General features: G+C 45.3%; 5 protein-coding genes and 1 pseudogene across 5 annotated transcripts in view; 3 read left to right on the top strand and 3 right to left on the bottom strand.

Moving 5' to 3' along the window:
* Positions 1 to 19,253, bottom strand: part of LOC130129790 (rho GTPase-activating protein 21-like) — a 107,484-nt gene extending 88,231 nt beyond the window's left edge. Inside the window, exons 1-2 of the mRNA XM_056299441.1 lie at positions 18,823 to 19,253; positions 17,801 to 18,034 (exon numbers count right to left, since the gene is read on the bottom strand). Coding sequence (XP_056155416.1) covers positions 17,801 to 17,875 — 75 coding nt within the window. The 5' untranslated portion in view covers positions 17,876 to 18,034; positions 18,823 to 19,253. The remainder of the gene's footprint in view (positions 1 to 17,800; positions 18,035 to 18,822) is intronic.
* Positions 19,254 to 25,222: 5,969 nt separating this feature from the next.
* On the bottom strand, positions 25,223 to 36,751 carry prtfdc1a (phosphoribosyl transferase domain containing 1a). The gene is made up of 9 exons (XM_056299220.1): positions 36,437 to 36,751; positions 35,305 to 35,411; positions 34,327 to 34,510; positions 32,156 to 32,221; positions 29,970 to 29,987; positions 29,036 to 29,118; positions 27,996 to 28,042; positions 26,643 to 26,719; positions 25,223 to 25,476 (listed from the first exon to the last, which is right to left on the bottom strand). The coding sequence occupies exons 1-9, from the start codon at positions 36,749 to 36,751 to the stop codon at positions 25,429 to 25,431; spliced, it is 945 nt and encodes a 314-aa protein (XP_056155195.1). The 3' UTR covers positions 25,223 to 25,428.
* Positions 36,752 to 39,691: 2,940 nt separating this feature from the next.
* On the bottom strand, positions 39,692 to 45,799 carry enkur (enkurin, TRPC channel interacting protein). The gene is made up of 5 exons (XM_056299509.1): positions 45,634 to 45,799; positions 44,619 to 44,751; positions 44,279 to 44,515; positions 43,510 to 43,656; positions 39,692 to 39,983 (listed from the first exon to the last, which is right to left on the bottom strand). Exons 1-5 carry the CDS (start codon positions 45,711 to 45,713, stop codon positions 39,810 to 39,812), a joined length of 771 nt encoding a protein of 256 aa, XP_056155484.1. The 5' UTR covers positions 45,714 to 45,799; the 3' UTR covers positions 39,692 to 39,809.
* A 412-nt stretch (positions 45,800 to 46,211) lies between these two features.
* On the top strand, positions 46,212 to 49,199 carry LOC130130082 (threonine synthase-like 1). Its single transcript, XM_056299814.1, is given in 4 exon segments — positions 46,212 to 46,303; positions 46,583 to 47,985; positions 48,233 to 48,733; positions 48,736 to 49,199. Coding segments are annotated over 3 exon segments (2,181 nt in total). The 5' UTR covers positions 46,212 to 46,303; positions 46,583 to 46,608; the 3' UTR covers positions 49,039 to 49,199.
* A 9,267-nt stretch (positions 49,200 to 58,466) lies between these two features.
* Positions 58,467 to 66,051, top strand: LOC130129629 (patched domain-containing protein 3-like; annotated as a pseudogene).
* A 152-nt stretch (positions 66,052 to 66,203) lies between these two features.
* gpr158a (G protein-coupled receptor 158a) lies at positions 66,204 to 140,861 on the top strand. The gene is made up of 12 exons (XM_056299738.1): positions 66,204 to 67,063; positions 76,242 to 76,347; positions 99,072 to 99,174; positions 102,382 to 102,608; positions 105,502 to 105,570; positions 125,429 to 125,538; positions 129,444 to 129,682; positions 131,680 to 131,818; positions 135,846 to 135,951; positions 138,110 to 138,256; positions 138,389 to 138,472; positions 138,966 to 140,861. The coding sequence occupies exons 1-12, from the start codon at positions 66,204 to 66,206 to the stop codon at positions 140,859 to 140,861; spliced, it is 4,086 nt and encodes a 1,361-aa protein (XP_056155713.1).
* Positions 140,862 to 144,179: the final 3,318 nt, after the last annotated feature.

Here is a 144,179-nt window from a genome sequence, read left to right as displayed (position 1 = left end):
CCCAGGTGGTGGGTGAGGTGCATTTTAGGTTGTTGTTTTTTTTAAGTTGTTTTGCAGGGTGAGATGGCACAAGACACTCCATGTACAGGAACAGGGACATGCAGAGGTCAGCATGCCGAGCAGTCCACAGTCTCCAGTTCCACACTACGCTAGTGAATGAACACTGGCTATTAATACTCAGGATGTCAGGGATGCCTTGCCTGCAGAACTCCAGGGAGCGAGAGAGAGAGAGAACGGAGTGAGGGGAGAGCAAGCTCTGCAAGAGGCAGCGAGGGTGAGAAGGAAAAAAATACTGCTGGAGAAACTGTTGCATCGAAAGCTGAACCTGCTCTAGAGATGTTTCCATCAGGAGAAACTAACCTACCTTTTGAAAGATGTAATTTTACTGTGAACACCAGTAAATGCCATTCACATGCATTCAAATATTTGATTAGATGCCTTGTACTTGGCTAACAGAATGGTTAAGTGTTTAACATAAATGTACTGTAACTGGAGGTTCACAGATCCAACCCTTCACCTGCCAACATATGTATGGCCTGTCAAAATGACCTTAGCCAAGACAAATAAAGCCCCGTCCTACCTGCAAACATGTTAAATGCCCTAAAATGTAAACACATTTCATCAAAAGCATTTTCAAAAGCCAAAACATAAAAAGGGATCAGCTGACCTGATTGTTCCAGGCGCAGTACAGATCACAGATCACGCTCCAGTTGTTGTTGATCACACAGTCGAGAACTTTGAGGTGAGCCATGAAGCGTTGTCCCAGAGAAACACACGTTATCCAGAATACTGTCACTAAGCCCCCCGTCCCTGCAGTGTCCTGTGGCACCCTGCTGCCACCGGTGCTCCTTGGTACCACCCTGAGCCAGCGGAGGGTGTGAGGGAGGACTGGGAATCATGGAGCGGAGGCAAAGGACGCATCTCTGCAGCCATCTGCCAGCCCAGAGGGCATCCCATCAGCTGCGACTGTTCACTGCTGTGCTGTTCAATATGTTAATAAGACCTAGCATGCAAAAACTTAAGAGAATTTACAGTGCCAGCCCCAGCCTCAAACATATCCCTCCTGGAAAAGAAGCCGGAAAGAAAAAAAAAACTGTCAAGAGGTCGGGAGTGTCCGAGTCCACCTGGCTGTCAATGTGCAGGACAGCCATCGCCATGGTTACCTGGAAGGATACGGCTAGATCTGAAGAATGACAAAGCAGATGAACATTTTCCCTCTCCCTCTCATGCGCTCTTTCCTTTCCCTGTGTTTGGGTCTCTCTCCGTAGCTGGCTGTGCCCTCCAGCGCTTGTCTCTGCGGCAGTGCCAGGCTGAGGCAGCCTGTGAATTAGAGCAGCAGCAACTCCCGCTCAATAAAGGTGTGTTTGCACATCAACGCGTGCACGGACGTCACCAGGGCAGGCCAAAGTCCTCTGCCCCTCGCTCAGCAAATGACTTGATTCAAAGCCCTCTCTCTTTCTGACTTTTCCGGATGCAAGTGCGAGGAGGTCAAGGTGAGAGGCTGAATGAAACAGAGTCAAGTTTGAAATATGTCGGAGGATTGGAGGATTGCTTTAGAGAGGGCTCTGTCCATGCCTGCCTCCTCTGCTAACACCAGACCTGAGTGACTTGGCACTTCGCAAGCAATGCAGGGAGCCTCTCTAGCTTTATTTATTTATTTCATTACTCAGCATAAAAAAATCTTCCCTCTCCTTTGCAAGAGAGAAGACTCCTCCAAGAGGCAAGATGAGTGCCGCAGCCCCCACCACTGCAAAGCGAGGGACCACGCTGGCAGTTGGCTCCCTCTTGGGTAAATGAACACATCGAGTTTTTTTAAACTTCCCCTGTGATCTCCACCGCACCACAGGATCTCAAAGGAAGTAAACTATTTGAGAGAGGAAGGCATGCCGGAAATGCATTTTTAGTAGGGGAGAAGAGAGACGCAGGAGACCGCTGGATGCCAGTAAATATCTGGGTTTATTTAGGTTATGTTCCCTCCAGCCTTTGATGTTGTGTGACATCCAGATGGTTGTGATTGTGACATTAGCAGTCAGCCAGTTTCATCACAGAGCTAGGCTCACTTCAAATGAGCAACGCTACAGCCAATTAACAGCAGGGGAATAGCCTGAGGAGGGGACTCAGGCGTTCATAAATTTTTGATAATGCCTCAGTTCTACTTGTCACTCCTGTCTTAGCCTTGTATAAGTCTCTCTCTCCATCTCTGTCTATCTGTCTCTCTGTCTCAATTAGAGTAAGCCTAAGGCTGGAATGGGTGTAGTATTGGGTACCGAGAGTGCAGACACAAGGTTCTGAGTTGGGTCATAGGGCTACGCACACAGTGGGGTCAGACAGGTCAGCCAAGTCCCACAGGCCACATTCACAGTGATCAGACATGGCAACCCCAGGCCTCCAGCACACTGTATCAACAAACCACAGGAATAACAGGCAGCTTTAGTTTGCTTGTTCAACCGTAACTCTTCAAATGCATAGTGTTTCCTACATACCACCTCTCGGCCTTCCTGACTTTGGAGGCTATAGCCTCGGTCTCTTTTTGAATACTACCCAAAAATAAGCAGGATATCAGTCAGTGTCCACAACAAAGCCATTAATGTGTCTCATGGAATCAGTGTAGTATATATATATATAGCTTTTTTTTCTGGAAAGAAAACCGTCAATGGCATTGGAAAGTGCTCAACAAATGAGGAGCGGAACATATATATATATATATATATATATATATATATATATATATATATATATATATATATATCAATACAGATGCAGGAAAAAAAAGTTTTAACACATAGCAGTACAAGCCTATTTTGTGCATCGCGCACTCATCAGCTGCTAATGTCAGTAATGAGTGTGCGACGCACAAAACAGGCTTGTACTGCTATGTATTAAAACTTCTTTTCCTGCATCTGTATTGATATTCCGCTCCTCATTAGTTGAGCACTTCTATCAACACTATTGATGGTTTCGGAAGAAAAATAAAATAAAAAAAAAATATATAAGGGACGTCCCAATCCGATCTTAAGGATCAGGGCCGATCCAGGCATTTTTTAAGAGATCAGATTGGATCGGATTGAGCAGAAAATAAGTCCGATCTTTTGTTTTGTTTTGCGACATCTCTGCTCAGTCCACTGTCACGCAGCTGTCGTAAACTGGGAGCACAATTTGCAACAGAATCAGGCATGACCAGGACGCAGCTAAAATGTCTGCAGTGTGGCGTTATTTTAAAATAGAAACTGAAAATAGCCCTACAGCCACTTGCAATGCTCGCAATGCATTGCATGGGGCGATTTTTGTACAGCTGCGTACAATACCACTGATTTGATTAGGCACCTAAAAAAAACACGAAACGGAACTTAACGAGTTCACTCAGCTAACCAAGGCGACGGCTGCACCGAAGCAACTCACACTGGAGGGTCCTTTTAAAAAGAGAGAGAAATTTCCTCCCGGCAGCGACAAGGCCAAAAAGGTAACTGAAAAAGTAGCTGAATTCATCGCTTCGAATGACCAGCCCATCACTGTGGTAGAGGACACTGGTTTTTGCCGTCTTTTGGAGCCACGTTATGTCCTACCCTCCTGACACTACATGTCATGCACAGCCCTGCCGGAGATGTACAACAACATTTACTACAGACATTTGGAGTTCTGAAGTTAGCCCTATGTCACTGAACACTGGATCGACTCCGCTTTTGAGTTGAAGTCTGCAGTATTGCATGCACATCCGTTTCTCGAGTCTCATACAGCAAAGCATGTCAAACAGGCAATTGAGGAGATGCTGAACATGTGGGAAACAGACAAGCATTTTGTGACTATTTGCACTAAGTGGAATGAGATATATATTTTAGTTTGTTTACAATTACTTGGCTATTTTGTTATAGAACAAATTAAAACCAGTGCTGCATGACAAGTGTACTTGATAAGAGCCATATTTATACTGTTTATTTTGAAAATAAATAAAAACCCATAAGGAACAGCTTGGATGCAGGCATTTTCTTTCTTAATGCATTGCAGAGCTATTCGATTGTCAAGCATATAAATTGGACTGGTTATTCTAGGAAAATGCATCGGATCAGATCGGTATTGGCAGACTGCAATGTTAAATGATCGAAATCGGATCGGGGCTCAAAAAAGTTGATCGGGACATCCATATCCATCCATCCATTATCCGAACCGTTTATCCTGTGCTCAGGGTCGCGGGGATGCTGGAGCCTATCCCAGCAGTTATTGGGCGGCAGGCGGGGAGACACCCTGGACAGGCCGCCAGGCCATCACATAGGGCTCACTCACACACGCACACGCACACACACACATTCATACCTAGGGGAAATATATATATATATATATATATATATATATATATATATATATATATATATATATATATATATAGCGCGAGAGAGAGAGAGAGAGAGAGAGAGAGAGAGAGAGAGAGAGAGAGAGAGAGAGAGAGAGAGAGCGTTTTTTTTCCTCGAAACCGTCACTGGTGTTGATAGACGTGCTCAACTAATGACTGAGGAGCGGAATATCAATACAGATGCAAAAAGTTTTAATACATAGCAGTACAAGCCTGTACTGTTGTGTATTAAAACTCTTTTTCCTGCATCTGTATTGATATATAAATTTGAAGAGAGACAGACGGAAGATAATTGAGATTGGGGGAACCACTGGGAACAACAAGGCTCACAAAATGCTGCCTCGGTGTTATTGAGGCTATTACAGCAATAAGAAATGCTGTGAAGTTTGGCCTTTTGCCGGAATCAGACTACAGAATTTCCATCCAATTTTGACACCATTTTGTCGTTGCTGACAAATTTCCAGTGTCGAGCCCTGATTATGAATGTCAGGAACCATGAATGGGGGTCTTCACCCCATGTAGTGTGACATAATTGAAGAACATTAATGTGGCGCCTGGGACGCCCCATAAACCCTGACAAAAAGTCTAGCATGTCAGAATTTTTTTGTATTTTCCTGCTTATTCTGACAACTCCTAAATGTTCCTTGACATTGACCAATAGGATGACAGAATGCTCTCTGGCGCACATATGTAAACTTGGCGAAGAGAAAACGATGCTGCTGTTGGGTGGAACGACAAAACCAAAGAAAGGTTTGTTGAGCAGTGGCAACAATACCCCTGCCTTTTAGACGCTTCCTCGATGAAGGAGGACCATAGCAGAGTAGGGATGGGTACTGAAACCCGGTATTAAACAGGTACTGGTGCTAAATTATTAAAGACCGTAGAATTGATAAACTCCAACGTTGATAAACTCCAATGTTAATGGTTCTGCTATCGGTATTGGAGAAATTAAGAAAATAAATTTCCTATTTATTTAGGCTACATAAACATTATCTTGCACCTTTTATCTCACCTACTACTACTACTTTCGACTGCTCCCGTTAGGGGTCGCCACAGCGGATCAACCGTTTCCATTTCTTCCTGTTCTCTGCATCTTCCTCTCGTCACACCAGCCACCTGCATGTCCTCCCTCACCACATCCAAAAACCTCCTCTTTGGCCTTCCTCTTTTCCTCTTGTCTGACAGCTCCATATTCAGCATCCTTCTCCCAATATACCCAGCATCCACACACGTCCAAGCCATCTCAATCTTGCCTCTCTTGCTTTGTCTCCAAACCGTCCAATCTGAGCTATCCCTCTAATATACTCATTCCTAATCCTGTCCTTCTTCATCACTCCCAGTGAAAATCTTAGCATCTTCAACTCTGCCACCTCCAGCTCCACCTCTTGTCTTTTCGCCAGTGCCACTGTCTCCAAACCATATAACATAGCTGGTCCCCACAATCATCTTGTAAACCTCTCCTTTAACTCTTGCTGGTACCCTTCTGTCGCAAATCACTCCTGACACTCTTCTCCACCCACTCCACCCTGCCTGCACTCTCTTCTTCACCTCTCTTCTGCACTTCCCGTTACTTTGGACAGTTGACCCCAAGTATTTTAACTCATACGCCTTCTTCACCTTGACTCCTTGCATCCTCACCTTTCCACTGTCCTCCCTCTCATTCACGCATAGGTACTCCGTCCTGCTCCTACTGAGTTTCAACCCTCTTCTCTCCAGGGCATACCTCCTTCTCTCCAGGCTTTCCTCAACCTGCACCCTACTCTTGCTACAGATCACAATGTCATCCGCAAACATCACAGTCCACGGAGACTCCTGCCTGATCTCGTCCGTCAACCTGTCCATCACCATTGCAAACAAGAAAGGGCTCAGAGCCCATCCTTGGTGTAATCCCACCTCCACCTTGAACCCATCTGTCTTTCCAACCGCACACCTCACCACTATCACACTTCCCTCATACATATCCTGCACCACTCCTACATACTTCTCTGCAGCTCCCGACTTCCTCATACAATACCACACCTCCTCTCTCGGCACCCTGCCGTATGCTTTCTCGAAATCTGCAAAGACACAATGTAACTCCCTCTGGCCTTCTCTATACTTCTCCATCAACACTCTCAAAGCAAACATCACATCTGTAGTGCTCTTTTGTGGTATGAAACCATACTGCTGCTCGCTAATCATCACCTCTCCTCTTAACCTAGCTTCTATTACTCTTTCCCATATCTTCATGCTGTGGCTGATCAACTTTATACCTCTGTAGTTACTACAGCTCTGCACATCGTCCTTGTTCTTGAAAATTGGTACCAGTATGCTTCTTCTCCACTCCTCAGGCATCCTCTCGCTTTCCAAGTTTGTGTTAAACAATCTAATTAAAAACTCCACTGCCATCTCTCCTAAACATCTCCATGCCTCCACAGGTATGTCATCAGGACCAACTGCCTTTCCAGTCTTCATCCTCTTCACAGCTGCCCTCACTTCCTCCTTGCTAATCCACCGCACTTCCTGATTCACTATCCCCACACCATCCAATCTTCTCTCTCCCTCATTATCTTCATTCATCAGCCCCTCAAAGTTCTCCTTCCACCTTCTCAGCACACTCTCCTTGCTTGTCAGCACATTTCCATCGCTATCCTTGATTGCCCTAACCTGCCGCACATCCTTCCCAGCTCGGTCCCTCTGTCTAGCCAATCAGTACAAGTCCTTTTCTCCTTCCTTGGTGTCCAACCTCTCATACAACCCACCATACGCCTTTGCCTTTGCCACCTCTCTCTTTGCTTTACGCTGCATCTCCTTGTACTCCTACTTTTATCTCACCAACTCCGTTTCTAATTTGCAATAAGATTAAGAGATTTGTCTATGATGCATTTTCGCTATTTCCAATCCAGAAGAGAGATCTCTCGCTGAGTCCGTCATAGGTTCGAGCTGAGGGGTGGAGACAGCTCTCTCTGCCCCTCTCTCAGACGTGCACATGCACACACATGCACACAACACACACGCTCACACACACAGCCTGATTTTAGTGACAATGGCGGGGTGAGAACCAAGCGGTGAAGTCTGGTTATACTTCACTAGAGCCAATGCTGACAATGCTCGTTGCCACAAGTGCGACAAGTCAAGGGCAGAAACACCAGCAAACTTTAGAAACATCTAGTGAAAGCGCATCAAATGCAGGCGGCGAAATGCAGTTTTCAACTGCCTAGCTCATAGTTCATCTCTCGTTGCCCCATCCACCTCAGGTATGTTATGTATGCTAGCAGTCTAGAGCCCACACCCGAGTTAACTAAATTATACAAACGTGTTAATGATTAAAAGTAACCCTCTGTCCAGACATGAGAAAATAAAACAATGTTAACTTTGTTAATTTGTTTTGTTTTTTTTCTCATAAAAAAAAAGAACCGATGGGGCATCCAGGTCGCGTAGCAGTCTATTCCATTGCCTACCAACATGGGGATCTCTGGTTTGAATCCCTGTGTTATCTCCGGCTTGGTCGGGCATCCCTACAGACACAATTGGCCATGTCTGCGGGTTGGAAGCCAGATGTGGGTATGTGTCCTGGTCGCTGCACTAGCGCCTCCTCTGGTCGATTGGGGCGCCTGTTCAGTGGAATAGTATGATCCTCCCATGCGCTACGTCCCCCTGGCGAAACTCCTCACTGTCAGGTGAAAAGAAGCGGCTGGTGACTCCACATGTATCAGAGAAGGCATGTAGTAGTCTGCAGCCCTCCACGGATGGGCAGAGAGGGGGTGGAGCAGAGACTGGGACGGCTCGGAAGAGTGAGGTAATTGGCCAGGTACAATTGGGGAGAAAAAAAAGGGGGGGGGTTAAAAAAAAGAAAAATAAGAGCCAGTAAGAGTACCGTTAAAGTACTGGATTGATAAAACAGTATCAGTAAGAGTAGTAGTACCATCAAAATCTTAAAAATACAATACTATGACAGAGTCAAGAAAGATGGGCTAAATGTTGGTGAGAAATAGCATAGGTGCCTCAGCAACCTAGTGAGTAGCTGGTTAAACTTTGCTAGGTTATTATTCCCCAGTAGCACTAGCTGCAACAGCATCCCCAATCCTTTTTTCTTTTCTTTTTCGTTTCGGAACACAAGACCACCAGCATCACACACAGCGCTTCTGTTGGCAATTTCTTGACCCTCCTTCCCGACGACCTATGAACTCACGCAAGATCGTGAAAAGCAGCATACGATGATTGGTCAGGGTCATATTTGTAGTGTTGCCAGTCTCCCAGCCAAGACACAGCAAGAATGTATGGCACTATGATTGCCTAATCTGACATGGTGACCATCATGAAAGACTCTGATCCTGGCTTTACAGACACCAGTGTACAGTGCAGCACTGAGATAGAACGGATGAGCTACAGAGTATACAAAAACAATCCTGCAGGATGACTGGCATTCTGTCGTCTTCTCTTCCATCACTGAGTGGCAGGCATGATGAGGCCACCCTGTGCATCCTAACCAACATACTCAAGGACAGTTCATCCCCCCTGCACGGTTTCCTGCCTGCAGCCTCAACATCCACTTACTCGCTTCATCAGTGCAAGGAATTCATAGTGCCCATGAGTAGAACCAAAAAACACAAACTTTCCTTTATACTTCATGTCCTTCGATTGTTTTATAAATGACATTTATTTTAGGGTTTATGCTCTTAATTTTTTTGCTCATGATGCTGATCGCTGTTATGTTTAACCCATTTCAGGATTCACTGTTTAAAAACTGTGTTTCTATGCTGTTGTACCCTGCCTTGTCAAAGTTTAATAAATGAAACTTGAAACTTGATGAAAAGCCCCATGCTTTGGCAACTTTCAACCAAGATGAAAGATGCAAATGCCCGAGAAGTCAAGAAGATTAATTTAGCCCAGCTTGCCCCAAAGACCTGGTATGGTAACATACTGTTCTCAAACGGAGGCCCGGGATGAGACATGGTAATCCTTTTTCAAAACTCCATGCACCCATTTTGAGCTAAATGAAAAGATTGCCTGAATACTGTCAGTCATTATTTCTATGATATTCTAGTATCAGTCAGTGAGTGGGCACTTGTATTACACACTACACCATCCTTAAAAAAAGTTTTAATGTTGGACGCTAAGACTCACTTTTGATATCACATAATGAATTTAGAAAAACAAAATGACAACCACCATTGCACTGCACAACCATAGCAAATTATTGTAGCATGACACAAACAAGTGTATGCGCTAAGTAAGGGTGAACAAGATTCCCCTACACATGCTAGGAATAGGCAGGTTAAAGTATAAAAGCATGAGCCCCCAACCCCGCCAATATAATTTAATCAATTCTGAGTTATGGACCTCGCAGCCCTCTCTGAGCATGCATGCACACATGCATGCACACACTCAGAAAAATCGATTGCCCACGCCCTCCTGTTGAAAACAACATTGGCAGCGCATGCGTGCTCCAAAGATGATATGGTTAGCTCATGCCACTGACAGAAAAATAGATGAGAATGTCAGGCAGGGAAATATGACTCCCTGAAAAGCCAATCTGGGACCTGAAGCTCGTACAGATAGCTGGTGGACAAGTTATCAGAAGGGGATGTTTATTTTAAAGTTTCGAGTATTAGCTTTCACAGATGTCTGTACACTGAACACATTACCGATAATAATCAAACTTCAGTCCTTATTACTGGTGCACTCTGCAACCAAACACAGAAGTTGACTGGGAGGCAGTGTTCTCTGACATGACAGACCCATCCCAGTGCATGGACTTCTGGATTCCAGTAGCTTCCACAGCCAATCAGAGAGACGCTGCCCTGGGGTGGCTGTACCAGTTACCAGTTGGTGACTCCTCTCTTGCTCATTCATGAAATTATTCTTTCTTTGGGGTGAACTTGGTTCATTTCCACTGCTGACAGGAAATAATGTGGTTTCCTGCCAAGACTTCAGAGCCCATGCTCACAACATGGGTCAAGATGTGTCCTGATAACACCCCGTTGCGTAAGGCAACATAGCCATACAGGCACATTCACAAGCTCACATGCAATACACATAGGAAAAGTCTGTGACGAGGTTTGTTTTTTCCCCACAGCCATTTGACTAATTGACCGTTATGGGTATTTTCTAGGTTTGTATTGGTTATTAGGTTTGTAGTCTAAGATCTAAGTCTCATTGCATCTGTGAGGAAGAGACAAGATTAAGAAGAGAATGGATAAGTTTCAGGTGTCTCGTATCTATAAAATTCCTTACTTACAAGTCATGTTGTAGTATGTTGCATAATCTACAATTTATCAAGCCTGGTGGAGCAAAATGGAATGAGAAAGGGGAAAACAAAAGTGTGAATATTTCCTTGAGGAAAAACAAGCTCAAATGTAGATAAACTATGAGATCATAGACCAGACACACTTCATACCACGCCTACAGTGCTGGTGTGTGTCACATCTGGGGAGCCACAGCTGGAATAAGATTGGGAGCGAGTGCTTGCAGACACACTTTGGGCACATTTAATGGACACTTTCTTTGCTACCCTGCTGCCCGCCTGTCTGTTCCCCTTGCATTCCATCCATCTCGACCTTTCCTCTCCTCCTCTTATTTTTACTGCCATTTATCTTAAGGAGGCAGTTGCAATCTGCAACGGTCAAACAAGGTAAAAGCAAATAGGGTGGCCTCTGTTACCACCCTCCACCCACACCCATAACACCTAAGTCTACTCCACCACCTCTCTCCCTTTCTCCATCCATTCATCCATCATCAATCCATGTCTGTTGCCAGGGGAATAATGGCACTCAGGGTGCATGTGGCTGATTGGGGCTTTTGGCTGACTGAGAGATGACATGCTGGGTGTGGACATCATCCCCTCCACCAGAGGAAAAGACCAATTTAGAGCCCATGCGTGTTTGATAGGTAGGGCTGGTCATCACACAGACATGCACACACAGATAAACACAAGCCTGCACGCACAATTATTTGTGATCTTGAGTCTACGGCAGCACGTGTGCAGATTTCCCATTTCCCTTAAGTCCTTTCCAGGAAAAATAGTGACAATGGCTGGGAAGCTGGGTCCTGATAAGAGATGCCAAAACACACATTCTGACTTCAGCCCAATGTTGATAACGACAAGCTAGGAGGCAGCTCCACTGTTTACACACTGGGGAAACCCTTTTCAGAGGACACTCTTGGTTATTCCCACAAGGCGCCATGAGCACGCATGTGTCCGTGTGTATGTGCATATTCACTCCTAGGACTCTACACTTACAGGTCACGTCCAGGTCAGCATCTAGTTTGCTGAATTTGAGGGAGCCTTGATGAGACTGGTCCAGTGCAGTGATCCACGAAACACATTTGCCTTTCAAATGTATGCAAATCAGTATAATTTTGTCTTTGCTTTGATTAATGACCTGCTGTGGCACACAAGAAAACAAAACCTTGATGAACATGTGGGTCCATTTTTACTGGCGAGACTAGAAGCTAGGGACATTTTTTTTATTTTTTTATAGAATGACTACAGCATACCGACTGAAATTTAAAGAGTGAGATCATAATGTGCTTAATTGGGGCTGGGACCCTTCAGTGGAAATCTGTGTCTTATTTAGACATTTGGTGTGGATAGTTGGGCATGTGTGTGGAAAAAAAACCAAGAGACCGAGAGTATGTCATCCTCGTTTCCACCAAACCCCAATTTTCAGACTCTCACATGGATACTGACCACTGTCTGGGCCATAATAGCCTTTCCCATTTACCAAGACCCTAAAATTACAATGTGCTGACTGGCAGGCAGACGTTCGCTGCTAGCAGACGCCTGTAGGGGGCAAACTGCGGTGATTTCAGAAGAGTGATTCCGTTTTTCCCATCCCACAAACACAACGTCTTTCCATGAGTTAAATATAGCGTCACTGAAAACTCGTTGGAATAAAGGATGGTCAAAAGACAACAAGTAGACGGGCTAGACAAGTAGAAAGAAACCATGTTTACAGAGAATGGGTTGTGTGTGTGCTATATTTGGTGCATTACATCAGAGTGCATCAACAGCACTCAATGCATTGCCACTCCCCTTTGCCTCCCTGCCCTGAATGAGGGATATGATCAATAAATGGTGGGGTGAGGTAGAGAGAGAGAGAAAGACGGAAAATAGATATCTGGTGTTTATACCTCCAGGCATGTAAATGGACAATTTTCCCTTGGTCACAATAGTCAACCACTAAATTATAATTAGACATTTTGAAAAGGACAAATAAAGCTCTACACAGTGATAACTTTAAATTCTATTTTCTATGTCACAGCAAATGAGCAGGGGTGGATTATATGAAAAGTCCTGGAAAAGGTCTTGAGCATTAGAACAATGTTGTAACGACAAAGTCAAGCACAGTGCCTACAAAAACAAACAACAAGGATCGTCTCCTGTATGACTCATTCTGTTAGTGCCAAGTGAGGTTAAAAGGAGATCCTGGAGCGCCTCCATAGCCAAATGGTTACAGCTCATACCATATGGCCACATGGTCGCAATCATCGCCGGTTCGATTCCAACCTGCAACCTTTGTCGTATGTCTTACCCCCCCCCCCATTTCTTGTCTGCCTCTTCACTATCACTGTCTAATAAAGGTGAAAATGCCCAGTAAAATAATCTTTTAAAATAAAAAATAAGGAGATCCTCTTCTTTGCAGATACTCAGAACCAAGGGCTTTATTTGCTCCAGAACCATCCTGCTTACACAAGGGCCACAATGGGCTGAGCAAGGTAGACAAAGCAAGAGAGAGAGAGAGAGAGAGAAAGAGAGAGAGAGACTACACACATATACACACACACACACACACACACACACACACACACACACACACACACACACACACACACACACACAGTGTTTTTATTTTAATGACTGGGAGCAGCTGTGCCTAAATTACCCCAGCGTGGCTACCATCACTTTGCTCTTGGGGTGTGGCGGGTGAAGTAGAGGAGGGGTCCGCCTACTAAGGGGGGGTTAGGGAAGGCAAGCCTCAAAATCTCTCATTACACAAAGGGATAGCCTAAGATGCATCCCCATGGCCCCCTGAGGTCTCAACTCTCATTAGACCCAAGGGGTGACAGCAGTTCATCTAAGCACTGAACCTTATGGATGAAAAAAGACCCACCCTTGTGTGTGGTAGGGGTCATGTTAAGAAACACACCTGCCTTGTTATCCACATGCCATACCCAGGTAACATCAGGTCAAACAGAGCAGGTCAAAGGCCACAAAAGTAGTATTGTAACTTCATGTAGCTACATTTCAACTTTTTATGTTCTAGCACACGTGGGACCGTATGGCAAAAAAAGTGCCTGTTCTTCTGCTTATTAACACTTAATATCAATTTGCTGATAAGGCTGTTACCAGATCAGATTTTCCGAGAAATGAGTGTAAAATTTAGAAGTGAGTACCACCGTGTTTAAAAGACAGATGGTTATGGTGGGAGGCCTAAAGAATGAGTTTTGAGATAAGCTAGTCTAATGGAGACTCAAGGTAAAGCACGACTGACTATGGCTAAATTGTTTTAATGCAATTTCTCAATGCCCCCTTGCACCAGAAAGTATGCAATGACAGGTCTGGATGGATAGATATCTGACTTTTCTCACACTGCTGCAGAGGCAGTCGGGCCCACACTGTAATGTGAATCCTACTGTTTTTGTGGATGTAAATCCAGACACAATTAATGTAAGCAATAAAAAGTGTGTATGTGTGTATGTGTGTGTGTGTGGTGGGGGCAAACCAGAGGCAGATTTAATAAACGCAGACTCAGGGCATATAATGATGTGATCTCACAAAATCTAAGAATATGATCTCTAAACTGTATGAAAATTTAACATGTAACCATAGCAACTGGGAAGCACTGGAATAGAAAACCCGTTGAGTGAGGAAAACCACACCACAACTATACTGATGACCCAGAACATTATGACCACACACAGGTGAACCAAATAACGTTGATCATCTACAAACAAGTCTGGGTAGATTAGATGGTAAGTCAACAATCAGTTCTCGTAGTCAACGTGTCGGATGCAGGAGAAATGGGCAGGAGTAAAGACCTGAGTGACTTTGACAAGGCCAAATTGTTATGGCCAGACGACTGGGTCAGAGCATCTCTGAAATGGCAAGGTTTGTGGGGTGCTCCTGGTCAGCAGTGGTGAGTACATATCGATAGTGATCCAAGGAGGGACAAACCGGCGACAGGGTGTTGGGCGCTCAAGGCTCATCAATGCACGAGGGCAACGAAGGCTATCCTGTCTGGTCTGAACCGACAGAAGGTCTAGTGTGGCACAAGTCACAGAAAATTTAAATGATGGTTACGAGAGGAATCTGTCACAACACACTGCATCGCACCCTGCTGTGTATAGGGCTGCGTAGCCGCAGACCAGTCAAGAGTACCCATGATGACCCCTGTTAACCTTCAAAAGCGCCTACAATAGGCACGCAAGCATAGGTACTGGACCTTGGAGCAGCGGAACAAATTTGCCTAGTCCAGTGATGGCACCAGGATGCACTGTGGGAAGACAACAAGCTGGTGGAGGGAGTGTGATGCTCTGGAAAAGGTTCTTCTGGGAAACCATGGGTCCGGCCATTCATGTGGACGTCAATTTGACACATGCCATCTACCTAAACATCGTTGCAGACCAGGTACACCCCTTCATGGAAATGGTATTCCCTTATGGCAGTGGACTCTTTCAGCAGGATAATGCACCCTGCCACACTGCACACATTGTTCAGGAATAGTTTGAGGAACATGATGAAGTGTTCAAGGTGTTACCCTAGCCTCCAGATTCTCCATCTCTCAATCTTATTGAGCATCTGTGGGATGTGCAAGAGTGACATGTCTGATTCCAGGGTGGCTCCACCTCACAACTTATAGGACTTGAAAGATCTGCTGCTAATATTTTGGTGCCAGATACCAAAGGACACCTCCAGGGGTCTTGTAGAGTCCATGCCTCGGTGGGTCGGTGCTGTTTTGGCGGCACATGGTGGACCAACAACATATTAAGCAGTAAGGCTGGGTATTGGCAAGAACCTCATGATACGGTACGTATCACGATGCATATTGCGATACGATGCATATTGCCATAGGATGCATATTGTGATACATTGCATACTCTACATAATTTTTTTAAATTTGAAAACATAGCTTAAAATACAACTTGCTGTGTACCACCTGGGTAGTTTAATATTTACATCATAATATACTTTGATAACTCAGAAGACAAATTGAGTCAAAACTACTTAATTTAAAATTTCCATTCCAGGGCGTCTGGGTAGCGTAGCGGTCTATTCCGTTGCCTACCAACACGGGGATCACCGGTTTGAATCCCTGTGTTAGCTCTGGCTTGGTCAAGCGTCCCTAAAGACACAATTGGCCGTGTCTAGGTATGTGTCCTGGTTGCTGCACTAGCGCCGCCTCTGGTCTGGCGGGCGCCTGTTCAGGGGGAGGGGAACAGCGTGATCCTCTCATGTGCTATGTCCCTGTGGCAAAACTCCTCACTGTCAGGTGAAAGAAGCGGCTGGCAACTCCACATGTATCGGATGTGGTAGTCTGCAGCCCTCCCCAGCTCGGCAGAAGGGGTGCAGCAATGATCGGGACAGCTCGGAAGAGTGGTGTAATTGGCCGGGTGCAATTGGGCAGAAAAAGGAGGAAATTTTGTTTTTCCATTCCACTTTATTAGAACAGTATTTGGATTGCACAGTCCACACTGTGTCACGGAACTGACATGTAGATGCCATAACATCTTATGAAAATAAAGTGTGCATATTAAGCATTCTTACTGTGTCACCTAACACACTGACCTGAAATGCCGATGCCATATCATATGAAAATAAAAATGTGCATATTAAGTATTCTTGTGTCACAGAACAAACTGAACTCAACTGCAATGTAGATGCTATAACATCATAAAATAAAGTGTACATTTAAGTATTCTTATTGTCACTGAACACACTGAGCTGAAATCCATTTAAAACATAATTTTAATGCATCAATACTATGGGCTGGAAAATTGATAAAGTATTGTGAAAAAATATTGCAATACTGAGCTGTATAGATTTTTGTGCAGCCCTATTAGGCAGGTGGTCTTAATGTTTTGGCTCACCAGTGTATGACATCCAACAAGTACTAAATGGGAATTTATAAATTCTACAAAGTTTAAAAAAAAGAGTGAATAGAAAGTTTTTTTTTCAATGAAAACTGCCTTTTCAATTCTCTACTATCGCTTATATTCTGCCAAACCATGTAGCTCTTGCTGAGATCAAAACAATGTCTCACTTAGGCAGTGGAAAATCTCATTTAAAAGCAACAAACAATTTTGATAATGTAGATGTTTCAATGTACTGAATGCTGAAGAGGATGAAGGACCAACTCCTACTTTTTCATTATCACTGACTTCGGAACAAATCCTTTAGCCACACATTATCATTACCTCTACACTCTCCATGCAGGACACCTGTGCACTGCACATCTACAGATGTCATCAGTCATACCATAAACATGGCACAGTTAGGGCCTTCCCCTCACCCATTCCAAAAGATTTATGTCGTTCATCCTCAACTGGTTCTGAGTTGGTAAGAGGATTACAACACACACAGCACTGTTACCATTTTCTGACGATGAGTTAATCCAAAACATGCCACCGCCACTATGCTGTTATGACATATCAAGCCAGGCTTGGATGATGATGACAATAACGATGATGTAACCTCAGAAGCCAGTGTGCCTCGGGGGGCTAGCGGGGCAAACGGATGTGGTTTGGAATGTGCCATTTATCTGGGTTTGGCATGCAGAGTCAGAAAAGGCCTGGCAAGATTAGTACGACAAATATACATTTCTGTTTTTGTGCTGTTTGCCCACAGACGTTTGTCAGAGGAAAAACAAAAGCTCACTCCTTACACTGGCAGGTGTGATGTGCTGCCCTCAGCAACGCTCATTTTCTCCATGCTGAACACCCTTTGCTAAGCAACTGTGCCAGACTATTCTGTTTGAATTCAATGCTGTCAGAGACCAATGACATCCTGCAGAAGCAGGTTCTCCTGATCGTTGCAAACGTGTCTAGTTGACAGTAACGACAGATTTAGAGAGACAGTAGACAGATGAAAGCCAGCTTGCACTCCCAGCTACTTCCCTCACTTTAAATAGGACTTAAACAAACGGCACAGCTGCAATTGTGAGGGGGGGGATTTTAAATAAGCATACTGTGAAAGTCTGGCATAACATTTGACACGTTTTATCTCAAGGTCAAACAACTTTTTTGCCCCCCCCCCCCCCCCGAGTGCTGTCTAATCTGACTACCATCAATAATCATGTATGGTCCAAACAGCATGCCTGGGGTACAGTCACGGAAATAAGGCAGCAAAACGGAACAGAATCGAGAGCCGTCAGGTCAGCTGAATGAACAGAACCGCCAACAGCACGCGTCCTCAGAAACGAACACTCTGTCCGACAAGCTTTTCCCACCCCCCATCTACGCCCACTGACTCACCTCGCAAGATGGAGATACGGCTCCGTGTTGGCTCTCCTCGTTGTCCTGCGGCGGATCAGTCCAACGTGTCGCCATTATTTCATTTCAAACCACAGGGAGAAGAAGTCCTGTAGAGCCCACATCGAGGGGAAGCGGGATGCCAAAACCGAGCGGTGCTGCGTCCATCCGCGGCGTTCAGGAAATAGACCTAATCCACGCCGTCCTCCTTCTTCATGTCCGTTTATGGGTTACGATCTAAAGCGGACACAAGTTGCAACGTTACCGAAGGAAAAAGGGGCACGAGGCAAAGTGATCTATTCTCTCACCCCCCCCCCCGGCCCCACGCGGGTCGCCCGTGCGAGTGGGACGCACGAGCTAATCCCAGTAGTAAAACGACAACTTTAGCCCTGCTCCGCTTCAATACACGCTTCACCAGCTCTTTTTTACATATTGTTGGAGCAAGGGCTTTTTCCAAGAGAAGCCAAAGTTACCGAAGGACGCGCGTACTATCGAGGCTCTACTTGGTTCATGAAGATGCCTAATTCTAAACGAACGAGAGCGCTTTCTCGACTAGGAGTGAAACCGCGTCTCGGCTCGCGCGCGCGCGGGGGGTTCTGGCGTCCCTACGGAGGCAGGCGTGAGAAATGTGTAGGGTGGGCGAGAACTCACCTATAGTCGGCAAATATCGTAACGGCTGCACGATAAACACCGTATACGTGTGAAATTAGCGAGCCGGCGTGTGTAACTGAAGCCCGGGAGTGCTTTCACGAGCCGTCTGAGCTTCAACGGCTGAGGGACGTCAAGGCGACACCAGCCACCGTGAGCCGAGCCAAACGCCACATATAACCAGAAAACTACGATAAGCAAACGTCCTCAGACCTGTGGACAAAACACAACGGGTCGCTCTGTTCGCGTGTTGCTGCTGCTGCTGCTGTTGTTGTTTTCCTCCCCTCTCCCCAAACGTAAACGCGAGCGGGTTTCCTTACCAACCGCGTTCAAGCAGACGACAGGTTGCCGCTAACATTATCGGGCTTTCAACCTACCTGTCACGGATTCCCAGAAAACCCCCGAAGTGCGAAAACGTACGCCGTCCATGTTTCTGGGAGAAAGGATGTCGGTTTTTCGTAAAGCCTTCTTCGTCTTGCCGAAACAGAAGCGAAACTGTCAGAAGCCCACAGGGCGGGGAGGAGGAGGAGGTCTGCGCGTCCTCCTGAGCTACGCTGGCTGGAAAACGCTTTTTGCTACCTGTTGTTAGGAGAAACACACTCGGGAAACACGGCGAACACCCGCTGAGGATGGATTTCTTTGCGAGAACCCGCCGAAAAAGCGAAAACCCGGGAGTTCCTTCATGTCGTCCGATTTCTTGTTTCACTTCCACGATATTTGGGCAAATGATTTTTTTTTCTTTTTCCCAAGAAAGCCTTTCCTATCTCGGACACAGTTGGCGGCGCGACGAGCCAGACTAGATGGACGAATCTCCGATTCCGCCTAAGCCCCGCCCTCTGCTGTCCCTCGGGGCGCTTGTCCAATCAGAGTGGTCATTTAAATTTGTATTTTAAACCCAGCCAACTGGCCACGTTCTTACGTAACACGCCTAATGAAGTGACGAGGCTGGTCGATACTGGTCCGCTCAGGACCACGCTGAGGACCGGACACAAATAAACATCGTTTCACACCGCAGCGCGCGGACGCGTATCCGTTCTGCGTCCTGAGCAGACTGGTTCAAAGGGCACGGAAATGGTTGGCATAGTAATGACGCAATCACGCACAGTCAAAACAAACAAACAAACAAACATCCTCGTTGCTCTACATATCCCCCAAATCCAGCCAACTGGTTTACAGACCCCGAGATGATCAAGCAGAAGTGCAGGGAGACCACATTGTAAGGGGGGCATGGGAAGCCCTGGGTTTGCGCATCTTTTCCAAGTGTTCGGTTGGTAACACATTCGCTGATCTATTATCAGCTATCAGAGCAAACGTCCTTTATAGCTCCTTAACTTTATTATGGTGACATGTAGGGCATGGCAGCCGCATGGGACTCTGCGATGTATGAAAAAGACTCCCTAGCTGATCTGACAGAGACAAAGGCTGACAGTGTTCTGTTTGCAGGCCACTCAGACAGCACAATGGAGGATGGGACAATGGTCTTTTGACCTATTCTGTTGCGAGGTCTCCCTGGCTTCAGAGGGAGGCTATTGTCTAAAGAGCTGGTGCACCCTCATCCAGACAATGGAGACTTTAGATGGCTTGATTTAAGAGGGATATGCATAATGTGACAGCAAATAAGAGTTCCATATTCATTTTGATGCTTTTATCGATCGAACCCAGCTTGGCTACAGTGGATTATTTTATTATTCATACACCAGGATCATATCCAGTGGATGAAGTGAGTGCATCGGCTATAAAGCTGTTAATGACAAGTTTACGGCAACACTGGAAACACAGCTGTTTTCCCTTAGAAACACCAAATAACCTGTCTCCAAATGTTTGAACTTTGTCTGATAAAAAAAAAGAAGAAAAAAAGAAAAGAAAACCAATTATAAGCAAACTGTAAAACTGTTTGGAGCACTAAAATTTACTGGCTCGTCCAATAACAGCCAACAGAGATCATCGCTGGGGCTCATTTCCAAAAATCGTTTAGCCTACTAGAGTTAGTGCAACAACATTTTCTCCTGAATGCATAATACTGTAACAAGCCGAAACAGAGCTGGATGCAATGCAATGGTGCTCTGTGAAGGACAAAGTTAAACAGAACGTGTTATTTCTTCAGGGAAATAGGGAACACATATGGTGCACTGTTTCACTGAAAAACAACCCTATCTCTTCCTCTCTTTCCATTTATTGATCTATTCATCTAGATAGATAGCTGATGGATGGATGGGTGGGTGGGTGGGTATATAGATGATGGATGGATGGATAGATAGATAGAATCTACACTTAGTGCTATCACTGGGCAGCACGGTGGCCCAGTGGTTAGCATTGTTGTCTCACAGCAAGAAGGTCCTGGGTTCAAACCCCAGGCTGTCCCTGGTCCTTTCTGTGTGGAGTTTGCATGTCCCCCCCCCCCCCCCGTGTCTGTGTGGGTTTCCTCCGGGTGCTCCGGTTCCCTCCAACCATCAAAAAGACATGCATGTTAGGGTTAACACTCCTGTCTGTGCTCCTGACCAAGGCAATGGAAAGAAAAAGTGGGGTTGGTCCCCGGGCGCTGCAGCTGCCCACTGCTCCTACACAATAGGATGGGTTAAATGCGGCTCTCTTCTTTCTTAGTGCTACCAGATTGATTAAGACATTAGGTTCCCCCTAATGGCTGGATACATCAGCTCTTCAGATGTTATGTAAGGATTACTTTGTGATGTCATGTGTATCTTTTTTTGTGTTTGTTAGTTGTTTTTTATAGAGGGTGTGGGGATTCCCTTGTCGTCATAGAGCTTGCTGAGGCTAATTTCTAGCCATGGATGCAGTTTTGCTGAAGTGGCTTGGACTTGTAACAGTTAGGCTGCGTTACTGACAATGTCCTCTTTACACCAACCGTGCAAACTGCCCAGTTGCAGAATCCAAGTGAGTCGAACAGTCAGCAGGAGAGAGATTACAAGGTCTCTCATGGCAGCAAATGTTTGGCTGGATTAGGACATCACATGAAGCATGAGTTCAAAGCCCGGTAGTGTCAGGATAGGGAAAGGTGGACATGAATCCACGCTACCTCATGCCGAGTGTGTGAAACAGGTTCACAATGGTACATTACATCCAAAGAGAAAATGATTTGTCAAAGACAAATTCCTCTTGCAGTTTTTCATCAGCGGGTGCCTAAAAGTCAGTCTCACTGCAGGTTGCATGAATGGATCTGGCACTAAATTTGATAATTGGATGAAACCCAGTAGCAATCAATCAGTCAAGCCCTCTGGCCGCCACTAATAGGAACACGGTGTACAGAGGCGCATAGCCTATTATTGGACTAAGATGTGTCAGCTAAGTACTGTTGTAAAGTTTCTCCACCTTGGGATAAGAGAAGGGCTGTTATTGAGGACAAACCCACCAACCAACATTTTTATTTTCACAATAGTTCCCAGAATCAACGGAAGTACTGTCAAACTGGTTGACGTTATAAAAGGAAAGTATGGAAGAATATATTAAATAACACTATCCCACAGATATAACGGATATTCATCTGTACTGGTGGTTGGTTGCTTAATGGTCCACACCCACCGGGAGTCACAATTTAGCCGCCTTCCTGTTTTCCTTACTGAATAACGGCGTCGTCGTTGTGTGTGACTGAGTTTTAGGTGAGGTGAACTCAGATGTGTTATTCATCTCATATGCCGCGACTCATGTGAACAGAACAGGCAAACGCATCGAGAGCAGCGATTCGTGTGATGTGAACAGACCCGGTGCAGTAATACAGTGGGGGTGGACCCCAGGGGTGGCCCGATCTCCCAGGCCGGACAATGAAATAATGGGTTCAGGGAGTAAACACGTTTTATCTGTTGTCCTGGTGATCTGAAATCAAATCCTACTGCTCGGTTTAAATGCAGGCTTCATATGTCAAACGTGCACATGTGTGGCCATTCATGAGCACAATTCCGGTTTTGTTCCCTTTGTGCGGAACGCAGTCTACCTGTAGCCTACTTTCTGTGGTCGGCCCCCATCCTCTGTTCCCTTGACAGAGCTGCACAAAGCCCCAGCATGGGAACCCTAGAAAGGCTTTCTGTCCCTTTTTTAGCGCTCACCAAATCCCGCATCAAGGGTGAAGGACAATTGGCCTTTGGGTTCCCAGGGAGGTGCGTGTATCTGTGGAGTGGCCATTACAACAGATATGTGATACGTGAACGTCGCCAAATGGCGGTGCTTTGTGATAAGGAGACGTTGGGTTGCAGCCTGAGATATGATGAGTCTCTGTGGCTCATTCTGCATAGCTGGGACGACCCAAAATACTGTGTAATTTTTTTTCTTTGTGGAGGGGAGGGTACAACCTGCTAACAAGTCAGCATGATGTATAACCACCCGAGTGCTAAAGTTCCTCACCTGAACCATTCGCATAAAATGATATCTCTCATTCTGTAAAAAAAATAAAAAAATAATCCCTCCATCTTTCCTCTCAGAACTTATTAAAACTCTTCCCTGGCCGGTTCGAATCCCCGTGTTACCTCCGGCTTGGTCGGGCCTGGTCCAGCGCCATGCCTGGTCGCTGCACTAGCACCTCCTCTGGTTGCCTGTTCGGGGGAGAGGGAACTGGGGGGAATAGTGTGATCCTCCCACACAATATGTCCCCCTGGGGAAACTCCTCACTGTCAGGTGAAAAGAAGGGGCTGGAGACTCCACATGTATCGGAGGAGGCTGGTGGTAGTCTGCAGCCCTCCCCGGATCAGCAGAGCGGGTGGAGCAGCGACCTGGACGGCTTGAAAAATAGGATAATTAGCCAAGTACAATCAGGGAGAAAAAAAATGGGGGGTGGAGCAAAACAAAAAACAAAACCTATTCCCTAGCATTTCTTCTCTGTGTTGTTCTACCCTGGTGGTCAAGGGTGATATTATCATAAGGACATCTGGGGCTCGGACCTTGCTGTCCTGATTCGGTTTGCTTGTAGGTTTGCGTGACCTGAGAGTTGAAGCTACCGTCACACTCCTTAGCAAGTTCATCTGGATAAGGCCTGAGATGCCTAAATGGGAGACCGGTGTTTACTTTGCCGCTCCGCTGTTGCAGCTAGCTACGGCGGTGAAACCCGAGCACATTTGCACCACTCAACACAGTCTGAATTCTTCAAACCTCTCATTCTTTTCTGTTTGCTGGCCCTTGTCTTACCCAGACAGGGACTACTTCAGCAGGTCATTCATCTGTGAGAGACACTGGTGGCTGTTGTCCGGCCATTAGCTTTCCCATCGGAGTTGGTTTCTCAGATGTGGTGAGCACATACAACCTGTACCGTTTGATTTGAAGACATAAAAGGTAGCAGGTTAAGCACACGGTTTATTGAATTTGTATGACAGAGGGCCTGGCCTTTTTTTTTGGATTGTTTTGATTTGTCTTTATCTTAACAATGACATGCTGTCAGTCACTGCACACTGTGGTGGTCTGTGCATGGGCCGCTGGAAAAGGTCAAAGGTGACAGGGTGAAGTTACAAACCCTTGAAATACCTGCGAGATGTTGAGTGGCTTCGGGTAAGTTGGAAAGCTGCTATTTCACCATCTTTCAGCGTAACAATAACTTTCCCACAGTAATGGCGACTCACCAGAAAACAAAGATTTTCCACAGTCGTAGAGCGCCGCATGTGGGCACACGTGTGCGGGCATGTGTGCATGTTATATGACGTGACGGCTGTTTAGATTTTCAGGTGATTAAGAGGCAAGCGTGCATAGCGGCATGATAACATTCCCCAAGTGCATGCTGGGTGAAGTGAAGCATGATGTGGTTTGCTGAAACGCACAAATGACTCTTACTGACCCCAAGACGGCAACACATCCCCATGTTAATTTTGTGTGTTTGTGTCTGTGTGTGTGTTGCAGTTATATCAGACCGTATCTTTGCTACTAGCATAAGTTTCTGCCCTTTGGTAACTGTCGCCCTTGTGCCAGAAACTAACAGTAATGCATTGCAGTCATCACATCAGATGCAATGCTTCAGTTCATTTCAACGTGTTCCACACCGCAATCTTCAAAGACTTATAACTCACTAAATCTGACTTTCTGAAGAAAAAAAAACCCCTTTAAAATCATTTCAGGCCTTTCTTTTTTCTTTTAATCCAGATCCTAGATATAAAGATGGATTCCTTGTCAGGGGTCGATTTCCTTTTACAATGAAATAAGAGGTGGGGGGGGGGGGAGAAAAAGTTCTTTGGAAAAAAAAAACTTTACTCATATAAATGTAAAAAGAGAGCACCTAAGAAGTACACAATCATAATTAAAACGTTGACAAACTGTTCTGAAGAACATTCGTGTAATGTTATCATATGCGTCATGACTATCTGTCATCACCGGGCTGATGGCTGGCTGCAGGCTGAGGACAGATGGATGCTGTGTGGTGGTGAGTGGACACCTTTGAGTCTGGCCGCTGCTCCCACTCTGTTTTCCATGAGTCAGAATGGCCACAGTGATGCCAGCGCCCAGAAGCTCGCTCCATCTGTCACCAATTTCCTCCTCCAGTTGGACACCGTCTCTTCCTTTGATGCCTGTTTTCTTCATTGCAAGGACAAACGAAAAAGGGTAACGAGAAAGAGAAGGCACCGTATCCTCTTTTTTTTTTATATTTCATAGGATTCTATGAGTATCTAAAAAGGCCATTTAGGAAGTGATTATTTAAGCAGACTTAAGCCTGTTTAGCTTAAAACAGCCTTCCGCTGTAAATAGCTTGAGATTGACAGCAACAGTTGTACAAAAACAAACAAAAAAAAGTCAAAACTTACATGTACAAAGAAAATTTCCTATTGTGACTGCGGCGCTTGGTTCATGTAAACAGAGGCAGTGCAAAGAGTGAGTGTTATGGGAAATACATGGCAAGACCAACCGCGGGACATTGTTTTTGGCAGGGGGCACACATGGTGAGGTTGCATTGTACTGCAAAACAAACAAAACCAAACTTCCCCTCAGCGAGCTGGGGGGTGGGGGGGGGGTGAGAAGGCACTTTTCTTGCTGAGCGTAGATCAGGCTTTGAATTCTGCTCAAACCTTGTACTTCATCTTCCCAATCTCGCTGATGACACAGATATGCTGGGGGAGGGAGAGAAAACGAGAGAGTGCCTTGTGTGAGTCTCTTAAATCATGATAACAGCCTGTCAAACCTTTAAAGAGAGCCAATGAAATATGCTTCAGTTCTTCACCAAACCCAGGGAACTAGTCAGCCCGGTTTTGCCTCCGACACTGAAACAGTAAAGTAGAGACGACTATGTTTTATACGTGTTGACAATATTTTATCATCCCGCGTGGCTGGAAGATCCGCTGGGTTGTGATATTCATACCAAACTTGGAAGGAGGAACCTAACCATATTCTGAAGGATGTAGAGTTCATCTCTAAAGATGTGACATTGATTAATAGATGTCTTAGATAGATATTTCTACTGATTTAACTTTGAGTGTGTATGTAACGGGGGGGGGGGGGCGTTATTTAACATGTACAAGACAAAGAGCTCAGAAATAAGAGAGGGGGTGGGTGGTAGTCTTGGGTCTGCCAGATCCAGATAGCCAGACCCTCACATTCCACTGGTCACCCTCTTTCCAATTGCTGTATTAAATACCACAAAGAAAAAAAGTTCCCGGAGACAATGAGATGCACACAACTGCACTCACATAGGGTATGTGATGTCTACACAAATGCATGCACACAACCCCCCACCCCCACCACACACGCACACACACAGCTGTGGAAAATCAGTCTGGGCCCAATGTCTCACATGACTCAGAGACAGACTTGAGGCCAAGTCTTCACAGAGATGTGGACCGCACTTCACATAGGTATGCACTTATCCAGTTCAGCCTAACATGCATGGAGCGCTACAGCGAGGTACCGTGTTATGGGCTCAACAAAGACACAGGCGCACACACGTGTGCAAACAATAGCCACGTCAACAAGCCACATACAACTTATCCCACACGCAACATATCTCTGTACATACACCCACCCACCCAGGTCTCTTTCTCTCTCTCTCTCTCTTACACACACACATACACAGAATGGGTAACCAATCTGAGTTGATTTGCCTGCAATGCAAAGCCTCCTTGGCTGGGAGGATACCTGTTGGGTGAGTTTAGGTTTCACAGGGACATGTGTGCCTTTATGATACACAGTGTTTACCCTTCCCTCCCATCTCGCTCATCCCTTTCACGTAGCTCTTCAAAAGGTCAAGTGCAGTGCAGCCGCCAAGGAAGACTCAACTCACATTCAGGTCACGGAAATACTCGTTATAGTCCAAGGCGTAGCCAACGACAAAGCGATTTGGGATTTCGAATCCAACATCTGTCAAGGAAAACACAGATGCATCAACTGAGAATAATGTGCGGAGTGATGACTCAGTCTGAGAGCTCGAAAACCTGGGCCACATCATTCGGACAAAAATTTGTATTTTTCTTTATTTACTTTATTATTAAAGTCTGTGAAACTGCAATATAAAGTATAATAAATATGGACAGAGTTGAACTGGTTGAGGACACTGAGAAAATCTTTTGATATTTTGATTGAAGCTACAGTCCTGAAGATTGTCATTTCTAGGGTGTCCAAGTAGCGTGGTGGCCTATTCCGTTGCCTACCAACACAGGGATCGCCGGTTCAAATCCCCGTGTTACCTCCGGCTTGGTCGGGCGTCCTACAGACACAATTGGCCGTGTCTGCAGGTGGGAAGCCGGATGTGGGTATGTGTCCTGGTTGCTGCACTAGCGCCTCCTTTGGTCAGTCGGGTGCCTGTTTGGGGGGAAGGGGGAACTGGGGAGAACAGCGTGATCCTTCCACACGCTACGTCCCCCTAGTGAAACTCCTCGCTGTCAGGTGAAAAGAAGCAGCTGGTGACTCCACATGTATCGGAGGAGGCATGTGGTAGTCTGCAGCCCTCCCCGGATCAGCAGAGGGGGTGGAGCAGTGACCGGGATGGCTCGGAAGAGTGGGGTAATTGGCCGGGTACAATTGGGGAGAAAAAGGGAGAAACCCCCCCCAAAAAAATGTCTGTTTAACTTGGACACCCTCATAATTGCACTTGTGTTGGACAACTTGAAATCCGAGAGACCGATTGAAAATGACGCCAAGTTGTCAGTGCTGTTGTGTCAGCACCTTCCCACCGTCAAACAAATAAGACGTGGCTCAAACCTGACTTTTAGCTGGCTCTGCAATATCTGCTTGTTAGCACCCACTTTGATTCATTCAACTTTGCATGCCAGCGCTCTGGGAGTGCAGCTTTCAACACTTTCAGGACGAGTTCACTGGGTCAATAATATCACCTTAGGTGCAAATTCCTTTGATAAATAACCGCCCCAACGCACCTGGTGTGGCACAAAAAGTTTAACCTGTCGTTTGCTCCATGGCCACGTTTGTCTTTGAGAAAGAACATACACGACTTCATTCTTTTCGGAGGATCAAATCAAATCAAATCAATTTTATTTATATAACCCAATATCACAAATTACAAATTTGCCTCAGTGGGCTTAACAGCAACACAACATCCTGTCCTTAGACGGGATGTTGAGGATGATAAAGCCTCGGTGAAATAGAGGGAATGGTTGACAATATAAGCTGTGGCACTTACAGTCTGTGAGGCTCTCCGCCATGTTTGGGACCCTTTTCACCAGCAGCCTGAAACACACATCACAGTAATTCCACCACTGACATTAACACCCCTTTTAAGCCAAGGACCCGAGTTCAACGTGTGCTCCCTGACACGGGGCTGACCCGTGTGGGACCCTTTTACACCAAACCTGATTACGCGCATTATGACACGCCGTGGTGGCTGTTGCGAACTTGAGCAAAGTCACGTTAGTGCACACTGTTTAAGTCAGTGACATCAGCCAGTTCATTGCTCAACCTGCCACGGCCCGTTTCACCAACTAACCTGCATTACAGGCACGGGTCCTACCCTGACCTACATCACCCGAGTTTCATCATCAAATAGTTGTATAGGTTTTTGTATCAGTTGTACAGGTTTTTTTGTTTGTTTGTTTGTTTGTTTGTTTGTTAACGTAACACTTGAACACACACACACACACACACACACATTTCTTTGATTAGAACCATATTTGTTTGAGTTTGGTGCTGTCCATCGTTTTGTGGGAGTGGGTTTCACAATTTCTTTCCCAGTTTTTTTCCAAGTGGTAGACATTTCATGTTGCAACACAACTTGTCAAATACACCATGCAGCCCAAGTAGGGCACAGGATTACAAAAGCCTCAAATATTTGCCCTGAACGGGGACAAGAATTGAGGAATCTCTTTCAATCAGAAGTATAAGGAAATGAGGAACCTCCCTCTGCTTGGCTTATGTTACACAATCACGCAAATAAATAAATAAATAAATAAATAAATAAATAAATATTTCGGCCGAACGAAGGGAACAAACATTCAGCATGAACAAAGTGTAAATGCGGATGCTTATCTCATCTCTTCTGTCTTGGGGTGCATAGGAACAGCCCGCGGACACCAGATAGAGGCTGTGGAAGAACGATATCCTCTTTGTGTGTCTGTCATATGATTGGCATTTCCCCTGGTGAGAGAGAGAGAAACAGACAGAGAGAGAGAGAGAGAGAGAGAGAGAGAGAGAGCGAGAGAGAGAGGACTCAAGAGACTGACTTACCCTGCGACCTTGACCATCTTGGGTTGAAAGGTCTGTACATGATTCAGAAGGGCCTTCATGGTTTTTCCTGTGTCGACTATAGCCTGCGGGTGGGGCGAGAGAGATAGGGAGACATGGAGAGGCTGGAAATGTGAGACATGTGAGCATCAAATGCCCTCAAAGTTTAAAGAAATGCAAAAGCAAATCATTGATGCAGTCTTGCTGAGGGAAAGAATACGGCCTCATCCAGACTAGTGAAACTCCACCCCCCCGTCCTCTAAATAATCAATTTGTTCCTGGTTTAAAAATGTCTAGAGTAAGAATGAAACATATATGTGCAACATCTGACAGCGTAGTAAAATAAAACTGCATATCACACACCATGGGAGACCGCTTTCTGAATGAGCCATATTTGATCTTAAAGTTTGTTTTCCCATCTAGACTGTGGCAAATAGCCCTCGTGATGTCGCGCCTATGAATGGCTGACATCAGCCTGGAAACTTCTGCAGCATTTGAAAAATGATCTCGAAGAGAAAGGGCCTCTTTCTTTTTGTCTTCTCGCGCAAGGAAGATGTGATCTCCGCAAGCTCCACAGCATGAAGATCAACAAAACAAAATGTGGAACCGGTTCATGCAAACATGACCATCGAATAAGCCAGCGCTATTGACCTGAAGGAAATGCTTGCTTCTCGTGGCGACTTGAATTAAAAAACTGAAGAAATCGGCGCAGGCAAGAGAGACGAAAACACTGAAAAGTCAGGTTCGACAGCAGCGAGATGACGTTCACACAGGTGATCGTAGAGGTAAATTAAAAGTCAGTCAAGTCGGAACTCCAGTTGGAGAATTGACTTTTAAGAGTTAATCCAATCTAACTAGGTTTAATGAGTCTTAAGTGTGTTTCTCCACCACATTCCTCATTCACTCAACAGAATAAATGAAAAAAAACAACACTTACCTCGACAATCAGTACATTCTTAGCAACATGAAAAAAAACAAACAGAAATGCATTTGTTAAATATCACATTATCATCAATTCACAACCAAATACTTCTAGCCATGCACGGTCGAATAAAGTCAAGAAATCTCCAATAACAAGATATCTACATTTCTTATAAACCGTTGCAACAAACTAGGCCGTGTCTTCGGAGCCTCAACAGGAAACACAGCACATCTCACTCGCCCAAGAGCGACCGTTTGTGTCTCCAGCCACTCTTTAAGTGTCCAGGGGTCATACACGTTTTCTGCTGGGAGGTTTCAAATGTCTGCCCGTTCCCTTGGCTTGGGTTTTCGGCGGGTTCACGGTGCGACCAGTGGATGGTTTTTCAACGGTTCGGGGTAAGAACGATGTGAAAGAATGCAGGCACTTGGCCAGCGCTCTGAGAGCACACCTGAACTCTGTTATGTAACAGTGGGAAAACTGGAGGAGGCGGACATGTACGGAGGAGGAGACAGAAAGAGAGATTAACCTCAGCAGGAATAATATGTTCTCTTGCAGGATACTTGTATTCAGCTAGTCAGTCCGCAACCATGCATCTGTGTTTTTTTTTTACCTTGTGACCTAAGATATTTATACTGCACCTCTGGGACTCTTAATACAAAGTACAATTCTCAGCATGGCCACACACAGAGATTTCTCCATGATCAGACCACTATATTATCAAGTGTCCCCTGCAACTCCGGCTCAGAATTTATGGCTGCACTAAATTCCAACTAAACTCCTCCAATTTCTGCGCTGACACCCGGGATTAGGAAAGCTGAGCGTTATAAATGGAACGAGAGACTGAACCAGCATGCAAAACAGAGGTGCAACTGCCAGGTGCAAATGCCGGTGAACGTTGCTGGCCAGTATCCAATGCATGGGATCTGATTCACAATAGGTTTATGAATATATGCACGCTCAAGGAACGTGCTCATATACATCAAACTGATAAGTAAAAACTTAAATAGCATATTATGAGGTATATAGCCGAAAAAGCCTGCAAAAGGAAAATAAATTAAAAAAAATAAGTCAATGATAGTCTCCTCAATACAGTTGTTCTTAGTTTCTAATAAAACTTCCTGGGTTGCACTGATAGGAAGCCACAGACTCCAGTCAGTGTCATAAATATTTTAACAGAAATGCCTACAGATCTACAGAATCATAACAGTATGCCGTGCCACCTTACAAACCAACACAGCATTTATGATGTTGACATTTAATTACTGCACACCACTCAGGAATAACTCATTCCGCAATCGACCTAGTATTGTGCCACAAGGAGGAAAAGTGCCTTCCAAGTCCATATCTGTGACTCACAATCTGCAGAAATATTTTGGACATTTGTGAATTTATGGAGAGTTTGCACCTACATAACTGATTACATTTTCCCTTACTTAAAGGATGGACCGTTTCCCAAAGACACACGACACTCTAACCTGAAATTGCCCAGGTTTGTTCTGCAAGGTGGTGGTCAGTCTTCCTTTATTTGACCTGAGCCAATATGGCGTCTTAGCTAACTGCAGATTCTGATATCTTATTTGTTCACGTCTAGCTGTGTGGACTTATTATTTCGACATGCATGCACACATTGTGAGTCACATGTTTGCATGTGTAAATTTACTGTCTGACAATTGTCTTAGAGAATAACATAAGGAGAAATAAATTGTGATTACGTAGCTTCGGTCTTCTGTGCTTTCCTCACTCCTGCTCACCAGAAGTTTACATAGATTAACAGCTAGCAAATCTGTCTTGCAGAGAACACTCATCAACTCTGAACGTCTGATTCACTTCCACACTGTTAAAGGGCAGACCGCAAGAGTAGCACTCATGAGGAGTGCACCAGAGGATGGTTGAGAGCAAAATACCTCAAATATATAGCTATGTGAGGTGAGTCCTGTGGGCCATGAGCACATTCCAAACTGTGCGCGTATAAGACTTTAACTGTTTGTCATGTCTGTATGTGTTTGTTGTTGTTATACGTACTATGTGTGTGCACATCCTCCCTTAGTCATTTTGGAGATTACTGTCTACCTTCACCAGCTGAACTGATGGCTCTCTCTCATGGCCAGCAGCCAGGAAGGTGTCTTTCAAACTCTGGCTGCTCTCTTACACCATCAAATGTACTTAAAACAAGTTTCACGCTTGACAATGCACATACACACCTTTCCACACAGGAAAGACAAATCTCTGCTCCCCACGATGTGCAGGTCCTCTGTTGACTGGTCATTCTGAAAGCAAATCCAAAAGTAGAAATTGCATTCACTCACACAGAATACAGAAGTGTAGCCATGTAGTCCCACTTATGAATGCACCATCGCTTAGCAAGCGCTGCAATATCGCTCCGCCGACAAAGAAAACTGAAAAAAAAAAAACATGCTTTGCTTTACTTTACGCTGCCAGAAGTTACAAGAAATGGTCTGATAACTAGCTAATGACATTTGTATTACAGTACACTAATATGATTGTTGTATGTGGCCTCTTGACAACTGTACTGTATATAAACAAAGCCAAGGACTCTCCATCTCAGGAAGATGGCCTCCGGTTATGATTAGGTGGCTTCAAATTAATTACTGTGATAAGAGAAGAAGGGACAAATCCGAGCCCCTAGGGGCAGTTCACATGACACCATGACCAGTGAGACTGACAAACAACGTCATCACAGATACTGGCCTCAGTGTGTGTGAGACATTTTTTTGTATAGTCTCTGACGGAAAATATGTTGGGGTGATGCTTAATAAAATAAAAACAGGCTATTCCAGGAGGGGGAGGATCATGCAAACGTAATCTCCCCAGATGAAGATTTCTCACATCACCTTGTGGCTGCCGTTACTGTTAGTGAAGCACCCCTGGTAGGGGGGTTGTGAATTGCTCAAGGGTACTGTTACTGGCATGACCACACAGGATCCACCAGGCCCAAGACTATCCAGCCGAGGGGGCAACCTCACCAACCACTTGGCCATCATGCCGATTTAGAGAGATAGGCAATATTAATCCCGAGGTTAATTCATACTCTTCTCACATACAGCTCAGAATCTTTTCAGTTTAAGATTAATGACAAAGCAGCGTCCAATAGCACAGGAGGGTCCAATGGAGAGGAACTGCTTGTTTTATAATCTGTGCCCTGGGACAGCCCCAGAATCAATTGCCCTTGAGATGTCCTGGATGAGCGCGCTTCCCTCACATGACACACAGCGACACCTGCTGGCATTTATCACATTGCAACTGTTCTCCTATAATTACAGAAAGTGCAATCAGTTCATCTGGACACAACGTTAATTGAAGTTCAGACGAACTGATTCAACTTTCTGTGATTCCCTTATCTGGATTATTGAGCATGCAAGAAGACTATCCTCCTATAAAGTGATTTTTAAAATGATTTTTATTGTGTCTATCCACACAAATTCTTCATGCAACAAACATAAAACAGAAGACGGGTCAATCCTTATCTCAAAACAACTACAATGACATGCATTCTCTATTATGTCAATATGATTTCAAGCATCCTGAAAGTCTACCAGCCCCGACAACATAATTCTTCAACAAATTAAATAACACATCTGGAGAACCTAAAGAAACACTGAAGGTCTTCTCTGAATATTTTCTATCGAGTAATAAAAATGATCTCATACAAAAAAATCAATGTTAAAAAACAACAAGAGATTATAACGGCACCCAAATGAGATTGAATGCAATACTGCAACGTTCAGCCCTGTTTCTCAATCTCTCCAAGTCAAATTCTCACAAGAGCAGTCAGCAAACGTTGTACCACACATGAGGCCGTCTCACATTATTATGCAGCTTCATCAGCAAATGAGGGCCATTTCTCTCAAAGCAAATGATACAGAAACAAGCCCTATATTAAATTGTGCTAACTGCAGAACACCTTGTTAGTAAACTGTAACACGTGCCCTTTGAATATGCATGAAAAAAATTGTTTTGTTTTTAAATCTTGCACACTTCAAGGTAACACTATTCTACAGAGAATGAAAAAAAAGGCATGAGAGATGATATTACTCAAGAACACAACAGGTAAGAACATTAAACGAAAGCTGGCATCAAAAAAGCGATGGGAAAAAAGAACCATGTGGCCAGATGAATTTGCTGCAGCATACCGACGAGAGGAGAGGCAGACAGGCGGCCTCATAAGCATCCTAACAGCCATGATGTCACTTCCAGCCCGACAAGGAGGAGCTGCTTTGGAACAGCTGACGTGCTGTTTTTCCTCGCATTCAGACCCAAATTGGAAAATGAGCAAACAGCTTGGTTGCACCGAGTCGTGTAACCTCACCGTTTATTTTAAATGTGAGTGCTCTTATGACTGTGACCCGCCCACCTGGTAGCTCTTCAAGCGGATGAACTCCACCCTGGTCTCCAGGTGCTTGTTGGAGTTGCGGCAGAGGACCTTGATGAACTCGACCAGGTCTGAGCAGAACTTGTAGCCTCCCTTCAGGACACACAGCGCCACAACACCATCGTCCCCAAGGTCATCCATGATGTGGCGGGCCAAACGCTCCACTCTGCAGGGGCAGTCGCATCGAGCAGTACAACATTTGAAACGACAGTGATCACAATAGTAACAATGATGGTACTACAACTACTGTGACTACAACTACTACTTGGTACAGGGTACAGTGGTATGGTGACAAGATTACACTCTGTTTATGTACATACACACATACATGGGGTATATAATAATTGGGTATAGATAATGGATGGATGCATGTATGCATGCATGTATGTATGCATAGTACATGCATGCATGTTGGCGAATACCTATTCCCAGTTTGTGTATATAAATTTGCACATATGAAGTTTGTGTACATGAATTCTTCTAAGCTGAGTCTAGACTGTGGATCTAGTTAACTGTCTGTCCTGATGCACATGCATTCCTCTCAGTCCATATGTTCAACAGGCGAAGAAGATGAGGTTAAGTTTACACAAAAACCACAATAAACTCGAACTCTGATAATCATCTACCTCTTGTTGTAGATGTTTCACAGTACTGTTTGTTTTTTGCGCTTGAATCATTACTGCAAATGTGCCTTTTTGGAAGAAAAATTATCTTCAAGTAAAACGCTGTTGTACGGTTAACTGCCACATCTTATCTTATGGTACAGTTCATCTCGCTTGCGAAGCTCAATGTAAACTCTTCGCCAAGAAAACTGCAAAACATATAATGCCATTATCGACTTATTAAGTTATCAGTGTTTGGCACAGGTAAACATTAATTTCAAAGACAACAGTAATTACTTTTAGCTTCTCTTTCTCACAATAAGCAAACCAATAACCATGTTGTGTTGCCTGCTGTTACCTGTCCATGATTACTCCATGAGGAATGTAAACACTCTCAATGTCTTCGTGATAGTGTTCTGGGTAGGTGAACAGGTCCAGACTGTATCCTGGCCAGTCGTCTTCTATCTGAGATACAGATTATGCTGTTATCACTACTTGAGCATTGTAGCCTGTGGTTAGAGAGTTGAGTGTGCAGCAACGAAATTGTGCAGAAAAATTGGGTTTGCCAGTTTGAATCCCAGTGTCATGGAAGCATATTGCTGGAGTGTGGCACTAACCCTGCCGTTCTACAACATGAGATCAGAACCAACAATGTGACTATATTGGGGTTTTAAGTTTCTATAGCTATAATCCTGTGTACCCTTTCAACGACTCCATCATGCCATTCCCAGAAATTTGTTATATCTGATTATATAAAGCTTTTGAATAAGGGATACTTCTTCACAAAAAAACAAAACAAAACAAAACAAAAACAAAAAACTTATATGACTTATTGAGGATTGCTGGTTAATTTGACTTCACGTGTGATCTGTGGGAAGACTATCCATCCATCCATCCATTATCAAAACCGCTTATCCTGCTCTCAGGGTTGCGGGGATGCTGGAGCCTATCCCAGCAGTCATTGGGCAGCAGGTGGGAAAACACCTTGGACAGGCTGCCAGGCCATCACAGGGCCAGCGCGCATGCGCGCGCGCACACACACACACGCACATATACATACATATACACACACACACACACATCTAGGGACAATTTAGTACAGCCGATTCACCTGACCTACATGTCTTTGGACTGTGAGAGGAAACCAGAGCACCCGGAGGGAACCGACGCAGACACGGGGAGAACATGCAAACTCCACACAGAGGACGACCCGGTGTAACAGCCCAAGATATACCCTCTGGGCAGACTATACCCAGGGTTTAAGTGGGCTAGCCTGTTTTATACCCTGGGTATGTTATGGGCTAGTCCAGTTTATACCATGGGGTATTATTTAGGCTAGGCTATTTCACACCCGCCTAGGCCAGATTATACCCCCCACACTCAGACCCGGGGTTAAAGCCCCTTTGGCTGTTTGACTGTGGATTGTATGTAGAGGCTATACGGTGATCTGTCTAGAAACAGTCCATAAGCAAGTCAATAACTTTGTTTACAAATTCACGACCCTGGTCACTGATAAGGGTGTCCATGCAGCCTAGTCGACATACAACAGAGTAAAGGAACTCTGCCACTGACTTTGCACTCTTGTCCGGGATAGCTGAGGCTTCAGACCACTTGGAGAAATGGTCAGTTATGGCGACAATGTACTTGTTACCACTTGTAGTTTCTTGAAGAGGACCAATAATGTCAATCCCAACCAGACTCCAGATTTTGGCAGGTATGGGGTTGAGTGACAGAGCGCTGACTTTAGGATTACTGATGAAACACTTCGGACGTGCCTTCACGTATTCTTGTACATCATTCTTCATGCCTCTCCAGTAATACCGCTGACATATTTTGCTGAAGGTTTTATCTCTGCCAAAGTGCCCCACTGAAGCTGGATTTGTCATGACAGGACCTCAGAATGCTGGGCACACGGGTTTTGACAAGAGCCTCCTTATCTCCATGGAAGAGAGTTCCAACGTCAGCACGAAATGGCTTGGTTGTTTGACGAAACTGAGACTTTGCATTCCCACGCTTGGCAGGATCCAGGTCATAGATATGCTGAGGATAATTTCGGACAGAGCTGGTGTAGAAGTTCAAAATCTGGTTGTACAGGTTATCACCCATGATGGATTTTTGTTTGAAAAATTTTTTGAATAATACACATGTAGGCACACAAAACTTCACACTTCCCCTTGTCCTTCCTTCCTTCTTTATTTTCTTCCGTTTGTTATTCCTACAAAAACATGTTTTATCATTGTAATTATTTAATTACACGTATAGCAGCTACCTGTCTACTACTACTACTTTCGGCTGCTCCCGTTAGGGGTCGCCGCAGCGGACCACCCGTTTCCATTTCTTCCTGTCTTCTGCATCTTCCTCTGTCACACCAGCCACCTGCATGCCTTCCCTCACCACATCCATAAACCTCCTCTTTGGTCTTCCTCTTTTCCTCTTCCCTGGCAGCTATTCACTGTAGCGCCACCTAGTGGCGCAGTTTCATAAGGATTGCGGAGCATTATCAAGCGGAGGTGTACGACATACATGTAAACTTTCAAATCTCTATCAACTTCCTAAGCCTATTAGCTATTGGCTAACTAGCAACTGTTTTTAGCACTTTTAGCTAAGCGAATAAATATTTTTTATCTTAAAATAATCAGAAATGACAGCAAAAACGTTCTTTTTAACACATACGTTCACTAGGAACTTTCCTAACCTTGCTCTACCAATCTGAAGGACATTTGTATGCATTAACATAATTTGACCGATAAGTGATCAAGAGATCGAGAGATGTCTACTCACGATGACTGCAGAAATTACTGCTTGTCAAAAGCAAAATGACTTCGGAACACCGAATCGCACATACAACTGTTACGAGTTTTGAAACAACAACCTCTGTAACCCGGGTATAATCTGGACTAGAGGGGTGTTGTCTGGCCTAGCCCAAAATATACCCCGGGGTGTAAACCAGCCTGGGCTATTTTATACCCCGGGGTGTATTTTATACTAGGCCAGACTATACCCGGGTATAGTGTGGCGGGGTTAATCTGGCCTGCTACACCGGGATGGCCAAGGTTGGACGACCGGTGACTAGTACAGGGAGAAGAAATGAATAACCTTTGGAGATGTTTTCAAAACCTGCAAGAAGTGATCCAATCAAACTTTTATTTAAGGTTTAGCTGTTCAACATACCACTATTCTCCCATTGACTCCGCTGTACTCCATATCCGAGGCTGCGCAGACTAGGATGAAGAAGAAGAAGAAGAAGAAGAAGAAGAAGAAGAAGAAGAAGAAGATGATGATGATGATGATCTACAAAAAGCGGTGTCTCAGATTCAGATTCAGACTTTATTTATCGGAGTCACTTTCGGATTGTGTACAGTCGAAATAAATGCATTGGAGAAGAAAATAACCAGTCTCAAACTGGAAAACGTTTCTTTTGCATCATAACTATAATAATGATTTTACGAACCGATGCAGATAAACTTTAATCAGAATCCGAATCAGAATACCAAACGCTTAACGCACTGCGTCCTCTAACGGCGTTTTATCAGAACAGCAGCCCAATATTTAGAGTTAGGAACACGGTAATGACCACAAACGGCGAAAAGCTCACAAAAAGTGTCGACCAAAGTGGTCCTCGTTTGTACCTTGTTGTGTTTTACAGATCCGTCACGCTTGTGTTTTACAGATCCGTCACGTACAGCCAACGAGTCAGACAACTGATGGAGAAATACAATATAAACCAGACAATTCTCCCTGCCATAAAGTCATTCTGCCTACGCCTGCGACATATGTCAAATCGTAAAATACGCCTACCTGTTGTCGCCAATGCAACATTCAGCCACTCTAGAGATGTTGCTAAACTTAAGAGTTATATTCAAGACAATGGCGAGATCTCCGCCACATCACGCCCCAGTCATTAGCTTTGAATGGACGCGGCTCTAGGAGTGCTGTGCCAACTTTAGTGTCCGCTGCAGAAAATGTATCCCTTGTATTCGGCCAAAGCGGAACTCGCGTTTATATTTCCATTTCACACAAGGAAAGGAAAAATTGCCACATGTGGGTCATTTAATCGGTTAACTTCGCTTGTTTTTCCTCTATTATCAACAAAGTTGCATCCCTAAAGCAGACGAGTTGCTTGTGGCACCTGTATCTTATTACAATAAACACTGATCGAAGTTGTCAATAGAGCAGTGTAAATTAATGAACTCGTCCACACGGCGCTGGGAGCAAACCATCGCATGGGTTTGAGGTGTCACGCAAAACACATCGTCGTGATAGGCCTACCCAACTTCATGCCGTTCACTGCACTGCTTTGAGAATGTCCACACGTGTGTTTTTACTTGTTTACCCAAATAAGGAAGAAGAAAAAAAGAAAAAAAAACATTTTCTTTTTAAATCGCGTCTCTGGGATACATATTCTACAGGGGATACCAAATTTGATAACACAGAGGAACAACGGAAGACAAATGCCAGGCCCAGGCATTTGAATTGGAGCTAATCAGCTGCATGTGATTCCTTATTAGCTTATGACAGCAGTAAAAGCCTAACTTGGAGAGTTTACAACCATTCTGACTGCTGCTAAAGTGGGATTGAAAAATAAATACCTTTAGTCAAAAAAGATAATTCGGATTTCCAAGAAGTAAACTACCATTGAAAAAGAGTTGCCAGTGTTGCTTGTATCAGGTTGTCAGTGATGTGGTGTGAACAAAAGTAAAAGAAAAACACCATTACTGAAATCTTAAAATATATGCACAGAATTTATTATCATCCAAACAGGAAGACCCCAGCCAGACAACTATCTGAGCAGGCAATGGTCCAGAAAGACATTTTTCAAACTCTGCTTTGGGCTGATATTCTCTTCTCAAGGGTTTAAATGTCTTAATTGTCTGCTATGTAGATGGTCTTGCATCTCCCGATTAGGCCGATGTCATCCTCCAGCTGTTTCATAGCCAACTCTAGCCGCTCTTTGTGGTGCTTTTTGGGTGTCGTGTCTGTGACCACCGAGAGGCCCTGGTACTGGTGATGCAGATCTCCCCAGTTCTTCTTTAGGCTCTGAGAAGGGAGCGGGAGAGACATGCAACAAACAACACGTTAAAATGATTTTCTATATTAGATTATTGTTGATGTAGCTGTCGGGATTCAGACCTCGACCTGTCACATGGTAAACATTTAGGCGACATTAGAGCCCATGTATGAAAGCGATATTGTCTTTGTCCTCTCTGTCGTAATAAGCTATGATGCTGAACATGTAGGACAATACCAAGAAGGCAGGTCTTTACTGTTACAAGGCTGCCACACATTCTGTTTTCAAAATAACTCAGTCTAAAATAGACCGTCCAGCTAGATTTGTATGTTCTGATGAGTGTTTTGTTGGATTTATGCTGATATATAGTATCAGGTATATATATAGTATATATGAATTGATAACTCCTTATTAACACAACATAATGAAGTTAGAATGATGAACATTCAATATTGATGAGGGAAAAAAGCCCATGATTTAGTCCAAGTGTTAGATGCAGGTGTTGTGAGTTTTGAGTACAGTGGGCATCTGACATATTCTGCTCTTCTTCATACTCTGGCTCTTCCACAGACTGAGATTGAAGGTTAAATTTTTAGCTTCAGCTTCAGGGTGTTTTTAGGCTCTTGAGAAGAATAGCTAAAGAAATGCCCCGTGATGGCCTGGCAGCCTGTCCAGGGTGTCTCCCTGCCTGCCGCCCAATGACTGCTGGGATAGGCTCCAGCATCCCTGACCCTGACAGCAGGATAAGCGGTTTGGATAATGGATGATATATAGAGTCTGGGCAGTAATCCTGTCAAATTATAGTCCATTTCACTATCTAACTGAATATTGTTCTTCACAACGATGAAGTTTGGAACCTGTGATGTGACTGGGTTAAGAATTCAATAAAATCTATACAGCTGTAAATGTCAACTTGGAACAAATGTTTTGGTTTTTTTTTTTGTAAAACCTCAAACTTTTAATTTCATGGAAATGACCAAAGTCCATGTTCCATATTTACCCAGACTTTCCAGATACATATGTGTGTAGATTTTTTTTCTTTACTACTTGTAGGAGCCTAAATGCAGTTTATTGATAAAACATAAAATATAAATATTTGACTAATCAGTATGCAAAGATTTATAGTTTATATTTACAGTAACGCAATAAGTTAATTGTTTGAGTCCTTGCACTTAAAAGGTGTGTGAATAATTTAAAATGTATAAGATCTCATTTATGTCACATTTGTAATATTTGGGAATAGGTGACTATAATTGTTGCTTCCTAGTAACTGCATGCACCTTTAATTGTGTTTTGATACTCTCACGAGGAGAGTTGGAGAAGAAAGGGGGGTGGAGTTAGGCAAGGAGAGCGTGGAGTCACAGTTTCTTTATCTCTCGGACTGTTCTTACTTTTTTTTTTGTTAATTGACAATCGTTCTGTACCAAATATTTCTTGTGTCGAAGTAAACAGTTAAACTTTACAGAGTGGTCCTGTGGATATTTTTTTGCTTCTGATGTGGATACGGACGAGGGGCATTGTTAGAGCGTCAAGCTAAGGCTTCATTCTTTTGAAATCTACATTATTGCTGCTACTACTGCTAGTACTACTATTACTACTACTTTCGGCTGCTCCCGAGATTATGCACAGGTGCAATTAAAACAACCCCAACAGCTGCATTACAAGTGGAAATGGGAGAAATGCCATTAGACATGATCAGGATGCGGGTATCACTGAATTCTACTACTACTTTCGGCTGCTCCCGTTAGGTGTCACCACAGCGGATCACCCGTTTCCATCTCTTCCTGTCCTCTGTATTTTCCTTTGTCACACCAGCCACCTGCATGTCCTCCCTCACCACATCCAAAAACCTCCTCTTTGGCCTTCTTCTTTTCCTCTTGTCTGACAGCTCCATCTTCAGCATCCTTCTCCCAATATGCCCAGCATCTCTCCTCCACACATGTCCAAGCCATCTCAATCTTGCCTCTCTTGCTTTGTCTCCAAACTATCCAACTTGAGTGGTCCCTCTAATATATTCGTTCCTAACCCTGTCTTTCTTCATCACCCCCATTGAAAATCTTCGCATCTTCAACTCTGCCACCTCCAGCTCCACCTCCTGTCTTTTCATCAGTGCTACTGTCTCCAAACCATACAACATAGCTGGTCTCACAACCATCTTGTAAACCTTCCCTTTAACTCTTGCTGGTACCCTTCTGTCATAAATCACTCCTGACACTCTTCTCCACCCACTCCACCCTGCCTGCACTCTCTTCTTTACCTCTCTTCCAAACTCCCTGTTACTTTGAACAGTTGACCCCAAGTATTTCAACTCATCCACCTTCATCACCTCTACTCCTTGCATTCTCACCATTTCACTGTCTTCCCTCTCCATCCATCCATTGTCTTAACTGCTTATCCTGCTCTCAGGGTCGCGGGGATGCTGAAGCCTATTCCAGCAGTCATTGGGTGGCAGGCAGGGAGACACCCTGGACAGGCCGCCAGGCCATCACAGGGTATACCCACACATTCCTTCCTAGGGACAATTTAGTATGGTCAATTCACCTGACTTACATGTCTCTGGACTGGGAGGAAACCGGAGACCCCGGAGAAAACCCACACAGACACAGGGAGAACATGCAAACTCCAAACAGAGGATGAACCGGGATGACCCACCAAGACTACCCCAGGGCTCGAACCCAGGACCTCCACTGCGCCACCGTGCCGCCCATCCTCCCTCTCATTCATGCATATATATTCCGTCTTGCGTATCCTGCACCAATCCTACATACTTCTCTGCAACTCCTGACTTCCTTACACAATACCACACCTCCTCTCTTGGCACCCTGTCACATGCTTTCTCGAAATCTACAAAGACACAATGCAACTCCTTCTGGCCTTCTCTATACTTCTCCATCAACATTCTCAAAGCAAACACCACATCTGTGATGCTCTTTCATGACATGAAACCATACTGCTGCTTGCTAATCATCACCTCTCCTCTTAACCTAGCTTCCACTACTCTTTCCCAGATCTTCATGCTGTGGCTGATCAACTTTATACCTCTGTAGTTACTACAGCTCTGCACATCACCCTTATTCTTGAGGATCGGTACCAGTATGCTTCTTCTTCACTCCTCAGCCTTCCTCTCACTTTCCAAGATTCTGTTAAACAATCTAGCTAAAAACTCTACCGCCATCTCTCCTAAACACCTCCATGCCTCCAAAGGTATGTCGTCTTTTTTCAAGTCCATCTTTTTTGTATATAGGCCCCAGATATGTTAAGTACAGTAGTACCGTACTACCTAAAAAAAACCTCTGTTGTGTTATCATGTACTGTATATTGTGTATATAATGTATGAATTCATTGTGTATGTAGTCTATGTAGGTCTATAGTGTTGTCTTTTTTAAATTTTGGATGGTGTGTCATTGTGGCCCATGTGTTAAGGCAGAGAGAGCCAGGGCACAAGAATTTCACTGTTTTCTAAATACACTTGATGATAAAGTTGAACTTGTACATGAACTCTGTTGTTTTTCTAGGAGGTGCTAACTGCTAATGTGCTTCCTTGTGGATGAGTACCTCGAGGGTGGTCTGTCGCTCCTCCTCAGACAACTGCTTCAATATCTCCTGTTTCATCCGTTCCTTGTCATAATTGTCATTTGCCTCCTGGGCCTTTCTAACCTCCTCCTTGCGCTGCAGTAGGTACTCTGGTGTCTCTCCATAGTCCTGTATAGAAAAGGAAATAGTACACACCAGGCAATATGTTCGGTTCAATAACACAGTAACAGTTAGTAGTCTTTATCCTCTGTCAATTTGTCCGGACAAGGAATCAATTCATCAGTGAGCAGTCTTATCTATCTATCTATCTATCTATCTATCTATCTATCTATCTATCTATCTATCTATATAGCATTTTTTTCTGGAAACCATCAATGATGTAGATAAACGTGCTCAACAAATGAGGAGCGGAATGTTAAGATAGATGTAGGAAAAAAAAACTTTAATGCATTTCAGCACAAGCTTGTTTTGTGTGACACGCATTCATCAGCTGCCATTGTGATATATGTAATCACATTGGCAGCTGATGGATTATTTTGCTCCTTATTTGTTGAACACTTTTCCTATCGTTGAGTGGTTCTTTTAACAGTTATATATATATATATATATATATATATATATATATATATATATATATATATAATCCAGTGAGTCAAGTAAATTCTTTTTGAGACAGTACAAGCCTGTTTCATGCCCTAAGCAATCATCACTGGATTATTTTGCTCCTTATTTGTTGAGCACTTTCCCTACCATTGAGTGTTTCTTTTAACAAAGTTATATAGTGCTGTACCTTTTTCTTGATGTACTTAGGGACCAGCCCTGAGTTTTCTAGGGGCTGTTTGTGCCCCCTCTTGGTATCTGCATAGATGGGCTGTGGCTTCCGCGGTACTGCCATGATGTTCTCCATGGCATTCGTTTTTACAAAGTCTTTTTTGGGATGAATGCCCATACGTGGGTTGTCCATCCGCTTAGGAACCTCTGGTTTCTTCAAAGTGCATGTGTTGCCACTCACTTTTGAACATAGTGTCTCTAAAAAAAAAAAAGTATCAGTGTATAAAAATCTGGTGAGATAATGAGTAAAGAATGTCCAATGTGAAAAAAGAAAAGTGTCACTGACTTTCTGGCAGAGCGGGCTCCCTGGAATGCTTCCGCAGGTATTTCTTGGGGGATGGCTCCTCTACTTTCACTGGCCCCATTGTTTTCCTTGCATCTTTATTTAACTTTTTTTCCTGCACAACTGTTGACCTGAACTTGGATATATATCTATAAAGACAACAAAGGTTAAAGTGAATGAAATGATTTTAAGGATCCACACACAGTAATCTTCGTAACATCACATTAATTTGGCTACCAAACAAATATACAACATACTAATGACATCAAAATGCTATTTTGTGATAGGTTTGGGCTCACAAACCGCAAATGTGAAAACTGAAAGACAAAAACATTTACATTTGAATAAGTGAGGATACCTGTAAAGTCGTGATAGTCTTGATCAAACATGAACCTGGATGTTACAAGCCATTTGCTAAATAGGCTAACATTACTGCTGTTTCTGAGTTAGATTACAATCAATATAAAACCGGGTGCATAAATCACCTACTCATTTCAAATAATTCAGCAACAAAAACACTCAACAAAGCAAAATTGAGCCAGTTTCAGCTAATTTGGGTCTTTAGACAAATCTTTACAGTTGAAGGCGATGACATCAAATCAGCCCATCCTCCTCATGCATGTTGTTTGAGCTTGCAGCTGCAAGCCTAATCCTAAAATCTGTTCATTTTTTTGCAATTTCACAAATGTTGCAGTGCTGATAGGATATAGGCAGAATTGTTTGATCACAAAAACATTATGTCTAATGTAGCCTAATTACAAATTAAGTAATATAAATAAGCAGGACTAACTTTGCACGAAGGACGACTTTAGCTAACCAAACAGCTTTGCTGCATATTTAGTGAGTAATACGCCATGTAGTAGTAATGTCATAAATAACGTTAACGTAGACAACCCAATATGGTCATTATTTTCCCAAGCTTTGACATCTGCCGGAGATTCGTCGTTGCCTACATTAAGTACAATCGTCTTATATATCGCCATGTGATGTTTTAAAATGGGACTCCATCTGCCCCAAGTCTCGGATATTACCTTGGTGGTTTGTCCACTTTGAGCTCCTGCTTTGGGATAAAGTTGTGGATGTTCTCTTGGGGATACATGGCGGTCGACATGTCTGGGTGAATGAAAGTAGCCCAACAGATGTTTTAATGGACAAATAAAATGCGGCTTGCGAGTTTTGCGGAGTCCGGCTGTTGGATCTGACCCCCCGCATTTGACGGGTGCGGTTTGTTTGACAACACGCTCCCTGGGATACGGTTGCGATGCGTCACGGCGAATCCTGTACTCCCTGCAGAATATGTACCCCCCGCGCAGGCGCGGCGTCGCGGGAATACGCATACGTTCTGTAGAAGCGGACCGTATTGCGTTTCCCTTTCACGGAAACGATTGAAAATATCAACATGCTGACTGCTTCATTTATCTTTTTAAATGTCGTCAATGTCAACAAGGTTTTTACAAATATTGCCAGTAGCGTTACCAATACAATAGCGCTGCGTGCAAATTCCCACGCGAACGTCGTATCTTTTGTCCTTTCAGTCGCTCCGTAGTTGCTTGGCTAGTGGACACGGTTAAAGCCAACAACGCGTATAACGCGGTAGTGTGGACGGAATGGCTGTACAACACAACTGTTTTGTACGGAATCTACTCAGCTAACCACCGGCTCCCTTAAGAAGAATACATGTGCAAAAGGCTGTTGTTTAATGTAAGTTGAGGAGCTAAATGAAAGTGACCTGGGCCTGGACGTGGGTGTTTTTTTGTGTGACTAAAACTCACTAGGAATACTGTCCAGCTGCAAACCTCATATAACGTTACTTATATAACGTTTCAGACTTATAATTGCGCTTATGAACAAAACACTCACGACTAAGACTTCATTTAAATTTGTTGGGGATAAATAGAATAAGATTGTCGTCCTCGACTTTGTTGGAGTGATGTTTTTCAGCAGTACAACCCTCAACTCCTTTTCTCTCACTCTTTACAGATACCAGGCTGATATTCTACAGCTAAATGGAGTTGTTGAACGCATGCAAGACAACCCTAAAGGCTGTCAGATGGCACCTGGCTCCTTTTGCGACATCAAAAGTATGGCTGTCCACCAAGACCTCCCAGCTGAGAGACAAAAACATCCTGCTCATGGGTCCACCCGGAGCAGGGAAGACTACAGTGGGGAGGATTGTGGCCCGAAGACTGGGACTGCCCATCATTGATGTGGATGATGATGTCTTAGAGAAGACATGGAGGATGCCTGTGGCTGCTAAGCTGGCAGCGGTTGGCGGAGAACGTTTCCTTGAGGAAGAGGGTCAGGCACTGTGTAACTTCTCCTCTGTCGGGAGTGTTGTCTCTCTGACAGGTTCAAACCCTCTTCATGCCGGGGCCATGCAGCACATCAGACAGACTGGAACTGTTGTGTACCTGGATGTGGACACTGAGGACATTATACAGAGACTATCGAGGATGAAGGTCAACAGGATTGTTGGCCAGGAGGCGGGGGTATCCATGAGGAAGATTCTGAATTACAGGAAACAGTTTTACGAGAAATGGCTTGATGTTAGAGTACTGTGTGGTGTGGGTGATACAGTGGAGGTGATAGCAGAGAAGGTGCTGAAGGCTGTGGCGAGATATCAAAACCCTGAGATAGAAACCTACATTTCAACCAGAAGTACTGGTAAAGCATCTTCCAATAATGATATAACATATTTCAGTGATGTTGTGCTGGAGGGTCTTGCTGCAGATGGAGGGCTCTACGTTCCCCGACATGGCTTCCCAAAGGTTGGTACTCATGAATGGCTGAGGCTAGCCAACATGTCATACCCTGAGAGGGCATTAGCTATACTTGAAAAGTGCATACACCCTATGGATATCCCTGCTACTGACCTTAGAACGATGGTGTTTAAGGCATATGGCACAAACTTTGCTAGTGAAGCAGTTGCGCCTGTAAAACACCTGATCCATAACCAATATGTTCAAGAGCTTTTTCATGGACCTACGGCCTCGTTCAAGGACCTAGCCTTGCAGTTGATGCCACAGCTCTTTGCTTATTGCCTCCCACAGATGTGCAACTACCTAATTCTGGTAGCTACATCTGGAGACACTGGGAGCGCCGTGCTCAGTGGTTTCAGTGGCCTTTGTGACAGTGACAGGCAGAGGACTGGCGTACTGGTGTATTTCCCTGAACAAGGGGTGAGTGAAATTCAGAAGCTCCAGATGACGGCCTACAGAGAGGGCAATGCCAGGACCATCAGCGTCTATTCTGACTTTGATTTCTGTCAGAGAGCAATTAAAAGGATGTTTGGCGAGTCGGGGATGACAGGTCACCTTGCTGTTGAGTATGGCACTGTCCTTAGCACTGCCAACTCCATCAACTGGGGACGGCTATTACCACAGGTGGGTTGGTTAATAAGTGCTAGTTTGTAGCCTGTCCAGCTGTAATGTATAAAGTAATGTAATAACTTGATCAGCTGCTAGGGCAGACTTAAGTTTATTTGTCTCAGCTTCTCATTATTATTTTAGAATTACTTTCTGCTAGATATAGATATAGTTTAGATATGACAAACTGTGTAGACCCTGTCATTTTTTGCATGAAATATTTCCATTACACAACATTGAAGTAGTTTTTTTTTTTTTTTTGCAGGTCGTTTACCACTGCTCAGCATATCTGGATCTGTTCAGAGATGGTGTCATCAAGTTTGGCGAGCCCATTGACGTCTGCATCCCCACTGGCAACTTTGGCAACGCCATGTCCGCTCTGTATGCCAAGCAGATGGGCATTCCGATCCGAAAAGTCATCTGTGCCTCCAACCACAACCGCATCATCACAGACTTCATCACTACGGGCGAGTGTGATCTCAGAGGGCGGCCCCTCATCATCTCACACTCCCCAGCCATAGACATCCTGAAATCCTCTAATCTCGAGCGGTTCATCTATCACATCTCAGGCGGAGACGGCCATCTTGTCGGGGACCTGTTCACGCGCTTGGAGAAGGAGCAGTACTTCAGACTCCCCGAGCCTTTCCTCAGGAAGATACAGGAGGACGTGCTGGCGGGTTGGTGCTCTGAAGAGGACTGCCTGCTTGCCATCCAGAGTGTTCACAAACAGAGCGGTTATGTTATGGATACGCACACAGCTGTGGCTAAAAAGTAGTGGCTGACCGGCTGCAGGACGGATCATGCCCGGTTGTAGTTTGCTCCACTGCTCACTATGGGAAGTTTGCGTCAGCTGTCCTGAAAGCACTGCTGTTCCAAAATATACCAAAAGATCCTTTAGACCAGCTAAGGGAGTTGGAATCTTTCACATCTAAACCGGAAATGCACAAACATTTGCTCAAATGCCTCGAAGAAAGGGGCAGCCGGGCACACACTGTTTGTCCAGCAGATTACAACGCATTGGTTGAAGAGGTTGAGACTATGATACAAGATTCCTTCTTGAACGTTGCATAGGCTTTATTTCATTTCTAAAATTCATTTCATCTCATGTTTATCTTCAAGTGAATAATTAACAATACTGAACTTGACCCAAGACAAGTGCCAAATATATAGCCATATTTTTAAAGCTATCTTGTGGCCTGCATTTTTACATGTGGTTTTGTTAAATGTTGTTACTTTGGCCCATTATCCTGAGTAAAATGAATGATAAAATGTTTATTTTGAAAGGAAATCCTCTCTTTTACAGTTACAAAGATCAAACTGGGTGATCGTTATCACATTTATTTGATGCCAGAGTTGAAGCGCAGATTCTCATTATTGTTGAAACATCTCTGTGTGTATCTATACGTCCACTAGATGGCGATGTCTACTTGCTGGCTGCTGCAGTGTGTCGGTGAGCCTGCCAGCACCTGGATTTCACTTACAATGAGGATATAGCTGTGAGAAAAACACAACCACACATGTATTGCACCCTTGAATTGTCTGAAAGATGTGATTTTCGAGATAGCCTTGTTGTGAACTGATAAATGGGGCTTTGTTTTTTTTTTTTTATGTCACCGTTCCCAGTCAGAGAATTAACTAATTATCAGTAACTGACCTGTTATTGACAGCCACACAATCGCGTTACGCTACTCTGTGATTGGGATCATAGTCTCCTGTTGTAAGAGGCTGCAGGTATTAGCACGTTCATGTTTGTTGTCGTCATCATCATCATTGGGTTTTTTTTTAATCACATCAGCATTTGAATATTGAAGTTATACATTTTCCACGCACTCAAATTCTCCCTCATCCGTGCGTCTGCCGAGAATAGCCGAAGTGCTGATAAGGCGACATGCTGGATCTCTCTCTCCACGTGGCATTAAAACCTGGCTAATGAATGGATCCCTGTGAGCTTCACAGGCCAGTGTAATTGCCGGGCAAAGCTGGAGAGGCTGTGAGACGGGGCGCCGTGTGAGCCTCGCTATTGCTGCCCACTGACTCATTAACCAGGCTTCGGTTAAGTGGCGAGCTTTTACTCATTCACATAAACCTTTCTAAGTGCACCGTTCCTGGCCTTTTCTGATTCATCATGTGCTACCTGTCAAGCCGCTAATCATTAGGCCGTACATGTAGCCTTAAAAAGGAACATATCATTTTCTTAACGAGGGGGGGGGGGTTCTTTGAAGAATAAAAATATCAAGGTAATACTTTTCAAAATGTGAATGATGTGACATTAGAAAGTAAAAATCACTCTTTTCACTGAGTAATGTGGGCTGATGAATATAACAGCGTTGATCACAGAAGGACCGGTGTTGTATCGACCTCTGTTTCCCCGTCGAGATATGTATCCCCCTATGGAAACAGGTTAGCTACCAGTCACGATTAGGTTAAGGTAAGCATTAGGGTTTGAGTTAGGTTGAGATCAAACGTCCCGGTGTTGTATTGAACTCCGGGCTAGGGGGGAACAGATCTCGACGGGGAAACGGAGTTCGATACAACACCTGCCTGGGAAAGCCAAAGCAAGCGGCTCATGGTGCTGCACAAAGTGAAGTAGCTTAAAATAGATTTTCAGCTCAGGTTTGAGGTTTCAGCCCTGACTTTATCGAAGGCGCAGAGGAAGGGCACCCTGATTTTCCCAGGAACACCTAAAATTGGGGGATTAGAAATATAGTATTACCGGCAGAAACATGCAGTGCACTATGTATGCCTCCGTAATGATATTATTATCAGTGAAGGCAGTGACAGCATGAACCTGGACTAGATACAGGATTTTAATGGCATTGTACAGAAACAGTTTTTACAGTGCTGTGTACTTGCATCTGAAGGAATGACTTGTCTCGCAGCCGATGTGTTTTTGCAGAGTTGTTGCTTTTCAAACCCGTGGGCACATCCCTCATGCTTGTCTGTTTTTTTATCGAGGGCCATTTCTCATCTGAAGTCCTTTTCGTGTGTCAGTGGCCCAGCCGACCAGTGATCGTGATTTAAACCAAAAATATAAAACGTTGAAACTTCAAAGTTACAACAAACTATCTTGTAAACATACAGCAAGTAGCTAGGGTCTGACAACCCAGTTATTTAAAAAAAAAAAATCCTCCGCTTTTGATCCTGTTTTGGCGTTACAGCGCCACAGTGCTCTCTTATAAGACAGCTGCTGTAGTTCACTATCGTGTAATGCCACGCAGGGCTCTATTTCCCCCCCCTGCCCCACTATATTTTTTCCCACGCCGCTATATTTTTCCCGCCCCATCCCGTCCCGTCATCCATTAACCGGAGAGTCCAGAAATGAATCCCGAGACATTTAAATCCAGGTGCTGCCTCAGCACCCGGAGGTGGAAGAGGGAGAGAGATACGTTTCATAGATCTCCAGGATTGCTTATGACTGCAGTTGTTGAAATAGAATAGATGGACACTTATAGGCTGCGCCAGACAAAGTGCTTTTCCAGCACACCATCTGATCCTGTCACTGCTGCTTTGTCTACTTTTTCTTTTTTTTTGACAGAAGGGAGAAGAAAGTCTTTCCTTTATTTTGTTCGATTTGCTTTGATTCTAGCGGGAGGAAACAGCGGTTTCCATAGCAATAACGGAGGCTATTTGATGCCTGTGTAGTTTGCCTGTTGATTAAAATGGTGTAAAGTGGGATATATCTAGAATTAAGGGCGCCCTGTGTGCGTGCATGGATGTGCAGGCACGCCGCTGTGTGTGTGTGTGTGTGTGTGTGTGTGTGTGTGTGTGTGTATGCGTATGAGTGTGTTTGTCAGAAACTGCCAGAAATGTTTGTGTAGATTTGTGTGCAAAAAAAACACAAAAAAAACATATATATATATAAAACGAAAGAAAGCAAAGGGGAGAAAGGGAAGTGCTCGTGTGTTTTCAAGTGATCCATTGCTCTTGACAGAATGAAAGGCTTGTGCACCTTTGCTGTTGAGCCCGGGGCAAACACATAAAGGGGGGAAGAGAGGCTGGGGAACATCAAGCAAAAATATGAGCTGGGCCCTTTTATCAATCAGAGCAATATTTTGTCTTTTTTCCCCCCATTCTCTGACGGTGTAACGTAGTGCGTTTGTGCACATTTAGTAACGCTTACAGGATGACTGATGGCTTTTTTGGTACGCAAGAATACTGGACGCGGCACGTGGAGCGTGTTTTTGTTGTCTATTAGGATCTCTCGTCTTGCCTCTGGGCTTTCTCTTTTTCTCTGTCTTTGCTCCTATCTGTGAGTCTCTCTCTCTCTCTCTCTCTCTCTCTCTCTCTAGCGCTCTCTCTCTGGCGTGCTTGAGTATAAACGGCAGGCTTATTAATCAGGCTGCTTGGCAGGTGAAAGTGACAAATGTGGGCGTCTGAAAAGGGAGGCGTGTGTGCGTGTGTGTGCATGTGTGTGCATGTGTGTGTGTGTGTGTGTGTGTGTGTGTGAGAACATACACGTGTGTGTAAGTGGCTGAGAGTCAGAGAAAGAAAGCGCGAGAGAGCCAGCTGTTCATCCTCAGCACCGCGTGGCCTACGGCTGGGTGAGCAAGGATAATTGCAGGTGCCAGCCTGCTCCCATCTCCTTAATATGAACCTGTGGTATAATGGAAACTGCTCTTTCACTGCGGAGGGGAAGGGAGAAAGAGAGCAGTGCAGTTGGACAGAGCTTGGCTCTGTTTCCTGAAGCCTGCTCGCTTATGTAGTTGCATGTTTGGTTTCTTTCGGTTGTTTTCAACTGTATTCCTCAGAGTTCACTTTAGGTAGCATTATTAATGAATTTACAACACACATACCCTACTTTTGGCCAGTACATCTACTAGCTGGCAATGTGAAAGTCATGTATTCACAATTTGTATTGAAATAATGAAAGCGTTGAAACTATTTCAAATGATTGAGTTTAGCTGTCCATGCATACTAATGTAGTTGTCTGGATTTGGATCTTACTCCCACGGTGATGCAAAAGTCATGTATTCACCGTATCGCATGAAATGATGATCAAAACGTAGCTGTAACACCCCTCGACGTTGCCTAAACTGAATTTGACTAAATGCAGATTTGAGTGAATAAATGTGGAGTGAGCCCAGATTCTCGTGTGACTGAGCCACAGCATTCGACATGTTCTGGTCATGCTGCCAGCAAAATCTCTGGGCAGCCAACTGGGATACGCACCCTGATGGGTGTGGGGATTAGGGACATAGCGATCTAATAACTGTGGATGTGCTTTTATGACCTGAAGGTAACAAGAGTAACCTTAGAGCTTTTTTCGCTTGGCAAACTCTTAGAGGAAGAGCGGGGTTAGAAGCACACCACTCTGCTTTAGTAACGACTGTAAGATGGCCTTTGGGCGAGGCACTGAGCCTCATGTACCGTCAAATGGAGCTAATGCTGTCTACAGCCCACAGTAGTGGACTGCTAAATATGGAGCCCAGGTGGATGTCTCTGATTTCCCCGGCCTCCTCTACAACAAGTCCACCGTTAAGGCCAGTAGTATAAATAAAAACGTGTTCTTCGTCGAGTTTAATATTCAAGCAACAACTATTGTATTTTTGCCTGGATATGCTGCAATACGCTGCTTTTTTTCTTCCCTTCCTTTTATTCCATATAAGAAACTCTGAATGTTGTCCACACTTGGTGGCATTACAGTAAAATGCCGCGTTAAAAAGTGTTACCAGATGGCTCGCGAGATAAAGGGTCAAGAGCCTCCTTGGGAATTTTCAGATGAAGATAAACATCCCAGACGAATTACGGCGGCCCGCAACGGGAGAAAATGAAACCAGACATTTCTTCCCTTCTCATTGTATGTGTTTTTATTTCCTTCTGGTATTCTTGGGAGTTTTAACATATTCGCAGAGGATTTAAAATGAGCAGTTAGATTTGGTGTTACTCGCTGAACAAACGAGATGACATTGGGTCTTGTTACGTGGTATAGTTACACCACGTAACAAGACCCAATGAGCCTCTTGAAAACTGGGTTGAGGACATTTCTGACCTACCAGCCCTAGAAGTGAACAGGGTTAGGTCATACAGGATCATCTTGCAAAACGTACTGTGCGATATGCTCTCAACAACGTTGTGTGTATTTACTCGTTGGGTTGTTCCCTCGTGAAGTGGATCGTTTTGTTTTGAACTGCATGGATATGTTTCACTCGGTGATCAATGTTTTTTTTTTTTTCCAGAGGCGAGAGTCGAACAATCACATCCAAACATTAGTTCACCTCAGGCTTCCTTGCTAATTACCCTGAGACATTGATTTTTTTTGTTTTTTTGTACATATCCCTGTGGAGTGGGAGGAAGCGGAAGGAGAGAAACCTAGCGCTAATGAAGATATTGGTGGGAGTCCTTCACCGGGAGAGGGTTCTAACAACCAGAAGGACAGCTGATTATTGGTTCACGAGTCGAGCTCGCTTGCATTTAGATCTGAAATCCAAATGTGGCCTTTCCGTGAGGTTGTGGGTGGGGCTGTCTGTCTATCAGCAAAGAGGACAGGCAGACATCGCCTCTCCTCCTCCTCTGTGATGATGAAGAAGAGGGAGAATCTATTTCTCCCTTGGAGTTTGAGAAATCAATGACCACGAGATGGATCTGTGTGAAATGAGATATGAGCTCTCTCTCCCGGGACTGAGTAGCATTGAGATTGACAGCTGATTGACAAGAGTTCTGCCAGAGAGTGCTGACTTTTTTTTGAGGTGTGAGACAGACGCCTCTCGGACTCGCAGTCCAACATACAGTGAAATTATAGATTGAAATGGGTGTCTGCCTCGGGGACAGTCAATACGCAGAGGCCAGATATAGCTAAACTCCTGAGGTATTCTTGTAATTCTGTATTCCTGGAAGTTCAACCCACGCCTTATTGTGAAAGACTGGGACCATGGCACCATTCATTAGTTTGTTTAGACCACTGCACATATAATGACATGGCTGTGTATGTAAATGGATATATACAGTCAGCGCTGGGCAATATAGACAATTGTATTATCACAGTAATCATGAGGAATTTTACATGATACTAATATATGTCATGATACTTGCATGCATTTGCAAAAATACCATATTCAGTTATCCAACTGAGGTTCATCACATTGAACCTCTGTTTGGTAATGTTAAGTATAAAATCAAACCTAAACTAGTTTTCAAATAATCCTCCCTCAAATATTTCAGTCTCGTTTTGTGAGAAATTTCCGGGTAATCGATTCTCATTATCATTAATTTCAACCACAGAATTGTGAATCACAGCATGACAATATCCAAATGACCTAACCTCAACCTCAACCTAACCGTAAGCTTAACCTAACCTCAACCTAACTTCAGCCTAACCTCAACCTAACCTCAACCTAACCTCAACCTAATCTAATCTCAACCTAACTTCAACCTAATCTAATCTCAACCTAACTTCAACCTAACCTCAACCTAACTTCAACCTAACCTCAACCTAACTTCAACCTAACCTTAACCTAACTTCAACCTAACCTTAACCTAACTTCAACCTAACCTTAACCTAACCTCAACCTAACTGTAAGCTTAACCTAACCTCAACTTAACCTCAGCCTAACTTCAGCCTAACCTTAACCTAACTTCAACCTAACCCCAAACTTAACCCAACGCCTACTTTAACCTAATCTTAACCAATAGCTAACCTGTTTCCATGCAAATGCTTTCGTCTGGCTAGGGGGAAACAGATCTCGATGGGGAAATGGAGTTCAATACAACATCTAGTGAATGCCCGTCACTCTTGTTTTACCTCTGTTTCTATCACCTCTCCTCTTTGCCTCCTCTGTCAATGGGGTTCTTTTACTCTTGCCGGGTAGAGTTTCCACTGTCACTTCGGTTGTTCCATCATCCGCAATTTCTGCTACTGGGGGATAGCTACCGACAGCTACTGGGGACAAGAAAAGCGCTATCTTCTTCCTATTTTGGTTGCACAGCGGTTGACACACTTCCTTTATGACGCAAATTGAGCCTTCAGTTTCCCGCAAGATCGCACTCAGTGGCAAACAGAATTGCATAGTGAAAGCGAGGCCTAAAGGGAACTAATCTACATGCCAATGGTGTCATTATTCTATAGCTATTACACTGTGTAATAATACTTACTTCATAATGACAAGTTAAAGCAAAAAAACTTGTCTACTGCCACCTTAAGTTGTAGTGACAGATGTTGGCCCCATGGTTATTTGCACTTCACCCTAGCTGCAATGTTAGCCCTTCATGTAGCAGAGCAAATATAGACTGTAATAATTTTCAGTTTTTCTGCCCATGGTTTTATTTGAGACATGAGAGCTGTCTAAGAGAAAACAGTATTGAGCAGAATAACAGTTTAACAGCACAAAAAAAAACTTTCACCAGCAACTTAGACTGCTTTACCACACATTGAACTGAATACTCCTCCTATGAGGTTGAAGCAAACTTGATTTCTTTACTGACCATTTACAGGAAGTCATAAAATAGGACACTTTTTTTCTGGTAAACCCAGTGCCATCACCTTACTTGAGAGTTTCCCTCCTTATCGTTTGCTCTGTCACGTCGTCATTTATCACTTTTACAACCTCTATCCAACGTGAGACTACCCGTGACTTAACATCAGCTGAAATTGCACATCTGAGGCAATAAGTATTTTGTAACCTTGGAGTTGTTTGCTGACAGAACCAAAAAGAAATGATAAGGTCTAGAATGCAGAAAGAAAGAAACTTTTAAGAATGTAATCCTAATTGCTTTCAACTACTTTTACTAGAAAAAAAAGTGTGTGTACAGTCGTAAAGAGTGATGACAATACAAGCCTCTGTCTTTAAAAGGGCGGCCCGGTGGCGCAGTGGTTAGCACGGTCGCCTCACAGCAAGAAGGTCCTGGGTTCAAGCTATGGGGTAGTCCAACCTTGGTGGGTCGTCCCGTGCCATCCTCTGTGTGGAGTTGGCGTGTTCTCCCCGTGTCTGTGTGGGTTTCCTCCAGGTGCTCCAGTTTCCTCCCACAGTCCAAAGACATGCAGGTCAGGTGAATTGACCATACTAAAATTGTCCCTAGGTGTGAGTGTGTTGGCCCTGTGATGGACTGGCGGCCTGTCCAGGGTGTCTCCCCATCTGCCGCCCAATGACTGCTGGGATAGGCTCCAGCATCCCGCAACCCTGAGCAGGATAAGCGGTTTGGATAATGGATGGATGTCTTTAAAAGGAGGAAAGCAGTTTTTCATCTCACGAGTGGTCCAGGTGCTCTAAAGAAAGAACTTGTTTCAAGGTGGTCTGCAAATGTACGGACTGCAGCAAGAGGCCTTTATCAAGACTTTTTGAGAAACGTGGATCACTCATTGGCTCTCATCCTGTTTTTTTGTACTTCCTCTTGTGTTTTCAGCAGCATTCGGCGGAGCCCCCCCCCCCCTAATGACGGTGGACAATGACATTAAACAGCAATTTACAACCTGGAAAGGACCCCCCAAGACAGCAAGAGCCTTTGTAAGAGACAACTTTCCCCACAATACGTCAATGTTTTCAAGCGAGAGGCTGTACACAAAGGGCATTTCGTACGAGTCATTGCCTTAGCAGTCAACAATTCAAACATGCTAACACATGACGCTTTTCAGGACGTTGTCAAATTCAACAGTGAGATACTTCACATCACCGTGGGCCAAGAGAAGCTGACATTCAGCGACCTTTGTGATAAGGCTAACGGGGGAGGTTTCAAATTACATACTGGACATGGTTCATACTGGAGGAAATGGGGCGTACCAAATGGACATCACCTTCCTTGTATGTACACACGGATCCAGACCCCTCTGCGGTAGGTGGGGTTAGCACAAATTCCAAAGGGCTGGTGACCACAGCCGCGGCCTTGAGACTTTTCTGGTTCTTCGATGGATGGGAAAGCAAGGCTGACGTTACAAAGATGTGGCTGCGAAGATTTAAAAGGATCTTATTAGCTGAAAACGAGAGCAAACATCCAGTTATGTACAAAGTCGCTGTCCTGGGGGGAGTCCGGGTAGTGTATCAGATCGGCGGTTCGAGTCCCCGTGTTGCCTCCGGCTTGGTTGGGCGTCCCTACAGACACAGTTGGCCATGTCTGCGGGTGGGAAGCCAGATGTGAGTATGTGTTCTGGTCGCCACATTAGCGCCTCTGCTGGTTGGTCAGGGGGTCTATTCGGGGAGGAGGGGGAACTGAGGGGACTAGCGCAATCCTCCCACTATCTAGGTCCCCCTGGCGAAACTCTTCACTGTCAGGTGAAAAGAAACGGCTGGCGACTCCACATGTATCAGAGGAGGCATGTGGTAGTCTGCAGCCCTCCCCGGATCGGCAGAGGGGGTGGAGCAAAGATCAGGACGGCTCAGAAGAGTGGGGTAACTGACCAGATACAATTGGGGAGAAAAAAAGAGGGGGGGGGTCCAATAAATAACTGTATTAAGGAGTCACCTATGATTGACCAAATGTTTGTGTGTAAATAACATAATTGTAGGAGAAAAAGGCTATGCGGGTGTAGCTAACCCTCGTGATACTGCATACTGCACCTCTGGCAACTTATAATGTCTCTGCTATGCCTCATTGACAGACTGGATAGTGTAAGGAATAAGATATAGGTTACGGTCACTGGCGTCTTCTCCCCTGGCCTGGCTGTAGTGTCCTCCTTTGGCTTGATGCTTTACATCGGGATGGATACCCTTTGTTATCACTGTGGCAAACTCTCCTCCCCTGATACTTGGTAGGGCGTTTTTACATTCTTATCCTCATGGCCTTCTTTATGTTCACCCTTTTCAGAGTTCAACTTTTTTCTTGAAATGTTTTGTAACACCCTATCCATGTAACGTGACGTAAAGCGTTGTCCAATTAGTAAGGTTTCCATTTCGCCCATGAATTTCATTCAGAGCAAGACAAGTGCTTTATACTTACTTGCACAAATTTGCATTTTTGTCATTTTGTTGTAATTTACCCAGGAATCGGTCTTAACAACATGTTTGTCATGGTGTCCAGTTGGGAGCAGACCAAGGTCAAAGACCCAGTGCCTGAGCGGATGGCCCACTCCTGCAAAGAAGCGACCATGTCCATCATCATCATCACCACACTGACCGACGTTCTCAAGTTCCTCATCGGCGTCACGTCTGACTTCCCAGTGGAACAGCCATTCTGCCTGTATACGACCACCTCCATTGTATTCTGTTACATGTATACCATTACCTTCCTGGGAGCCTCTCTAGCTCTAAATGGGAGGAGAGAGGCCACGGGCACCGGTTGACCTCTATGAAGCTTCCCTTTAAAGACATCACCAATACTGAGATGAATAGCATCTGCTGTGTGGGAGGGGGCTATGACAGAGACACATGAACAGAGAAAATACTACCTGCAAGCAGTTTTTATAAGAGTTACTTCAGCCCGGTGTTGGTCAAACTGTGGGCTAAGGGAGTTGTGATCTTCTTTTATGCTGTGTATTTAGCTGCGAGTATTTATGGATGCCTCCACATACAGCAGGGGATTGAGCTGCAGGATCTCGCTGAAGATAACTCCCATGTCATCATGTATCATTTTAAGGATAGGCAGTACTTTTCTAATTACGTTATGCTCGTTACCGCTGATGAATTCCCATACTGGAATAAAATAAAGACAGCTCGGCTTCAGTCCTGCATGGAGGGCTTTAAAAAGCTGTGGTTTGTAGACAACAAACTACACATCTTGGCTGGACTCTTATTTGTCCTATGGACAAAACACACATTTCAATCTCAGCGACAAGGATGTCTTTCTCGACAATCTATATTCGTTTCATGAGCTCTCCCCTTATTTCGAGCAAGACGTGAACTTCACACGAGGAGCCATCCACACCTCCCGGTTCTTCATTCAAACTATTAATATTGCCAACGCCAGTATGGAAATTGAAATGCCCGGCGGGCTTAAGAACACCGCAGACAGATGTACCGCCGTCCCTTTGTTAGTCTACCACCCGACATTCATCTTTTATGACCAGTATGGTGTGATAATCAGTAGCGTTATAAAGAACGTTGGCGTGATCACGGCTGTGATGTTAGTCACATCTCTCTTGCTGATTCCAAACCCCATCTGCTTCTTATTGGTGACTTGTTCCTTCAGCTTCCGGTGTAGGAAGATGGCGGCACATATTCATGTTCGCGGCAGCCTCACCCAGTACCGTCCATGCAGTGTCTTTATCCACGTCTGCATCTGTTTTGTCTTCATTTGATGGCTGGGAGAGCCTGGTCTGTTGCATCCTGTGGGCCCAGGGACCACGGCCCTGCCCGGAGCTGCGCTGGAGGAGCTAACACGAGGGCAGTCTGACAGGTTGTGGAAGCGGGGGCAGGCTAAGCTAACTGCTAGCCCATGCAGACCGGCAGTTCTGATAACACCGAGGGCGGTCGCCCGGTGTTGACTGTAGTGTTTTTGGTGTTCCTGTGTGGAGCACGGGGAGGTGTGTCAAGGGTGTCTGGCTGGGAGAGCTGGCATTGGATCGGCTGGGGGAGCCTGGTTTGCTGCCTCCGGTGGGCTGAAGGACCACTACCCCTGCCTGGAGCTGCGCCCGAAGAGGAAACACCGAGGGTGGTCTGACAGGACGCGGAAGCGGGGCAGGCTAAGCTAACTACTAGCCCATGCAGACCAGCAGGTCCAACAGCCATCCTGTCTGGCATTCATTCCCATGGACAGTGTTTTTTTCCCGTTTAGTTTGGATATAGATGTGTTAATTTGGATATGTGTGCTTGTAGTTCTTGCAGTTTTAGGGTATGTGTTTTTGTCTTTGTGTTGCACTGCTGTGGGCTGGGGGGGGCGACACGATATTTCATTTCATGTCATGTATGCAAGTACATGAAATAAAATGACAAAAGTGTTCCTGATTCCTGAATGTTCCATCAGCTCAGTGATTGTGGCAGGTTTCATGGCCTTATGGGATGTCAGCCTGGACGCGATATCTATGATTATTTTCACCGTCTTCACTGGTCCCGTAGCCTACGCCTTTGTCTCCAAGAAACCAAGTGGTGACGAGAAGATTGTGGAGGCGCGCACCCAGTTGCAGTACCCCATACTTCAAGGCACCTCATCCACCATTTTGGGTGTGGCCGTGTTGGCTACATCCAAGTTTCACATATTCAGAACATTTTTTTTAAATCATGCTCTTGATCATGTTGGTCTGTCAGTTCATGGCCTTGGTTTCATAGTTCTGACATCATGCAGCTCCCATGAGGGCAAAAGTAAACAGACAACCTTAAAAATCAGTAGGCTGTGATCACCACGAGTCATGAAGGTTGTCCTTCGTCATCACTGGCGAATTACATACGATGTAGAGTGGACGTACAGCAATGTTACATGGCCATGATAGCAAGATAGCAAAATGACATGCAGGCTAACGCTGTTGTGTTGACAAGGCTTATAGCAAAGGTGGGAGCCAATGTACTCGCAATCCTGTTGATGAGGAGTATGAATTCTTTCTGCTAATGTATACCGCTTTTGCATCACAATGACTGAGTACTCATACAATGATGTGCTAATAGACTGAATTAAATCTATTTTTACAGAACTTTTTTTCTTTCCTCCCCAATTGTATTCGGCCAATTACCCCACTCTTCTGAACTGTCCCGCTCGCTGCTCCACCCCTTCTGCCGATCCGGGGAGGGCTGCAGACTTCCACATGCCTCCTCCCATACATGTGAGGTCCCCAGCTGCTTCTTTTCACCTGACAGTGAGGAGTTTCACCAGGGGGATGTAACGCGTGAGAAGATCCCCCTATTCCCCCCAGTTCCCTCTCCCCCCGAGCAGGCGCCCCGACCGACCAGAGGAGGCGCTAGTGCAGCGACCAGGACACATACCCACATCCGGCTTCCCACCTGCAGACACGGCCAATTGTGACGCCCGATCAAGACGGAGGTAACGCGAGGATTCGAACTGGCGATCCCTGTGTTGGTAAGCAACGGAGTAGACCGCCACGCCACTCAGACGCCTTTACAGAACGTTTTTGTTTTTGTTGTTTCTGAACATTCGGGAACATACACCCAGTGAAGAATTTTGTCAAAATCCTTATAGTACAATTTATGATACGTTGTTATTGTGTATGTGGAATTATAAGGTAGTTTTGAAGCATAGTCTCGCTAAGGTGATGGGTGCAACGGATGGAATTAATTTTCATGGTCCAGATCATTTTTATACCTCTCCTCTATCTCAAATGTTGTCCTTTTTTGCTGTGTGTGTGTGCCTTACACCTCATAATAAAGCCTCCTGTGTCACACCGAACGCTTCGCTAGCTCTATTCCTTATTGCTATACAAAACTGTAGAGGTTTAAAAGTTTCGAGATTAAAAAAAAAGAAAAAGCCCCCTTTTCCCCCCATTCTGCCCATAGCACCTCAGAATATCATAAAAACTTATGGGAAACAGTAAAAGCCAGACTGCAGCTCGGAGGCCTTATTGTACGGATTAGATTTCATGTAAAGCTTCTATAAAGCCTGCTAATCCAAGATTTATAACAGCTACGTGCAGCATAATTACTGTGCCACCCTAAATCAGCTCCGAACAGCCACAGACACCGGGTGTAATCATCACGAGCTGGAAGAGAGACGTGTGCACGAGACGGATGTGCACGAGACGCGCTGCGGTTTCTCCCATAAGCAAGAGTTTTAAAAATAACACGCATTCAATCCCCACCACGCACGAGCGAGCCTTACCCCCTACCCGCGGGTCCGAGGCTACGCCGCTAATTCATCTATTTGGGTACAGGTTGTACCCTCACCCGCAGCAGCGCTACCGTCCATGCTTCTTCGCCGGCCGAGGCCAGTTTCGGCGCACGTGCGTTCAGCGTGAAAGTACAGACACGCGGCTACAGACGAACCCGCGGGACACATCTAGACGACGAGGAGCGATGAAACTATAATGGCACGCCAGTGAAACGCACACATTCGTCTGTAATCATAATCTTATTAATCCGTTCAAAGTAATTTTAAAACAAAATGATGGTCAGCTGATTTCGTAAGCCTACGTATTAATTTCATGATGAAAACTACTGTAGCGAATTCGGGGGGGGGGGCAGCCCGGGACCAGCACAGCCGGGACGCGAACACGTGTCTCCCACTCCGCAAGCGACAACGGTAACCAGGGTCCCACCTTTTAGAAAAGGACCAACGTGTCTTCTTATCCATGCACGTTACACTATGTCTGTGCTTGGTCGGGTGTCCCTACAGACGCAATTGGCCGTGTCTGCGGGTGGGAAGCCGGATGTGGGTATGTGTCCTGGTCGCTGCACTAGCGCCACCTCTGGTGGGTCGGGGCGCCTGTTCGGGGGTGGTGGGAGGGGCTAGTGTGATCCTGCCACGCGCTACGCCCCCCTGGCGAAACTCCTCACTGTCAGGTGAAAAGTGGCGGCTGGTGACTCCACTTGTATCGGAGGAGGCGTGTGGTAGTCTGCAGCCCTCCCCGGATCGGCAGAGGGGGTGAAGCAGCGACCGGGACGGCTCGGAAGAGTGGGGTAATTGGCCGGATACAATTGGGGAGGGGGGAAAAAGTGAGGGGGGGTCAAAAAACAAAGAAAAAAAACAACTATTTTTGTAGAATTTAAAACATCCTTGTATATATCTGATATAAATTAATTATTAATTGCAATTAAATGTCTTAATATCCTAAACTAGATATAAATTTGCAGCTAATTTTGTACTATGTGCACATTTTAATGAGGATGACAGTTAATAAAAAACCTTGTGTACATAATTAAGCAAAAACATAACGAAAGACTATGAAAAAAAGCCTATTGTGTTTCTTTATTATTATATTTTCCTGAGTTTCATTGCTTTTCGTCCCATGCATGAGATGCACAGTACATATCTACTCAAACCTGTAATGGTGTGAGATCATGTTGCATCCATCACCAAGTCCCTTGCAAAGGGGAATAATTCAAGATGGGGCACACATCCGGGCATAGTCACACCAGTAGGCTGCTCAGTAAATATGGTAGGTTTTAAAAAATCCCCGGCGGTCCAGCATGCAGACAGGCTCCCAGCTCCGTCACCCTCCTCCGTCATGCCTGTCTTACCTCACCCTCCTCCCTGGACAAGATTCCTCTAGCCCACACAGTGTGACGTGACATGCTCCTACACCCAGGAGAGAGAGAGAGAGAGAGAGAGAGAGAGAGAGAGAGAGAGAGAGAGAGAGAGAGAGAGAGAGAGAGAGAGAGAGAGAGCGCGAGAGAGATTATGGAGAAATGGGTGAGATAGGCCACATCCCCGACCGTCGGTCAATAAGTCTGTGATCCTTTAATGCGGGTTTCTGGATTAATATAGATGAGAAAGACTCCATCGCCTTAATATTTCTATTTGTATGCGAGAGAACACAATGGTACGTAATGAAACAATATCGATTACCATCTATAAATAGGCCAATCGTATGCATAACTCAAGGACAGGGAGAGGTTAATCTTTTGTTTTTCCACGGCCAAAACGTGAAGAAGTTCTGCAGTAGCATTGACTCACTGGTAAATACACCTCAGATTACCTTGAACCGAAGCCATTTCCCAGGCCTCAGGTCTCCATCTGCCCTTTTCTTAGGCACAGACACTTGTTTCCGCCATGCAAGTGCGTTGAATGAAAATCTACACAAGCACGTGAATGATCAGCTTTTGTGTTGTAGGCTCTCTCTCTCTCTCTCTCTCTCTCTCTCTCTCTCTCTCTCTCTCTCTCTCTCTCTCTCTCTCTCTCTCTCTCTCTCTCTCTCTCTCTCTCTCTCTCTCTCTCTCTCTCGCTCTCTCTCGCTCTCTCTCGCTCTCTCCCCCTCCCTAAACCAGAAACGAGATGGACTTGACTGTGAACCACGGTGGAGCGTGAAGACGAACCCCCTGCACACATAATAAATAAGAATCCTTGCAAGACCACGGAGGGATTTTCCAGGAATATCAGTCCACACGTGTGCTGAGGCATTACCCAAACTATAGAAGAGACTACAAGCTCACCTGGTTGCAAATGCTAAAAATGGGCATTTTATCAGTCCATGAAGCCAACTCCACTTCAGCGGCCGTATGAGCAGAGCTCTGCAAGCTGGGTCTCTCCACCACACATAAAGTCTTGCTCCTCTGGTTTTGAGCATCGAGAGTGCTGCTCAAAACATTGATTTGACCCCGCATGATCACATAGGATGGTGTAAACTGTATCGTATAGGGTGGGTTTCGTGTGTGCCATTGCAACTCTTAGCTGTGGAAATTGCCTCATTCGTTTTATTCAAATACAGGATTTGCATAAAAGTTCATAATGCGAGCGCTTATGTTGCACAGAAATGTCGACGTCATCACCCTGATCTATGGGCCTGACACACACGCGCGCGCGCGCACACTCACACACACACACACACACACACATCGTATTGATGATGTGCATCATTCCTGAGAAAACACGAGGAAATCGACAAGACACCGTGTCCCGTCTTCCTAATCCTTCGGACGGTCTCGCGGGCTCTGTGCATGAGAAATGACAAGTCCTCCGCCTCCTCCCCTCCACCCCCCCCCCCCCCGTCCCAAAAGCGCACATCCCACTTCTTTCTTTAATCACCGCGTGAGGTTGGATAAAGATAGCAGTCGCCGTTTTTCGGCGCCAACGAATTCCTCGTTTGTCCGTCCGGAGCGAAGCTCTTCAGCGCTTGGACAGCTCCTTCGCGAGCTCCAACTAACCCCGCCCACCTGGCGAAATGATTGACAGCAGAAACGACCAAACGTGAGTCGTCGGGCGCTTCACAGGGAACCCTGTGAGACGCTGAAGGAGACGGGGGGGGGGGGAGGGGGGAGGGGCTTTAAAAAGGGACGAGCGTTTCCCGACGTCTCCGCGGCGCGGTTACTGCTTGTTGCGGTCGGAAGAGGGCGGAGTGTGTTTGCCATCCGAGTGTGAAGTAGACTGACTCGGTGTCTCTAACAAAAAAGAAAAGAAAAAAAAATCTCTTCTCCCCCCCCCCCCCCTCCTCCTCCTTCTCCTTTTCTATTCAGTCTGTGTAGCTTCCACGCATCACAAACCTGGGGAGGACGCTCAGCGAATACTAGCAAGCCCGTCTCGCTCGTTTCTTGGCTTGTGTAGCAAGCGGAGTCAGACAGAAGAGGAGGGGGGTTCGACGCACTCGACATCAAACCCGAATGGTCAGACCTGCACGGAGAGTAGAGGATTCCTGACGATCTCCGGACACTCTCTGGTTTTCCGGAGCACCGCTTGCAAGGATATCTACAGGTGAAGCGATGGTTTAAGCGCGCAGCTCCGCTGGCCGCCACCGTTTCCGAGCAGCAACACGGACACCTGCCAACGGCTGAGAAGAGATGGCTGTTTTCCGGTTAACGTTACTGCTGCAAGTGGGAATGGTCCTCGGATCGAGTCCCGGATCTGCCCGGTGGCCGTCGCACGGCGGGGAGACGGGATCGCAGCAGCAGTTCGACACCAGTCAAACACGTCGGTGGCCGGCGCATCTCCGCGCGTTCCCTCTCCCGAGCGAGGCGCAGAAAATAGGGGAGCATCTCCCGAGGGTCGTCACGGCGTTCCTGCACACGGGGGACTCGGCCATGCTGAGAAACGCCAACTGCTCGCGAAGATACGAGCTCGCCTCTCTGCGGGGAAGGTCACACGCCACCCCGCATCATTCCATGAACGGCGTGCTCGACACGGTCGTGCACGCCACAAACTTCCTGAACATGATACTGCAAGCCAACAGGTCCAGGGAGGAGAGTCTCAGGCGAGACATCGAGTGGTATCACGCCCTCGTCAGGAGTATACTGGAGGGAGACCCCAAGATTCACCGGGCAGTTGTCACATTCATCACCGAGCCGGTGGCCGCCGGGCCCTCGGTGCTCCTCCAGGCGACCAGAGCCGGCGGAGAGATAGTTCTCCAAGACCTCTCCGGCGTGGCCCACGACCACCTGAAAAACCGCACCGTGGAGACAGAGTGGTACCACGAGGTCAAGGACAGAAAGGAACCCCGTTTCCACAGGAGGGTGCTGAGTCAAGACTTTCAGTCGGTTGACAACTCCATACAAAGAGGGGAGAGTTTCATCCCGGACAAAACGCACATCAAATGGTCTGCCCCATACCTGGAATGTCAGAATGGGAATTTCCTTCCGCGTTGGCTTTTGACCTTATCCGCCGGCTTCTATGGCCTCAAACCCAACCTGGCACCAGGTTTCAGGTAAGTCGATAGGTACATGACGTGGGGCCAAGTCATGACTCGAAATTATATGTTATCTCTAATGGCACCGTAGGCCCTACTGGTCTTTTCCACACATGTAGGCCTACACCTGCTGTCCATAGGTTCACACTGGCTGCCTCTCCTTATTTAGTCCAGGGGTGCTCCCTTGCAACAAGCGCCAAGTCAGGTGCTGAGGGTGCTAAATTTTACCACTGATGTTAACTCAATAAAAACCTCTGGTTAGGCCTAATTAATTTCTCCAGACTCAAAAACCTCCACATTACCACTCAGCCAGGAAGTGTTCTTGTGTGTGTGTGTGTGTGTGTGTGTGTGTGTGTGTGTGTGTGTGTGTGTGTGTGTGTGAGCGCGTGCACATGTCCCACGTTTGAATGCTTGATTCAATTGTAAACCTATTACCTCGTAATAGGTTTAGAAGCATCCAGATGAGGGGTGCACAGTTTCAACAATGCCCCATTAGCGTTTAGCCAAAATGAGAAAATTTACTTGTGTGTTTGAATGTATTCATATTTGCGGTGTTCTGATTTATTAGTTGCGAAACCTGCGCCGAGACCCACCTCCTCTGCAGCTTACCATGTATGCAACGGTATAGTGCCAGTATGCAGTGGAAGAGGCCTACTACGGTGTTTAAGGCTCCATAGGATTCTGACCGACATCTTCATTATGAATATTTAATCCGGATCGCTAGTTGTGTGCACTGCGTTCAATGAATCTTTAATTGATACACTCTAGCAGCTCACAGGAAGGCATGGATTTCAAATCAGTTGGAGCCGATATGCTGCATAATGCTGGCCCCTTTTTTGTCACAGACCAAAATAAATTGAGTGTCCCCATGCACTGATGCTTATGGACGCCCTCTAAAAGTGGCCTTCTCAACTGTTCAGTGGAAGCCAAGTGCACTCGAGTTCCACAGCAGCATCTCAGCAAACGGAGGTGGCTGCACAGCCCGCAGATCTCTCCGTCGTGCCTATATTCGTTTGCTTCGTTAGCGCTCGGAAGCTCGCAGAAGCAGCGTCCCGAGTTGAGCGAAGGTGTCGTGGTGCATTTTGCCACGTTTCCTTTGAGCTCTCGGTGCATAAGATCAGTGGTGTGAGGTGCGTGGGCGGGCGTATGTGCTGTTTACAGTGCTTACAGAGTGACCCCGTGAGACGCCTTGCTTGCAGTCGGGTCAGGTTGATCAGTATAGCCCTCAGTGGTGACGACACGCTCAGAGGGCTTTGCTTTAATAAAGTGCATAACAGTTAAAAAAAAAAACGATGAACGACGCCATTAGACCCCTGATTGTTACCCACACAGGGTAAGAGCTGAAGCTCTGGCGGGTTCATTTCACGCCTGATGGCAGTAATAAGAGCACATCAGTACCGTCACACTTTGTTTCTCGGTTGATAAGACCCTCTTGATAACCACCGTAAATTATTTTCTTCTGCCGCACGTTTGTTCGGTTAGGCACCTTACTTGGTTTGCTTGACGGCCATCACTCAAAGGCCTGTCGCCAAGCAGCCGCCATCTCGCCATATTTTTTGACTTATCGCAGGCAGCCGAAGAAGTGGCGGGGAGGCCAGGGGAGATGCTGGCCGGTGCTGGCTAATGTACCTCAGGCATCGGCTCTCCTCCATCTCCCCTTCAGATGAATACCCAATCAATACAACAATGAATTAATAATGAAAGATGTAGAACAACAACCCTGCATGGGCCATCTTGATTCCACCCTTTTAATGCTTCACTCAGTTCCTGTTTACGGTGCCGACGAGGTTGCCTGTTCCTTGCGAGGCAGGGTGAGAGGCATCGACTCTGTTTCGGGTCCGATTTCCGGAGCCCCGGGTCAGCCTAGTGAGAACACGCACCTATTGTGCTTGTCGGTTTTTTTTTTTTTTTGGTCTCGAGCTGTTATCCCACTGCTCCATTTTATTTGTCAGCTACACAAGTGTGAACAGTAATCCTCATTATTCCCGTGTTACTTCTCGCAACGGCGGTGTACGGACATGTGTTCGTCGTAGACCGACCTGTTGTTTCAGCGGAGGTGTAAGAAATCACACTTCACCTTCTCTCCCTTTCCCTCCCTCGCTTTCTCTCCCCCTCTCTCTCTCTCTGACTGCATCACAGTCACAGGGGAAACAGCTCAGCTCTGTGTATGTGTGTGTGTGTGTGTGTGTGTGTGTGTGTGCGTGCGTGTACGTCTGTGCACACACACGCACACACACGCGTGTGTGTTTTCACCTGCGTATGTGCTTGTGTGTGAGGGGGTGATTGTGCAGACACATCTATTGGAGTCTGAGACATTCTTCAAGAGGATAGGTGCAGTCCTAATTGGCAGATAACCCTAACCCTCCACACACACACACACACACATGCACAAAACATACACGCACACAAATGCACACACTCTAGTATGTGGATGAACCTGCTTGAGCATGCACACAAAGAAAGAATAGCTAAAAAGAAAGGGGAGAGAGGGAAAAAAAGGGATAGAGAGGCAGTGGTGGATGAAGACAGGGGCTGAGAGGATCAGCTGTGCTGGAAGGAGACGCACCAGAGTTCAAACTCACTGGCCTTGCACAACAAAGACCTTAATTGCTTTGAGGCTGAAACTCAGGAAGTCACAAGAGCAAATGAAAAGCCTAATTGAAAGTACCTAAAAGTTCAACCAAATGCAAAATGGAAGGAGAAAAAAAAATCCCTCCTTTAAGAGTATTTCTCCAAAGGCCAAATGGGCTGTAATTAGATGGCAGAGTCCTCCTCGTCTCGGCTTGGCTCGGCTTCCTAATTTTGCAGTAGAAGCAGCTCATATTTGGACAGCCCGAATGCTGTGGGACACCCAGCCATCTCTCCGAGTGGGAGGCCTTGATCCACAGGGAGGTGCCGACAGCATCTGCTGAGATGGACACCTTCCAGGAGCCAGATAGGGAGGGGGAACCCCACAAAGCCCAGAGCTAAATGCAACGACGCGCTGCTGAACGTAGATCAGACTTGAAGCGGGGGGTAGGGGGGTAGGGGAGTAGGGGGGGTAGAGGAAAAGAAGTTTGCATCTGGCAGCTGTAGTACGAGATATTAGGAGCGCAAGTTTACGGCATGGCAGATTTAGCCGTTCACAACTGCCCTGTTCCTTGCTCCAGGTAGGTTGTATGAATCCTTAAAATTCTCTTTGCACTTGAACTGAGATGCTGCTGGAAGGTTTTTCCCTTTACTTTTTTACTCTTTTGTTTTTTTTCTGAGCATAATCTGAAGTTTGCAGGGGGCTAAGGATCCCCGAGGTGTTCCTTCCCCCCCTATTGACGTCATTAGCTCAGCGAGGTAGCCTGTCAATATGCAGTCTTCAGCCAGTTAATGTCAGTGTGACAAGGAAACCAACTGTTCTGACCCCTTGGACTAAAAACAGTGATACGGTAAAGACATGTACTCGTGATTATATGACTGACGATAAGGCTAATGTCGGAGATGATTCTGATAGTTGAGTTGTGATTTTGTTGCTAAACCAGCTGCTAATGCAGCGTGGATGCCCCTCCAAAGATTCAAATTAGGTTTTAGCCTTACTGTAGGTTTATCCCTTAATAATCTGCATGATAGAGGGGACATTATTCAGAAAGTCTGGGAAATTTTATGAGTAGCCAGGTCTGGAAAAGTTTTGCAATTTGAGGGAACTCTAGAAAACATAGTGTGAAAATTGTCATCGAGTACCAGTACGTATATAAAAACCTCTTTTGGTAGTGTTATTCAATCATCCATTTCAACTTATTGTGAAATATTTTGCTGTCACCTATCTTCGCTTTATGTAGTGTCTTCAGAGCATGATTAGTTTTCATATTGCCCTTCAAATCCAGAGGGAAAAAAAAGGATTAGGTTGAGAAAAATTAGGGATTATTAAAAGCTGTAAAGGAACTCTGCATGAGGACGCGGTCTGAGGCGGACATGTTTAGCCCTCGAAGCACGGATTTCTATCCGATATCAGGGTATTTTTGCACAGGGGTTTCCATGTTTCCACCCAGAAGCAGAGAGGAATTATTCAGTAGCGATGTCACCTGTCACCAGCCAGACCAAACAGTTCATCCCCTCACTTGTCACATCTGGATGTGCGGATATCCAATAGGTCAAATTACTGAACAATTCTCTGTTTTTCTGAAGATGGCTCACAGTGACAAGAGTGACCGGGGTTCAGTGCTGTGACAGTTTGCCAAGTCTCAAGAAAAATGGCGTCATACGCTTTCTCTGACAGCAGAGTCACCATGGGCGGATTCATCTGGTTTCGACGACCGGAGACAGAACTCAATAAAGCGACACAGGTCACATGGAGGCGGCGGACAGCATCCTGCCCAGTGGCTAGACTCACATCGGCTTCTGCTTGGCCTGTCAGCTTAATGCATTTCCATTACATCAGAGACATTTTCCTTGGGAGGGTCACAAAATTCTGGCATTGCGATCATTCTGTGACATAATGCATAAAATATGCTCTCCAAAAAGGGTGGCTGTGTGTTATTTTTTTCTTCTTTTTTTGGTCAAGCTAGATGCAAAGGGTGAAAATGTGCACGCAAGTCCATCTAAGTGCACAGCCCTTCTGGACCAGTGGATGTGTCACGGTAACTTCCCGTCACCCTCCATCTACATTCCACCTTGTTTACATCACTCCTGTGACGTCACACCACAGCGGTCCACTTTCGTGCAATACCTTTAAATGGCCGTCCACAGCACAGCATTATTCCGTGTTTTATCTGGAACTAAGTATAGTCCCTTCACTGAGGTATCCTTTTTTTCACCACATCATATTGAAGAAATGGAAAGGCTATTAACAATGACAGAATATATACTATATGGTAGGGAAAGTGCTCAACAAATAAGGAGCAAAATAATCCAGTGAGTCAAGCAAATTCTTTATGAGACAGTACAAACCTGTTTCATGCCATAAGCAACCAATAAATGGATAAGCATGCAATAAGCAATCAATAAATGGATAAGCATGCAATAAGCAATCAATAAGCAATCATGCAATATGCAATCAATGGATTGCTTATGGCATGAAACAGGTTTGTACTGTCTCATAAAGAATTTACTTGACATATATATATATATATTTTTTTTTTTTGGTGTGATTTTTTACCCCTTTTTCTCCCCAACTGTATCTGGCCAATTACCCCACTCTTCAGAGCCGCCCCGGTCGATGCTCCACCCCCTCTGCCGATCCGGGGAGGGCTGCAGACTACCACATGTCTCCTCCGATACATGTGGAGTTGCCAGCCGCTTCTTTTCACCTGACAGTGAGGAGTTTCGCCAGGGGGTTGTAGTGCATGGGAGGATCACGCTATTACCCCCAGTTCCCCCTCCCCCCAGACAGGCGCCCCGACTGACCAGAGGAGGCGCTAGTGAAGCAACCAGGACACATACCCACATCCGGCTTCCCACCTGCAGACACGGCCAATTGTGTCTGTAGGGACGCCCGACCAAGCCTGAGGTAACGCGGGGATTCGAACCGGTGATCCCCGTGTTGGTAGGCAACGGAATAGACCGCTATGCTACCCGGATGCCCAGGTATATTTTTTTCACAACATTGTATTGAAGAAATGAAAAGACTGTTAATGACGACAGAATATTTTAGTCCTTACAGAATTTTCAAAGGTCTTCTCAGTTTCCTGCTAAAGCAGAATTCAGACTATAGCACAGCTCTCTGTAATGCATATAGGTGGCTGAATGGACTAATCATTCTCAGAGACCATTTTCTGAGTATGAATGAAGACATACTGCACAGCAAAACGGATATACTAGGTCCAACATTCATGATCCATATGTAACAAATAGAGCACACTCGGGGGCCTTAGTTGCAAGAATGTTTTGATGGATATCAGTTTGTAGGTCCAAAGAATTTGCGTTGATATATCTACAGGGAGGACGGGGTTATGTCAGCCAATTTGATAACGCTGTGGGAATAACATTAGTAAGGCTGTGTGTGTCTGGCTGGTCCATCGGAAAGGGCAGGGCCCTGGTCAGTGGAACGCTCCCCCCTTTTTCTGACATGGCCTTTAGACCTGCAAAGAATGGAGGATGAAAAGAGAGAGAGCGAGCTCTCTGTTTCCTGGGGCACCACCGTATCTTGCTCCGTGTGATAATCCTCGTCTCTTTGTATGGGAGGATCTGGCGGCCGCCACGATGCACCGCCGTGCGCTCACATTTATGCCACGTGCTTTGTGCCGTATGCGTTCACTCATCAATTCTGTTTGAATCGGAGTCTCGCGCTCGCGGACACCTCAGATGACGGGCTACACATGCGTTTTCCTCTACAAGCCTCGTTTTATGTGCCATATGTTTACTCTAGCAAGGATGCTAAAGATTCCCTGGGGAGTTGGTAGTGGGAGAAAAATGAGGTGGGTTTAGTGGGAGAGCAGACAATATGTTCATGTATGGGTTCCCCATGCTTCACAGGCTCGACCCCAGCATCCTCCAAATGCTTCAGAGGCAGACGTCATGGACATTTTGACTGAATGAATTCTATGTGATAAATAACCGGCCCTACGTGCTTTGTGTGTGTGTGTGTGGATGGCCATCATACAAAGAGCCGTATGGTTGAGTGTCCCCAACCTTGTTACATAACACAGGGACTGAAACAGAGGCAGTTCTTTAGCTAAGCAGCCAACAGTGCAATGAAATACATGGAGGTCAGTTAGCCCCAAGGCAACACTGTAGCGGCAGTTATTAATATCAGCAGTGCGGGCAAAGGGAGTTTTCTACTCGCCATGTGTCCACTGGGAGCCCGGTTAAATAAACCAGTTCCCCCACACACCTGGAGAACATGCCACGTCAGCAATATTCATGTGTACGTGCATTTGTTCTGTCATTGTGTGCATTTTGTACGTGTGTGTGTGTTTATATGTATATTATGAGGTGTGCAAAAAGAGACAGAGCGAGCAAGGGGGAGCAAATATTGGTAATTAATTTGGAATTAATGACGGTATATTTGTTTATGGTCTTTTCCACACATTGTAAAGAATATTAAGCTATTATCGTCGCAAGGATGTTAAACGTTTAGAGAATGGCACCTGCCGTCAAATAACTGTGTTCATAATTAGCAGTTGAGAAAAGTTCTTTTTCCTGATCTGCAATAATCACGCAGCTCTCAGACAGAGACAAAGCTTGTCACAACACCTGTACCTGGATTACAACCAGGCACACTGTGGTAGGTGACAGCACGGCAGACTGTGACATGACATGACATCACCGGCAGCATGATGGCGCAGTGGTTAGCGCTGTCGCCTCACAGCAAGAAGGTCCTGGGTTCAAACCCCGGGGTTGTCCAACCTTGGGGTCATCCCAGGTCGTCCGCTGTGTGGAGTTTGAATGTTCTCCCCGTGTCTGTGGTGGGTTTTCTACAAGTGCTCTGGTTTTCCCCCAACATCAAAAAGACATGTATGTTAGGGTTAATACTCCTGTCTGTGCCTTTGACCGAGGCATGGCAAGACAAACTGGAGTTGGTCCCCGGGCGCTGCACAGCGGCTGCCCCCTGCTCCTAGCTACACAGCTATGATGGGTTAAATGCAGAGCATAGTTTCCCCATGGGGATCAACAAAGTATCTCAAAATAAAGAAAAACAAAAACGTCTCAAAATACTCAAAAGTCTTTTCATGAATTTCCTATTTCCACCAAGCAAGTGTGCAACTGCTCTACTTGTGTCGGTGCCATATGGTACATATGCTCTCATGTGATTCATGCACAGTTTGGTTTGGTGCTGGTGTGCCTCAGATATGTTTACTAGGCACCCAAATATATTTATGATACTGGGCCAATTTCAGGGTTGCACTGATAATTGGCAAGCAACGTGCATAGCTTCTCAGTAAGTAATTTGATGACACATTAAAGGGTGCTGGTACTGTGCCATATCCATAGTAAATGTAGTTTGAGAGCCTATAGTGATTAAAAGCCAGGACAGAACAGTACTTGCAACAAGAAAACTTGTAAAAGTCAATATCTTGCACTTATTCACTCTTCGAAACTATAAGGAGACGATCCACCTCTTTGAGGTGTGGCTTGTAGCAGAGGGAGGTGTGAAGAGGGTTGTTCATTTTCAACATATACCGGGTATTAATTGTTCTCCATTATTGATTAAGGGCTGCGAGAGGAGGGAGCGTTGTTAAGCAAAGTGGCACCGGGGGCAAAATACATTAATAATACAAATCATAACTACTCTTATTGAGGGCTCACTACCTCGTCGCCACTTGCAGAAGCTTGTACAGCTTAAAGCAACAAAAAAAAAAATCCTCCCTGAAAATGAACTGATAAACTGTAACGTGTTTTGTGGGTCATACAGCCCGAGTCGGTGGTGAGCGACACTCTGTCCAATGTTAGAAACGACCGCAGTGTTGGGTGGTGGAAGAAGATGGGCAACATTTTCTACGTCATGTCGGTTATTTTTTTACAGCGAAACCAGAGTGGATTTCAGCATCAAACAAACATTCAATGAGTGCATATTCAGATGTCAGCTACCAAATCATTGTCCACGGAGAGATGTTAATATCAGATCAACGTTTATGTGCTGTACATTTGAGAGTTGTCCAGTTCAAACCATCCTAAAATAAACCAGTTAAGCCTGTACTACCGAATTACTATACTGACCTAAAATACTGTACATTTGAAAGTATTGTTGAGCCTACGATGGGTGAGTATTTAGGGTGCTAGCAATTGTTGTTAGTGTTAATAACATGCGAAATATCCTTCATTGGTGGATTTGATAAATGATCGACTTTGTTTCCCTGTATTTGTCTGAAGATGCCAGTTATTTGTTATTACAAGTTATAAGCACTTAATTTAACAAACTCAGTCTGAGAGGGTAAGGCTAATATAAAGCTAACTCACTGCTGCATTAGCTACTAGCTATTAGCTGCTACATCCCATTCATTTATCACTTGTTTGTGAAGAGAAGTGAAATACACAAATATACAAACAGATTCCAGATTTTCTTTAATCATTCAGTATTTCGACAGTAATGGGGTTTACGCTGCGTGAATGTGTTCGAGAACCGTGAAGTACAGCTAGCTACCGCCCTTAAAAAGCAGCATAGTTCTGCTTAATTTGGAGATTAGCTGCCACTTTTATTATTATTATCATTATGATTATTTCTCAAAACAATGGATATCTCCTTTAGAAGGAATGCCATCATTCATCAACAGGACTTTCTCTCTTCCAGGGGTGTGGTGCGAGTAGACATTAATCTACAGGATGTTGATATCGACCAATGCTCCACTGACGGCTGGTTTGCTGGAACCCATCGATGCAACCTGACCACGATGGAGGTGAGTTCTGTCGGACGCGCTGACCGGACAGGCAATTGATTCGCTCCATAAAACTGCACAGCACCCTACATGCGTTCAGTCACGGAACCGGGGAAGCATTAAATGGGGGGGGGGGGGGGGAGCCATGAGTCGGTATATCACATGACAAATGGACGGCGGTGTGATTCTTGTTTAATGATGTTATTACAACCAGTGTCCACTTCCTAGATGAGTGGAAAACTGGGGCGTAATTTACTCAGCGACTATGGATTCCTATACTCCTTCATACACGACGGAAGAAAGAAAAAAGAAAAAGAAAGAAAATCCCCATCTTAACACGTCATTAAATCTTGTTTTGAGCCTTAATGAATTGCATTGTTTGTAAAGCCAACTTCTGGTTTGCTTGAATGGTTCCACTTGTGACATTATCTTAAGGCAAGTGATGGGATCTGGATTTGATTTTTTATTTTTTTTAGAAACTATCGTTTATCTCAAGGAAATCCTTGAAATGCACCTCCAGGAAAAAGTTTGGAAAAGTTGACAATTAGCTGTGGGTTTTTTTTTCCAGCTTTATCAAGGAAAATGCTGTAACAGCAACGTCTCGGTACAAAACAAGTTGCAGCCAAGATGACGATATTTGTAATGCTTGCAATATTTGTCTTTAGCCTGATAAGTTCACAGCAGAGGAATCCCGTGTGTTGTCTGATGTAGTGGTGATCCCCATGAGGATGTGTCCTTTACTCGACCCCATCCAGCATCACTGTCACAACCATAATCCACAGTAAAGGGTGCCGTCTTGGATATATTTACTGTTACACAAAAGGCCACCGACACTTGTTCGCTGATGGGGGAGTTTTCTTCCTAACAGTTTACTTACGTAAGAATAACAAGACTCTTTCCCGGGGCTTTTTTTTTTTGGTAGCCGTTTCGCTCAGCATGGCGTTCATTCATTTTGTTGAGCGGCGAGGCCTGGCTAGCAGCGAGTGTTTTGGTGCCCTGTGTGCCCTGAGGTCTCCAACTTGTCGTTTTAGTCCAGTCATTAAGAGTGATAGATTATGAAGACACCAGACTGCTTCATAATACATGTGATGTAATGGGTTTGCAGTGAGCCTTGTTGAATAATTAATCGCTCTCTTTGTCTGAGCACTTCTATCTCTCTCTGGACAGTCGATGCTGGAGATATTTGGAGTGTGTGTGTGTGTGCGTGCACGTGTGTGTGTGGTAGTGATTTTCTCTGGCTTTGCAAAATAATGCTTGTTGTTTGCTTAAACCAGTGTGCTTACTTTGCACATAAGTGCGAGAGTTGGCTTGCTTACTGTAGAACGATGAACCCTCTTCTTTCCGCTGCTCGGCGTATCTTCACGTTAGGTGTCTCGCCTCTCTTTGGTCCTCGTTATGTTCATACCTGCCATTTGGACAGCAAGACAGACGGGCACGGATGAATAAATGGGAGACAGGGAGGGAGAAATTGATTCAGCAGAGAGATAGCTACACATAGCTAGATAGATAATAGCTTGCCTCTTTGTTTTAAAGTGCGCTATGGATTTAAGTAGAGGTGGTGCGGGAATGGTTATCCCTCCATCCAACAGGACTATGAATCGAGCCCAGGACCACAGTGTGATCAAGCCTTGTGCAACACTGTGTGGTAATGCCATTTAAACAGCAATGGGTGGGAGCCCTTTATATGCAAACAGGGATATATTTTATTTTACCCGCTTGCTTTTTTTTCATGCAGGTATTTCCTCTGAATCCACAAATATATGCTGTTTAATGGGTTTCTTTCGGGCTATGTGGATATATTAAAAAAAAGACCTCAATAAATTCCACTTAGTGTAGATCAGTGGTTAAACTGAGCTAGGAAATCTGACAGCAGATCAGGCTACTTATATAGAGATTGGTTTAATGTCTTTTCGCTGAAATGGAGCATATATATCTGTATTTCCGGCATATTTCTCCCAATTTTATAGCTAAATGCACTGTACTGCAGTCCTAGTTTGACAACACGTTCTCTCTTGAAAGGCATGGCCCGCTCATCCGGTGGCGGGGAAACTCCTTAACAGACCAATGCTCTACTTCATTTTAAGCGGCATTTGTGGCAATGCAATTCCTTCAGCTGAATTTGACCAAAAGGGGGGTAGTTTCCATCTAAACAGCTCTTTTGTCTATCCTCACATCTGGCTTCAAGCTGCTGTTTGCTTAGCCAAGCATGCAAGCAGTCTAAACTCAGATGAAGGCAGATGCTATGGATGACTGATTCACCAGACAGCCGGAGAAGACGAGGCAAAATTAGGTCCACACTATTGACGGGGGGGATGCAATGACCCAACAGCTTTGAGAGCCTATACTTATTAAAAGCCAGGCAATGGCGTTTCAAAATCCAACATGATCAAGCCATTTGAATAAGTCTATTTTTATTTACTGGCCATGGTGTCTGCGCCAATCATTTTCCCCAAATGCTGCTTCTTTTTTTTCTTTCTTCTTCTTCCTATGCGGCAAGTGTTGGCACCAGACACAGACAGTTTTAAATGTTGCCCAAACTCTCAGCGGGGAGCGAGAATGAAGCAGAAAGTGTGTGTGTGTTTGTGTGTGTTGGTCGTCTTGTCTTGTGTGTATCGTTTGCAAACCTCAGTGCATATTGTCCATGTTTATTTATCTATCTCACAGGCAACGGATTTCGAGAAACAAATCACAAAGTCCCTTTTAGATGGATAGATGCTTCATTTGTCCCCATGGGGGAATTGGTTTGCAGCACAGTCACACGTCATTTCATCACAACATCACAGTCACCAACAGGCATACTCATGCACATACCCATACACACAACTCGCACCATGCAAAGGAAATACAGATAGCTAGATAGATAGATAGATAGATAGATAGATAGATAGATAGACAGACAGACACAAACAGATAGATTGGGTGAATTGGCTATTGTTAGATATTCATAAAGGAGTTTTTTTTTGGCGAGGTGAATATATCACCTCGAAATTATACGAAATTGCATATGCCAGCCAGATGAAATCAATCAAGACTACTTTGGCCGCTGGTAGCACATTGCTGCCAAGGACAATATATGGCAATCAATTTTTTTCTTCATGAACTTGGCAATGAACCAACTATTTCATGCATTTAACTAAAACCAAACAATTTCCCCCCTGCTGTACGATGAAGGATCCTTGCTTCAGATTAGATGGATCACAGTAAAACTTTATCATCCATGACCTGTACCATATAGCTAGGTGTTGAATGACACTACACATACGTGTGCTATCAGACAGGACACCATCAAATGCCATCTCCACTTGGGGTTCTGCCAAGCAGACCTCATCATAGGAGGTTGTTTTTTTTTAACTTTCTTCTTCTTTTTTTTGTTTTTCTTTTTTGCCTCTTCATCCCTCACTAATGGCACCTCCATTAGTGTGTTTCAACGATCTTCAAAAGTCCTGGACTTTGACGCCCAGGGGGCACCTTTCACACAAGGACATACGTAGCTGTGGATGATGATGAATGTTTCAATCAATTAGCTTATTGCTCAGAACAAGTGGTGGTGCCCCGCGGGACTGTGGGCCTATGAAGGCAGTGACACATAACCTGAATGATTACTGCAGCCACCGCAACAAGGACTCCAGGCTCTGCATGGAGTTTCTGCTGAGTACTGCTATGAAACGGAAGTGCTTGAGGCGTTGACTTGTTAGAAATCAACCAAATTCATAAATACATATAGATACATAGATAGATATGTACCTACACAAATAAATACTTTGCATACATACAAAATACACAAAACGCACATCATGCATACATATACTACATGCATGCAGTATGTAGACTCCCAGACAGGTGAATCTATATGCCTAATGAAGCTTCGTTAATTTCTCACAGCTCGTTCACCAGCAAGATCGGCCTCTGTCAGACTTATCAGCCTTTAGATTTGCCATTGAGACAGAGTTTTCGAAGTTGCCCCCCCCACCAACCCCCCCAAAAAATCCCCCGAAACCAACATTTAATAGGCAAAGACCACGTTCCTCCTCAACAAACACAGAACACATAAAAAAACATTTTAAAAAATCCCAAAAATAAAAAAAGTGAAAGGGAGAGAAGGCGACATTAGCCACAGCACAGCATGGCAGGGAACAATTGATGGTGATAGTGCTTCTTTTTTTTTTTTACATTTGAGAAGATGAGTGGTTTATTTTTTTGCCCCGCTGTGACGCTGCTCACTGTTGAGCAACTGAAGTGCATATGCTAGTGCTGTCTGTTGAATCACTGCTATATCTTGACCTTGGTTCACAAGGTCGTCCCGGGCCCGGTCCGCTATCGTCTCAATCACACTTTGATTTCACTGCCGTGTACCTTGTGCTGTGCTGCTGAATTAATCAGGCAATCAGTGTTAAACAACTACTGCTGCCCTCCTGCTCTCTCTCTCTCTCTCTCTCTCTCTCTCTCTCTCTCTCTCTCTGTATCTGTCTGTCGGTTTCTCTCTGTCTGTCTGTCTTGGTCTCTCTCTGTCTGTTTCTGTCTGTCTCTCTTTCTCTCTCTCTGTATCTGTCTGTCTGTCTGTTTTGCTCTCTCTGTCTGTCTGTGTCTCTCTCTCGGTCTGTCTCTTGTTCTCTGGCTGTTTATCTCTCTCTGTCTCTCTCTGTTTCTCTCATCTTCTCCTCCCTCTGTCTCACCCATTGTTGTTCTTTGTCTCTCTCTTTCATTCTCGCTTGCCCACTTCTCTTTCTCAAGTGGTCTCACACACACACACACACACACACACACACACACCATGTGATAGTCATTTCCCAGAATCTAAAAGCTTAAAAAATGAGGTGAGACGCATGACTTTTGTGATGTCATATCTCATTTCTCACCCTGCAGTCTTTACTTGCGGCCGCCTCACAGCCGCGCAGCTAAACCAGTTAACAAGATCAATTGGAGGTCACTGTGGTATCGGCAGCTATGATAGCATTCACATGTTCGGCTGACCCGCAGGCGTGGCTAATAAACAGCCCGTATCAACAGATAGATAGGCAGACTGGCGGAGCGGCAGGTAGAGAGACAAACGGAAGATGACAGGTTCAATTAACGGGTCAATCTGAAAGGTATGCATGTACCCTCTGGAGGAGTAATTGCGGGATGAAATTCCTTGATTAATATTTCAAGTGTCGTATTGATTTCATCTTCAAAGATGTTGCTTGCTCGCTAAGCAAGTTCTGAGGTCTTGAGACGATCCCGTAATGAGCTACGCTTTTATTTCAGCGGTGATTTTTTTCCGAAGCGAAGTGGTCCATTTATTTATTCAGCTTTTCAGAGCGTGGTCGGACTAATACCCTCTTACATGAAACTCACGATTCAGAGGCATCTGACAACCCTTCCCGCCCCTCAGGAAAAGACAATTAAAATAGGCTACGATGGAGAAACTATCACTCACATCACATTTAACAATTTAATCCTCCTTTTGTTGACCATGCTTTTAGGGGGAGACCCGTGTATAACCTTTAAAGACCGGGAGAGAAGTGGCGTGCTGCGGTTATCTGACAGCTACACAAACGCCAGTTTCCGATGCAGGGAGGTTGCTCCACCAAGGCTGTGGATGATCGGCGCAATATGAAATCAAACGTAGTTTCATGTGCCCTGACACATTAAAATATGTCCTTATTATATGACACAGGTGCTTAAAAGTTTTTGGGGTTTTTTTGCATCAGATTCCTCAAAAACCGAACACAAACACAAGTCTCCAGGTGATGAACATGGACGCCAAATGGACCAAATGCTTGGTACATGTACCCTGGTTCTGCTGCATGACAGAAGCTAAGCAAGCGTGGGCTTGGCTAGTACTTGGATGGGAGACCTCCCGGGAAAACGGAGTTGCTGCTGGAAGTGGTGTAGTGCAGAAGTGGTGGGCCAGTAGGGGGCAGTCTTCCATCTGGTCCTATTTAAAAAATGCCAATGTGCAGTGATGGGGACACTGCTGTAGGAGATGCCGTCCTCCAGCTGAGACATTAAAACCGAGGCCCTGACTCACTGTGCTCATTAAAGATCCCATGGCACTTATCATAAAAAGTAGGGGCTCCCCTGATGTCCTGGCAAAATTCCCAACCTGGCCGTCTCCATCTGGCCACCTACTCATCCTCCCGTGTAATTGGCTCAATGATCCCTCCCTGTCCACCTCAGGCTGATGTAGAGTGAGCGTTCTGGTGCAAAATGGCTGCCGTGCATCCCCCAGGTCAGTGCTACACATTGGTTGAGGTGAGTTTCCTCCCTTCAATTTGAAGCGCTTCGGGTGTCTAGATAAAGCGCTACATAAATGTAATCCTCCATCATCATCCAAAATATTTGCCTTTCAAAATGTTGACATTGCCCATGCCCGCTAATCCACAGAAACAGCGTAATACTGGAATATATCAAACTGTTCCTGCTGGCACAGAAAAGGAGAAAGTTATTCCATGTCCTTAGACAGCCTTTTTTACCTATGATCCATGCACGTCAGCTATGATCTTCCCCGGAAATATTCTCCTTTCTTCCCTCTTATTTAGGAATGAAAGGTTTCCTTTGGATCCCTTCAGGAGTCGTGTACAAATACCCCGGGTGCTGCAAAACGACACGCCGTAATCGAAATGCAACTTAACACTTTGCTGACACCAGGTTTTATTTGATGTGCCCGAGCAACGGTAAAGCCCCTTTGTGAATGAGATATGCAGTCGTAGAGCAAAAGTGAGCAACGTTTATCTGCTTGGATCTCTGACAGCGTTCCTGTCTAAAGTGTTCCCAGTACACTCATTCACAAACACCCCCCCCCCTCCCCCCCCAAAAAAAGGTACTTACTTCTTCATCGCCAGCCTCAGCCCTGGTCGTTGGATATAGATAACTGCTTCCTTTGCACCAAGGGAATGTAATTTCTGTTGGAAACATGGCGTTGTAGTAATGGGGGGAGGGGGGGGGTCAATTTTCTTAAATGGGGACCCGTGTCTACTGTAGTTTGACACCAAGCAACACTCCCTTAAATCTGCTGGCCTCGACGAAGCTAATTGGGTGAACGTAATGGTGTGAGATACCATAATTACCACATTTCCGGCTGTGCACCCCACTAGAGAATGTTCCACGAGCCCACAAATAGGGTAATTACTTATTTTCCACTATGATCTTACCAACGCTGTGATTATGCATTGGAGTTGATAAGGGTGTTTAACACTACAGAACTAGAAACAATGCCACGCATAGCAGGGTTGTAAATTGTAAGTTCACCCTTGTAATCCACCAAACCCTGTCGAGTGAACCGAGTTGCACTGCGGTTCCGGACGAAATGTGTGTTGCTGTTTTTTTTGGGATTTGTTTTTCTCCCCTTTTCCTCCCCAATTGTATCCGGCCAATCACCCCCGTTCTCCGAGCCACCCCGGTCGCTGTTCCACCCACTCCGCCGATCCGGGGAGGGCTGCAGACTACCACATGTCTCTGACTGACCAGAGGGGGCGCTAGTGCAGCAACCAGGACACATACCCACATCGGGCTTCCCACCCACAGACACGGCCAATTGTCTGTAGGGATGCCCGGCCGAGCCGGGGGTAACACGGGGATTCAAACCGGCGAGCCCCGTGTTGGTCGGCAACGGAATAGAGTGCTACGCTACCTGGACGCCCATGTGTTTGTTTTTTAACCCGCTGCCTTTCCACTGAGAATGACCTAGTCATTATGATTACATATTGTAGCTGTAATCGTGATCCTTCACTAATACAGAAGAACAAACAGCAGAGGCCTCAGCTTTTAACCGTATCGTCTTCAGTTAGCACCAAGTTGCTTTCATTGCCTCGTTAATGACTGAATCTCTCCACACAAGTGGACACAACTGAGACACTGCCTCCCACGGTCTTGTCATCGTTTTAGGAGATATATATATATATATATATATATATACTAGAAAAAAAATCATAGTTGAGTACTGTCGACCATAATGCAGCGGGAAGAGAGATCACAAGGCATGTCTGGTTTTAACGTCTGCCCCCCGGCCTCTGTCAGTTCGGGCCTTTCTTAACCAACGTCTCTCGCTAATTGGCTCCGTGGATAATGTTGGAACTCGGAATTTACATGGAAACGCTTTGAAGACTTGAATACGCAACACCCCTGCCCAACAACACCTCCACACACAGACCCCCCACCAACCACCCCCAACACTCCCTACCCCCACCCCCTGGGCGAGCTCTCGCATCAGCGCTGCCCTGCCTTAGCAGCTCGCCGGCAACCAAATCAGAAAGCTAACAGACTCAGCCAAGGAAGGAAGGGCAGGAGAGACGAGCGCGGAGGTAGCGTTGATCCGAGGACCCACGAGATCGGATCTGAAATGGGCACAGCATGCTGCATGCTCACGGAGGACAGGAATAGAAAGATAAACAGTGAGACACATAGACCAGCACATACATAGACCAAGATAGGGTGGGACAGACAGAGAGAGAGAGAGAGAGAGAGAGAGAGAGAGAGAGAGAGAGAGAGAGAGAGAAACTGGTGGATCTGAACGACAGTGATTTCTAAAAACGGAGCCTTGCCGAGGAGCTAAAGGATGAACTGCAGAGTTTTGGGCCACTAGTAACGTCACTCTGCCAAGTGAATCCCGGTACCACAACAAAAACACTAACATTGCGTGGTTTTCAAGTGTGTACTTGAGGACTTGTGCACACGCCACGAGCACGGAGGCGTGAGGAGGGAGATGCTAACTGACCAGCCTCGGTGAAACAACACTTTCATAGCTTTGCAGTCACAGGACAACAGAAGTACAAAGGTATGCTGATGACAAGGCCTGTATTGTGTTATACATTACACAAACAACACAAAATAAGTGATCACATACAGAATCGAAGTCGAAAGAACACTGACTTGTTAACAATAAGGACGATGGGGAGACCCGGTCTTTATTCTAGAGCAAAGCACGTCCGCTGTGCCTGCAGCCAAGCCCCAGGGTTACAGTAACAGTGATGAATATTCAGAATACAGAAGGGAAGCATCTGTACTCAGCCCATGCTACAGTTCAACATACCAGTATTTGAATTACAGCTGATTTGCAAATTCTGAGGAGAACACTTTAAGAATACTTCCCTCCTAATCGGCGGCGGCGTTACGGGTGGGACTATGTGTTCACGTTTCGCTGGCAGGAAAAATGAAAACTGGATGGAAGGCTTGGGCTGCAGTCTGCAACTCAGCCATGATAAAACACGTGGAAAAAAGGTCATTCACCACAACACATTTATGCATCGTAGTTCACGAGGCACATTGGTGCACGCAGGTGTGCCTGCGTGCAGTTCCGGTGTGCAGCGTTTCTCCGTCGTAGCCTGTTTCTTGTTCATGCAACATAATAATATAGCAGTAGTGGGGTCATCTGAAGGGCCCAGGCGGTTATATCCTGCTCCTAATTAAAAGTAGCCATAAAATGGACATCCGGGTAGCGTATTCCGTTGCCTACCAACATGGGGATCCCGGTTCGACTCCCCGTGTTACCTCCGGCTTGGTCAGGCATCCCTACACACACAACTGGCCGTGTCTGTGGGTGGGAAGCCGGATGTGGGTATGTGTCCTGGTCGCTGCACTAGCACCTCCTCTGGTTGGTCAGGGCGCCTGTTCGGAGGGGGGGGGGGACTGCGGGGAATAGCGTGATCCTCCCACGTGCTACATCTCCCCAGTAAAACTCCTCACTGTCAGGTGAAAAGAAGCGGCTGGTGACTCCACATGTATGGGAGGAGGCATGTGGTAGTCTGCAGCCCTCTTCGGATCGGCAGAGGGGGTGGAGCAGCGACCGGGGCGGCTCGGAAGAGTGGGGTCGTTTTCCAAGTACATTTGGGGAGGAAAAGGGGGGGGGGCAAACAAACTATTTTCAAATCAGCAGGCACACGTTTCCTCCTGCATGCATCACACGTGGGTGGAGCATGCAGGAGGAGCATACAGCAGCACCCAGCAGATGATCAGCATCTATTGAGAGGGTGGCATGGAGTTACCAGCAGCACCAAGGGATAAACCCGATTAGCATGTGCCTTTTGCAGCACATGTGATAAACCTGAGTGTGTTTACACGGAAAACTGAAGTTCAGCTTGAATGGAGAGTGTGAGTCAAGAGAAAGGGGGGGGGGGGTTACACTGTTTACATATGAGGAGTGCAGGTGCTCCGGGTCGTTGAAGGATGGTCTCCCTTGTCCTCTCTGGATGCGAGCAGCCTCACCTCCGTGTCATCAGCCGCAGAGCTTTTTTTGGGCCGTCTGCACCTCAAGGCTGCTGTGGAGCTGTCAGAAAGCTTTGTGCGAGAGGCCGTTCTCCGTCTGGCTCGTCGATCCTCTCCGCCGCTCCACACTCTCACGTGTGCGCGCATGTGTCGCCTGTCGTGCCCGGGTGGAGCAGCCGCAGTTGTGGGCGACACCAGCGCGGCGTAACGAACGAGCTTTAAAGGAATACGCACCCGATCTGCTCGGTTTATTCGCTTAAGCGGCGAGTGTGTTTGTGAAAGCGACATCCCAGCGGTGTCGCTTGTGCGCACGCTAAGGAGCCGTGTGCGCTCGTCTACACTAGCCCAAGCCTGATGGCAGTGTTTGATCCCCCCTAGGCCAGAGTGTTTATCTCCCCGGTGTTTAGGTTTTAGTGTTTGGACAGCAATCAAAGCGTGGCCCAGTTGTCCAAGTGGCCATGTTGCGGCTAACTCCTGCTAGTTGACCTCATTCACAGGCCTCGCCGGCTGTCCCTCCGAGCACCGGACCAGCGCCGTCCGGCAGCCTGAGCTGCCTGCATGTGCACTTTTTACGTGTGCGTGCACTCGTATGAGCGTGTTTGCCTTGCTTGTGGCTGTGGGTCGTGTGTGTGTGTGTGTGTGTGTGTGCTCATATCTGATCGAATGATAAGTGTGGGGAGAAAAATCGTGAGATACGGAAATGTTTAACAGAGCATGCACAGCTTCCTGTTGGTTTTTTCCCCCCCACCCTCCTCCTTGAAAAAACAAACACTGGCTTATCGTCTTATTTCCCCAGTGCCCTCGTGCAGATCCCAACCTTTCAAATTACAGTATAGTGCACACATGCACATATACACACATTCACACATATGCAGACATCCTCGGTGATGTAAATTGCCTCCAACGCAGTTTCTGCTCTCTAACGTCCATTCTGTGCGTTGTATAGTTCAGCGAGTAATTACTGAGCGATAAACTTTCCTCGGGGTCGATCTTCCACGCTGCAGAATCCACTACAGACATCTGCAGAGGCCTGTTAGCATGTTGATCAGGCGCGGTGCTGGACCACATGAACATGGGGTTTATTTCAGAGAGAGAGAGGAGGCGGTGTCATCAGCGATACCTTATCAGCCAGCGGTACCCACAGCAGCTTGGTCCTGGTCTCCTGGGCAGGTGGCAGATGGCTTGCCCCTGTATCAGTGAGTGCTGCTCTTTTTTTTACCCCCCCCCCCCACTGCCTATGTCACAAAAAGGTGAGGGAAAAGGATGCCACGTGTTTTTTTGAATATGTGTGTGTGTGTGCCCATATGCTTGTGCATCAATTTAAGTTAGACTTAATAATAGCTATGGTAGATCTGCATCTGCATTTAGACTGACCTTGGAGTTGCCATACTGACTTATATATATTTTTTTTAAAAAGAAAAAGATTCCACTTCTGTCTTTTTTGGGGGATTTCCCCCCACTTTTTCCCCCCCAGTTGTACTTGGCCAATTACCCCACTCTTCTGAGCCGTCCCGGTTGCTGCTCCACTGCCTCTGCTGATCCGGGGAGGGCTGCAGACTACCACATGCCTCCTCCGATACATGTGGAGTCGCCAGCCACTTCTTTTCACCTGACAGTGAGGAGTTTCACCAGGGGGACGTAGCGCGTGGGAGGATCACGCTATTCCCCAGAGCCCCCCCCCCCCCCCCGAACAGGTGCCCTGACTGACCAGAGGTGCAGCAACCAGGACACATACCCACGTCCGGCTTCCCACCCACAGACACGGTCAATTGTGTCTGTAAGGACACCGGACCAAGCTGGAGGTAACATGGGGAATCGAACTGGCGATCCCCGTGTTGGTAGGCAACGGAATAGACCACCACACCACTCAGATGCCCCGCATTCCCCTTCTATTGTAAGGCTATTTGTGCCATTGCAGAATTGCCTGCATAGGTATCTTTTACTATCATATGCTTATGTGTAGCTGCAGGAAACACTAATGACACTCTTTGCATCCAAACCAGGGAGAGAGAGACTGGCAAGAGACAGGGAGAGCTGTGTCTATTTCTGAGTCCTGCATCCTGTCATAAGTGCCCTGTCACAAGCAGACCCTGCTAGCCTGACAGCATGACGCACTCCGATAAAAAAGGTCCTAGCCCCCGGTTGCACACATGTCACCATGGCAATTAGCATGTCAGAGAGCGGGAGATTGACAGCCACCACAACCGGGATGTAAACAATGCCTATGGTGAGTAGTCCAGGGGCAATAGTAATGTAAGCTCTCCCTCTCTCTCTCTGTCTGTCACTCATGTGTGCCTGTCATATAGAATGCATGTAACTGGGGGCGTCCGGGTAGCGTGGTGGTCTATTCCGTTGCCTACCAACATGGGGATCGCTGGATCTAATCCCTGTGTCACCTGCAGCTTGGTCAGGCATCCTTACATACACAATTGGCTGTGGTTGTGAAGCCGGATGTGGGTATGTGTCCTGGTCGCTACACTAGCGCCTCCTCTGGTCGGTCGGGGCATCTGTTCGGGAGGGGGAACCGAGGGCAATAGTGTGATCCTCCCACGCACAATGTCCCCCTGGCGAAACGCCTCACTGTCAGGTGAAAAGAAGCGGCTGGCGACTCCACATGTATCGGAGGAGGCGTGCGGTAGTCTGCAGCCCTCCCGGGATCAGCAGAGGGGGTGGAGCAGCGACCGGGTAGCTTGGAAAAGTGGGGTAATTGGCCGGATGCAACTGGGGAGAAAAAAAGGGGGGGGGTCCAAAAAAAAAGTACAGATTTAAATGGAGTTTTGGAAAACAAATTGGTTTATCATTCAATATTTTGAAAATATGGAGGATTTATTCAGAAAAAATGTACCCTTTGTTTGATGGACGACCGTATCATCCTTCGACGATATCCGTTTCATAATTTGCTCTCATTTGTTTTCGATGATGTGTTATCAGTGATTTTTTTGAGAGCCGGTGTCACATTTTTGGGTACTTTATTTTGGATCACTTAAAAAGACATCATATAACCGTCCCATAGGACTAGCGTTTGCCACCACCCCGCCGTGTCTCGGACGCTTCTCAGCCCTGCACCCCTATGTGGTAAGGGTTCACAGATCTCTAAAAGGAACCATTTTATGGCTCATTGAAATGAGTTGGCCATCTGGCTATGTCACTGCCGTTGCCGGAATCGCCTTTGACTGATGGCGGGTAGCTGGGAGACAGGCCACGCAGCCCGGCTGCCTCCACGTTCGACACACTCCCGGGCCGGCCCCCACATCAATCACCGCATCAGCCAGGAGTGGAAAGCACTGCCAGAGCTATTCCTGGCTCCAGCTGTCATGCACGCCTAACTTGTGACCCTGCACACTGCAACAGGGCACAGGCAAAAGTGTGCGCACTCATGCACAAAGACATAACAGACACACAGACACACACACACACACACACAGATATTTGGACTAGCACGCTTGCACACATGGAAATAAACTGGTGCATATAGCGCAACACGAGCAGAGTTTCTAGTGTGTGTTCATTTCATATGCACTCTTGCCTGGGTGTACACACACAAACACAGATGGGCACACGTTGGCCACACACACACACAAAAAAAGTCTCTGTCTGTTTCTCCAAGTCTCCAAGGCTAAAATGAGGGGGGAGGGGGTATTAGAAGTGGCAGACGGTAGGTGCTGTGTACGCCACCTGTCCTGCTTAGGAGAAGACAACCAACTGTGAGCGCAGCTCGATGCATGCAGCATCAGAAGTGATGTGAACTTGATTCAAGATAAAAAATAACCCAACAAACTCAAAAACTGACAGACAATAATTTGCATACACTCAAATGCACATATCTGTGCACGCACAAGTTTGTGTGTATGTGTATATATATATATATATATATATATATACACTACCGTTCAAAAGTTTGGGATCACCCAAACAATTTCGTGTTTTCCATGAAAAGTCACACTTATTCACCACCATATGTTGTGAAATGAATAGAAAATAGAGTCAAGACATTGACAAGGTTAGAAATAATGATTTGTATTTGAAATAAGATTTTTTTACATCAAACTTTGCTTTCGTCAAAGAATCCTCCATTTGCAGCAATTACAGCATTGCAGATCTTTGGCATTCTAGCTGTTAATTTGTTGAGGTAATCTGGAGAAATTGCACCCCACGCTTCCAGAAGCAGCTCCCACAAGTTGGATTGGTTGGATGGGCACTTCTTTGAGCAGATTGAGTTTCTGGAGCATCACATTTGTGGGGTCAATTAAACGCTCAAAATGGCCAGAAAAAGAGAACTTTCATCTGAAACTCGACAGTCTATTCTTGTTCTTAGAAATGAAGTCTATTCCATGCGAGAAATTGCTAAGAAATTGAAGATTTCCTACACCGGTGTGTACTACTCCCTTCAGAGGACAGCACAAACAGGCTCTAACAGGTACTATTTAATGAAGATGCCAGTTGGGGACCTGTGAGGCGTCTGTTTCTCAAACTAGAGACTCTAATGTACTTATCTTCTTGCTCAGTTGTGCAACGCGGCCTCCCACTTCTTTTTCTACTCTGGTTAGAGCCTGTTTGTGCTGTCCTCTGAAGGGAGTAGTACACACCGAGGTAGGAAATCTTCAATTTCGTAGCAATTTCTCGCATGGAATAGCCTTCATTTCTAAGAACAAGAATAGACTGTCGAGTTTCAGATGAAAGTTCTCTTTTTCTGGCCATTTTGAGCGTTTAATTGACCCCACAAATGTGATGCTCCAGAAACTCAATCTGCTCAAAGAAGTGCCCATCCAACCAATCCAACTTGTGGGAGCTGCTTCTGGAAGCGTGGGGTGCAATTTCTCCAGATTACCTCAACAAATTAACAGCTAGAATGCCAAAGATCTGCAATGCTGTAATTGCTGCAAATGGAGGATTCTTTGACGAAAGCAAAGTTTGATGTAAAAAAATCTTATTTCAAATACAAATCATTATTTCTAACCTTGTCAATGTCTTGACTCTATTTTCTATTCATTTCACAACATATGGTGGTGAATAAGTGTGACTTTTCATGGAAAACACGAAATTGTTTGGGTGATCCCAAACTTTTGAACGGTAGTGTATATATATATATATATATATATATATACATACATACACTCACCGGCCACTTTATTAGGCACATCTGTCCAACTGCTCGTTAACGCAAATTTCTAATCAGTCAATCACATGGCAGCAACTCAATGCGTTTAGGCATGTAGACATGGTCAAGACGATCTGCTGCAGTTCAAACCGAGCATCAGAATGGGGGAGAAAGGTGATTTAAGTGACTTTGAACGTGGCATGGTTGTTGGTGCCAGACGGGCTGGTCTGAGTATTTCAGAAACTGCTGATCTACTGGGATTTTCACGCACAACCATCTCTAGGGTTTACAGAGAATGGTCCGAAAAAGAGAAAATATCCAGTGAGCGGCAGTTCTGTGGGTGAAAATGCCTTGTTGATGCCAGAGGAGAATGGCCAGACTGGTTCGAGCTGACAGAAAGGCAACAGTAACTCAAATATCACTCATTACAACCGAGGTATGCAGAAGAGCATCTCTGAACGCACAACACGTCGAACCTTGAGGCAGATGGGCTACAGCAGCAGAAGACCACACCGGGTGCCACTCCTGTCAGCTAAGAACAGGAAACTGAGGCTACAATTCGCACAGGCTCACCAAAATTGGACAATAGAAGATTGGAAAAACTTTGCCTGGTCCGATGAGTCTCGATTTCTGCTGCGACATTCGGATGGTAGGGTCAGAATTTGGCGTCAACAACATGAAAGCATGGATCCATCCTGCCTTGTATCAACGGTTCAGGCTGCTGGTGGTGGTGTAATGGTGTGGGGGATATTTTCTTGGCACACTTTGGGCCCCTTAGTACCAATTGAGCATCGTGTCAACGCCACAGCCTACCTGAGTATTGTTGCTGACCATGTCCATCCCTTTATGACCACAGTGTTCCCATCTTCTGATGGCTACTTCCAGCAGGATAACGCGCCATGTCATAAAGCTCGAATCATCTCAGACTGGTTTCTTGAACATGACAATGAGTTCACTGTACTCAAATGGCCTCCACAGTCACCAGATCTCAATCCAATAGAGCACCTTTGGGATGTAGTGGACCGGGAGATTCGCATCATGGATGTGCAGCCGACAAATCTGCAGCAACTGCGTGATGCTATCATGGCAATATGGACCAAACTCTCTGAGGAATGTTTCCAGTACCTTGTTGAATCTATGCCACGAAGGATTAAGGCAATTCTGAAGGCAAAGGGGGGTCCAACCCGGTACTAGCAAGGTGTACCTAATAAAGTGGCCAGTGAGTGTATATATATATATATATGTGTGTGTGTGTGTGTGTGTGTGTGTGTGTGTGTATATATATACACACATCCACTATCCAAACAGCTTGTCCTGCTCAGGGTCGCGGGGATGCTGGAGCCTATCCCAGCAGTCATTGGACAGCAGGCGGCCGCCAGTCCATCACAGGGCCAACAGAAACACACACACACACAAACACACTTAGGGACAATTTAGTATGGCCGATTCACCTTACCTACATGTCTTTGGACCGTGGGAGGAAACCGGAGCACCTAGAGCAGGGGTGGCTAACCATGTGCCATGGAGAGCCATGCGTATGCAGGTTTTCATTCCAGCCGGACTCCACACCAGGTGATTTCGCTGATTAGCAACCCTTCAACCAAAGACAAAGAATGTATTGGTGAAATCACCTGGTGTGAAGTTGGGTTGGAATGAAAACCTGCATACACATGGCTCTCCACAGCACATGGTTAGCCGCCGCTGGACTAGAGGAAACCCAAGCAGACACGGGGAGAATATGCACACTCCACACAGAGGACCACCTGGGACAACCCCCAAGGTTGGGCTACCCCGGGGCTTGAACCCAGAACCTTCTTGCTATGAGGCGACCATATCAGCTTATATATATATATATATATATATATATATATATATATATATATATATATATATATATATATATATATATATATATATATATTTTCCCTTGTGGGGTCAAGAATTTTCAAAATCCTATTCTCTTAACCACAAACCCAATGGTTTGCCCCAACCCTAACCTTTACCCTAAAATGACTCAAAAACACCACAAATTTTGGCCTAACCTTAACCCTGAGCCTAATTCTAATACCCAACTTTACTACTAGAGATAAGCCTAACCATAACCCCAATTGTAAGCCTAGTCCTAAGAGTATCCCCTAGCCCAGAAATAACCCTCTCACTTGTCGGGACCTGAGCACTGAATGTGGAGGCTGCCTGGGGCTTTGTGGCCTGCCTCCCAGCTACCTGCTACCTGTCAGCAGTCAAAGGGGATTTCAGCAATGGTTTTGACGAAGACAGATAGCAGACTCGTTTTGACTTTTTTTTTAGGTCCCCCATGAGGAAAAGTTTGGTACGGAAAAGGATGGCAGCAGACTGGGATTAGTGAGTAAACGGCCTTTTTAGACAGAAATCTCTGCTTCAAACTGGCAACCATCCACCATATTGAAGTTCCTCACAGCAAGACACCGAATCCACCCAACTCATCTTCATGGACGTCGATTTGTGGCTGACCCTGTGTTAAGATCCCGTTGAAGAGACAACAAGAGTACTGAGTTAGACATCCGGGTTGCGTAGCGGTCTATTCCGTTGCCTACCAACACGAGGGGATTGCCGGCTCGAATCCCCGTGTTACATCTGGCTTGGTCGGGAGTCCCTACAGAGACAATTGGCTGTGTCTGCAGGTGGGAAGCTGGATATGGATACGGATGTGTCCTGGTTGCTGCACTAGCGCCTCTTCTGGTCAATCGTGGCACCTCTTCAGGGGCAGGGGGAACTGGGGGGGATAGCGTGATCCTCCCACGCGCTACGTCCCCCTGGCGAAACTCTTCACTGTCAGGTGAAAAGGAGCAGCTGGGGAGTCCACATGTATCGGAGGAGGCATGTGGTAGTCTGCGGTCCTCCCCGGATTGGCAGAGGGAGTGGAGCAGTGACCAGGACGGCTCAGAAGAGTGGGGTAATTGGCCGGATACAATTAGAGAGAAAAAGGAAGAAAAAAACACCCAAAAAACAAAAGTACTGCATTGTCATCCATGACAGGTGGTGAGGTAGCATAATGCTAATAGACGCCTTCAGATTTGGTTCCATCTCACATCAAACTCCTGCTTAGCCATTACCCATTATTATTATTATTATTATTATTCATGTTCTGTTCTGCTCAAGAGTAAATGCGTTCACTCCTTAACCTTAAAGGTCCCATGAAATTTCACATAGAGCACTGCAAACCTCCACAACTTGACATATAGCTGAATACAACAGACCGGTCAGGTGGGATTTTGTGGGCGGGAGTTTGATTTGACTGATGGCCAATAATGCCCAATCATTTTCAGACGAGTACGGACATCGATATGCTATTGGCTGGTTTCAGTTTTGGTGTTGAGAGGACCACTCGTTTTTCCTCAAGCTCGCTCTCCATTCAGGGATGCTACTATAAGTGTAGGGTGATGTTGCTAAAAATTATGGTATTTTTCAAGATGGGGAAACGTAATTCACATAAACACAAAAACAAAACATTTTTTTGTGAAGTTCCAGAATAAAGTCTTCAAGGTATAAATCAAGCGCAGATAAAAGGGGGTACTGAGAATGAAAATACATATTTCAATTCATGGTACCTTTAAATGTAAAAATGAAGTAGGGCAATCTTTATTTTTCTTATTATAAAGATCTAATATGTTTTTCTGTTACGTCCTCTCTTTTGTCTTGTCTTCAGCCTGTCTTTGTTCTCTCACTCTCTTTTGCATCCTATGGTGCGTCTCTTCCTGACACCTTTTTTTCTCTGTGACACGGTGATATGTGGCAACGCTTCTCCGTTGAGAAGGGAATAATGTACGGCCTATGAGTTTATGATTCATCAGCGTGGGCTAGCAAGGCGGTGATCTGTTAGTATGTACTTGAGTGATCCGGGGCGAGGGGAGTTCAGCAGGCCAATGGTCCTTGTCAATGATTCATGGGGTCTGGGACATTCTCCGTCCCAAACAACATCCCCGATGGAGGGCTGAGATACATGGCAGCAGTTAAAACCAGACCCTCAGGACTGCAGAATAAAACATGTAGCGCCCCCCCCTTTTTTCCCCTCCCCAGCTATGTCCGGCCAATTACCCCACTCTTCCGAGCCATCGCCGGTCGCTGCTCAGCCCCCTCTGCCGATCCGAGGAGGGCTGCAGACTACCACATGCCTCCTCCGATATATGTGGAGTCGCCAGCCGCTTCTTTTCACCTGACAGTGAGGAGTTTCGCCAGGGGGACGTAGCGCATGGGAGGATCACGCTATTCCCCCCAGTCCCCCCCCCCCGAACAGGCGCCCTGACCGACCAGAGGAGGCGCTAGTGCAGCGACCAGGACACATACCCACATCCAGCTCCCCACCCACAGACATAGTCAATTGTGTCTGTAGGGACACCTGACCAAGCCGCAGGTAACACAGGAATTCGATCTGGCGATCCCTGTGTTGGTGGGCAACGGAATAGACCGCCACGCTACCCGGATGCCCAAACATGTAACTTTGATGTATTAAATAGAATTATATTGAAATATGTTGATATTTTGATATAATGGTGACTTCAATGAATTATCTAGAACTTTAGAAGTCTATCTCTATTTTATACTTTCTGCTCATGTAGCATGTAGGTGACTTTCTTTTTCTTGGTCGTACATGCTTTTTTATACGGGACACACAGCTCCATCTTCCCATTTAGAGTTCAGTGCAATTAATGGGTGACAAATCCACAATCCCCATCAGTGCAAAAAGAAAGAAAAAAAACACTCCACAGTTCAGCCAAAGCTAACATGATGCTAACAGCAGTCTATTATGGTGAATCTGAGTGGCTGTTTGAAGAATTTTAAGTTTTTTTATAGTCAGATACATTAATTTCCTACTGTGCTACTCCCTGCAATAAAGCCTACATGCGATTACCAGCAGGAGTCACTCTTCCATGGCACAGCAAAGCAAACGTGATAAAAGTACAAAAACAATACAAAAAAGTAAAAACCGTTTTTAAAATGCCCACTCAAATTCACGAGAAGTCATTGTCTAACCCTAACTCTAGAGGTAAGATGCAGCTACGTGTCCAATAGCGATGCATGGGTCAGCCAACTGAACCCACCTGCAGCTTTAATGGACCCATCCAGAACCCAACCAGCAGTTGGCAAACGGATGCCAGTGGATCTGCTGTCAAATCTGCTTGTTTAAAAAAAAAGCTCTTTTTTCCCCCTGCTCATAAATGTAGCCTGTTTTGTATGCTAACGTAAAGTGTACACTCTACCATAGGCCTAGGCTAAGAGATTGAATCGTTGCCTAGTATTATAGGCATATTGTTGAACCACAGAATAACTACTGTTGCTTATTGTGCCTGTGAGATCACATATGCTTTGATAAGCTATAAAGAGACCAACTCTCCAATGAAATCAAGGCTAAGATTGGAGAAATGTTTATGGAAATTGCTTATTGTTGTCTGTTGCTCTAAACTGCAGTGCGGTGTGTGCTCCGCGCGCTGTGCATGTAATGGAATTGAAATAAATCAACATGTCTGATCAATTCTGAAGCAAGCTGACTGCAGATTCTTTTTGTTGATTGCAAAGTTTTGCTGAAGTCCTGAACGTATTGTGGAACTGTGACTTATTGTGTCGTAGAGACAGCCGAAAGAATGGAAAAGGTATCCGAACAAAAACAGCTCGGTTAGCTAAAAGTATATATTTGCTGCATAAACCTGACATGCCGACTGCCCGCCCGAACCTCACCAACAAGATTTTGTCCAGGGTGTCTCCCTGCCTTCCGCTCCATATCTGCTGGGATAGACTCCGGCTCCCTGCAACCCTGAATTGGATTAAGTGGATATAGATATGAAATGGATGAGTAGATGATATTAAGAATAATCAATTAAGAATAGCTATTAATGAATAGTTCATTTTAAGAACTCAGTAAGGGGTGTCCGGGTGACGTGGCTGTCTATTCCATTGCCTACCAACACAGGGATCGCCGGTTCGAATCCTCGTGTTACCTCCGGCTTGGTCAGGCGTCCCTACAGACACAAATGGCCGTGTTTGCGGGTGGGAAGCCGGATGTGGGTATGTGTCCTGGTCGCTGTACTAGTGCCTCCTCCGGTCGGAGGGAGCATTTCTGTACTTTACTCACACTATAACTCTCTACGGAGGCCAGTAAGGGAGAAGTGTAGTAATACTGGATACGTTTTGACTGAGGTACATTAACGACCCTATCGTTTGCCCGTGGTGTTGACTAAATAGTCTAAATATGTGTTGTAAACATTTTCCAGATCAAGCAGTCCTCTGTAAAAAATCTGCCCCTTCAGAGGGCTATCACGACCAAAACGGTGAGCCGCCTTAAACACACATCTGTGGAGTGCCGCTGTCGATGCTTTTGTGTCTTCAAAGCAGTTTGTCTGAGGAATGGGTTCGGTGAATAGTAACCTGGTAATTACACTGTGCTCGTGAGGCTACTCCAAAGCCTTGTCTGAGGGCCTGCTCTCAGACTTGTAAATGCATGCAGAGCTCACTGAGCACCTTGAAAGATAGCCAAAAATAGCCACCTCTTAAGACATGCAGGGTCCAGGCTGCTGTGAGGAGCATCACGTTGACTGGTGCTTCATTTAGACGTCGCCGCTGGCCTTGCCTCTTGTTCTCACAGGCCACAAACACTCGCGTGTCGCGTGTTGGCCAGAGTGCCTCTGCTATTCCGGGTCCTTGTTTTGGTCTTGGGACTCAGAAGCCGTTTAGATGGAGAAAAAAAAAACCTAAGCTTTTTGGATTTTTGTTATTTTCTTTAGAGAAAGACAGATAGAGAGGGACAGACAGACAGACAGACAGACAGACAGACAGACAGACAGGGAGAAAATAGTTCTGTTTTAGTGCAGAAAATAAGTTGGACTCTCATTCCCAGCAGAAATAGAATTAATGGCTCTCTTTTAATCATGGAAATAAGCCTGTTCTTAATTTAGATATTAATTACATCTTGTAATTTAGCAAATGGTGGGCAAAGTCTGCCAAGGATGCCCCCTGACACCCCTTGTATTTTTCTGAGCAGTCCTCGGTCTGTTTTCTATCAGACTTTAAATCAAATGAAAGTGGCTTTGTAATCTAATATTGAGCATAAAGAAAGTACACTTAGACAGAGAGAGAAAAAAACTCCCAACTTAAATAATTAGCCCCCTCTCCCTCCCTTAAGACATTTAATCCCAAATTTGGCCCCCTGATTTATAGACAGGGTTTAAGGTTTGGGGGTTGATGAGTCTTACTTTTTGTAATTAATTCTAAGTTTACATTTAAATTACTTGCACTCTGGTTTTGTTTTGATGTGCTATCAAGCTGAATTACAATGGATCACATACTTTTGCCCAAATTTTCATTTTAACGATAATGTGGAATTAAGGAATTGAAAAGACAGATGCATAATTAAGCCCTGGAAGTAACAAGTGCCAAATCTAATGGCATACACTGTCCTCTGTTTATGACATCTATTTTATTCTTTCTTTCACAGTGTTTACCAATCCATGGCCATGGGTTTGTGCTAGACAAATACAAGTGCCACTGCAAGAAAGGGTTCTACCACCCCAACAGATTAGCTGTCAACGGCTTCAAAAGTAAGTCACCAGCAAGTTATTATCCAAGTCACACCTGTTGCCTCTCATGAAATTTGATTTGTTTACCTTTGTTTGATATTCCTAAATACGGTTTTCTCAGTAAGGTACATTTAAAAAGTAGGGGGAAAAAAGACATTATTAACAGATATACATTCTTCACACTCTTCGGTATACTATGGTACCAACTGTTTATCCTGGATGAAAGTTAAATGACAGTCTACTACTACTACTACTACTACTACTACTATTACTACTACTACTACTACTACTTTCGGCTGCTCCCGTTAGGCGTCGCCACAGGGGCTCATCCGTTTCCATCTCTTCCTGTCCTCTGCATCTTCCTCTGTCACACCAGCCAGCTGCATGTCCTCCCTCACCACATCCATAAACCTCCTCTTTGGCCTTCCTCTTTTCCTCTTGCCTGGCAACTCCATCTTCAGCATCCTTCTCCCGATATACCCAGCATCTCTCCTCCACACATGTCCAAGCCATCTCAATCTCGCCTCTCTTGCTTTGTCTCCACAGTACAGTCAGTTATTTCTCCATGAAATCTAAGGCATTGGTTTCACTCAAACTGGCCTTACCCTGGAGTATCAATGTCCGATGGAGAGATCCTTTACTATCCTACTTGAGGAAATTTGTTGCTACAGCTTGTACATCAAAATACAAGAATTGGCTACCTGAGGTTAACAGGCATGTTTGGGACTGAATTGGGAGTTACTTTTTGGTTTGTAGGTCCCATTTATTCTGATTCTGTCTGATTTATCATTTATTCTCTCTGATCCAAGTAACTTATGCCAATTCAAAGCCCAATTTACCACTCGCTTCATGCCACGCTCACCCAACACACACACACACACACACACACACTCACAAAAACACACACGTTTCAGTTTCCCTTTCGGCATATCTTCTTTTGCTGTACCTCTTTATCTTGACACGTCTGTCCTGAACCTCGTATGTCTGTCAACACTGTGTCTGTCTTAGTCTTTATCCTTTCCCCTCATTTTCCCTCGCTCTGTCCTGGCCTTCTTCCCCTTTTGCGTTGACTTTTCCACCCATTCTTTCGCAAAATGTGTTCCTTCATGCAAATAACAAGAGAGGGAAAAGGCTCAAAAAAATGTCCCTGGCAGATCGCAGGATGCCTGTGTGTTTGTGTTTCTGCCCGCTCGCTCCGTGTGCTGCGCTGCGTGCACACGTACTTGTGTTTTATGTGTGTGTGTGTGTGGTTTTTTTGTGTGTTTTAGTGTGTTTCGGAGAATACAATAATAGGGAGGAGAGAAAAGCCTGTTACTGAGGCGTAGTGCTGCAGCCTGGCCTGCCGCTGGGCCAATAACAAGCCCCTTTAATCCACAAGGGGACATCCTTGACACTCCTTTGCAGAAGAAGCCAGTGCAACTCTTTTCCCTTTGTTTCCCAACTATCTTTCACAGTAGATCCTGCATATAAATATGTGGGAGAAGTTGGTTAAGCTTTGTCTGTCAGTCAAGTGGCGGGGTAGCAACAAACCATTGAGAATGAGCTGGAGGATATGAGTCATAGCCATGGAGATAAGTAGCCATTTTCTGGGGATCAATGATGTGCAGAGTCATAACTTTGAAAAATAGGCCAGTTTCTTTTTAAAGTCAAAATCCCTGCAAATCTCTGAGACAATGGGTGTTTCCAATAAAGCTTCTATAGAAGCTCCATATAAGACCACCATTCTTTATCAACCCAACCACATGGGCATCTCTTATAGGATTGCCATCCTCCCTCTGGCCTCCTTCTAAACCAGTTGGAAGTCTCATTTCGTCCCCAGAGTTTGCCCCCTTTAAAAAAAAAGACATATTTATTCAGCGAAGGGTTTGCTGAGCACCTACACAGTTTTCCAGCACCTATCCTGACAATACAGCTCCACACGCTCACACCTGAGAGCCTAACGCTGCTCCCAAAATCCTCTACAGTACTTATATGCCCACCTGCACAGCTCCACTGGAGCTGATAGTTAAGTACCTGGTTTGTGGGCACGTCAGTGGTAATCCTCAAATGGCTGTTATGCATTCAATGTCACCGCTATACATTTGGGTCATTCAGAGGATTCAAAACCAGCGACTCCCCGGTTACAAGCCTGTTAAGATTGTTGTGATCTTGTCTTTGTCGAGGAAGGAGAATACAGTGCTTGTGTGTATCTGCATGTCTCAAACATACGTCGTGCTGTGGAAGCCACGGCCATCAGCCTTGTATGATATGCCGGTGAATGAACAAGGTGGAACAATGTTGACCCTTCGTGTCCACACATACAGATCAATCTCTTATGTGTTGTTATGGAGTTGACGACTGCATGAAGTCGGGAGGAGATTAGCCTGCAGTATATGATCCGTAGGCTCAGTGTTTCACAGATAGCAATAAAACTTGCTCGTTTTATTGTTGCTGTAAAAGTGCTTATCCCCAAAATTCAATATCATGGACTCTGTTAACGTAATTTTCGTGCAATTTCTTTTCTCTCTGCTCTCTGTTCAAAAAAACTAAAAAAAGAAAAAATATATTGAAAGATTATGTCCAAAATAGTAAATGATATTTGAAAAAAAAAAAAAAGTTCCCCTTTTTCTCCCCACTGTACCCATCCAATTACCCCACTCTTCTGAGCCGCCCCGGTCGCTGCTCCACCCCCTCTGCTGATCCGGGGAGGGCTGCAGACTACCACATGCCCCCTCTGATACATGTGGAGTCGCCAGCCACTTCTTTTCACCTGACAGTGAGGAGTTTCACCAGGGGGACGTAGCATGTGGGAGGATCATGCTATTCCCTCCAGTTCCCCCTCCCCCCTCGAACAGGCGCCCCCGACCAACCAGAGGAGGCGCTAGTGCAGCGACCAGGACACATACCCACATCTGCCTTCCCACCCGCAGACATGGCCAGTTGTGTCTGTAGGGACACCTGACCAAGCCGGAGGTAACATGGGGATTCGAACTGGCGATCCCCTTGTTGGTAGGCAACAGAATAGATCACTACGCTACCCGGACGCCCCGATATTTGAAATCTTGCAGTCCAATGTGCTATCAATCTTAGAGAACCTTTGCTACAATAATCAGTCCATACTTTAAAGAGTTAATTAACACTCTCCTCATAACCAAAGTCATATTGTAAATGTGTATCTCCAACTGTGTCTTGTCCTATATCGTAAAGCCACAGAACAAAATCTCAGTCACTCATACGTGTCTTCAACAGGGACGGGGCAAAAGGGTAAAGTCACAGACAGCGGTCCCAACGCAGACGAGGGGTCCTCCAGCGACTGCCTACCCTGCCAGGACGGCTGCGCCTACTGTAAGGACGACACCCCTTGCGTGGCCCTGGAGGACAGCGCCCTACGCATGGCCGTGCTGGCTTTCCAGTGCCTGTGTATGCTGACACTCTTCATTAGCATGGTGCTCATCTACCATTTCCGCAGGAATAAGGTACATGGCACGCGGCACTGAAGTAGACACTAAAAACAGTATCAGCCATTTCAAGAGTGAGGTTATTATTCTTTTAACCTAGATAAATGTGGGTATTCTTCACATTGTTTAACTTGAAGTACACTTTGTTGGGTTACACAAATAATTGGGGCTTTCACATTTTTAGTCAGACAGTGGATTAGCGTGTAGCGTTGGCATATAGTTTTTCTAACGGAGCTATAGTTTTGCTGTAGATAGGCTCGTAATAACGTAATGCTGTTGGGAACTGCAACATAGTATCGAACTTGTATCACTACTTGTTGCTTTAATAAGTATCTGGATCGACTCTGAAGTGACTAATGTGTTACTACCAGTACCGTATCATGGGGTTTCAGTCAGGGCCTTCAGTAACAAACTGCCCCCCCCCCCACACACACACACATTGATATGAAAGTATATATCAATAATGTTTGTACTTTAAATACATCGATGCTTATACTGTCATTGTTTCAAACATGCTACCACATAAATATTTCCACACTGATAAACCATTTGATCCGTGATTTTCAATTCTTTTGAAAGTGAAAGTTGGCAAAACACAACAGGAAATAAAAGAGGGGAGGGGGGGGATTTCATTAATAAAAGACTCGGTTCATAATATGACATATTCATCTGGCCTAAATGTGTGATACTTTGTTTCTGGGCCATATGGTCATCAAAGCTCTTTGAATAATAAAAAAAAAAAAACCAAAAAAAACCCCCCCGAGTGACCCCACATGGATGGACAGAATAAAGCTTTGGACTGATCTCAAAGAGCTCAAACAGGGCTGGACCGGACATCAGCACCTTGGACCGCCACCAGCAGCTGCAAACCGAGAGCAGTGGATCATGTAATGCCCGAAGTTCGAGAACTCGTACTTGCACATCTGGGAACAGGCCTGTTTCGACACCCGTTTCTGGCTACGCAGCTCTGAGATACGCCCCGCTTCACAGGTGTCGGACAGCTTGGACACTACTGCAGCCGGCAGCCTTCGGCAGTTTTAACAGCAGAGCGTGGCCCAAACACTTTCTTGGGGTAGTGTCTCGATCCCCCGTTACGACCAGCGACACTGAAAAGGAAATACATTTAAAGCACTCGTGATACTGCGAGGTGCTTTTGAATAAAAAGCCTGTACTAAATGGCACGAGATTACGGCATTGCCAAATGAATCTGCAACTGCAAGGATTAGCTATGGCACCGATTTACTTATTAAGTTCACTTTCCACACCCTAGTAAACTTTTGACAGTACTTGTGAAATCCTTTAAGCCTCTAGTCTGTCCCACCAATTAATTGTCTTAATTAAAAGCTTTGTCTTGAGCATGAGAAATCTGAGGATTAACTTAAAGATTCACCACATTCCTGACAGGGGAAAATCTAGCTCCTCTACCCGCCACACACCTGATGAGGACCGCCACTGTACCAGCTGAAGTTGAACAACGGATATTTTCCACTCGTGAAGCTTTTTTTTCTTCCCCCTTTTCTCCCCGATCCATCCATCCATTATCCAAGCTGCTTATCCCAATCGAGGGTCGCAGGGATGCTGGAGCCTATCCCAGCAGTCATTGGGCGGCAGGCGGGGAGACACCCTGGAAAGGGCTGCCAGTCCATCACAGGGCCACTCCCCCCCCCCCCCCAGCTGTATCTGGCCAATTACCCCACTCTTCCGAGCCGTCCCGATCTCTGCTCCACCCACTCTGCCGAGCCGGGGAGGGCTGCAGACTACCACACGTCTCCTCAGATCCATGTGGAGTCGCCAGCCGCTTCTTTTCACCTGACAGTGAGGAGTTTCACCAGGGGGGCGTGGGAGGATCATGCTATTCCCCCCAGTCCCCCCGAACAGGCGCCCCGACCGACCAGAGGAAGCGCTAGTGCAGCGACCAGGACACATAACCACATTCGGCTTCCCACCCACAGACACACCCGACCAAGCCGGAGGCAACACGAGGATTCGAACCGGCGATCCCTGTGTTGGTAGGCAATGGAATAGACCGCTATGCTACCAGGACGCCCCTTCCCCTCATGAATCTGATGAATGTTTTTTACGTTACTCCGAGGCTTTGTCATCGTGTACAACACCCTTATGTAATCCCCATTAATCTGATCAAACTAAATGTAAGGGTTCAGCTTCAAAAGCGCTAGTCTCTCTGATCGCTAATAATTCAAAACTGGTTAAATGCAACAGCAGAACACATGTGCATGTATGTATGTATGAACACATGTATGCTGCGTCTATAAATAACATCGGTTATTTACTGTAGGGATCCAGAATTGGTATTTTGTGTATCCCCTTGGATGTATTTTTGAATGGATGGCACAGCTGTCTCTCTCTCTCTCTCCTTGAAAGCCCCCTCGAGCATCCTGTCAATTAGAGGAAGATATGCTGTTATATATATATTATAGAAGAGGTGCATAGAAATAGTCTGAAAGGGCGAAGACTACCATAAAAAAGGTCCTTGAGGCATTTTGCTTTCACTTTAATTCACCCTCCATCTCGGAATATAAATAAAGATGCGTTTTTTTTATTTTCACATTATAATATCCGTCCCTATTACAGTAGTAGTATCTGAAGCACTACGCTCCGTATTGGTCAAAAATCAAAGTCATCATTCTGCAATATTAGAGGATCTTTGAAAAGTATCCTCGCTTTCTAGAAGTAAGGGGGGCTTCGATGTGCTGCCGTCTTTGAAACCCGGGTAGTGTAATTTGCATAACTGTTCGCTGTAAGTCGCTCTGTCCCACCTCTTTTCCCACAAGGTGAGTCAAGGTATTTAAGAATGGACTTGTCAGTACTGAACTGTGTGTATCGTAACTGATGAATGTGCATCCTGAGAAATAAGGAAACAAACTAAGAGGAATCATTTGTTTTTGGACAGAGTATCAGAGCCTCGGGTCTGGTCCTGCTGGAAGCCATCCTGTGTGGAGCCCTGCTCCTGTACTTTCCGGTAAGGCCAAGCTCCTCAGTGTGTGTGTGTGTGTGTGTGTGTGTGTGTGTTAGCACACAAATCCTTGCATGTATTTGTACGTCTGCATCCTAATATTGACATTTGTATGTGTGTGTGTGTGTGTGTGTGTTAGCACACAAATCCTTGCGTGTATTTGCACATGCTTGCATCCTAATATTGACATTTGTGTGCGTGTGTGTTACCCCGAACACTTTTGTGTGCAAATGTGTGCACATACGTCCACATTCTTTTGTGTTTTAAAACTCCCGGCTGATACGCATCCCTCTACAGCAGCCCTCTCTCTGACTGAAGGATGACATTCAGCCTGACCTTCAGTTCACAGCCAACGCCGCCGGCCGCTCATCAAACACCGCATCATCAGCTCAGCTCTAAATAAAGTTTTATGTCTGCTTTCCTTGACAGGGATGGAATTGTTTGCCTTGTCAGATAGCACAAACCCCCCCGTCCGTAAATCATGTGGTTCGGTGGGGTTTTTTTATTTTGTGACAGCGGCACGGCGTGGCGATAAGCAGGGTTTTTACAGCCAAGGTGTGCGTGTGATAAGACAGCGCTGGCAGAGACAAACATCCCCGGGCCTGTTGGTAACCTCCCACCGACTGTACACCAGGCTGGCCGCTGAACCCCACAGCCTACCAACACCACCATCTGTTGACCAGCCTCTCGCTCTTGCCTCCTGCCGACGGCACTCGTCCAGACCTTCACAGAGACAAACCCCATTACCTTTTTTGAACCTGTTCCCCTGAACAGCTATTAATCGTAGCACAAACCCTGATACTGGCCTCCGTAGTGTTTTTTTATTTCCCCCCCTTTTCTCCCCAATTGTACCCGACCAATTACTCCGCTCTTCTAAGCCGTCCCGGTCACTGCTCCACCCCCCCTCTGCTGATCCGGGGTGGGCTGCAGACTACCACATACCTCCTCCGATACATGTGGAGTCGCCAGCCGCTTCTTTTCACCTGACAGTGAGGAGTTTCACCAAGGGGACGTAGCGCGTGGGAGGATCATGCTATTCCCCCCAGTTCCCCCCCCCCCGAACAGGCACCCCGACCGACCAGAGGAGGCGCTAGTGCAGCATCCAGGACTCATACCCATATCCAGCTTCCCACCTGCAGACACGGCCAATTGTGACTGTAGGGATGCCTGACCAATCCGGAGGTAACACGGGGATTCGAACTGGCGATCCCCGTGTTGGTAGGCAACGGAATAGACCGCTCCGCCACCCGGACGCCCTAACAGCTATTAATCATAGCTGAAACCACGATACCAGCCTCCACAGTTAACGCTAGAGAACTGTAAGGATATGTAAAGGGCGCTCGGACAGCGACGCTGACCGCCTGACAGATGGTGCTCAGTTGTGTTTACCAGGCTCCTCTCACGCAGCCAGCATCAGTGAGAACTGATCTGCACGTCCGCGTATGATGGGGAAAATTAATCTTCATGCTGGCCAGGATGGGAAATAACGTTTATGGCGCAAGTGCATGATGGGAAATACGATTTCGAAGCAGATGGAGAATGATGAACTCGCTCGCGAACAGCAAAGTTTGTGTAGCGCCTTACGTTTACAGACGACACACGCATGCAGCGCTGAGGTGCATGAGATCGGACCGCCACCTCGTCCTCTTGGGTGCTTGGACCTCTGAGTAGACGCAATGTGCAGACGATCACGTGGAGGCCTTGCAACGCAGTGGATGTAATCTAAGTGAACCGATTCAGAGCTGGCTAATCAATACGATTGGAAAGTAATGGATAATCCGTGCAGGTTATTTTGCTTCCTGGTTCAGCGGAGGATTATATTCTAGCATGCGCACGGTGCTGATTCGCTGTACATTTGTCAGTCCGCTCCCCGTATCTACAGATCCTGATCATACATGGTGTTGTGGGTTGGGGGGGGGGGTTAGCGGTCTCATTGGCTGAATCTGGACTACCCCTGCTGAACGAACGGATAATTACTTAGAATAAATCTCTGCGGATGTTTTTGTGCGCTGACATATTTTACTGTAAGCGGAGGTTTCGCCGAGTGACAGGGCCCCGCCGTTTTGATAAGCCATTGCCCAGTGCCGTCATGTGAAAAGAGGGGCTTTCCGCGTGGATCCATGCGTCACGCTAGATTGATCTCCCCCCCTGATGCATTTGCATGTCTCCCCTGCGAATCCAGTATGAGCCACAGCTGCCGGGGTGAGACGCATCACTCCCCATCTAAATATAGATTCAGTAAAATTCCTCTGCCGCCGCCGCCGCCGCCGATACTGCTTCTATTTTAAATAATTCCAGTGTTATTAAGGGGCCGGAAATACATCTCATCCCGCTCCCCTGGCATTCGGCTTTGTGGAGCAATAAGCGCCCCCTCAACACACACACACACACACACACACACACACACTCTCTCTCTCTATATACACACACACACACACACACACACTCTCTCTCTGTCTGTCTCTCTCTCTCTCTACACACACACGCACTCTCTCTCTCGCCCTCCCCTCTTGCTTGCCCGCCCCTGCCCCCCCCCCCTCCTCCTGAGTGTGTCACATGCAATAAACTTCAGTCCCAGCCTGAAATGAAAGGGGCGAAGGGAAGAGAGCAGAAGAGAGGGGTGGAAGGGGAAAGAAAGGAAAGGATGGCAGGGGGGAGTAGGGGTTAGGTGGGGGGGGGGGTGCAGGGGTGTGGCAGGGAAGTGGTGCAAAAGGAGGGAGACCGTATTACGGCAGTGCCAAAGCCGGCTATTTCCATCCAGCTGCGGCAACGAGAGATGAGAGAGCGGACAAACATTTGTGGTTCCCGACGCGAGCCTGGCTTAGGTTGCCAGCACCTGTCTTTGTCTCTTTTCCGCGGCTTGCTAGAAGCACTGCGGTGGCGAGGTTTAGGCCGGAATAAAGTGACAGTTTGGATTGCTGTTGCGGCTTGTTTTCCAGACGCCACCAGCTTTCCCAATCAAGCTGGGGAAACACTGGGACAGAATAATGAATCAGGGGCGCTGCATCGTGGCCCCACCAGGGACACGTGTGTCAAAATAAACTCTGATAGATGTGTCGCGATAATGAGAAAACGAGAGAGAGGAAAAACACACACACACACACACACACACACACACACACACACACACACATACACACACACAATTGAATGAAATGTTACGTTAGCATTACGACGTTCAGGATATTTTTAGCTCTCTGTCCGCCAAACTTGCGCTCCACTGATTTCAGCTCGTACGACGGTTCTGTGACTTTGTGGGGAAGTGTGCATGGCAGAGAAAGGATCTTTTCACCGTCTTGGTTCGCCCTGCCTCTCAAATATTCCTATACTCTCTGACCTGATAGTACCTCCTACCTGTCCTTGTCACTTTGCCCTATGCCTGATTCTCAGCATCCCCTTTTCTGTTCTCTCCCTTCCTGTATTGCTCGGCAACAAGGCATGTGGTGTCATCCCTCACCCCCCCCCCGTCCCCCCCATCCATCCCACTTGAGGGTGTGTCGGTACAGACTGCCCCAGGGACACTGCACTGCCACCTTCACACACACACACACACACACACACACACACACACACATTCTTCTCCTTCAATATTTGTGAGGACCCTTCACTGACAACATTCATTCCCTAGTCTTGAACCCTAACCTTAACCATTAGGACTACATGCCTAACCTCAACCCTTACCCTAACCTCAACCTAATCCTAACCCTAAACCCAAGTCCCAACCCTAAAATAGACCCTTAAAGAAGTGAGGACCAGTCAAAATGTCCCCATTCTAAGGGTTGGAAAACTCAAATTGGTCCACAAAAAGATAGAAGCACAAGAACACACACACACACACACACACACACACACACACACACACACACACACACACACACACACACACACACACACACACACACACACACACAGATACATTTACATCCATCTCTGTCCTCCCTTCCACACCTGCTGATGTTAATGGTGATCATTTATTTAATGCTCTTATCCAAAGAAACTATACATTTTGAGGACACTACTCGGCTCAGTGTGAGGAATAAAACCTGCATTCATCTGTTTACACGATGGGTTCTCTAAGTGCTATTTCATGCCTGACGCCACTTTCGGCCACCTGTCCAATCTTCACTTCTCCTCCACTTTGGGCGGCACGCTGGGCGAAGCTGCCACCTCAGACCTCAGACCCTGGCATTTGCAGGGTATGGAAAGCAGGGCATCACAGCACATCAGGGGGCTAATGAGAAACAGTATGGCCAGGGGAAAATGTGTCCTGACCTGACAGGCCATGAAGCACGGCCTGCCCACTCTCTCTCTCTCGCGCTCTCTCTCTCTCTCTCTCTCTGCTCCAATCTGCCTGCCATTCTATCCAAGCTAGTCTTAACACTTTGAATCAGACCTAAATGGATCTGGTGGGTGCTGTGTGTTTCTCTGCAGCCCTCCACACCAGTCATTTTTCCCTGCCTCTCAAATAGTGCTGCTTTTCCGAAGGCACAGATGCCCTCCATTTCACTCCGAGTTGAGTTTAGGACATGCACCAGTGCAGTGAGAGTTTTTTCCTCATGTCTGCTGAAGAGGACAGAGAGTGAGTGAGACAGAAAGAGGGAGCGCGAGAGCGAGAGAGAGAGATTACCCCCCCACACACACACAGCCAACATGCACACAGACTGTTCCCCTCTCCAAGCCCAGGCACTGTGGGAATCTGTCAGGATATAACTGGAGATGAGGAAAAATGGGGAATTGTGGGAGGCGAGGATGAGCCATCTTTTGTTCCGACTACACAGAGGCTGGCCTGGATGCAATTTACACTATGCCCACCTCGGGGAGCGGAGGAAGGAGGAGTAGCCATTACCTCCCTCTAGCAAGCTTCCCTTCCCATGAGGCTGAGAGTCTCAGCTTTCATATAAAAATGGATTCGTGGCTATTACAACCCCCCCTCCCCCCCACACACACACACACACCTCCTTGGCTCCAGCCTCCCACCGTTTGCTGCCTCCCTCAGACTGAGGTGTTTCATAGATTACAAAAGAATAACCCAGGAAGGAGCAGGAAATGATGACTAGAGGAAGTATGGGAAGGGACGATGCCGAATGGCTGTCACTATTTTATGTCAAAACATTAAAAGTGGCGAGAGAGCTTTGTTGTGACAGCATGATTCCCGAGGCTGAACCATCCCATTCTCCTCTCAGACAGGAGACGAACACTTGAACGGCTGAAAGTCATTTTTAACTCGAGCTTTCTGTGGTGGCGAAGGACACTGATGTGAAAAGGATGAAATTTAACTCTGTTCTTTTTGGCTAATTCATTGGCTAATTGTCTCAGGATCCCTTTTTGTTCATGCTTTACTCTACAAAAGTGTATGAACCGTATTAGAAAAGATTATACATTAAATCAGGTGACAAAATATATTTTTTGTTTTTCATCTCAACAAGTGCACATTTAATTTGAGACTGTCGATAGTTGCCAACCCCAACGACACTTGTTCACACCATAACTCAAAGAGTCTTGGCAGGTCCTTAAAAGCTCAGCCGATTAATTATACAGACTACTGAGCCCCCACGAGATGTGAAGAAGGTAAGTTAGCCTTTTGCTATTAGTCAGTGTAAATGCAACCTATTGCAATGACCTAGTAAACCTACACAATACGTCAGACAAATGCATTTTGCAGAAGTCATGCGCACTAGATTTTGAAGGCCCACAAAACTGTAAAAAATCCCATCTGTGCTCTATGATGAGTCTCCAGAAGTATATTGTATTTCACATTTTGCAGGATGACTGTTACAATTGGGCCCGAACTCACTTAAACATTACCATTGAGCCCTTTTCTGCTTTCACTTGACAGCTTAATTTGTCTTTCTTTTGACTTGTAGCGAGGTAAATCTTTGTACTGTGATTCTCCTATTCCCCACCTCTTGGTGCTCTAACTAGATGGGCTTTAGTTGACATGCACTCCCGGTCATGATGTGATTACTGTAAGGTTACTCTATGATGCCAACTGGTAACGCTTAAATTTATCTGCTAATTGCTGACTCTCTTGAAAGTCGTTTTGGATAAAAGCATCTTCTCCATGAGTATACTGTTTATGTGCCGTGATACTACCGTTCTGTCTATACTGCTACCTGGGTTAGCGGTTCATTTCTGAAGAAAGACTTTTATAGGTCGCTGCACCTCAATGAACTGATGAAAGGCATAGGGTAACAGAATTTGGGAAACAAGAGCACAGTTCAGTTGAGCGTTTTTCACTTTGTACTTGGTGTGGTAAACTAATTTCATGCTGTAACTCTGAGGGACATATCTGATCAATATCCTGTGGGACTCTGACCTTGACAGGATGGGGTCTGGCCAGAGGATCAATCCCTCAGGCATTCACCTTTTATATTGACACACACACACACACACACGCTCGAATATTTACATGTTTATTACTCAGACATTACAAGTCAATTACAAATGGCCCACTAGTTGTTTGTCTTGCTCCGATCAAAGATATTTAGATTTTAGAAATTCTAGAAAGTAATATTTAAAAAGTCATCAGTTCTAATTATATTTTAGAAATTCACAATTTGACAATCGACATACAAACAAAATGTTTCGGAGGAAATAAAACCCTTCAAACCTGCCTATTCAATTTCAGCTGGTATGTGAAGGGTTAAATGAAAGACGCCCCTTTGTCACCCTATCAGAGTTTTGCTTCCCTCTGTAGTCGCTGGGAGGAAATTGCGTCCTGCTCTGTTCTTGGCGGTCCAGCTAAGATTTCACAGAGCAATAGTAATTCAACGAGAGTCATTTCAAATGACAGTAAAATTGACCAATCATGTCTCCCCTCTAAATGGGTGGGCATTGTTATCGCTAACTTTAAGACGAGTTCCGCTGCAGGGGGAACAAGAATCACAAGCTAGCGAACTAGCTAGCTAGTTAGCCTGTTGGTTCACGATGGAAGTCACCAGCAACGTTGTCGCTCGTGAGGAGTCCATCGTTACGAATTTATCATCCGCGCCGTTTACAAGATGAACTTTTAATGAAAAGCTAGAGTTAATCGGCAAAGGAAGACCTACGGCAGAGCTTAATCTGGTAAGTTATTTAAGATCCAATGCCGTGCCAACTGATTTTATTCTGGCCGCCGCTGCCACTGTTTTGTCCGTCCATCCATCCATTATCCAAACCGCTTATCCTGCTCTCGGGGTCGCGGGGACGCCGGAGCCTATCCCAGCAGGCACTGGGCGGCAGGCGGGGAGACACCCTGGACAGGCCGCCGGGCCATCACACGCGCACACGCACACACACACACGCCTAGAGGACACTTTTGGTACGGCCGACTCACCTGGCCTACGGTCATTATACAGATTTACCGGTCAGTCTTTAAATCTACCAACTTGGCGGTCACTATGCACACTCACCGTAACATATATATATATATATATTTAGTAGGCCGCTGTGCCAGTCTAATAATATTATTTATTAAAAATATTGCTTGTTTGTGCTGGTGGGTTCCCAAAATACCACGAGCGCTGTTCACTGTCCATGGTCCTGAAGCGTCTGTCGCTAACGGTGCTGCGCGCGCGGTCCTGACGTCTGTGTAGGCTTACGTGACATGTTGTTGGCTCTGTGCGGTAGGAGGGGGTGGCTGCCATGGGTTTTGCACCCCGGCCCGCTGAGATGCACACACAGCTTGTGGGAAGAGGCGATTATTGTTAAGGAGGATTTGCAATTTTGCTTTAGAAATTAGCTGGGTTTTTTTTTTTGTTGTTGTTGCTTTGGTGATAACTCTCACTCTCTCCGTGCTGTCTGCTCGCTGCATTGCCTAGGCTGAACTAGCGTCTTCATTTTTGTTTCCCAGCTGAAATTGTCACAGGTACCTTTTGCAGTACTATAGGAGAGGACCCAGTAAGCTAGGCTGGTAGTTCACTTGTTCTCTCTCCTGGTGACGGTCAGAGGGCCACGGTTTAAGAGTCTCGGTTCACCACTGCCACACAGCAATAAGAGTGGTCTACATAGCACAAAATGTCTCCAGTGTGCTCTGTACTGTATAGCATCAAAATGGGATGTCACGTTTTGATCGTGGATGGGTTACCTGGCTTTGACACATGCCGAGTGTCCTCACATCTGCAAAGAACAGAATTTTGCGTTAAAGGATAATTCAGCTTTTTTTTTTTTTTACAATCTGGGTCTTATTTTCATAGTTTTGCCATTGTGGATATCAGTTAAGGTATAATTTTACTGTCCAAAACCTCTGAAATGAAGCCAGTGAGTACAATATCATAAGCAATATGCACAATAGCAAAATCTACGAAAATAAGACCCAGATTTTAAAAACGGAATTATCCTTTAAGTTGCCACAGCTAACATGGCCACATCAAACTCTGTTGCCAATATAGGGCTCTCGACAATGTGCAAAATAATAACTTCATCCTGATCTTGTTGAGGTTATAGGAGTCTTTATTTTGGGAATAACATGTACCACTGCAAGTCTGGGCTGGAATCCCCCCGTGGAGCCTTCCCTCCTGAGTCCTCTCGGCTCTGTGCCCTGATCAAGCTTTGCTGCCATCCATAAGAGATAAAATAACAAAGGAAGAGTGGACAGAGAGACCAGAGTCCTTTTTGGATAGGTTTACCTACAGCGCTGAACCGTAACGAGTGGACTCCGAGCTAAACCGCATCGGAACGGCTCCCTGGAAATCTTCTCGCACCCCAGCTGGTTAACTTGCATCACAGATGTGTCAACAGGGACACTCTCTTGAGGGCAACTACCCTGCTGAATCCCTACACGGAGCCAGCTGCTGGGTGCTGAAGTGAGAGATGATTACGAAAAAAGATAATTGCAAATTAAGTGACTCCAGTGTTGACTGAGTGCATGAGTGAGCATTTGAGTTGTCATGTTTTCCCATCAACCCCATCTCTTTCCTCATCCTGTCTGTACATTTAACATTGTTTCTGATCTGTCGATGCTTCCGTGAAATGGTACCGATGCCCGGGTGTTGTGTGTTTATAATTTAATCTACTCAGACGTGATTAATGTCCGGTTTGCTGTCACCCCCCTGCACATTCCTCAGTCAATATTGTAATTTTGAAAAATGCTTCGGTGACCTATGTTCAAAATCCTGCCAAGAAAGGCCAATGAATTCTATGAATAAGTGAATGAGTCGGTGAGCCACTCAGTGAATCAGTGAGTGAGTGAGAGTGGTCGAGCGAGCAAATGAATGACTTAGTGAGTGGTTGAGTGAACGAGCAACCAAGTGAGTCGGCGAGCAAGCGACTGCTACTAGGTGTTTGTCTCCATGAGTGAGGAGGGTGGGAATAAGAGAGGAGCAAGGATTTCTCATCCATGATTTTAGGTTTTGGCCTTTTTGATAAGACATGATGCCGACTCGGCAGGTTATGCCTTTTTAGATGGGAGGCATCTCGTGGGAGGAACTCACTCATTCACCCCCTCATTCACATGCTTTCGATTAGCCGCTCCATCTGTACGGGGGAGTGGGAGGAGAGGTCAAAAAAGCCGAAAAAATGATAGCAGGGCTCCAAAGTTAAAAAGTCCTCAACAAGGCCTTAGAGGCTTAAAAATGAAAGAAAAATAGCCAAAAAATGTTTCAAAATTTCAAGTGTGAAAGTGCTGTATCCCCCCCCCCAAAAAAAGCCAAAAAATGGGTGCAGAGTTCTGTGAGTTGATGCTCGGTAGTTTTTACAATGCAGAGAGTGGCTTAATCACAAAATAATAATTCCTCCTGCCTTCGTTATTGTTTTTGTGATACTGTTCATACAGTATAAATTGTGAAATAAACAGGGATTTTCTGTTATCAGCACTATTTATCCATTCATTTTTATTTTCCCAATTCTTCTCCATGCTCCTCCAAAATAGATGTAGCTTGTGTTTCCTCTCTGGTCCTCCACCCTTATTAGCTGGTGGAACGAGAAATGACGTTGTGCATTAAGCAGAAGTTGAAATGAATTGTGCTCTTTGGACAGGGCTGGGGCACGCCCGATGCTGGGCTCTAAGAAGAGGTCATGAAGGTTCCTCCAGTGGCTTTAAGTGCAACACTTCTATAGATGATAATATGAAGATACAAGGAACGCTTGATGGACGCGCAACCCAATTTTGTTGAACGCAAATTCACCAAGTCCTTTCTCGCTTGGATTCAGTTAGTATTTCATCACATTAATATTGTATTTCATCGTTTCCCATATCTACAAGCGTAAAACCACTTTCTTTTGGAAAAGACTGAGGAGAAAGAGGAGCGTATTGTCAGCATATCCAGCCGACAGGTAGACCGCCTCTTCTTCCCCGTGATAGGTCAGTCAACAAAAACGTTTTATGTCGCGCTTCTATCTATCTAATCCATCTATCAATCTATCTATCTTGTCTGTCTTTCTAATCAAGAGCATCATGTTGGCTCATCTCAATTTAATCTATTAATATTTCTTTTTCGATTTCTGAATTGATTATAGCAAATATAGTGTTGAGTGAGAAATGACTTATTTTATGTTGTGTTTTATCCTTTATTAACACTGAGATGTGTGGGTTTTTTTTTTTTCTTGTGCATGGGAGTGACAAGTGAGACCTTGGCAAGGCTCACTCAACATTTCCCAAACACTTGACTCATGCTGTAACTGAGAGGAGAAAACAGGGGGCCAGGCTGAAAAGTGGTATGTGTGTTGATAATGGTCTCCTCGATATTGACATCCATTAGAAAGGTATCTGTGCGCTGCCGTTCACAATTTCCCCACCTACACACACACACACACACACACACAGACGTGCATGCACGAAAAACATCCGATCCCCTTCGTCTCCCACAGGGCAGAGTCCAGAGTTCCCAGCACTTAGCATTGATTATCAATGGAAGATGTCAAAAGAGAGGGAGCGAGGGGCTGGTCTAACTCTTTACACACGCTGGCATTAAAGTGAACTTGTCAGAGGCTCAGGGCCCTTCCCTTCCCTGAAACCACGCGGGAGGACAGTGCAACTTCTGGACATGTTGGCTAGTGTCATGGATATCTGTCCAATATAACACAGAGCAAGTACCCAGACACGATGTGGGGAGAATGGTGGATTATGGGACAGAACATGGTGTACATGTGTGTGTGGTTTCGTGCATGGTTGTGTGTGTAAATGAGGACAGCAGGGGTTATCTTATTATGGTAGATGGACCTGATGAGAGTTGAAGTCTATTTTCTTAAACTATTTGTTTCAGCAAAAATGTGTGCTTTTGGGCTTCCGGGTAGCGTGGCGGTCTATTCTGTTGCCTACCAACACGGGGATCGCCGGTTCGAATCCCTGGTTGGGCATTCCTACAGACACAATTGGCCGTGTCAGTGGGTGGGAAGTCGGATGTGGGTATGTGTCCTGGTCGCTGCACCAGCACCTCCTCTGGTCAGTTGGGGTGCCTATTCGGGGGGGGGGGGGCAGCGTGATCCTCCCACGCGCTACGTGCTCCTGGCGAAACTCCTCACCGTCAGGTGAAAAGCAGCTGGCGACTCCACATCTATCAGTGGAGGCATGTGGTAGTGTGCAGCTCTCCCTGGATCGGTAGAGGGGGTGGAGCAGCGACCGGGACGACTTGGAAGAGTGGGGCAATTGGCTGGATACAATTGGGGAGAAAAGGGGAGAAAAAAAAAATCCCCCCCCCGAAAAAGTATGTTTTTGCTGCTCACAGTATGTTGCCCTGAGTTAGCCCCAGAGCAGTGCTACCTGGGACAGATGACATGAAGTGCCTTGCCCAAGGGCGTAATGGCCATACATCTGAGACCCTGATACCAGCAACCCTGTGGTTGTCAGTCCAGATCAAGCCAACGTTACCCAGTCAGTACCGGGATTTGAACTGCCGATTCTGTGGCTACTGTCTTACTTCCCTCGCTACTTAGTTAGCTGCTGGCTGGATAGTTGAGAGTCCAGAGGGGATCCACTCTAGATCTTGTGTTACAGTTAGTTATCCAACCTAGGGGGTTTTTCCCTTCTTTGGAAACAGAAATTGAAGCTCATAAATCTTCCTGTAGACTCTTGGCCGAGTGACAATGAAAACAACGCCAGCAACTTGATCAGTCGTCACTGAGAAGGGCATAACACCGGCGCATGGGTTCAAAAATTCACGCAGACTCCCCCCTGCAGCACTCTGAGTCATGCCCTCCAGCAGGAGCGCTGCCAGAGCCGCTCTCCGTCTCTGTCATCACAAACAACAACAACAACAACGGCCGCCTTAAAAAATGGGCATGTGACGGTGATCCAGCTGCTGTTTTTTAGTTTATCTAAAAGGGTGTCGTGATCTGTGTTTTCCCCCGGCGCGTTTTTACTCATCTTCCCCGAGTCCTGCTCCGTCCCCATGGACCCTCACGTGCGTCAGCATGCTGCTCAGCGCCTGCCCGGCTCACTACGTCTTCATCAGCTCCTCTGCCTCTCCCCAACGTGTTTTATGGGGGGGGGGGGGGAGAGAAAAAAGAAAGACAAAAAAAGAATGCACAGACGAGCATTCAAAGCTTCAGAAGTCTTTTTTAAACCTTTCTTGTTGCGGTAAAATGGGAAAAGCACCTTTCCACGTGTTTGTGTGTGTGCACGGGCGCACGGTGTGTGCTTGTGTACAGTATGTGAGCTCGTATATCTGTACGTGTGTGTGCATAACTATGTGTTTATGTGTTTTGTGCCCAAGTGTGTGTGTGTTTGTGTGTGTGCGCGCATGTGTGCTTGCAATTGAATAGGTTTGCGTGCCTATTTGTGTGTGTGTTTTCTTGTTTTGTGCATTCACATGAATATATTTGTAAATATATTTATATTCATGAGTATATTTGGGTGTTTGTGTGTATATAAGTGCGTGTGTTTGTGTATCCGTGTGTTTATGCACACAAACTCCAGAGTCGTCTTCCAGCCGTGCCTGCACTGCAGTTGATTTGCTCTCCGTCACATAACCAGTTGCAAAGGACAGTCCACCCGAGCGCGAGCGGCCACTCTGCTGGCCGGCATCTCGTGGCACATGAGGATCCGGGGCCGCCCTCTCTCCCGTGGGGTCCTCCATGGCCCTTCAGTGACTCAAACCTATTGAGCAAAAAATATCCGCATGCCTGCGTCTTCGCCGCTGCCTGGGGGAACGTATTAATGCCTCTGCTAATCCGATTAACATTAACAACCCCGCAGGGGAAATCGCTGCACATCTGCAGCGGGCAGATAATTATGTTGCCTCAGATGTTTCTTTGTTTATTTATTTATTCAAATCTGTCGGTTGTGTTTATGTTTTTTGGGAAGACCCTCGGTGTTGTGTCTGTTTGGCCGGGCACTGTTTCAGTGCTTTTCAGGGTCTCAGTAGTGAACATGGGTGGATGCCCTCCTTCTTTGTCTCAAGGGCAAGTTGTGTGTGTTGTGAGAGGACTTCTCTTGACTAATGCCAGGGATTGGTTGACGGGGACAAAAGTACTTTGCTTTCCTCATATACGATGGCTTTAAAGTACAAACCACACTTTTTTTTTTATAATCCTCTCTGTTATAATAGGATTTGGCTGTACAGACGCTGGCATGGTTATCATTAGTAGTGCTAGTAGTAGTAGTAGTGTCAGCAGCAGTAGTGGTAACAGCAGCAGCAGTAGTAGTAGTAGTAGTAGTGTCAGCAGCAGTAGTGGTAACAGCAGTAGTAGTAGTAGTAGTGTCAGCAGCAGTAGTGGTAACAGCAGCAGCAGTAGTAGTAGTGTCAGCAGCAGTAGTGGTAACAGCAGCAGCAGTAGTAGTAGTAGTAGTAGTAGTAGTAGTGTCAGCAGCAGTAGTGGTAAGTGCAGTAGTAGTAGTAGTGTCAGCAGCAGTAGTGGTAACAGCAGTAGTAGTAGTGTTAGCAGCAGTAGTGGTAACAGCAGCAGTAGTAGTAGTAGTGTCAGCAGCAGTAGTGGTAACAGCAGCAGCAGTAGTAGTAGTGTCAGCAGCAGTAGTGGTAACAGCAGCAGCAGTAGTAGTAGTGTCAGCAGCAGTAGTGGTAACAGCAGCAGTAGTAGTAGTAGTGTCAGCAGCAGTAGTGGTAACAGCAGCAGTAGTAGTAGTAGTAGTAGTAGTGTTAGCAGCAGTAGTGGTAACAGCAGCAGCAGTAGTAGTAGTGTCAGCAGCAGTAGTGGTAACAGCAGCAGTAGTAGTAGTAGTAGTAGTAGTAGTGTTAGCAGCAGTAGTGGTAACAGCAGTAGTAGTAGTAGTAGTGTCAGCAGCAGTAGTGGTAAGTGCAGTAGTAGTAGTAGTGTCAGCAGCAGTAGTGGTAACAGCAGCAGTAGTAGTAGTAGTGTCAGCAGCAGTAGTGGTAACAGCAGCAGTAGTAGTGTCAGCAGCAGTAGTGGTAACAGCAGCAGTAGTGGTAACAGCAGCAGTAGCAGCAGTAGTGGTAACAGCAGCAGTAGTGGTAACAGCAGCAGTAGTAGTGTCAGCAGCAGTAGTGGTAACAGCAGCAGTAGTAGTGTTAACAGCAGCAGTAGTGGTAACAGCAGCAGTAGTAGTGTCAGCAGCAGTAGTGGTAACAGCAGCAGTAGTAGTGTCAGCAGCAGTAGTGGTAACAGCAGCAGTAGTGGTAACAGCAGCAGTAGTGGTAACAGCAGCAGTAGTAGTAGTAGTAGTAGTGTCAGCAGCAGTAGTGGTAACAGCAGCAGTAGTAGTAGTAGTGTCAGCAGCAGTAGTTGTAACAGCAGCAGTAGTAATGTCAGCAGCAGTAGTGGTAAGTGCAGTAGTAGCAGTAGTAGTAGTGTTAGCAGCAGTAGTGGTAAGTGCAGTAGTAGTAGTGTCAGCAGCAGTAGTGGTAACAGCAGCAGCAGTAGTAGTAGTAGTAGTAGTAGTGTCAGCAGCAGTAGTGGTAACAGCAGCAGTAGTAGTAATAGTGTCAGCAGCAGTAGTGGTAACAGCAGCAGTAGTGGTAACAGCAGCAGTAGTGGTAACAGCAGTAGTAGTAGTGTCAGCAGCAGTAGTGGTAAGTGCAGTAGTAGCAGTGTTAGCAGCAGTAGTGGTAACAGCAGTAGTAGTAGTAGTAGTGTCAGCAGCAGTAGTGGTAAGTGCAGTAGTAGTAGTAGTAGTATCAGCAGCAGTAGTGGTAACAGCAGCAGCAGTAGTAGTAGTAGTAGTAGTGTCAGCAGCAGTAGTGGTAACAGCAGCAGCAGTAGTAGTAGTAGTGTCAGCAGTAGTAGTAGTAGTAGTAGTAGTGTCAGCAGCAGTAGTGGTAACAGCAGCAGTAGTAGTAGTAGTGTCAGCAGCAGTAGTGGTAACAGCAGTAGTAGCAGTGTTAGCAGCAGTAGTGGTAACAGCAGTAGTAGTAGTAGTAGTGTCAGCAGCAGTAGTGGTAAGTGCAGTAGTAGTAGTAGTAGTGTCAGCAGCAGTAGTGGTAACAGCAGCAGCAGTAGTAGTAGTAGTAGTAGTAGTAGTGTCAGCAGCAGTAGTGGTAACAGCAGCAGCAGCAGTAGTAGTAGTAGTGTCAGCAGCAGTAGTAGTAGTAGTAGTAGTAGTGTTAGCAGCAGTAGTGGTAACAGCAGTAGTAGTAGTAGTAGTGTCAGCAGCAGTAGTGGTAAGTGCAGTAGTAGTAGTAGTAGTGTCAGCAGCAGTAGTGGTAACAGCAGCAGCAGTAGTAGTAGTAGTAGTAGTAGTGTCAGCAGCAGTAGTGGTAACAGCAGCAGCAGTAGTAGTAGTAGTAGTAGTAGTGTCAGCAGCAGTAGTGGTAACAGCAGCAGCAGCAGTAGTAGTAGTAGTGTCAGCAGCAGTAGTAGTAGTAGTAGTGTTAGCAGCAGTAGTGGTAACAGCAGTAGTAGTAGTAGTAGTGTCAGCAGCAGTAGTGGTAAGTGCAGTAGTAGTAGTAGTAGTGTCAGCAGCAGTAGTGGTAACAGCAGCAGCAGCAGTAGTAGTAGTAGTAGTAGTGTCAGCAGCAGTAGTGGTAACAGCAGCAGTAGTAGTGTCAGCAGCAGTAGTGGTAACAGCAGTAGTAGTAGTGTCAGCAGCAGTAGTGGTAAGTGCAGTAGTAGCAGTAGTAGTAGTGTTAGCAGCAGTAGTGGTAAGTGCAGTAGTAGCAGTAGTAGTAGTGTTAGCAGTAGTAGTGGTAACAGCAGTAGTAGTAGTAGTGTCAGCACCAGTAGTGGTAAGTGCAGTAGTAGTAGTAGTAGTGGTAGTAGTAGTTCTAAATACTGAGAGTGGTTGTTGTGACAGTAGCAAGAGCAGTGGCAGTAGAATTAGCTATAATAACATTAATGATCTTTTATGATAGAATATGAAAGTTAGTTTGAAAATATGGTTAAAGAACACTGAGGTCTGTAGCCACACTGAATGTGTCCGGCATTGGTACTGAGTGTCTGTACTGATGAACTGTCTGTTTTTAATGGTGTTGGGATTGCTGATGGTGTGCTCACTAGTAGGAATTTAGTATTGTTTTTCTCTAGGTTGTTTTGGGGTAGCTGTTATTAGCTGTCAATTAATAGTTGTCAACTCCTAAGGGCTTAAACACTACTGTTTTTGTGTTGGTTTACTACTACTACTATTGTTATTATTATAATAATAATTATTATTATCCATCCATCCATTATCTGAACCGCTTATCTTGCTCTCAGGGTTGCGGGGATGCTGCAGCCTATCCCAGCAGTCATTGTGTGGCAGGCGGGAAGACACCCTGGACAGGCCACCAGGCCATCACACAGGGCCGACACACACACACACACACACCTAGGGACAATTTAATACGGCCGATTCACCTGACCTACTTGTCTTTGGACTGTGGGAGGAAACCGGAGCACTGGAGGAAACCCACGCAGACACAGGGAGAACATGCAAATTCCACACAGAGGATGACCCGGGACGACCCCCGAGGTTGGTCCACCCCAGGGCTCGAATCCAGGACCTTCTTGCTGTGAGGCAACTGCGCTAACCACTGCGCCACTGTGCCGCCCTATTATTATTATTGTTATTATTCAGAAATGTTTGCAAAGTCCCATGAGATGGTAAATGGTAGAGACATGAGAATTTGCCCACGGGTTACACGGGTTCGAATCCCCGTGTTACCTCTGGCTTGGTCGGGCGTCCTGCAGACACAATTGGCCGTCTCTGCATGTGGGAAGCCGGAAGTTGGTATGTATCCTGGTCGCTGGGCTAGCGCCTCCTCTGGTCGGTTGGGGCGCCTGTTCGGGGGGGGGGGGAGTGGGAACTGGGGGGGAAAGCGTGATCCTCCCACGTGCTGGCAGACGGGGTGGAACAGCGACCAGGACGGGTTGGAAGAGTAGGGTAATTGGCCAGATACAATTGGGGAGAAAAAAAAAGGGGGGGAGAAAAAAAAGAAAAACACATTTTTGACATCTCCTCCTGTGTACTCCGATTGTTACCAAATTTTCTGTGGATCATTATTGGACCAAGCTTATCAAAAGTTGTATAAAGCTTGTTGATATCTTTACTTTTGAAGATATTGACCAATGAACTTCAAAAGGGCGTGGCTCAGTACATAGACCAAAGTCAACAACCGTTTGCCAATCATCACAAAACTTGGCAGGATATGTCCTCACAAGTACCTGAAACATACCCTGAAATTTTCATTCAAATTGACCACTAGGGGCGCTACAGATGCAAAAAGAAATGGGTGCGGCATAACACAATTTAAGACTACAAATCAGAAATTGTTTGTCCAATTATTACAAAACTCGCAGGATATGTTACATAACAATGTTGGCCCATGTGTGTAAAACTATTTTGAAATCGCTCAATAGGGGGCGCCCCCAGTTCCAAACACATGCATGGGCCTGGCGCACATTTGGCAATAAATCAATGACAGTTTGTCCAAACACCAGCAAACTTGGTGGATATTTTTAATTAAGCTGTTGAAGCCTAATTCAACTTCTATTAATTCAACTTTCAAACTTCTAACGGTCTGTGTTGGCTTGAACCCCAGAATTGCTGCCTGTGGTTATATATTTTTGTCTGGTTTTTAGTTTTTGCATGGTGTTTCATTGTGGCTATTTTTGTACAGAGTGTAAGGTTATGATTTACTATAACTGATCTTTTATCTCGGTAACCTGCGCATCACTAGTGGCCTCCACCCAGGGAACACAGATGAAAATGAGCTTTTAGCTATGCCTGGTACAGTAGATGTATCGTGTGCCTCTTGCCCTCATTAGGAGTGTGTTCCCTTTGACAGAGGCTGTGCTCCCTGTGCTGAGCCCCGGGCAGGAGGTTTCACACACTGTGCATCTCCATGGCCTCTCTGCCCTGTGACTTACAGCTCTGGATTGAGTCATTATCAAATTAAACTCCCAAGGAATATGGGAGCACACACAACTCCTGGATGGATATGATGGCTAACCGGAGTAGGTGGAGATGCAGACTTTTGTTGAATGCAAGGTTCCTCTGTAGGATTTCAGCCTTAAACACAGAGCTGTGATTGGAGATGCTCTCATGATGCCCCCGATGCTTCAACATCCACTAATAAAATGTGAAGTGTGTGTTTGAATTATTGGAGTCTTCTTCTTTCATCTAAAGCCAATTAAAGAATAACTTTATTCATGTGGTACTTTGCCAAAAGAGAGGTTTGCCGAGTATTTTGTTATCAAGACAAATAAATTGGTGGCACGGTGGCCCAGTAATTAGCACTGTCACTTCACAGCAAGAAGGCCCTAGGTTCGAACCCCGGGGGTTGTCCAACCTTGGGGGTCATGCCAGGTCATTCTCTGTGTGGACTTTGCATGTTCCCCCCCGTGTCTGCATGGGTTTTCTCCTGGTGCTCCGGTCAAAAAGACATGCATGTTAGGGTTAGTACTCCTGTCTGTGCCCCTGACCGAGGCATGGCAAGACGAACCGAGCTGGTCCCCGGGTGCTGCACGGCGGCTGCGCACTGCTCCTAGCTACACAGCTAGGATGGGATAAATGCAGAGAGGAATTTCCCCTCGGGGATAAATATAGTATACCCAAAATCAAAAAGTCACATAATGAGATTATACAAAAAACAAAAACAAAAACACAATCCTCTGGTTGGAGAAGAGGCCGGTTCCCTAATGGGTACTGGGTCACCAACCAGTCACGAGATGGACACCAGTCCCGGAAAGGGTGAAGGATGGGGTTTATGAAATAGGTAGGCTGTAATTGCTGACGCTTCCCCGGAGCAATTCATCTTCGCAGAGGCAGTTTAGCTAATGAAACCAGAAAAACTCGCCCGTGCACACTCACACCCGGAGCTGTGATAAAAAGCGCGGTGCCAGATGCTCCATGGGCATGTGAGAGGGAGAGACACAGCTGCACGCCTCATTTTCAATTACAATTCTCGTCTTTTTGCCTGCTGCCAGTTGCTTTTCATCGCATACCAGAAAGCTGGCGTTCCCTCGGCGTGTGACAGACAAATGCCAAGAAGGACAAGTGAAATTTGCTGATATGGTTTGTGAACAAATAGAAAAGAATAATAATAAATTCTAAAAAGTTTGGCATGGGAGAAAGCGAGTACCAAATAAAGAGAATGAGAGACCACCTGACTGACGTAGTAACTAATTAAGACCAATTCATTGACGGCACATTAAATAGTTTCTGAGCAAATTTTAGCAGAAATTAAAATAGATCCATATAATCATGGTTGCACAACTTGTCGGTGCTAGATGCTGACGTGAGGGAGTTTGAGTGAACCTACATTTAAATTTCTTCCTCACAGTTTGGCGAGCTGTCCACCGAGAGTAGATGCAAGGAGCAACTTCCCATGACTCTGTATTTAATTTCCCAGAGAGAGTGAGGCCATTAATATTCAGATGGAAAATACACCCAGCAGGGCGGCTCTCTTAACTTAATTTTCCCTCTCTAAAGTACCCCTCACTTCTTTAGGAAGATGGCTTGTGTTATCTAATGGCTCTTCCTTGGTTTCATGGGAATTTTATATATGTATGGGGCAAGAAAGTGTGCTTATTCCATAATATCACCTTTTTTTCCCAGGTTGTGATTCTCTATTTCAAGCCGAGTATTTTCCGCTGTATCCTGCTGAGATGGGTTCGACTGCTCGGTTTTGCTACTGTCTATGGGACGCTGACTCTCAAACTCTACAGGTAATAGTACACACACACACACACACACACACACACACACACACACACACACACACACACACACACACACACACACAGAAGCACACAGCAAAGGGCTTCACATACAAGTAGACTCACAAACCCATTCACATAAAAAAACACATACATGCATAAATGCTTTTGCACACACTACAGTATACATATATACATATGTGCAAGCTCACATACTGTACATATTTACATGGATATATCGGCACACAATGGACATACAAAATTGCATATGACCGCACATATGTAGATTTACCCCTTTATCCTTGGAAGTGACCAGTTTAAATGGAGTTACATTGCCTCTTACATTGTAGCTCCTTATAAAGTATTCTGGCAACATGTTGCTTGGCTAGTTTATCACAGAGACTGCTATACGTATTTAAGGAGACGTTTTGTGTCTTGTTAAGCAAGGCACAGAACTACCAACTCAAAATGATTAAACAAATAGCAACACGACAACAGAAGCCGCTTTAGCCCAAATCGTCTCACTATATAACATCTTATCGAATGGCTGAGACGGGCATAGACAGGAGGCCAGCAGAGAGATAAATGGGTATGGATGTGCAGGGAAGGAAGGACTTTACTCAGGAAGTGTGTGCTTTTGCAGAGATCAGTTTTTTGGGGGCGTCCGGGTAGCGTAGCGGTCTATCCCATTGTCTACCAACATGGGGATCGCCGGTTCGAATCACCGTGTTACCTCCGGCTTGGTCGAGCGTCCCTACAGGCACAATTGACTATGTCTGTGGGTGGGGAGCTGGATGTGGGTGTGTCCTGGTCGCTGCACTAGCGCCTCCTCTGGTCGGCAAGAGCGTCTGTTCAGGGGGGAACTGGGGGGAATAGCGTGATCCTCCCATGTGCTACGTCCCACTGGTGAAACTCCTCACTGTCAGGCGAAAAGAAACGGCTGGCGACTCCACATGTATCGGAGGAGGCATGTGGTAGTCTGCAGCCCTGCAGATCAGCAGAGGGGTGGAGCAGCAACTAGGTCAGCTTGGAAGAGTGGGGTAATTGGACAGGTACAATTGGGGAGAAAATCCCCCCCCCAAAAAAATCAGTTTTTTGAAATTCAAGGAAAAGCAGTGGAGATTTCAGTGCATGTGAAGTTCACAGCACGGTAACCATTGTGTGTTTGAACACGATTTGAACCCTGTCTCTTCCAATGACTGTGATTGTTTGACATTATAAACCCATGCTCTGACTGGTGTATGTCAACAGCTCTATTTTAGTGTTGAACAGAATACCACATTGCACTGAATCTGAATTAACACTCGCCTGTGTTTTCAAGTGTTCGGAATGCCTCACAATTCACGCTTAACATCTGGTGTGTGCATCTTACAGCTAATAAAAACTCATTATCCATCTGTACACAGTGAAATACATGTTATGCTCTTGAGCAATGGCAACATTTGTTGTGACCATGAAGGTGATTAACCAAAAAGGTTTCTATCATAGGGGTGTTATGATATAATATTTTCACGAGATGATCTGCAGAACAAGAATGATTATGATAAACAATGAAACCATAATTAAAGCTAACATTTATGCCAGTGTCATGTCAAAGATTATTATTGTGTTGCGAGACCTCATCCCCAACATGTGTTTACTGAGGAAGAAAGGCAATATTAGCACCAAGAAGTCAGCTTATTATTTTCTTCACCAACTGTTGGGACTTCGTTTTTTTGTTGTAGATGACTAGGGTTGGGCATCGTTTGGATTTTAACGATCATGATTCCGCTTTTCGATTCCGGTTTTTTGAGAGGCGGGGTCAAAACAGGTCTCATGCTTATTTAACAGAAGAAATTTTTATTTAAAAAAAAACTTTATACAAGCCATTCTGTTTTAAGAACGGATCATTCATGTGAATGTGCCATTCTTATATTTACATTTACAACAACTGTCTTCGTACATGAAGAAATAAGGACACAGGTGTTAAACTCCTTAAATTATTAACAGTTCTTGTTTAGAAAAATGAGCATATCTGCCTTCTCAGGCTGTATACGAGCGTTCAGTGTTGTGTCCCGTAATGTTTATCTTGTGACGCCGCTAGGAGGCACTGCTGGATAATGAAACGTGTGTTCTACGTTAATACAGCAAGAAGAAGAGAATATAAGATGGCGGCTACGCATGTACGGCTGGCGATATTATGAACCCTACATAGCCCTCGCCAAAATCCCGTACCCTGTCCCAAATCTCGCGAACGGACGCCGGATTTCCGCTGCGTTGCTAAGGAAACAATCAACTATCAACTCGGTGCGAAGCAAAGCTAACGTTAGCTACCTTCAATTTTGTAATTTTGTATTTTTCGCAATTTTGGACAGCTGGCTGCTTTTGTAATTTTGGACTGCTGGCTGTCAACAACAGAACGGAGGTAAGTAACGTTAGTTGTCTGAAAATGAACATATATCTAATAAATAGACTTTCTCACATTTAAGAAAGCTGATCAGTAAGTTGTTACCTGTGTATAAATGTAAAAGTCATATTACTACAATATTGGAGCTCGTTTTGTTTGTAGTCATGATAAGGGGTGAAGTATCCTATGCTCAAACGTGGAGCAAGCAAAGATTGAGTTAAAAACGTTAATGTTGATTGTGGATAACTTAGACAGGTTAAATTGTGGGTGTACAGCGTTTCCTTGATGAGCGCTAACCCCATAACAACATATTTTCGCGTTGCTACGGTGGCGCACACGTGACAAAGCCAGAAACGGGATTTTGGCGAGGCCTATGTAGGGTTCATAATATCGCGTACCGTTGAGTGCTTAGCGATCTCAGTAAACCTTTACTTAACATTACCTACTGTCGTTACTGGAATTTGCTACAATACCACAAATTGGCGACGAGGATCCCCAGCGTCCGACTGGCTGACAAAATGTCACATTTCAGTTTTTGCATACAGTTTAACAATTGCTCATGTATACGTCGTTTGCTGTCTCGCTGTTGCGAATAAGACAAATGTTATTAATGTTCACTTACCCAATTGCGACGAGGTGCAACTTGCTGCTTGCTCAGGGTGGCTGAAGAGGACGCCGAGGCGGGAGACGGAGACCGGCGCAACGTGTCAAACGCGGTACACTGGTTAATCTGTACACCGTGTAGGCGAAGGTGTTTGGCCATGTTTGTTGTGCGTCCTTCCTTGCACGAAATAATGATGCCACGCTTTCGACCGCCCCTTGCTCTGGTCCATGATGGCGCACATTTAATTTGCGGAGGCGGAAACTACGGAAGCTGCATGCCGCCACCACGGAAACGGAAACTAACTTTGGCGCGAGTGAAATTTATTTAGGAACCGATAGGCAGAATCGAACTTTGAATGACGTCATCATACTGTAGCGACATTATTTTGCAGTATATTGCTATTTTATTCGTTAAGAGTTTCAGGATATTTCTAAAAGCCACAATGACCTAACACCCCAATTAACCACAATTTGGGCGGCACGGTAGCGCAGTGGTTATCGCTGTCGCCTCACAGCTAGAAGGGTCCTGGATTCGAACCCCGGGGTTGTCCAACCTTGGGGGTCATTACAGGTCGTCCCCTGCATGTTCTCCCCGTGTCTGCGTCGGTTTCCTCCGGGTGCTCTAGTTTCCTCCCACCCCCCAAAATACATATATGTTAGGGTTAGTACTCCTGTATGGTCTGTGGCCTTGACCCAGGCATGGCAAGATTAACTGGAGTTGGTCCCCCGGTTGCTGCACGACAGCTGTCCACTGCTCCTAGCTACATTGCTAGGATGGGTTAAATGCAGAGAATTTCCCCACGGGGATTAATAAAGTATATCAACATTTTTTTTAAATGACAAAGGCATAACAAAGACATTTCTATTTTCCAGGAATCCTCTTGAAGCATTTGGTAACTCTCCTGGCTGTCTGCCCCCGCTGTAGGGTCCTGAAGGTATTCCTGTCCCGTACGGCCCAGAGGATTCCCTACATGACCAGCTGGAGAGTGCTACGCCTGCTGGGCATCATCCTGCTCATCGTCTGCTGGTTCCTGGTGGCCTGGACATCCGCTGTCTGCCAGAATGTGGACAAGAAGCTGGCTCTCATCGATGTGGGCTACACGCCCGACGGGCTGCAGTTCAGCATGTGTCTGCTTGATCGCTGGGACTACATGATGGCTGTTGGTAGGCTATGTTACTGTTGGGTGTTTACGTGGAGATTTATGGATGCATTTTACAAAAGCTCTTTTGTGTGTGTGTGTGTGTGTGTGTGTGTGTGTGCGCGCGCGCGCCTCAAAATTTATGTGTATGTGAATGGTGGTAAAGGGTGGGAATTAGAATTTTCCAGAGTTAGAGGAGAATGAGGGAGATGAAGGTGGATTGAGAGATGAGGTAAAATAAGGCTTTGGGAGGTAAACCAGGGTGACGGAAACAGTTTGCCTCCCCATCATATTTGGCAGCACTTTTACATTTATTTGAAAGAAGACGCTAATCCTCTCCATCGGTATCATGCTTTCAATGAGTTCCTGTGTTGCCGTAGCAACCTACAACAGACGGAGACAAACATGATGAAGGATGCTTTGCAGGAAACAGAAGCTGTGTCCAAAATTGCTCCCAATTTACTATATAGTGCGCTATATTCACCTTCCTCCATTTTGTTTTGAGTGTCCGCATTCTGTGAAATGTATTCACTCCTTCATGCCCTCAAAAATTCCAACAATGCACCTGGAAGTATAGAGAACAACACGTGTGCACAATGCTAAAAATACCATAATACAACCCTTCACCTTTCCTCTGCGCCACTCTTTTCACTGTCAAATATTGCGTGATGGGGTCTAGATGAAACCTCATGACTATTCAGTAGTGTTGGAAATCTCCACTTATCACTCCCTATATAGTGCCCTATTGTGTTTCATATGTAGGAATCAGTGAATAAGCTAGAGAGTATGAGCATCACACAGGGAAGAAAAAGAATGGATTGTTTCGAGTGTGTAGAATTCAGTCTCCTCCCCAGATCAAATTGAGGGAAAAGCTGTGACCATATTTGACTTTTTTGAGGTATTATAGTCGGGACAGACCTGGCGCCTCCCACATGCTGTGATTAAATGAGCCTGAATTTTATCGGGTTTAAGTAGGGGCAATGGAGGACTGAGTTAGCTTTAGAGTCTTCACGTTTTTTTTGGGGGGGGGGGTTTCTCCCCAATTATACCTGGCCAATTACCCTATTTTTCCGAGCTGTCCCGATCGCTGCTCCACCCGCTTTGCCGATCCGAGGAGGACTGCAGACTACCACATGCTTCCTCCAATACATGTGGAGTCGCTAGCCACTTCTTTTCACCTGACAGTGAGGCATTTCACTAGGGGTACGTAACGCGTGGGAGGATCACGCTATCCCCCCAAACAGGCGCCCCGACCAACCAGAGGAGGCCCTAGTGCAGTGACCAGGACACATACCCACATCCGGCTTCCCACCCGCAGACTCGGCCAGTTGTGTCTGTAGGGACGCCCAACCAAGCTGGAGGCAACACGGGGATTTGATCCGGTGATCCCCGTGTTGGGAGGCAACGGAATAGACCGCCACGCTACCCGGACACCCTTTAGTTCTGCAGGTATTTAAGTCATTTTTTTATGGCTCTTGGTAAGCACATGCCCTCATGTTACCCTTAATAGATAATATTTATTCCTGAACAACAGAATCTAATGCGTACTGTTGGACCTAAATCAAAATGTGTGTCTACAGCTCAGTCAGATATGACAGTCCTCCATTCATGCAGGCAAGCAATGTAAAAAAGGAAAAAAAGGAAAATCCAATGACAAAAGACTTCCATGGGAAAGGCAGGTGTAATGCATCAAGTTGCGCGCTGCTGTCAAGCTGGATACCCTGGAAACACTACACAGGGTTGCCATGGAGGTATAAGAGTTTTTCATTAAACCTTTCACAGGACTGCTACAGCTCTATTTGCAATTGTCATTCAAACAATGTCCAGAGATTACAAGCCTACGAATTTTTTTTTTCATAGCTTTTATCGAGCTGGCCATTTTTTCACTGTGCCTTTGTTGTACAGTGTTTCGCACTGTATTGTAATATGGTTGATTGGTCACTGAGGTTTATAGACTGTATATATACCGATATAGCTGATTGCCCTCCAGATTTACTCATGTTACTGTTTCTTGTTTTCCAGCTGAGTTCCTCTTCCTGTTGTGGGCAGTGTATTTGTGTTACGCTGTGAGAACTGTCCCGTCTGCGTTCCACGAGCCACGCTACATGGCCATCGCTGTTCACAATGAGCTTGTTCTGTCAGCTATATTCTACGTAATCAGGTAACAAGTCCCTTGTATTCCCATTGTGCTAAATTCCTCTTGTGAGGTTTCTGGGTCAAGATCTGGAAATACTCTTTTTAGTTTGTTTTATTGCACTTCCAAAGCCAAACGGGTCGGGTGTACCACATAAGGCTATGAATGCCACAAAGTTTAGATAGTCACAGAAAAGTATTTGAGGAGCGTCCGGGTGGCGCGGCGGTCTATTCCGTTGCCTACCAACACGGGGATCACCGGTTCAAATCCCCGTGTTACCTGCGGCTTGGTCGGGCGTCCCTACAGACACAACTGGCTGTGTCTGCAGGTGGGAATCCGGATGTGGGTGTGTGTCCTGGTCGCTGCACTACCGCCTCCTCTGGTCAGTCGGGGTGTCTGTTCAGGGGGGAGGGGGAACTGGGATAGCGTGATCCTCCCACACGCTACGTCCCCCTGGTGAAACTCCTCACTGTCAGGTGAAAAGATTGCGGCTGGTGACTCCACATGTATCGGAGGAAGCATGTTGTAGTCTGCAACCCTCCCCAGAGGCAGAGGGGGTGGAGCAGAGACCGGGATGGCTCGAAAGACTGGGGTAATTGGACGGGTACAATTGGGGAGAAAAAGTGGGGGGAAATCCAAAAAAGAAAGAAGAAAAGTATTTTAATGTCAATGTAGTGTGTTTTCTATCTGAATGGGAAGCTACCTTGTATTACCCTAATTATCGTGATGTGGACCTCTCCAGCCACCTGTTACTTCAGTGGGAAAAAAATACCTTATAAACTTAAGGAATAATTAAGAACTATGTGCATAGCACACTACGCACATTCTGAATCTCAATAAAGAGCTACAAGTTTATTAAAGACAATGTGAAAGAAAATTGAATTTTATGTACCTACTCAACAATGCCAAAAGATCTTCAAAAATTCATTTTTTTTCACTTATTTTACATCAAAATGTAATCACCTTAACTTTCTCCCCAATTCTATTCAGCCAATTACCCCACTCTACCAAGCCATCCTGGTCGCTGCTCCACCCCCTCTGCCAATCTAGGGAGGACTGTAGACTACTACATGCCTCCTCCGCTACATGTGGAGTCGCCAGCTGCCTCTTTTCCCCTAACAATGAGGAGTTTCGCCAGGGAGACGTATCGCATGGGAGGATTATGCTATTCCCCCCCAGTCCCCCCCCCCAAACAGGTGCCCTGACTGACTAGAGGAGGCACTAGTGCAGCGACCAGGACACATACCCACCACATCCGGCTTCCCACCCGCAGTTGCGGCCAATTGTGTCTGTAGAGACGCTTGACCAAGCCGGAGGTAATACGGGGATTTGAACTGGCGAACCCTGTGTTGCTAGGCAACGGAATAGACCGCCAGGCTACCTGGACGCCCCTAATCACCTTAACTTTTGAACCAATAATATTGTAAAACTATTTGCACCTCCCAATCAAATCCTGAAGGAGCAACTCACACCCCTCCATACGCATTGTCCCGCCTTAATATCCTGCCTTATTGGGCGTCCGGGTAGCGTAGTGGTCTCTTCCGTTGCCTACCAACACGGGAATCGCCGGTTTAAATCCCCTTGTTACCGCCGGCTTGGTTGGGCGGCCCTACAGACACAATTGCCAGTGTCTGTGGGTGGGAAACCGGTTGGGGGTATGTGTCCTGGTCGCTGCACTAGCGTCTTCCCCGGTTGGTCAGGGAGCCTGTTCGGGGGGGAGGGGGAACTGGGGGGAATAGTGTGATCCTCCAACGTGCTACGTCCCCTGGTGAAACTCCTCACTGTCAGGTGAAAAGAAGCGGCTGGCGACTCCACATGTATTGGAGGAGGCATGTGGTAGTCTGCAGCCCTGCGGATTGGCAGAGTGGGTGGAGCAGCGACTGGGACGGCTCGGGAGAGTGAGGTAATTGGCCAGATACAATTGGGGAAAAAAAGGGGGAGAAATAAAAAAAATAAAATATATATATACATATTTATATATCCTGCCTTACTCTTGTGATGTATTTACATCACATTATGGAAGTAGGATACGCTCTAAATGCTATTTCATGTTGTTTTTAAAAATTGTAGCCTGTGGTTGTGTTTTGATTGCCGTCTCTCTCTTTCATTTTGACATTTATGTGTCCCCGGTAGATTGTCTTGTCTCAGTCCTGTGGGCTGTCCCGCTAGGTTAATGTGTTCATGTGAGAGGTGTTTTTTATTGTATTCAAACATGCCCTCTCCTGCTAGTGCACATGTCAAATAGCAGCACCATGCAGTCTCTAAATGAGATGTTTTCAGCTGACACCACCAAAGCCATTCCCAGTTGGAGTCCCGTTAATTGAGAGCTCAGCTCCATCAGATTATTCACTAATTAACCACATCAGAATGATTTATGGGTTTTTTTTCACAGCATAGATCTCTAGAAATATTGGCAGCAATATTGCAGTTACAAATTAGCCTCCATTAACAGTAAATTGCTCATTACTGATGTATAGCCAGATAGGTTTTCAGAGGGCATCAGGATTTACAGTTTGTCAGTTAAAATGATATTCTACCGTGTGACCGTTTGTGTTTACTTTGCCAGCTGCTGCAATGGGGTTCTTGCAGCCATGGTGGGAGGCTTGTCCCTCTCTCATGTGGCCCAACAAGACCCCTTATAAATTGGAGCACTTGGCTGGTAGGGCGAGTTGATACTGAATGGTAGCCGGCTGAGACGACTGCTGGGCTTGTTAGAGGCATATAGCATCCATTGCTGTTACCGACAGAATCCGCTTTGTGATCCCACAGTGACCAGTTAAGACTCAGCCTTTCCTGATCACTGCGTGGGTAATCAGGTTACAGTCTGGTTCAGGTGTAAACTGCACGCTGAGTGAAAATGAAAAGAGACTGGAATAGCTAACGGAGGAATGTTGAGTATTGTGAATATTTCAGTGTGTCACTGCAGGCTGAGTAGATATAGTTTTTAAGGCTATTAAATCCTCATCAACACAGAAACTTAGTCTGAACGCCTCACAGAAAAAAAATTAGTGAAAACTTCAAAGCTTTGGGACATTTCATAGCCTGGACCTTTGCCTTCTTTCATGCCTTTAAGCTATTACCACAGTAACTGTTCGTTAATTAGCCATTTGCCAACTTCAACAATATAATGAGCTTGCTGAATGACATTTACTGGGATGTGGACTCTCCAGTGACTGAAATTAGCATCTTACAGGACATGCCTTCACATCCCTGTGTGCATGAAGTCTCACTGTACTGAAAGCCTGTTAGCTCATTTTGAATAAAAACACTGTGGCTACTCCTAGCATCACTATCCTCTCCGCCAGAAATTGTCTCATTTTCCACCAACTGCAGTGCAGCAGCAGACTGCATGTATTATGGCATGATGTATAAATAGTAGGAATCTAGTGACTAGATCAAGGTCATTGTCCTTCCTTGAAAATCTAATCCAAAGTGTGAGAACACTATCCTCACGGGCAAAGAGGTTGCTCAAATGTAGCACTAATATGAGCCTTCCTTGAGCAGCAGAATTGAATGTTGACTCTTGGGCAGACGGTGCATAATTACTTTTTGGCTCAAAATAAATGTGTTAGATCATGTCTGTCTTTCCCACCTCTGTCTGTACCTAGAGGCGTAATGCAAAGAGTGCGAGTTGCATTAAGTCAGCACACTTACAGAGGTGTTATTTTGCATTATACAGACATGTTTGAACTCTAACATGAGCACTTTTTATGACAAGGAATATTTAGAGTGATTTTTAATAGAAGACATATTTATCTGAAAATGAATGTGATTTTTTAAATTCACCATAATATGTGCAAGTTTTCAGTGAAAGATAAAACTTTATTCACTGGTATTACCATTTGAGCAGACTGATTAATGACCCAGTTTAAACCCAACTGTGATGTCATCTGCACACAGCAAAACATTAAATTAACGTAAGCTAAAGATAGAATCCGGGCGCTCTTCTTCTTGTAGTGGCTTATTTGGATTAATTGAAATCCATCTCAATCTCTTTCTCCCTTTCTCTCCGTCAACCCAACAAACCCCCACCCCCCTCTGTCTCTCTCAATAGGTTCACTCTGGCTTCTGAGCTTCATCCAGACTGGATGCTGCTGCTGTTTTTCACTCACACCCATCTAACTCTAACAGTCACTTTGGGCCTACTGCTTATCCCTAAAGTAAGCCTCCCAATACAGATTTTACTTATTTGCTTGTCTGTGCTGTTCCTCTTGTACATGAAAAATATACAGAAAATTCATAGTCTGCACTCCTTCGTCCAATTAAGGCAAGACATGACATTTTTGGCCGGCTAGGGCTTCTTTGAAACATTGCTGGATTTTGGATCTGTAAGCTCTATTGGTCCATAAAATAGACAACAACAAAAAAAACCCAACAAAACAAACTTAACAGCAAAACAACAGCAAATAGTATTACTATTTTTTCATTTTTATGTCTGCCGCGCCAATTATGTTTTCACTGAATAACATTTTTTTTATCTGCCATTTCTCAAAAAAACACTCTGCATGCAAAATATTTTATTTAAACTTGGGTTGTAGATGTAGCCAATAAATTTGGCATAGTGCTTCCATAGTGTAGTGTACCCCAGGGGTCGGTTTTGGGTCCAAAACTGTTCATTCTATACTTAAATGATATATGCAAGATATCAAAAATATTGAAATTTGTTTTATTTGCTGATGACATTAATATATTTTGTTCTAGTGAGAATTTACAGCAGCTTTTGGAGGTGAGCGCAACAGAAATGGAAAAAGTAAAACGGTGGTTTGACAAAAACAAATTATCCTTAAATCTGGACAAAACAAATTTTATGTCGTTCAGAAATTACGTAATGCATACCAAAGTAAAAGTAGTGATCGACAATGTCCAACTAGAACGAGTATATGAAAATAAATTTCGAGGTGTGATACTTGACCACAAAATCTGATGGAAACCTCACGTAACATATGTGCGAGCAAAACTGGCAAGGAGCATTGCAGTCATGAGAAAAGCAAGACACATTCTGGATTATAAATCACTGCACACTGTATTGTTCATTTATTTTACCATATCTGATCTACTGTGTCGAGGTATGGGGTACCACCCACAAAACCAACCTACAACCATTATGTAGACTACAAAAAAGAGCCATAAGGATAGTTAATAATATAGGATATCGTGAACACACAAACAAACTATTTTCAAAGTCAAGTGCCTTGAAGTTCAGGGAATTTAGCAGAATTTAACACAGCACAAATAATGTTCAAAGCAAGAAACAATCTACTACCGAGTAATATACAAAAGATATTCTCAGATAGAGAAGGGGAATACAATTTGAGAGGGAAATTAAACTTTAAAAAAAATTGTGTTCGAACAACTTTGAAGAGCATGGGCATTTCAGTCTGTGGGGTAAAATTGTGGAACAGTTTGAGCATGGAACGCAAACAAAGTACAAACAGTACGCAGTTCAAGAAGAAGTACAGAGGACTGATTTTCAAGAGATACAGGGACGATGAAGAGGTGTGTTAACTTAAAGTTTTACTCATTTCCAAACATTCCTAATTATTTTTATTTTTTTACATTTTCCTTCATACAACACCGAGTGGATATCTGGGTTGTTATATATATATTTTATTGTCATATATATTTTGTTATTTCCCTTTTTGTAATGTAGAGTAGCTGAATTAACTTAAGAGTAGGTGATAAAGGGTAGGGCAAAATAAGTATACTTCCTCCTACTCCTTTTCGTACATGTAACAAATAATCTGATGTATATGGAGATTTGTTCGATGAGTTTGATGTGTGGATTTGTTGATCACTTCAGATTATTGGCAGTGGATTATCTGTATGTTATATCCTGCTTCTTTACACGTTCGAAATAAATCATCATTCATTCATTCACTCCTACAGATACCTGGTGTACTATAAAGGCTTTATTGATATCTTTCATCAATCTGTCTAATTCGTGAAAAAAAGTTAAAAAACTAAAAGTTTTACCGTGTACATACTGTTTTAAGAATATTTCATCAAGAAAATAAAATTTGAACAAACCCCTCTGTAAATGATCAACTATTTAGTTATTCATGAGAATGAAAATTCACAAAGATCTGCTCCAGTATCAAGAGTTTATTCTAGTACATGGATATGCCTATTTTAAAGGACATAATCCAATTTAACAAAGTGAATACCAAAATTAGTGGAAGTGCCAAGACAGGAAGTTTTTGAATTTGTGTTCTTTATGACCATAGTACATTTCATATTAAGGATAGAGCAGCTTATTTAATATGTAGTGCTTAATTAAGTATGAAAAGTTGATTTGAGCTATTTTTATCCCACCTTCAGTTCTTGTTTGCTGGTACCCACATGAGAGATGATATTGCCTCTGAAGCCTATGAAGATGAACTGGACATGGGTCGGTCCGGGTCCTATCTCAACAGCAGCATAACATCAGCATGGAGTGAACATAGCCTGGACCCAGAGGACATCCGTGTAAGTGGTCTTTCCCTTTGCGTTCCCTCACTCAATTCTCGCTTTCCATTGTATATCCTGGTGTGATACCTTTTGAATCCTTGTCCCCTGACTGTGGCAGAAATACTGAGCCGTGGCAGTTTTTTATTGCAGATGCCAGATGAAATGGGCCATCTGAGTTCTATTAATGGCTGTGGCGTAAGGTCTTGCGACAGTCTTTGGGAAAAACGTACCAACGTGAGCAGAGGTTTCTGTTTGTCTGTTAGAGCTGAAGAAGTCTCTCTACTAAAGATTTCAACACTAGGTCCAATCCAAGCTTATTTATCAGAGGGAATGATATGATCAGTTGATATCCTGCTTCCTTGAGAGCAGCCACTGTATGAGATACAAATACAATAAATCCAGAACCAACGCTTGGAGGCTGTTTCAGACCTAACATTAAAACACACCCCGTTTCCGTCAAGGCTGTCCTGTCTTTCCTTTGTGTCAACACACATTGTGGTATACTGCAGTGCATCATTGAACGGCTGTCGTAGTTGTATGTCATGAATATGTTCTGCATGCTTTTGTGCTGTAGAAAAGTGCAATAGAGAAGTGTGCTTTCTTTGTAACACTGTCTTGGTTAGAAACCACATTTATTTAATGTGAAATGCAGCTCATTTTTCTAAAACCACCAATTATTTGCTTTATTCTTTCTCATGTTGTTTTCTCCCCCCCAACGAATGTGCAGGAGGAGCTGAAGAAGCTCTATTCCCAGCTAGAAATCTACAAGAGGAAGAAAATGCTAGCTAACAACCCTCACCTCCAAAAGAAGCGGAGCTCCAAGAAAGGCCTGGGTCGCTCACTGATGAGACGCATCACTGAGATTCCTGAATCAGTGCACCGGCAGTGCAGTCGTGAGGACAAAGAAGCAGGGGAACATGGAAGCAACCGTAACAGTATCTGCTTGTTGAAGAAGAACCCCTTTGACCCAGCTCACCAAGGAAAGCCAGCCAAAGAGGAGACACTGAAGAACAAAGTCTTCTCCCTTAAGAAGTCCCACAGCAGCTACGACCATGTCCGCGACCAGAGTGAAGACTCCAACAGCTCAGCAACAGACAAGATGGAGGTGACTGCAGCAGACAGCCCCCTTCTTGATACGCTGAAAAGCAAAAAGCTAGTTAAGAAGAAGTCTGTTGAGAAGATAGATGCCTCAAGTGAATTGACTGAGTCCGTCCCTTTGGTCTGCAAATCAGCCAGTGCCCATAACCTCACTGCAGAAAAGAAACCCATACATCCAAGAACCTCCATGCTGCAGAAATCCCTCAGTGTCATTGCCAGTGCCAAAGAGAAGACTTTGGGCTTGACAGGAAAGACTCAGAGTGCAGAAGATAGCAATAAAAAGATCCAGCCAAAGAATAAAGACACCAAGTCCAGTATAGAGTTGGAGGAGGAATGCCATCCCAAAATGATAATCAGCCAGTCAGTTGAGTACAAACAGACCGCGGCAAAAGGTGGGATAATGAAACAGCAGGTGAGTGGAAGTCAGCCATCAATCTGCACTGACACTGCAAAGGGTAAAGACCTCTACGACCTCTCAGAAGTTTGTCCCTGGGAAGTGGAGGATCTCCCAACTCCCTCCGAGAACAAGGTCCAGAAGCATGTGTCCATAGCACCAAAAGAAACCACAACAGTACATGGGAGTGGTACCAAGGGGGTCAAACCTCAGCAGCAGAAACAGAAATCCTCTGACCAGACCCCGTCAGGAGGCAGGCACTCCAGAGAAATCCAGAGGATGAGTGCTGACAGAACAGAGATTTGTCCATGGGAGGATGGAGCTGAGAGTCAAGCAGCTCAGTCTGAAGGGTCAAAGCAAAAACTATCCAGTCAGGTTTGCCAGCCAGCCAAGACCCAACAGCCTCTTTCCGGAACAGAAAGTTCAAAAAGCAGTCGGGCCGAGGGCTCCCCATGGGACTTTGAAGAGACCACAACAAAGCCACATCAGGTGGCTCACCTTCCTGATGTGACAAAGCAGAGACAAGGCACCACTCCAGCCGAGGATGAAGGGAGAAATGTCCTTTCCGAGACCTCCAAAGTCGGAAGCTCGCTCCAACCTTCAACGTTGGTTTCAAAAGCTGATGTGTGTCCCTGGGATTATGATCCCACCGCTGTATCTCCAGTTTCTGAGAGAGGCACTAGTCCTTCTGGGGTTTCCAAAACCAAGGAATCCCCTTCCAAAAACAAGGGCACACCTCCTGCGAGAACAATTGAGAAGGAGAAAGAGATGTCAAAAGATACTGATGATGAGAAAAGCAGAACAAAAGCCAAAGACAAGAGTAAATCCTCAGAAAAACATTTGAGTCAACAAAAAATGGCGGAAGTGTGCCCTTGGGACGTAGGGAGTGATCAGGAGGTTCCAATGGTAGAAAAAAGGAAATGTGCTAATGTCGGAGCAGTCACAGGAAAACAGGCTGAGGTGTGTCCATGGGATTTTCAGGATACATCGGATAAAAAAGGACAACACAAAAATGCCTCAGCATCTAAACAGAGCAATCCAAATCCCAAAGTGGGGATTGGAAGTAAAGTAAAAAAGGCAGATGTTTGTCCCTGGGACTTTGACGATAGCATATCAGGCAAAAAAGCATGACACTCTAACTGAAATAGACAACTGAAAATATAATTTGTGTTTTCTTTTTTTTCCACTTTAAATTTCCTCAAATATTAACTTTTGCTGTTAATAGGGTGACTTGGAAGAAAAGATGATCCAAGTTCCACAAGTTGCCTTCCTTTCCAAGGTTTCATTCCATGTTGTCGATTTTGAAAAAAAGCAAAATTTCCAAAAACAGAACAAAACCATATCGTGATAAGCATTCCAGATTATTACAGAGTGTTCCTAAAAATAAACTCTAGTCTATAATTATGCAACTACCAGTTCTACTTTTTTCACTGTATGTGCGATGTTGCAAATCTGCGCCGATCATATTCTGTATTCGGCGAGCATTTAAATATTCGGCTGATTCTTTTGTGAGGACATTAACATCGTCTCACCTTGGAATAGGATATGATTCTAAGAAAACGCCTGTAAAAAGAACAAATCACTGATGTCTATATGAAAAATAAAGCATGAATGGTAGGGTGAATTACACAAGAGTAAACGCAAACGCCAAAGAATAAGGTAACGTTGTCCAAGAAGGTTGTTTGTCTTGTGCAGAGGCATTGATTTTGAAAGGATATCGGTCTATGCACTTTAACCACCTCCACATGTAAAAATGATACTAAGTACTGAGGACAGACTGTTCTCTTGTGATGATTTACATCATGCTGTCCTCATTTACATCATGTCCTGTTTCCAGCATCACGGCATGATACCATACGTCGACTGAACTTAGAAGTGTGAAATGCTGAGATTTTTTTTTTTTTTAAGATTTATGTTGTTATAGTTCTCAGCGGTGTCAAATGCTTCCAAGTCTGCAAAGATGTATTACTGTATGTGCCTAACTAACTAGAATTGTCTTGTACCAGTCTCATATAGTCTGGGGGTGAAGCAAATGGCTTCTTCCTCAGCAATTCCGTGACAATGAACTATATAAACAGCATGCACCGTCAGGTAACAAGAGTGATTGGATCCTACTAGTTTGTCAACTTAAGCAAATAATTAATGTTTTTCACCAAGGTTTTTCTTTTTTTTTCGGTTTATTTTACTCTATGTATGCCAGGTGGTCAACTTTTTTCTGTTTTCCTGTTTCAAAATTCTTATTTGGATGGTACAGATCATATGAAAACAGCCTGATGTGAATATGGGCTAAAGCAGCCCCATAAATGCACTGTAAAAAGTAAGGCTAGCTCCTTCTACTCTAAAACACTCAAGTAGCCGTTTGCATCAGCTATGGACATTAATCCAACATGGGGTTTGTCTTGTGTGTGTGTCTGTATGTGTGCGTGTGTGCATCTGTATGTGTGTGTACATGCATGTGTGCACACAATATTTTGTTTTCATTTAAAAAAAACATGCAAGTTGCTGCATCAATTTTTGGGAGGAATCCAAATAAGCGTAAAACTGCCACCACTTTGATGAAAAGACGTCTGTTGAACATTTGCATGGTGTTTCCAGTGCATTGCAAGGTAGTCTTAAGACCTATTATCTGATAATACCCAATACTCTTGACTACAGATGTTTTCACTGGTTCAGTATTTTTGTATCAAAATATCTAAATATCAATTATATCATTGCCACTACCACTAATATTTAAGATAAAAAATTGTGTAACCCCCAACAACAACAAAAAAAAGCGATCGTGTGAAGAAAAATGTATATTTTATGGTGTCATGTGAGAAATACCTGTAGGTAGCGTCACTGAATGTCATTTACAAATGATTATCTGTAAATGCTGCAAAATGTGTCATTAATTGTGATTTAGATGAATGCCCCTATGTGTTCATGAGTAATGTGATGCTGTCAGAATCTTATCACGCTCTCCCGTCAAACTGTTCAGCTACGAGATGATGTTTGATGGCTACATCTCTTTGGCATGGCTTGAATGGAAAAAAAAACCCCCCAACTAAACACAACCAATGACTAATGGTATTTCTCTGTATTTTGATTTTGTCTGCCATACCAGTGCGGTTCTACAGCCCGACTCTGTAAACATGATTTAGGCGGCGTATCTTATTTCTGCCTCTACTTACTGAGATATTGCATTTCCCATTGACCTGTGGGGCTTGTATGAAACATTTTAAGCGTGGAGTATGGGCCCGAGAGCATGCCATCTGTCATGACCTCGACTTCCTGAGCTCCTTTGGGAATGGTGTCAGTGACGCTGTGCCTGGATTGATCGTAATGCTTTGATGGACCTATCTGATATTTATAAGCCTGTTGTTGGGTATAATCATCATACCCATCATGATGGTGGGTCCTGGGTCCCACATACCCCCCCCCCCACCAAATTCACAAAACACAACTGTTTCCAATTATCTTTCTCTGTCGTGCATTTTATTTTAATGGACCTCAGTGGAAATCCAGCCAAGATATATTTGACTATCTGTAGTTACAAGTTGTCTGCACCCTAAAAAAGAAAAACAAGTCTTTCTAGCCACAGGAAAAGAGAAATTTTGTGTATATGTATTTCAGATTGAACTCTCGCAATCATGACAGAAAATTCACACACACACAAAACTGGGCATCCGGGTGGTGTGGCGGTCTATTCCATTGCCTACCAACATGGGGATCACCAGTTCCAAACCCCCGTTACCTCTGGCTCGGTCGGACGTCCCTACAGATACAATTGGCCGTGTCATCGGGTGGGGAAGCCGGATGTGGGTATGTGTCCTGGCCGCTGCACTAGCGCCTCCTCTGGTTGGTCAGGGCGCCTGTTCAGGGGGGAGGGGGAACTGGGGGGAATAGCGTGATCCTCCCACGCACTACGTCCCCCCTGGCAAAACTCTTCACTGTCAGGTGAAAAGAGGCAGCTGGCGACTCCATATGTATCGGAGGAGACATGTGGTAGTCTGCAGCCCTCCCCGGATCAGCGGGGGGGGGGGGTGGAGCAGTGACTGGGACAGCTCAGAAGAGTGGGGTGATTGGCTGGGTACAATTGGGGAGAAAAAGGGGGGGAAATCCCCCCCCCAAAAAAAGAAAGTTCACACAAAACGGACTTTCCAACCTTTCAATGTAAAAATGTCACATCTAACCTTGTGCAATTTCGAATAACTGCAGCATTTACAATGTTCTGATTTACACCTTTTGCCCAGTTTGAGCTCAGATTCTGCTGCAGGTCCAAAATTATACCAGGTTTGGGTTTGGTGTATTTATGTTTGAAAATATAAAAAAGCAATTCACACACCCAAAAATGCTAATTAATATGTACAATATATTATGGCATCCTCAACAGAGATCAGACAAAGATGGTGATGTGCTTGCTCTTCTTCGTTTCTCTCAGACCTGGAGCTATTTGCTCATTGTTTTGCG

Source organism: Lampris incognitus, chromosome 19 (genome assembly GCF_029633865.1).
Source record: "Lampris incognitus isolate fLamInc1 chromosome 19, fLamInc1.hap2, whole genome shotgun sequence".
NCBI classification, from domain to species: domain Eukaryota; kingdom Metazoa; phylum Chordata; class Actinopteri; order Lampriformes; family Lampridae; genus Lampris; species Lampris incognitus.
Note: the sequence above shows the minus strand (reverse complement) of the source record. Positions and strands in the feature narration are given on the sequence as shown.

Bases quoted from the DNA above. Each gene is read 5' to 3' on its own strand.
- prtfdc1a (XM_056299220.1), bottom strand. From the start codon at position 36,751: ATGAAGAATGATGTACAAGAATACGTGAAGGCACGTCCGAAGTGTTTC. The intron at 28,043-29,035 runs GTAAGTCAGTCT...TGTGTGTTTCAG, and splicing joins AAGATGGTCAAGGTCGCAGG to GCTGCTGGTGAAAAGGGTCC. The intron at 25,477-26,642 runs GTGAGTTGAGTC...TCCCTCCCCCAG, and splicing joins AGTATTTCCGTGACCTGAAT to CATATCTGTGTCATCAGCGA.
- gpr158a (XM_056299738.1), top strand. From the start codon at position 66,204: ATGGCTGTTTTCCGGTTAACGTTACTGCTGCAAGTGGGAATGGTCCTC. The intron at 105,571-125,428 runs GTAAGGCCAAGC...TTTTTTTCCCAG, and splicing joins CCCTGCTCCTGTACTTTCCG to GTTGTGATTCTCTATTTCAA. The intron at 131,819-135,845 runs GTAACAAGTCCC...CTCTCTCAATAG, and splicing joins GCTATATTCTACGTAATCAG to GTTCACTCTGGCTTCTGAGC.
- enkur (XM_056299509.1), bottom strand. From the start codon at position 45,713: ATGTCGACCGCCATGTATCCCCAAGAGAACATCCACAACTTTATCCCA. The intron at 44,516-44,618 runs GCTCTGCCAGAA...TTTTTTTTAGAG, and splicing joins GGAAGCATTCCAGGGAGCCC to ACACTATGTTCAAAAGTGAG. The intron at 39,984-43,509 runs GTACTCATCCAC...CTCCCTTCTCAG, and splicing joins AGCGACAGACCACCCTCGAG to AGCCTAAAGAAGAACTGGGG.